This window comes from Pongo abelii, chromosome 15 (genome assembly GCF_028885655.2).
Source record: "Pongo abelii isolate AG06213 chromosome 15, NHGRI_mPonAbe1-v2.0_pri, whole genome shotgun sequence".
Lineage (NCBI taxonomy): Eukaryota > Metazoa > Chordata > Mammalia > Primates > Hominidae > Pongo > Pongo abelii.
In genome coordinates this window covers 78,998,959-79,120,152 of record NC_072000.2, presented here as the reverse complement: position 1 = coordinate 79,120,152, position 121,194 = coordinate 78,998,959, and the positions used below count along the sequence as shown (strand labels likewise).

The following is a 121,194-nucleotide window of genomic DNA, read 5'->3' as shown; positions in this document are numbered from 1 at the left end:
GAAAGAGTTGTCAAATTCAATGTCATCTACTCCTCTTCTTGTCCTCTCCCTTAAATCCAGGTCAATCAGGCTTTTTTCTCCCTGTACTCCACCAAAACTGTTGATCAAGATTCCCAGTGACTCCACATTACTAATTCAAATGGGCAACTGACAATCCCTTTGTGACTTGGCCTCTCCCTCCTCCTAGAAACATTTATTTCACTTGGTTCCCAGGACCTTGCACACCCCTAGGTTTCCCCCTGCCTCTCTGACTGCTCCTTCTCAGTTGCCTTGGTTGATTCCGGCTCCTGCCCCCAGCCTCTTCATGTCCCTGTGTCCCAGGACTTGGATCTTGGCCCTCCTCCCTTCTCTGTCTACATTTACTCCCTTCGTGACCTCATCCAGCCACATGCTGACCACCCTCAATTTTATATTTCTAGCCCAGATCTCCCCGACTGAACCCCAGGCTTATTCCTACAATTGCTTTCTGTTTTTTTCTTTTTTTTTTTTTTTTGAGACGGAGTCTTGCTGTGTCACCCAGGCTGGAGTGCAGTGGTGCAATCTTGGCTCACTGCAACCTCCACCTCCTGGATTCAAACAATTCTCCTGCCTCAGCCTCCCAAGTAGCTGGGACTACAGGTGCCCGCCACCACACTCGGCTAATTTTTGTGTTTTTTTAAGTAGAGACAAGGTTTCACTATGTTGGCCAGGCTGGTCTTGAACTCCTGACTTCGTGATCCGCCCACCTCTCCCTCCCAAATTGCTGGGATTACAGGCATGAGCCCCCGCACCCAGCCTCCAATTGCTTTCTTGACATCTTGACATTTAGATGTCTGTCTAGTACTTATATCAAATTTAACATATCCAGGGTATCGTTGTAGTGTCCCTGTTGGTTAAAATATCAATTCTGCCAGTTTAATTATTATGATTATGATTTTTTTTTAGACAGAGTCTCGCTCTGTTGCCCAGGCTGGAGTGCAGTGGTGCGATCTCGGCTCACTGCAACCTCCGCCCCCCAGGTTCACGCCATTCTCCTGCCTCAGCCTCCCGAGTAGCTGGGACTATAGGCGCCCACCACCACGCCCGGCTAATTTTTTGTATTTTTAGTAGAGACGGGGTTTCACCATGTTAGCCAGGATGGTGACCTGTGATCCGCCCGCCTCAGCCTCCCAAAGTGCTGGGATTACAGGTGTGAGCCACCGCGCCCGGCCCAGTTTAATGATTATTATTAGTTAGAAAGCAAGTGACGTAGTTGGAGTATAGCGTACTTTGACGCTTTGTGGGAATAAAACAGCTTTAGGCAGTCTTTCCTGAAATCGCTCCCTCCTTCTCCCCAACCGCTCTCTCCAGTTTCCAACCCTTTGTTGTGCTTTCTCTTCACAGCAGGTATCACACACTGAAAATATATTTGTTTATTCTCTGCTTTCCCTGCTAGACTGCCTGTTCCAGGAGGGCAGACTATGCTGATCTTGCTCACTCCATGAGCCCAGAAGAAGGCCCAACACACAGCAGGTGCTCAATAAATAGTTGTTCAATAAATAGTTGAACAATGAATGTGTAATCTGATTTTTCCAAGAGTTAGGACGGCAGTGTTTTTTTTTTTCTTTTTCTGTTTTTTCTTAAGACAGAGTTTCACTCTGTTGCCCAGGCTGGAGTACAATGGCACAATCTCGGCTCACTGCAACCTCCGCCTCCTGGGTTCAAGCGATTCTCCTGCCCCAGCCTCCCGAGTAGCTGGGATTACAGGCACATGCTACCACACCCAGCTAATTTTTTGTATTTTTAGTAGAGATGGGGTTTCACCATGTTGGCCAGGCTGGTCTCAAACTCTTGACCTCAGGTGATCCATTTGCCCTGGCCTCCCAAAGTGCTGGGATTACAGGTGTGAGCTACCATGCCCGGCCTGAATTTGCTTTTTTTTTTTTTTGAGATGGAGTCTTGCTCTGTCGCCCAGGCTGGAGTGCAATGGGGTGATCTCGGCTCACGGCAACCTCCGCCTCCCAGGATCAAGTGATTCTCCTGCCTCAGCCTCCCAAGTAGCTGGGATTACAGGTGCCCGCCACCATGCCCAGCTAATTTTGTACTTTTGGTAGAGACAGGGTTTCTCCATGTTGGTTAGGCTGGTCTCGAACTCCCAACCTCAGGTGATCCGCCTGCCTCAGCCTCCCAAAGTGCTGGGATTATAGGTGTGAGCCACTGCGCCCTGCCGAATTTGCTATTTCTAGAAGTGCGTTGGGTGATTCTGTTGCCCTTAGTCACTAGAAAAGTCACTCCGAATCAGACAACGCTTGGTTTGACCCCAGTCTGTCACTTACGAGCTGCATGACCATAGGGAAGTAGCTTCTTCTCTGATCTTGTTTCCTTATCTGTAGACAATAGGCATGACCACATTCTCATGGAGCTGTTATGACACATTAATTAATTAATGGATGTAGAGTTCTTGGCATAATGCCAGTTGTTCAGGCGGCTGCCACTACGATATTATTATTATTATTATTATTCTTATTTTATTGTTATGCCCAAGCAGGAGATTTTTCTCCCTGTAAGATCACTCTGGGAGTCTCCTCCAAGTGGGGTTCTGAGACAAGCAGCATCAGCATTACCTGGGACCTGGTTTAAAATGGAGAATCTCTGCCCCACCCCAGATCTACCGAATTGAAATCTACACTTTAACGAGACTGCATTGAATGTTTGCACATTCACATTTAAAAAGGACTGTTCAAAGTCACATGTACTCTTTTCTTCCTGTCTCTAATTTCAGGAGTCTGCCCAGGAGGTTCATGAGCCCTGGCATCCCAGAATCTGAATCCTTCCTCAGCGACAGTGGCTCTTCATCCTTCTAAGTGCAGAGGAGGAAGCCCAGCGCATTCTGGGTGCACTTCCAGCTGAGGAAATAAGGAGGAGGAATTCCTGAAGCCCTGAACAAGTGCCTGGGATGGATCCAAACTCCATCTTGCTTTCTCCTCAGCCCCAGATCTGCTCCCACCTAGCAGAAGCTTGTATGGAAGGTGAAAGAAGCTCATCCCCTCCAGAGCTGGATAGAGACTCCCCGTTTCCCTGGAGTCAGGTCCCCAGCTCCAGCCCTACAGACCCCGAATGGTTTGGTGATGAGCACATCCAGGCGAAGAGGGCCAGAGTGGAGACCATCATCCGAGGCATGTGTCTCTCCCCGAATCCTCTGGTGCCAGGCAATGCGCAAGCTGGGGTCAGCCCACGCTGCCCAGAGAAGGCCCGAGAGAGGAAGAGGAAGCAGAGCCTTCCCACACAGCAAGGCCTCCTGATGCCAGACCCTGCCCGGGACCAGGGCAACAGGAAGGGGGGCCCTCGTGTGAGAGAACAACTTCACCTGTTGAAGCAACAGCTAAGACATCTGCAAGAGCACATCCTACAGGCTGCCAAGCCCAGGGACACAGCTCAGGGGCCAGGAGGCTGTGGCATGGGGAAAGGACCTCTGAGTGCAAAGCAGGGGAATGGCTGTGGGCCTCGCCCCTGGGTTGTGGACGGTGACCACCAGCAAGGTTCCAGCAAGGACCTCCCTGGGGCAGAAAAACACCAAGAGTCTGAGAAGCCCAGGTTCCTTCCTTCTGGAGCACCAGCTTCGCTGGAGATTCTGAGGAAAGAGCTGACCAGGGCAGTGTCCCAGGCTGTGGACTCAGTATTACGAAAGGTACTATTGGATCCACCAGGCTGCCTGACTCAGCTGGGCAGAAGCTTCCAGGGGCAGGTGCCAGAGGGTAGAAGCGAGCCCTCACCTCCTGTGGGAGGGGCCTGTAAAGATCCACTTGCTTTGGCTGCCTTGCCCAGGAGGGTCCAGCTACAAGCTGGGGTCCCAGTAGGAAACTTATCACTGGCCAAGCGTCTAGATTCTCCTAGGTACCCTATCCCTCCAAGAATGATCCCCAAACCCTGTCAGGATCCCCCAGCAAACTGTCCCTTGACTGCACCTTCCCACATCCAGGAAAATCAGACTCTTAGCCAGCTACTGGGTCATGGATGCAACAATGGCCACTGGAGTAGCAGTCCTCCCCAGGACTCATCTTCCCAGAGGCACCCCTCCTCAGAGCCTGCCCTACGACCTTGGAGAACTACTAAACCGCAACCATTGGTCCTGAGCCAGCAGCAGTGTCCCCTGCCTTTCACCTCTGCCCATCTGGAAAGTCTACCCCTTCTTCCCTTGGTGAAGATGGAACAGAGAGGCCTGCATGCTGTCACGGAGGCACTGCCTTTCTCTTCGGTCCACATATCCTTTAATAGCAATTGAAGTTCTCATTGTTAGCCAGGTGCAGTGTGGCTCATGCTTGTAATCCCAGTGCTTTGGGAGGCCAAGGTGGGAGGATTACTTGAGGACAGGTGTTCAAGACTAGCCTGCACAACATAGCTAGACCCCATCTCTAAAAATAAAAAGTTATCTGCACATGATGGCCCACGCCTGTAGTCCTAGCTACTCAGGAGGCTGAGGCAGGAGGATTGCTTGAGCCCGGGAGTTCGAGGTTACAGTGAGCTATGATTGCACCACTGCACTCCAGCTGGGCAAGAGAGAGAGACAATGTCTCAATAAATAAATTAAAATATCATTGACACTGTGCAGAGAAACAAGAAAACTGAAATTTGAAGAGGAGCTGGGGACAGATCACTCAGGGTCTTCTTAATGTTGCTCTGGGCCTTCAGCTTAAAGTGGTGACCACATTCTGGAATTTAAGGACCTGGGAAGGTTCACTTACCTTCTTCTATGACCCATCGGGTTCTGCCACTTGACTTATTCCTTTGGGTCTAAAAGGGTTTTGTTTTGAGACTCAAATAGGCTTCTGAAATACGATGAATGCCCTAAGGAAGAAAGAATCCATAATTTGGTTGTCAGCTGCCCATACACTTAGGAGGAGAGGGTCAAAGGAATGACGTCATCTGAGGTGTGGCCTCCCCAACCCCATAGCTCTACAAGCAAAAATCCTATATTGTGTAGATAATTCCTGGGGAGCAGATGAGGGACCAGAAACTTCTGGGCCAGATGGAAAAGGAGTTTTCCTCGGGGATTAAACCCAGAGAGGTGGCTGGAAACGGCCAGAGGTCTTCAGTTTAAGGAACAACTTCCAAGGTGCAATGGAGTGCCTGGAGACTAGGGGCTGGGCATATGAAGGGAGAGGAGGCTCCCCATGAGGAGGCCTGAGTGGCCCAGGCTGATCTGCAGGGCTCTGGATCTTATTGCATCATCTTTGCAACCCTTAAGTAGACGCTACGCTCAATGTATTTCCCAGAGCAACCCTCGGGATATTAATAATCGTTGAGTTAGAAGAAAAAGTACCTTGGGGAAATACTGAGATAGTTTCTTTTCTGCAGGAATTCTCGGAGCCTTTAACATTAGTAAATGGAAGCTCTAAGAGGAGAATGTATACAGCCCCAAACCCATATGACCCATAGAATAATCCACTTCTAACAAGCATCTTGCAGAACTTAAGTTCTTGAGAATGCATTTTGGATGTTGCTTTTTAAGCTAGCTGTGCTCACGCTGCTGCTTCTCGTGTGCAGCTTTGAGGGGAATCTCCAGAAGCTGATGAGTCTGTGGAGTTGCATATCCAGGTGGGAACAGTCCGTGTCCTTTGCCTGGCAACTGCTGTGAGGGCAGCAGGATGGGGTGGGACCAGCTCATTACCATGCCAGAACCTGCCTTTGTGTCCTAAATGCCATGAGCGCCCCCTGCCGGTCAAAAGTGTTGGAAACACCCCAAAGCTTTCCTGGAAGTTAGCGAGCAACTGTAAAACCAACGCTGAGAACACTTCACTTGCCACCACTCTTGGAGGCAGAGATTCCACCATAGACAGATTTTCTTTATAAGAAAGGCTACCTGTCTGGGCCTTTGATAACCACTAGTTGACTCTCCATTAAATTCAGACAGCTGCAAAAACACCTCAGACAGACAGTCTCCCAGAATTTGCTGTTTGTTGAGCGCCTACATGTGCCTGTTCCTGCCCCCTAAATTGGGGATTGGGCTCAGAGAGCTTCTGGAGGTTTGGGGCCTATCCTAAGAAATACCTAAGCCAGGATTGGCTGCATGGGTGAAGTACTTGACTATCTTTGGAATGACTTGGGGCCCCCTAGCAGCACCCTGGCCCCTCAACTCTTCCCTCATTCCTGCTGCCTATATTCCAAGAGATTTATTCCTGTGGGCCATGAAAGCCACCTGAGAGCAAGCTGCTTTACAGTATAAAAAGAACATTCACATTCACATGACATCCTGTGACATAGGTAGGGCAGATGTGAAGATCACGAGGGGAGCACTGACAGAACACCTTCTCGTATGTGCCCACCACCACTTAGCTACAATTCTGAAACCCATAAAGCTTTGAAAGGCCCTATGATTTTCGCCCCCTAAGAATGATGCAATCTTTTTTTTTTTTGGTAGCAAAACCTGGCCTGCACTGATTGGAGGCTATTAATAGATTTTATCCCACTTGGTATAGTCATACATTTTGCTGCAGAAATGTTAATGTATTGGATTACAGACTGTCTCAGCTGTGGATGTTAATTAATGTGTGGTACACACATCATATTATCTTTATAAGCTAACAAATTCTGAAATCTGAACTCCATTTGGCCCAGCATTTCAGATAAGGGGTTTAGACCTGTATTATCTCACCGTTCTTAAGCATCCACTCTAAGATCGGGTATCCGAGAAGCAGAGACAGAGAAGGGAGCTAACTCGCCCAAAGTCCCAAGACACACTAATGAGCAACCAGGATTCAAACCCGGGATCTGATGGCCAAGTACAAGCTTTAACCACTATTCTCCACATCTTAGCAATGAGGCTCAGAGCAGTTAAGTGGCTTGCCCAAGGTCACACAGCTAATAGGTGGCAAAATCAGTATCTGAAACTGGGTCTTTGGAATCCCAATCCAGGATTCTCTCCACAGCATTTGTGGATCTGTAGGAAGGGTAAGTAGGGCTGATGGGGCAGCAGGGAGGGATCTCCTGTGCAGCAACTAGGTGCCTGGGCCACCTATAACCATAGTCAGTTGGTCTGGTTTCTTTTGGTTAAACAGATTCATCCTATGTGGAAGTCTTAATTGTCTTAAGCTACAGCTCTCGGATCTGAGATCCCAGGTTATTCTGTGTAATGCTTCTCACCCTGCCTAAGGACTGTCCCTAAAAATGCAAAGCGTATTTGTGTAAGAACCTTTTTTTCATTTCCGTCCTGCCCCAGTGCTAGGCAGTCACATCACAACTCTCCGACTCTTGTTAAAGGGGAAGGAATCTGTCTGTTCCCAGAGTGAGATATAGTTTGGAATCTAATTTCCATATATGTGTACGGATTAAGGTTGACCGTTCACTCACTCCTTCACACAACAAATATTTATTGAGCACCTACTGTGTTCCTAGCACTGGGCTAGGCACAAAGATGAAAAGATAAGGTCCTCACTCTCAAGGAGCTCACAGTCTAGACGAGGAGACAAACATGCAGTAAAAATTCCAATAAGGTCATTGCTGCAACCGTTTGTACAAAGAGTCTTCATAGCCCAGGGTAAGAAAGGCTTAATTTGGCAAGAGTTTAACAGAGGTGGGAGCTTCTGAGCTGAGACCTAAATGATGAGGGATAGTTCTGCCAGGCAAATGGAGAGGGGGTGCCGCCCAACCATTCAAGCTTCTTGAGCAAGAGCAAAATATGAGCTGGTACTCAGCCTGCTTAGATGTTTGCTGGTTATAAAGGCAACACTGCGAAGGCAATGATAAAAGTGACAGCCAGAATAAGGACCACCTAGTTTACTCTTCTTGTTTTACAGCTGAGGAAACTGAGGCAGAGAGGGGAAGTAAATCTCTGCTTGGGGTTTTGAAATGGTTTATCTGGGATAGAACTGCCATCTCTTCCCATCCCACTCCGACACCACACACACACACACACACACACACACACAATACACCAACCTGTATTTGACATCATCTGTGCTACATAACTTTTCCACATCAAGATGATTTTTACATTCTGTGACTTAACTGTACACATATGTCATCCAGCTTACTTGAACAGTTTCCAGAGACAGAAAAATGGAGCAAATACACAATTCCAATCAGAAAAACAAAATGAAATCAAATAGAAACCACAGGAACAAGGAATTCACTAGTTAATTGATAAATTGGCATTTTAAAGTGTTCATTTTCCTTGACACTGAGATAAATCCAGGAGGGTCTAAACCCTGGTCACTTGAAGAAGGCCAAACTAATGTTTTTCTTCACACGATATCCCAGCTCCAACCTCCTGAAGGCTTATTTTCCTGATGTTCAGGTAAAGTCACTCAACTAAATGGCAGCTTCTGCAGAACTCCCAAGTGGCAGTGTGTTTCGCCTGGTGTGAGGCAAGTCCTAGGTCATCATATGTGCACTTCAAGCTCCCCTTAGTGTTGTTGATGGAAGCTGTGCAATGTCCAGTTCTGGGCTGAGACTCTACCCAAATAACCATGAATAACTTTAGGCTAGAAAGGCTGGCTGTCTAAATTCTTAAGCTACTGAGCTGTAGATAATCCCCAAAACAGAAACACATGGGCAGGAAAAGTAGAGGGAAACAGAAACACTAGTTAGTGGCCTTTATGGCTAGTTTTCTGCCTTGGCTGGGGACACTATGAAAAATAAAATATAGGCCAGGCGCAGTGGCTCATGCCTCTAATCCCAGCACTTTGGGAGGCCGAGGTGGGCAGATGACCTGAGGTCAGGAGTTCGAGACCAGCCTGACCAACATGGTAAAACCCCGTCTCTACTAAAAATACAAAAACTAGCTGGCGTGGTGGCGTGCGCCTGTAATCCCAGCTACTCGGAGGCTGAGGCAGGAGAATCACTTGAACCCGGGAGGCGGATGTTGCAGTGAACAGAGATCGCACCACCGCACTCCAACCTGGGCGACAGAGCGAGACTCCATCTCAAAAAAAACACACAAAAACAAACAAACAAAAAATAGAGAGAGAGAGAGGCAGAGAGAGAGAGAGTGTCAGACACTGTCAAATTTATGTTCAAATTGCTATAGTTCAAAACTGAGTGAACGTACATACAGATGAAGTGTGACAATAAGGAAAATCAAACTAATTGTTGGGACCAGACCTTCCCTGTTCCCATAAAAGGTTTCTGAGGGCCTCCTTTACCTTGGGTGTTGGGTTACGGGCTGTTAATACTTTTGGTCTACATCATTCAAGCTTTTCTTTCCCTCATATTCAGTTGGTTGGTTGATCCCTGAAGCAACCTCTGATTTTGATTTCAATTCATTCCACAATTCAAAGTTGCTAATAAACTGCTCCCTGACCTACACCTTGCCCTTCCCTTGGCCCTTTATCCAGGTGGAAGGCCCCAGGCCTGCCATGCAGTCCACCTGGGTGCAGCAAAATCTGGCACCGCGCTGGTCTTGACCCCTAAGTCCCACTCAAACACCAGAAAAAGCTTTTCATGGGTAAAACAACCCTCATAAATCTAGCATATCAAAAAAAAGTTATGTTCTAATGGGCACTGTAGCTAATTTAGATTTTTCTGAGTATAACTAAATAGGCTTGGAAAATAGTGGTGGCTTTGCTTCTTTTTTTAAAGGAAGCCCCTGTTAATGCTGGTTAAAGCCATGTATCTGAACCCCTATACTGAGCTGGAAGCAGACAGTTCTAATTCTGAGCACCTAGAGGCAAATGTCTGACTGGATGGACTTCTTGTTTGTACAGTTCAACCGCTGCATTACCTCCCAGATGATCAAGTGGTTCAGCAACTTTCGTGAGTTTTATTACATCCAAATGGAAAAATCTGCCCGGCAAGCAATTTCAGATGGTGTCACAAATCCCAAAATGCTGGTGGTTCTCCGCAATTCAGAACTTTTTCGAGCTCTCAATATGCACTATAACAAGGGAAATGACTTTGAGGTAAGACCATGTACTGGGTTCCCATGAGATCTGATGAGTGTCTTCCCTACATGATTCGAGTTTTAGGAAAGATCCCCCTTCTGTGTCTCCTTAAGTTACTGAGAGCCAGGGCAGCCTGGGCCAATCTCTGTATCATCCACAAAGATTACAGCCTCAACAGCTTCACTTTGGCAACAGGTGGAAGCAGCAAACTGAGTCTACAGCCAGTCTTCATTCTGAAGCTTAGTGAGAGGTCTGCCAGGTATTACACCATCTTAGACTGAATACCCTGTCATTATCAAGTTACATAACTTACTGAACTTTTTGCCTTAGTGCCAGGAGGCTCAGGACTGAATGCTGAGCTCAGTTGTGGCAGCTAGTCTTGGCCTAGGTTTTCTCAACAATTTCTGTGCTTTTCATGATTTGATTCTTATCTGTATTTTCCCTTGAAAATGTATCAGTGGGCCTTCCATAGCAAGTCACCTCAAATCCTTCCTGGAAATAACAATAAACAACACTCAAGCTCAGTCCCTCGGGGATCCCTATGAAGGCACACTGGTGGCACCTCAGAGGTAAAGCGTCAGTGAAGGGTGAGCTTAGGTGTCACTGGTGCACATTCCTAATCAAGAGACGCATGTTGCCTCATGCACAGCTGACAGCTGTTAGGCTGGCATCTGATTCTGCAGGTGCCGGGTATATCTGGTCACAGATTACACTTCCCTCTTCTTGATTTCTCCCTTGACTGTGATCACAGAGTGGTTTATTGATGCCTCCAAAAAATACAAGAACTGCGGTCATCCACTTGTTGACTGGTCAGTCAGAATATGTTTGGAAAGCTAAGACTACCTGTGGGGAAAATTGTCCGTGTCTCCCTTTCTGAGGCTCAAGGGGTCAGGGTCAGTATGGGACAGGCAGCACTGCTGCATCTTTCCACATAGGGTGGTCATTTGACCTGCAGTGGCGGCAAGCCCCAAGCCAAGCTGGGTTTGGAGCTTGGCGGTGGGGCAACCCATCATTCATGGTGCCAGTCTGGGTTAGGATTCTAGAACAGCACCCCCGTCAACCGGCTCTGAAAGCAGGAGAGTAAGCTCTTCAGACCCAGCCCAAAAGGCAGTGGAATGAGGTATGACAGTCAGAAGCTTGGGGGCACTCCTTTCCAGTTAGTGCTAGGGAAAAGAATACCAAAGTCTCTTTGAGCCACAGATTTACTTTCAGTAAGATTTTCTGACCTGCTTAATAAAAAGTCACCCATTAGCAGGATCAGCTCCTCCTACAAAGGAAGTGTCCTTAATTCACCTTCTCCCAGGGCTTTCTCATTGGAGCTGTCTTATCAAGGTTTGTGTCTGATGAGGGAGCAGAGTATTCCTAGGGTTGCAGAATCAGGGGCCGCTAGAGCAGGGATGCTCCTAGCCCACTACCCAAGAAACAGGCAGCATCCGCCAGTGAGGGCTCTGGCACCAGTGCTTCCCAGCATCACGTCTTTTCTTTCTTGTGGGTCTCTTTGGAAATGCAGGTTCCAGATTGCTTCTTGGAAATTGCCAGCTTGACGTTACAGGAGTTCTTCAGGGCTGTCTCCGCAGGGAGAGACTCAGATCCTTCCTGGAAGAAACCCATTTATAAAATTATTTCGAAACTGGACAGTGACATCCCAGAGATATTCAAATCTTCCAGCTATCCCCAGTAGCTGTTTCGGAGTTAAGATCCCACAACGTGAGGAGTGACTGGCTAGGGTTTCCTGGGTTTGTCTTAAAGGGCAATTTAGCTGTAGTCATATAAAAAGGGCACAAGGAAATCTCTACCAAAATAGGTACTATTACCATTTTGATCATTTATTTCCCTTTCCAGAATCATCAGAAATTTAACTATAAAGTGTACTAACTATATTGGTGTATTGGTAGTATATTGTAAAAGGAACACAAGTTTCCAACCAGAAGACTTGAAGCTCAACTCCATTGTTTCCAGGTGTTGTGACCCTGGGAACTTCCTGGTATCTCTGTATCTGTAAAATGAGGTTGTTAAGGATTAAAGGACAGTATGTCCTATGCAATGTTATTCACACACAAATGTCAGTTTTTTGAGCCCCTCTTTCAGATAAGGTTATCTTATTTGGGATTTTTACAAATTGCTGTTTTTAGTCACCTAATTATAAAGCGCCATCTATTTGCTAGATACTTTCACATACTTTAAGCTTTTCACCCTGAAAAGTAGTTATTATCATCATTTAAAAAATGACCAAACAGAAGCTTTAGAACTGCAAGGTAACTCACCAAAGCCTATGAGGCTAGGACTTCTGGGTTGATAGGGACAGTTAGGAGCCTGGAGGAACAAAGACTTTCTGATGCCCAACTGCATGCTGGACCCATCTCCTGAAGCTAACTCAGTATCTCAAGCAGGACCCCATCCCTAGTAAGCATCCAGCGCTGACAGGGCACCGTCACCTGACAACTCCTGCCCAGCACTTAGGAGCACTTCACCGCCCAAGATTTCTGCTGATCATTTCAGCAAACTCAAGACAAACTTTCTGCAGGACTTGAGTGTTGCTGTTTATTCACATTTGTCTGCTGGAAGAGTTTATCAGCTGGATAATGCAAATAGTCTCCAGCTGACCACTGCAATTGGTGCCCCAACCTCATATATGCAGAAGAAGCTGAACTTCACACTGTGAAAGGTAGAAAGGGCCTTAGGAGATCATCTGGCCCATGCTGCTTAAATTAGGAAGGAAGAACCGCAGTCCAGACAGGAGGCTTACACAGGCTGTGCACAGCCTTGCAGATGATAAATGGCATAACTGGGACAAATGCAGCATCACACAGAAATGGAAATTTTCCCACTCCACAACAAAATTACAGTCCATGACTGACCTTCCACTGATGAAGGAATTCACGAAATCAACATTTCCCCCCCTGCTGGCCCAACACAATTGTAACCCACTCTTGAGCATATAGGCAAGACATGTACAAAGCTGGGTAACTGCATCTGTCTTCTAAGTTAGTCAGGATCAAGTCTTTGTAAGCACTGCCAAAGGTACGTGGGGTGGGGTGGGGTGGGGGTAATACACAGCTCGGGCTTTGTTGTCCTGATAAGGGGTGTCTGTGAGTTCATTAGCTTCTTTCCTGTCTGTATAAAACAAGTTTCATATTCGGCTACTCAACTTCCATAATTTTTCTGGTGGGGTGCTGCTGGAGCAGATGAGATAAAATCCCTAAACTATTACTAGAACTATCAGCATAAAAAGTATGAAAGATGAATTTTCCTTTGAATTTTCTCTTCAAACAGCTGAAAGGAAAAACAAAACAGACTTAGCCCAAACCCATCTTTACAGGCTAAAGGTTAAGTGCCCTCCAGTACATCCAATTGCACTCAGAAGATCTTTGCCCTATTTTCACAAAAATGAAGGAATCTGCCAAACCTAAGTTTTAAACACAGGCAAGCATGGAGTGCTCTGAGCAAGGGCAATCAGTTTTCTGTGTCTGGACACAGTAGAAGAACCCTCTATCCAGAGTGACATTACATACCTAAGTTAGACATACAGGGGAAACAAGTTCACATGACTGTCCAATAGAGAACAGCCCTTCTTCTGTCCCAAACCTGAAATTCATTAGTGTGTGTTTAAAGACTGAGCCAAGTCACCTCCAGGGCAGTGAACCTTGTCTCAGTGACCAATTAGATAAAATGTACAAGCTCAAATTGAAAACATTTGTGTACTGCAGTCTTTCCAGGAAGTGTTCTCTAACCACTGAGCTAAACACAGAAGAATGTATAAATATATATGCTCTGCCAACAGAAGAATTCTATTTGATTATAATTTTCTGTTTCTACCAAGTGCGTATCCCTCTCTGTTGGAAACACATGGAGTGTAAGCTGAGTGGGTTATTATTTTAGCAATCATACTTTGCCAAAGATCTGGTCATTTTTTCCACTAAGGTATATAAGGGCACTATTTTATTTTTTTGAGGCAGGGTCTCACTCTCTCACTCAGGCTGGAGCACAGTGCCACGATCACAGTAGCCTTGATCTCCCAGGTTCAAGTGATACTCCCAACTCTGCCTCTCGAGTAGCTAGGACTACAGGCACATGTCACCATGCCCAGCTAATTTTTTAAAAATTTTCTGTAGCGATGGGGGTCTCACTATGTTGCCCAGGCTGGTCTCGAACTGCTGGGCTCAAGCAATTCTCCCATCTCAGCCTCCCAAAGTGCTAGAATTATAGGCATGAGCCACTGTGCCCGGCCTTGGGTGCTACCCTCTCCTAGATTAGACATGTTCAAATATTGCATAATTGTCTAATTTTTCAATGGTGGACTATAGGGTCTGCACTGTGGTTTATGATGATGGCACTACTGAGAAGTTAATGTCCAATTATCAATTAAAAGCAGGCAGCTGATTGGTATCCCATGGAGGAAAATGTTCATTAGGAACCTTTATTTCAAACACGGTTTCATATAGTATACAAATCCCAAACCAGACTCAAACAGTGAGAGGCTGAAGGCATCTCCTGGACATGTAAGGGGTACCTAAACAATTTATTTTCCATCAGAGAATGAGCAAAGCATAAACAGCAAATAGCACAGCGCTCTTTAATAAAGCTCTACACCCAGCCCTCTTACGTAGGTCCACTTTTAAAATGTTGTCTTTGCTTTCAATGACAAAATATAGAATCCTCAGAAAAAAATAATTTAAAATTGCACTTCCCTAACCTAATTTTACAAGTGTCTTTTGAAAATATATCTTTGGCTGGGCACGATAGCTCATGCCTGTAATCCCAGCACTTTGAGACCAGCCTGGGCAATGTGGTGAGGCCCCATCTCTACCAAAAAAGAAAATACAAAAATTAGCCAGCATAATGGCATGTGCCTGTAGTCCCAGATACTTGGGAGGCTAAGGTGAGGATCATTTGAGCCCAGGAGGTTGAGGCTGCAGTGAGCCGGCAATCATGCTACTGCACAGCCCTGGGCGATAGAGTGAGACCTTGTCTAAAAAAAAAAAAAAAAAAGAAAGAAAGAAAAAGATAAAAATTATTTCTTTTAAAAGTCCTAAAGGCTGGATGCAGTGGCTCATGCCTGTAATCCCAGCACTTTGGGTGGCCGAGGCGGGCAGATCACCTGAGGTTGGGAGTTTGAGACCAGCCTGACCAACATGGAGAAAACCCACCTCTACCAAAAATACAAAATTAGCCGGGCATGGTGGCGCATGCCTGTAAATCCTAGCTACTCGGGATGTGAGACAGGAGAATCACCTAAGCCCAGGAGGCAGAGGTTGTGGTGAGCTGAGATCGCGCCATTGCACTCTAGCCTGGGCAACAAGAGCGAAACTCCATCTCAAAAAAAGAAAAAAGTCCTTACAAAATTAGCCAAAATTTTGGTAACCAGTTTTCTGAAGTCCTATATAGTCCAGATTTTCGTAATAATTGATTCTAGTCCTTTGATTTACAGTTTTGATCCTTTGCTCTGTAAAGCAGATCATAGTTTGATAATATATACAATCAAAACAGAAATTTTAAAAATCCTTTGATGTTTTTACACAAACTTAAGCATTGCATAGATTTCACATAAAGCAAGATCATCAGACAAGATAATGAAACAGTGATGGGCACGAAAGAGATACTGAATACTTTAGCTAGAACAATATAAGGCTGAGGATTATATACATTTGAATTTGAGTTCTGTACAAGTCTTAACTGCTTCAGGGATTGAACCTTTGGGGTGGATAGAAATGCACCTGTGACAATATGGCAAATATAATGCTTTTCATGAAAGTATTGTATAAAATATTCTTGGTCAGATTTACCACAGGTATACACACATACACCTGTAAAGTACGAGTTCAGATGATCCACTTTAGAGTATTAATAATGCATGCTGTACCTTTGAGGTAGATCATGGTATCTACATTTACAAAGAGTTACTAAGCACTCACACGTGGAAGAAGATGATTCATGAAAGGAGTATTTTTCAGGATTAGACAATTCCTACACAAAGAAAAAGCTTTTTTTTTTTTTTGAGATGGAGTCTCACTCTGTCACCCAGGCAGGAATGCAGCGACACAATCTTGGCTCACTGCAGCCTCTACCTCCCGGGTTCAAGTGATTCTTGTGCCTCAGTCTCCCAAGTAGCTGCGATTATAGGTGCACACCACCATGCCCAGCTAATATTTGTATTTTTAGTAGAGACGGGGTCTCGCCATGTTGGCCAGGCTGGTCTTGAACTCCTGACCTCAGGTGATCCGCCTGCCTTGGCCTCCAAAAGTGCCGGGATTACAGGCATGAGCTGCCACACCCGGCCCTCTTTTCAATAACCTAAATGCTATATATAACCAAGTGCCTAAGAGTTGAATGCTCAGTCCTATTTAAAAAAAAAAAAAAAAAAAAAGCAAAACAGATGCTAGCCTCCAGAGGAAGGGAGTGTCTGATGAAATGTTGAAGGCAGGTGAACAATGAACACAGTAAAGGAACAACCCAAACCATCGTCAGTTTTACATGGCCATCTGCTCACCAGGGGTCTGCTTTTCTTTCACCAAGAGTTTTTCAGGGTGATTTCATTTCTCACGATCTCACTGTTCATGCTCAGAAACCCTTGTTTTGCCATTTCCAATTCTCCAGTCACACCTCAAACAAATGTCAATTCCTCTTCTTCCCTTAGGAAAACCTCCCTCTTTCTCCTATTTACTGATTTCTGTGGCTCTGACTTCCATGCCCTCAGTTACTGCTTCTGGACTGGAGCTTCAGCTGTCTGCAAGAATGTTGTTCCTCCCTTTACCTTTTTCCCACTTTATCCTCAGGTATCTGACCTGACAATGCTTCCCCCACCCTATTTGCTTTCCACCTCACCTAATACCTTTCCCAAGTCGAGTAGTTTGTTAGGTGCATGGGCTTTGGGGTGTGTTTTCATCTGGGCTCACCCACCTATCAGCTACGGATCTCTCTAAATTACTTACTCTTCTTGGCCTCAGCTTGGCCATCTGTAAAACAGAGATAATAATACAGCACCTACCTCATAATATTGTTCTAAGGTTCAGGTAAAACCATACATGTGAAATGCTCAACACACTTCCGGAGCATAGTATGTGCTCAGTAAATGTTAGCTGTATTACTGTTCAGCAGTCATAAATTGTTAGCAAAGTCATGAATTTGTACTGCTTCACAGTGAAAAAGAATTCTTAGCTTAAGAACACCACTGACATGTAACACTGATGCAACCACAAAACTTAGCTTTAAACTATGTTAATATAGTTTGAGAAGAAAACCCAGCTAAAAGCCTTTGTGCTATAAAGTTTATATGCATTTCATCATTTACTTTTTAATTACAACCCCATGTTGACATGTTTACTTGACAAATGGCATTACGACTATTGCTGTTTCTTGGTTTGTTGCTCAGATGCTGACCTGCTTTTTCCTTACACAGGGGGATACACTGCATTTTTTTTTTTTTTTTTTTTTTGAGATGGAGTCTTGCTCTGTGGCCCAGGCTGGAGTGCAGTGGTGCAATCTTGGCTCACTGCAAGCTCCGCCTCCCAGGTTCAAGTGATTCTCCTGCCTCAGTCTCCTGAGTAGCTGGGACTATAGGCGCATGTCACCACGCCTGGCCAATTTTTGTATTTTTAGTAGAGACGGGTTTCACCATATTGGTCAGGCTGGTCTTGAACTCCTGACCTTGTGATCCACCTACCTCTGCCTCCCAAAGTGCTGGGATTACAAGACTGAGCCACTGCGCCCGGCCTACACTGCATTTTTGACATCCTCTTAATTAAAAGCTCAGTGACTAATGTGGTATTTCTAAAATTATGCAACTTGCCATCTCTAACCACTGCTTTTTGGGGCTGTTATCTATGTCCATTGAGTAGAATAGTTTTGGCTTGAATATTTTCTTAACTTCTGTACAGTTATTCAAAAACGTCTCTGTAGTTGTTCCACTTGTTAAAAGGGGCTGGTTCATTGCCTTCTTGACTGGGTCGGGGTGGGGAGGGAAACATAACTGGAATCCTGGTTTTCTCCCCTCTTAACAGTTAAATCTATATTCAGGATTATTTTTTCATATAGTTGGTTTTTGTTTGTTTGTTTTTTGCATCCAAGGTCTTGCTCTGTCACCCAGGCTGAGTGCAGTGGCAAAATCTTGGATCACTGCAACCGCCACCTCCTGAGCTCAAGGGATCCTCCCACCTCAACCTTCCAAGTAGCTGAGACTACAGGCATGCACCACCATGTATGGCTGTTTTTTGTAGAGATGGGGTCTCACCATATTGCCCAGTTTGGTGTGGAACTCCTGGGCTCAAGAGATCCACCCACCTCAGCCTCCTAGCACTGGGATTACAGGAGTGAGGCACCACAGCCAACCTACTTTTTTTGATTGAAAGTAATCCAGCCTCCTTTCTGGTTCTTTTCATTTATAGTCACTAATGTTGATTATCTTCTCCTCTGCTCTTCCATGAGTGTGGGTTGGTGATTATCAGAATATTTAAGGCTCTAAATGTCTTCTGGCTAGTCTATTTCTACATTGTCTTTTTCAAATCAAACTTTATGAGACAATGGGATTGTCAACATCAAGTTTTGCTGACTTCTTACTGTATTAAATTTCTAACAAAAAAACACAATTACATCAGGCAGAATGCATTTTTGATATATACCCCAAAGCTGCTTTTGCTCAAGATTCCTATCTTTGTGTTTAGACACTTCTTTTCACACATCCCATTACTTCATCAGAGCTAAGCTTGCTGACTCTGAACCAATCAGAGCAAACTCCAGAAACTCTTATTTCATATAGAATTCTTGCCAAAAATGGTGCCCCAAAAAAGAATTTCTAAGGTAGACAGGGGGATGTGGGTACAAGAACAGAATACAAACTGTTTTGTTGATTGTAATTTATCAGCAAGTCCTGGGAACAGAAAGTTTAATAACACTGGACTTTCCTAAACACCTTAATTTTGACATACCAGTTGCAAAGATAATTTTTAAATTATCCTATCCATGAGGATTTATCCTCATGCCATGTGAACGGTAGACATGATTATGTATCCTTATGCTCTGGAGACAGTAACACCTAAAAAATGTGAGTGAGGCAGGGTTTGACAGTTGACTTAATGCTTAGAATATGCTATTTAAAGTGACTGTTTCTATTTCTTTATTATAAAGCCATGCCTATTCAATTCAAACACATCAGGGCATTTCTCTGGGAGGCCAATAGTCTTCTTACTGTTTTAGGACTAAAAATACACAATGACTGTTTACTGAGCAGGTCTCAAATGTTCTGAAGTTGGGCAGAAAAAGAACTTCCTAGCATTCAATTTGTCCAAAAATTAAGATCAGCAACAGATTCTTATGCTCTGGGGCATATACTTCTCATTTTACTCCCTTCAAATAAAGCAAGTGACCATGCTTGAACTACTCAAAAGCATAGTTACTGAGAAAAGCACCAATATTGATGATCTCATGAAAAAAAAAAAAACTAAAAAGCCACTTTATGTTGCAAAAGCTATGCTACTTACCCCCTCAAAGCAGCAGTCCCCAACAATATAAAGTCTTGAATTTAAGTCATGATGGGACTACAAGCAAAGTGACTCATTCTATACTCATTCTCTTAACAGTTCTTCACATTCCCACATGGAGTTCTGAATCTTGATTATGGTGGTGGTGATTACATGAAGCTACATGAGATAAAATTGCACAGAACAAAACACACACAAATACATGAAGCTACATGAGATAAAATTGCACAGAACCAAACACACACACACACAAGTGCTTGTAAAACTGGTAAAATCTGAATAAGCTCTGTGGAGTGTATCAACATCAATTTCTTGGCTTTTAAAAGTTTTGACACACACTTCTCATTGTATAAGATGTTACCATTGAGGATGGCTGGTTGAAGAATACACCAGGACTTCTCTGTACATTTTTTTCTGCAACTTCCTATGAATCTGTAACTATTTCAAAATAAAAATTTAAAAAACAATGAGAAATCAGAATCTTTGGGGAAAAGTTCTACCGAAGGAGTCATGTACTCTAAAGAAGACGCAAAAAAGTCCATACCACCATAAAATGCATTTATAAGGACACTTATGCCACAAATAGAGATTAATTATCTTAGGTATCAATGCAGATTAATTTAAAGAGATCATTCTAGCTTATTAAAAATAGCAATTCTCATTTTCTTGAGGTTTGTTCATTTTGTATGTGATAACTGGAACTATGAACTAGTTCTCTCCTTAAAATCAGAAAGGACAAGCCACAGAAAAATAATTTGTTCTGCCTGCCCACTGCACTTCTCTTCTTCCATCTACAACCTCCTCCACAAACCAAATTTCTCCTCTAAGCTTTCAAGTTTAAATAACGTTGGACCACAACTCATGTCTGTCTATCGTGAGGAAACTTCACAACTGCAAGGGCCTAGGCTTGTTTCCAGGCCCACGGGCAAACACATGTTTTAGATTAAAAGGCATTTTAAATCTTGGCTTTATTTGCTTCCAAGAAGCCAGACTGTCCCTGTGCCTAAGCTGTTCCTTGGCTATCAAGCACCTTTGGAAACCGCATTAACTCTTTCAAGCTAGGTGGATTTTCTTTCGCACATTTAAAGAGTTTTATTAACAAGCATCCTTCTAACAACTGTTATCTTCCACACCTGCAAAGTTAACCAACGGACCAGGGCCTTCGCAAGTTTTGCTTAATGAACCTATCGTCAGCTAGAGATGAAATAAAATTTAAAATCCCCTTTACCCCACCGGTTCTCAAAGTTGGCTGCATATTAGAATGACCTGGTGGCCTTTTAAAAAATTACCAAGGCCTGGGTCCCACTCCTAGATTCTGATTTAATTGCTATGAGGTGTAGCCTGAGCTTTGGGAGTTTTAAAAGCTCCCCAGGTCAAAACCACCACTTGAGTGCACAACTCTTCACACTTTTTATATTTTATCATTCTTCCAAAAATGCATACATAGAGAAAGGAGTAATCATCTATTTGAGTGTTTATGGAATCTAAGCAATCATTCCACCAGAACCTTACCAATCCAGGAGTTAAGGCCTCCAATGTCAGTCAATAGCCTTCCCTCTGGCCCTGAAAATAAACACTGGGAATGCTGCCTTTCAGGTCTAGTAGAGGCCCTGCCAATGCACTCAGTTGCATATCTAGTGAAAACAGAAGGCCCAGGTGAGAAACAGAAAATCCTCAAAGTATGTTCTTTTAATAAAAGCTTTACTACCTAAACAAATAAACTAGATCCTATTAAGAAAAGTGGGTGTTCCAGACTTCTTTTTTTTTTTTTTTTGAAAATACAAAAACTGTATTTTCCAGGATCATTCAAACTTGTATGAAAAGAAGAGGTATGATGTAAGAAAATATTTTCACAGCACCTCCGGATCCAAGTTGTCATAATTCCAAAGGGAGCAGAGAATGACTTGGAAAAAAGAACTTCATGATTAAAGATTATTTTCTCAATTGACATTTTACCTTCCCCAAGATTGAAACAGCACCTATTCCAAAAGCAAACTGGTTATGAACTATCGCTACCACTTAGAACCTATTTTGCTTATCCATATCAATTCCAAATCTAGATTCAAAAGGCAGAATTCAAATGACTGCAGCATATAAAACTGGAATTTTAAAATGAGAAAAAAAATTTTTTGAAACCCCCAATGTTAAATTAAGACTGTTTCTAAAACACACATGTAGATAATTATTAGGAGAACATAAAAAGAGAAATGGTTTCCCTATAGCCCAGTAATTCAATTCTTCTGTATCTTCCCCGGGGGAAGATTTTTGAAAATAAGCCTGCAAAAGGCATTTACAAGGATGTTCAATGCAACACTGGTATGACAGTGAAAAACTCACAAAAAAAGGAAAAAGTAATCCATTATACACATACCATGGAATATACACAAACATGAATGCATGTATATATATTTACCTATATATACATATACATGCATGTGTGTGTATCCAAGACACAGTAGGTCTGCAGAACAGTATGTAAAGAATATCAGTCATGTAAAAAACAGTAAAACTGTATTTTTATAGGCAAGTACATATGTATACAAATACACACAAAAAGGTTTGGAAAAGCCACACTCCAAAATAACAGTAATTACCTCTAAGATTCAAGGTATTTGTGCTTAAGGGGGAGAGGGGAGTGTTGAGCTTTATCTGTAATATTTTATTTTTTAATAATGAAAATGAATTCACATCTTCTGGACAGAATAAATGAATTTGAAAAAGACGATGCCCAGGAACACTTTAAGAAATTAAACATAATTATACCCACCTTGACTGTGACAGGTGCCAACAGAGCTTTAATGACACACATCCTCTTTCCTCAGTGGAAATAGTAGAAAGCAGTGGAGGGCTTAGAGCAGAATATTTGGACCAAATTTGCATCCAGGTATAGTGGCCATTTAGCTGTTCCACTTAACCAAAGGGAATTCTCACTGTCTTCTTTTCCTGGGATAGATGTGTGCCCACTATTTAACTGTATACACACAAGGTGCTTACCTGCAACTTGAGAAATGGAGGCACTGGAAGGATGTCACTCAAAAGGGGTAGCGGGGAGACAATATTCATGCTTCCATGTGAAAGCCAGCAATGGACAAAAATCAACCCACCGCAAATTCAGCATCAGTATATTACATATGTGTTGCCACTTGGCTCAATGAAGACAGAAATGCTTTTCCAAAATACAGTAAAAAGGTGCTGCTCAAAATATTTATATGTAATAAAATCTGATGTTTCCTTTCTTACAAATATCTTCTTTGCCATAACTGTCTTTCAGACTTGTCATCATCCTTTAGAGTATATGTCAGAAAAGTCCCAAAATGACAGCCTATTGGTAACATGTGGCTTCCGGATGTGATTTGTTTCTACTGTGACTATTTCACATAAAAATCCAGACTTCCACTTCATCTTCATCTAGTAACATTGGGTCTGTCTTTCTTCATTCCAACCACTGGCTGGAGAACTGTCCCCTGAGACAGGACAAGCACTCTGCACCATCCCAGCCTCCACCATACCCTACTGCTTCCTGAACCCTGAGGCTGAGAGGGCCAAGTACCCTGTTTTATTCTGCTTCTGCTGTTGTTTTTCTCACAGTAAAGAAAAAATAATACTGTACTTACGTCTCTACCAAAGGAGGGAGAACTAAGAGAGTGCCAAAAGTTTTGAGAATGAGAAACAGGGTATTTTTCCATAAGAGTGAAGAATATTCCTACATGTCTAATCTGCAAACAAAGTAAGTTTCTGTTGAAAGAATACAACTAAATATATTATGAAATTACTGGCCAATTCTCTCATTTACAGTTATCTTCCTGTCCTTTGAAGGCATTTGAATTTGCTATGCCTTAAGTATTGATATGCCACCAGCTGGAAGATACAGAGGTAGGGAAAAAGCAAACACAAGAATTGGTTTTATAAATCATACACATATGAACCTACATGAATTAATTTTATACTTAAAAATCACCAGGTCATCAATTCTAAACATACTTCTTGAGTAGCAACTATATGTAACAGATACTGCATATTATGTGTTACAAGGATGGAAGATGAGTAAAACATAGTTCTCACCTTCTAGGAGCTTGAATGTAAGTGGGTAGGGATGGGGGGGAAGATATATAAGCTACTCTACTAGAAAGGCAAATTAAGAGAAGATGGTAGGACATGTACAAACAAAGCCTGTGAGAGCTGGGAGGGAACAAGATGAGGAACAGATTCAGGGACGCAGTACCATGTGAGCTGGGCCTTTGGACAGTTTCCCCCACCACCAATCTTTTTTTTGAGATGGAGTCTTGCTCTGTCACCCAGCTTGGAGTGCAGTGGTGCAATCTTGGGTCATTGCCTCCTGGGTTCAAGTGATTCTCCTGGCTCGGCCTCCCGAGTAGCTGAAAATTTTTATATTTTTAGTAGAGATGGGGTTTCACCATGTTGCCCAGGCTGGTCTCAAACTCCTGACCTCACGTGATCCACCTGCCTCGGCCTCTCAAAGTGCTGGGATTACAGGCATGAGCCACCGTGCCTGGCTTTTTTTTTTTTTTTTTTTTTTTGTGATGAAGTCTCACCCTGTTGCCCAGGCTGGACAGCAGTATCAGCTCACTGCAGCCGAGATTTTTGTTGCCCAGGCTGGTCTCTAATTCCTGGGCTCAAGTGATCTGCCTGCCTCAGCTTCCCAAAGTGCTAGGATTACAAGTGTGAACCACTGTGCCCAGCCAATAACGATATTATCTAAAGGATGAGAAAAGGAAGGCAGAAACAATAGAAACCCCAGGGAATAAGTCACACAGTGCGGCTGCAGTGTAGTGCACATGTAGTAAGGACAGGGCAAGAGGAATCTGGAGAAGTAGCTGGGATCATGTTACTGACAGACTTTAACGCCAAGTTGATGAATTTGTCCTTAAAAAGATCAGGAATGGAGCACTACCAAGTGAAGCAGGTAAGATGCTCATCACTGGAGTGAAAGCAAATGGACGAGTTACGTAAGAAATTACAAATTAAAGAAAACAAAATTATTAATACTTCTGTAAGCTATTTGCACAAAAATACACAAATGATTTTCTCTACTTTGTGGAGAAAACTCCACTGCTCTTGTACAATCACTGAATCCAATACTCTGTTAATTTTCAAGCTTCTGTTATTCATGAGAATTACCCAACTAAGTAGTAAGCGTTTAAGAGGGATCCTAGGTGTATAGCTACCTTATACTTGTGAGAGTTTAAGGAAGTTGGTTTCAGAAGTAATCACATTGTTCCTGATAGTCATATCAGAATGTATTTCCAGGTCCACAGAGTTTAGTAAATACACACATGTCCACTTGCACACGACACACAAAATAAAGGAGAATTCGCCACCCTAGAATTTATGAAGGTCCTCATAAAGGAGGTATTGCAGTTAAGAAAAAACAAAGTGCCAGGTTATGGACCAGGAAACCCAAATTCTAGTCTTGTTTTGCCACTGAGTAACAGTGAGACTTTGAGCAAGTCACTTCCCTTCTTTCAGTCTCAGAAACCTCATCTGTAAAACAAGAAGGATCTCACCAGAACCAACTCTAAGGTCTAACCACTTCTCTAAATATCAAAGGTTTCAAGCTGGCAGCCCACAAGTCAGATGTGGCAGGCAGGCTGTGAGGGCCAAAGCACTCACAAACAAAAAGAACCTGATGCTGAAATATTGGAAGATCTCACATAAAAATCCAGATTTTTCACTATTTGTTGAAAACCCAGGAAATCTGGCAATGTGAGACCTACATCCCCACATGGCCACAATCTGCTATGGCTGAGCAGGTGCTGCTCCCGATTGACCTGACCTATCTAGTTGTCTAGTTTACCAGTCTCCACCCTCTGCCTTGCTCATGTGTTACCCGCCTGAGTCTGTGACCCTTGCCATACACATAGGAAACATTCCCTGTATTTACTCACTCTACAGATATATGAGCCATGCACTGAGCCAGATACTGTAAAAGAAATAAGCATCAGACATATCTACTTGAGAAATACAAACTCACTGTCAGAAATAACAGATCTGAGAGTGGAATTTCAAGTTATGGCAGAAGATATTATTAGAATTTTTCAAATATGGTAAGAGATGGATCTGTAGCCTAGATCAGTATTTTCAGGAAAAGGAGTACGAATATTTGGTAAAAAGTTCAAGCTTCTTAAGTAGAAGACATAAAGTCAAGCCTTTCCCTATACAGTAAACCATTAAGTCCACAGGCTCTTTGTAGGATCACAAATGCAAGGCACTGCTGGCAGGCAGAGGGCTGTACATGAATGCAGAAGCTCAGCCCCAGTCATAAAGATGCTCCTTGACTATTTGAAATGTGAAAGCAATGGACCTGAAAACTGAGAACGGACCAGTCACTGAGGTGCACGTGCATATAAATATCCAGGTTCTGAGAACAGTGACCTAAGGTATTAACTCTCAGTCACGTGTGGACCAGGGGATCATCAGAGTCTCTGGCCATTCTGGTTCTCTAAGACACATCATGGTTCTTTGCTTTGTCAGACTCCTATCATGCAGAATTTTCCAGGAAACAAGATGTGCCTTCGTCATGTCAGACTCCTGTCATGCAGAATTTTCCAGGAAACAAGATGTGCCTTCGTCATCTCATTACTGTCATACTGTCTTGATAGTTCACCGCTGTGCTGTGCTGGTCCTTAAGTGCTTGTCATCCTTTGAGTATGTCTATGAAATCATGCCATCGGTATTTTCCTTCATTGCTAGAAATCAGGCAAGTACAGGAAGCCGCAGAATGACTGAGTATATATGAAATTCATAATTTACAACAGCAAACGAGAGCATGAATACCCATTAATAGAGACTCTGTAAGTTAAAATGATAGTAAAGACATAAAATATTCTGCAGCTGCAAAAGAGAATGAGTTGGAAAGCTACTCAGCAATAAAAAGGAATAAGCTATTGACACACATAACAACTTAAATGAATCTCAAGAAAATTACGCTGAGTGAAAAAAGCCAAAATGCCAATCCCAAAAGGTTACATACTGTATGACTTCATATTTATAACACTCTTTAAATGACAAGATTATAAAAATGGAGAACAGATTAGTGGCTGCCAAGGGTTAGAGATGGTGGGGTTGGGGGGACTAGGAGAAAGGTGCAGGGTGGTTACACCAACCTACATATATGAAAGAATTGTATACAAATATACCCATACCATATATTCCATGCCATGAAAAGAATAGAGATGCAGTTGAAACAATTTCTGAATTTTTTCAGTAAACCTCTTTATATTATGAAGGTACATTTGGAAAACTAAAGAGGGAGGTGGGGGGGGAAAGAAAATGTGAATATTTTATATATGATCTGAATGACCTCTAAAACATACTGGTAAAGGAAAAATAAGGTAGTGTGTATACAAAAACCAGGTAAAAACACTAATACTTAATGTTTATCCACATAATTTTTCTCAATTAACACTGGTTGCCTCTACAGATGGAGTCGTGGGAGGCTGAGGGTTAAGATGAATGGGACACTTGAACCTCCTGAGTTTTATACCTTTATGAACGCATTATTTATTCACAAAGTTACTTTCTTCTTGAATATGTGAAAATCAAGGCAAATCAATGATTCTGTGCCCTCACCTATGTTTATACCTGTGGTCTGGCAACTACTTTCTGTTACTACTCAACCCCCTCTAAGTACTAAATTACCTTTTACACCTGAGCCTCTCAAGCCTCCATACTAGTTCTGAAAATCAATGTTACTGGTTACCTGAAAATGCTTCTGAATAATTACTCTTTCAACACACTGTACTATTACATACGACATAGCTCAGTCTATGATAGCTGACTATAAAACGTGACAACTGTCTTCAAGCCAGCTGGATATTTTTAATTTCAAAAAGAACACGTGAGAACAAGTGAAAAAGTAACGATGATGACTACTGATTTTTGAGCTTTTACTATGTGCTCAGTACTGTGCCAAGTAGTTTACACGCATTATCTCAATGTTTAATAGGTGTGTTTTGTTATTTTCATTCTATAGGCAGGAAACTGAAGCTCAGATAGGTTAAAATATTTCAGCCGGGCACGGTGGCTCACGCCTATAATCCCAGCACTTTGGGAGGCTGAGATGGGCGATCACTTGTGCCCAGGAGTTCAAGACCAGCCTGGGAAACATGGCAAAAACCAGTCTCTTAAAAAAAAAAAAAAGGCTGGGTGTGGTGGGGCACCCTTGTAGTCCCAGCTACCTGGGAGGCTGAGATGGGAGAATCACCTGAGCCCAGGAACTTGAGGCTTCAGTGAGCTATATCGCGTCACTACACTCCAGCCCCTGAGTAACAGAGTGAGACCTTGTCTCAAAAAAAAAAAAAAAAAAAAAAAAGTTGCTTAAGGTCATACAGCTTCTAGGAGAAGAACCTGAACTTGTATTAGGGTCTGTGAACACTAAAAATGAGAAATCATTCTCCTTCTATGGCTTAGTAAAACTTACCTCAGCTGAGAATCTGTTACTTTTATAATCCTAGGAATTAAGCCAGGCTCTAGACACCTTTACCAAAATATCTGCAATTTGCACAGTTAGCAGGATAAAATACTTAATACAAAAACTGAGGGGCCTAAAAATAAGAAAACCTCAGTTGAGATTCTTAGTCAATCCAATAAAAAATGTAATAGTTGATCTCCAGATGAGATGGCACCTACTCTGGTTTGCTCGATGATCAAAACTCTTTCACGAGGAAAATAAATCCAACCAGAAAATTTAAGATTTTATCTTTGTCAATAAACTTCTGGATTGAACACTGATATCTGAATCAAATTCAAACTTCTAGAAAATTATATGGATCAACTGTCAATAGACTACTTCTGTATTATTATTAATGGCTTCTGATTTCTGTAATCGGTCCCTGAATATTTCAAATATGGCACTTTAAATATTCTCAAACAGAAAAATTTCTGGGTCTCATCTACTGAATTCCTCACACAGGAAGTTTACAAGTAAAGTTGGATCACTTAAGTGAGAGATTTCACTTTTAGTTTAAAATGTCTGAAATCATCCTTTACAGAGCTGACAAAAAAAAAAAAAAAAAAAGCTGAAATACCCACCAAGGTATCAGAAACCTTTCCCAACATAAGATTATTTTAAGTAACATGACACCACAAAAGATTTAAAATAAAACTCATATGATTAAAACCAGCAACTTTCTAAGAGAAAACAAACAATGTTAATAAAATTAAAATAAAATGCTAGCAAACAATGGAATCCAAGATTGGTCCTCTGCATTTCCAGGACACCTCTTAACAAACTTAAAATATGGCATTTTCTACCCACACCAAATTTCTTCTTCAAGATACCTTGGACTTCCTATACTATACTGCTTCTAGTAGTAATGTAAGTGCAAGAATTTTGTTAAGTCCCACATTGGACTAGCAAAATCAATTATCAACTGGCTGTCTCTATTACTCTTTTTGGTGCCAAATCTTTTTTCATTAATCTCCTTGCATGAAGGTTGTTATACCCGTTTTCTAAAGTAAGAGCACTCTATGTTCATTCTCTAAGGTCACATAATCTATATCTTCTGAAAACTGGCAGAGGCCGTTTCTGACTATGTTAACTCTTCCCCAGCTCCCCACCCTGCCCTGGTATAAAAGCACAGACATAAAGCCATGGCTGTAAGGTGAAAACACACATACGCAAAATTACCCATGATTCCAAGTGATTCACGGATAATCACCACTAATTTCACTGGCATTCTGACTACTGTCAGTTAGAACATCACAAGGTTAAGGACAACTGAAATAAAGCATCCTGCAGAAGAACATATCGGCCTCCATTTCGTCTGAACTAGAGAACACATTATGGAAGTTTTGTTTTTGATAATAGGCACTGGGTGGCTTTCGAAAGTAGTAAATGAGTCTTTGTACAAACAATAATTCTATTTGGCTATTTTTGCGACATGTCTTCACTTAACATAATAAAGGCTGCTGAGAAAGGTCAGTACACAGAAATGTATTGTAGGCCAATAAGCAATCAAAATAGCTTATTAAATACTACAAACAGCGGAAGTTATTTTATGTAGCAATTTATACATTCAATATTGACTTGTTAATGAACTTAAAGTCTCTTTTGCTTAAAAATTCAGATTTTCAGGGCAGATAAAAGTACAGAAAGTTGTTAGAATTTCCATTAAATTAGGGGTATTCAGTACTATAATATCAATTTGTTGAACCCAAAGTGATACTATTCAAATGCTAGTAACTATTAGCTCTATTCATACAGTCTTTAATGTAGGTCATAAAAGTAAAGGATTTTCATCTGTGGCCTGAAAGAGAATATTTCAAAATATTGAAGTCTTCAGTGAACACATTTACAAATTGCTGAGTTGGATTACAAAATGCAAATGCTGCTTGAGGAAGAAGGCTCTCTCATCTTCTTTCATGCTAAAAGATGACTTTTTTCTTTGCAGGATGGGAAGAGTCCCTTTTCTGTGTTTAAATAAAAATAATATTTGGGTTTTATCTCTGTATGTTTCTGGGTTCCACCTGGTATTAACCACAAGAGAGGAAATTCTGTGCAGAAGGCCATGCTTTCCAGTAATGAACAATCTGGCAAGAACTTGAAAACCTGACAGGCTTAAAGGTTACATGCCAGAGTGCTCTGCATCTTTATACTCTTTCCCTGCAATCTTCATTTAAAAATCCACAATTCAAGTTCAAATGAAGGCAACAAGCTTGAGTTCCACGGAATACATCAGTTCTGTCTACCAGGATTCAAAGTCAGATCAGGAAAAAATAAAAACCTAACATAGCATAAAGGCAGAAAGTGAAAAGAAGAAGGAAGGAAAGAAGAGAGGGAAGAACAGAGAGGATCAAAAAAAATTTTTAAATAAAGCATCACGTTACAGAATGGATATGCTCCAGGGAACTGATGAATATTTGAATTTGGTTTGTCAGTCTTCAAGACACAAAGATAGAGAAATCAGCTATACAACAAAGACGAGTGTTTTGAACATCATTTGAACCCTGTGTTTTACAACATGTGCTACGGAATCATTGAGCCATATAATATTCAATGAAAAAGAGGTTTTGGGATGTTCAGCTAGCATTTAATTAGGACATAACCATATTTAAAAAGCAATTAAAAATAAAATTCAGAAAACAAGAGAAAAGGGCCCATGCTGTATAGCCCATGAATCTCATCGGCTTTATCATGAAAGTTTATTGTTTTTAATCCTAGTACAATCAGCTACCAGTTACATACAGTAAAAAACAGAAACAGCCACAAAGCAATGATGACAGTCTGTGACATTGTACAGTGGAGGAAATATTCTCAGTTGGAATCCTCCAGCAGACCCCCGCCTGGCTTCAGCAGTTAAGCTATCACTCCCTCCCTCCCCAAAACAGTTAAAAGAAAAATTAACATCTTGCTTGGGTACAGCAAGATTCTAATACCTCTTGGGGACACTGGAGAACTTTAAAAAAAACTAAAGCAGTAGAAACAAAACAAGAACTGAAACGTGGAAGCAAGGTGACACACAAAGAAGCTCCGTGAGGCCTTGGCTTCAGACCACCTCAAAGCGAACCACCTGGAAAGAAAAGAAAAGGCTGTCACACCTGGAAAGAACAGGCAAAAAGTTCAGTAGCCCTTAGTATAACATCATTTCAGTCCTTCCCAAATCTATAGAATAAGTTTTTCTCAAGGTTTTTATTTTTATAAGTGAGCCAGGTTGCAGAAAATGGCTTCCTTTTCTAACAGTATTGTAAATGTTAACAACTAGTACATACTTACTCTTTCAGAACTATAAAATAACACGAGAAGAGAGCATTTTTAGCAAAATATGCTGTCTTCTTTATCTCAAACCCTTTGAAGCAACCACACAGTAGGCTATTTATATGACTGTGTACTCTCACCTTAGAGGAATAATGACTCCGTTCAAAAACTAAGTCTCATATATATTTGGTTCGATTGAGGGCTTTTTCAGCCAGGTGACCACTTTCATCTGTGATCTTCTCCCAATCAGTCTGTCCGACCACAAAACCTATGGCCCTTTTCCTATCTGCATCCTTCTTCTCTTCCAGGTCTGCCCATCTGACCTAAAAAGAACACAGTATTAGGCTGAGCTTTAGGAAAAATAAATATGCAAAGAGCCCCCTCCCTCTCTGGACAGTCTAAGGGGTAGAATGACTCATTTGAAATCGCAAGTTTAAAAAATTAAAAACTAACCCAGGAAAACTGGGAAAAGCCATATATTTTAAGTCACAGAGAGAAAACTCTCTGGACAATCCAAGTCCTAACCATTCCAGCTCCTGAACAGTTCAGCTCAATCCTGTCCTCTCTTTCTCCTCTGCCATTCCTTTTTATTTAATAATTCACTGACCTCATTTTTTTTTTTCACCTGAAAGCAAAGCACTAATCTCTACCTAGTCTTCCTGTCTGTACTCACCCCCTCCAGATTCATGCTGTCAGAGTGATCTTCCTAAAACACACAGTTGTGACTCATTTGCTTTAACTCCTTCCCCTACCTACCAGGCAAAGTCCAAGAACTCAGGTCCCTCTTGATCTGGCCCCAGCTACACTTTCCTGCAACATCTCTGGCCAGTGCCTATGGCATTTTATACAAACAATACAGACTTCCTTCTAGCACTCAGAGTGCATCGCACCATTTCATGTCTCTATAACTCTGCATATATGTACTAGTCATTCTTCCTGAAATGTCTTTTCCCTAACCTTATCCACTTGGCATGAGTCTAGTCATCCTTCCCTGACTTACCCCTTTTTCCTTTGCCAATCAAATAATCACTGCTTCCCACAGTTAACTTCTGGATTTTGATATGTCTGCTTTTGAACTTTCACACTGTGCTATAATTATCCACTTATAGATCTGTCTTCCCTAACAGACTATCAACACCCTAGATCAATAACTGAATTTTATTTATCTCTACACAAAAATATTTCTTGAAATTTAATCTTAGAGAAAACAGTAAGCTGGTATTATTACTTTCATTCATGAGATAAAGAGACCAAGAAACAGACTCAACTGATATAATTCATGGCAAGATTACAACTACAAATACATGGATCAGGGATATTTCCTATTGGTATTCTGATTTTTAAAATATATATATTCTTACATATTATGCTTTTTAAAAATTTTTGTAATTTTTTTTTTTTTTTTTTTTTTTTAGAGTCAAGAGTCTCACTATGTTGCCCAGGCTGGTCTCAAACTGCTGGGCTCAAGCAATCTTCTTGCCTTGGCCGCCCAAAGTGCTAGGATTACAAGCATGAGCCACCATGCCCAGTCACATATTATGTTAATATGTTTTTAAAAGTATATGGAGATATACATATTCTATAAAAGTTCAGATTCTTAAAAAGAAACAAACTATGAATCTGTTGCTTGCACTACACAGTATCAAAGACTGCAGAGAATGTATTTTAAACATGGCTTGTGATTTATTATCTGTGACAAGGAGAGAGAACCAGAGCACGGAAAAAACATGCTCTTTACACTGAACCTGGGAATGCATTATTGCTCTAATGTACACTAATTACCATTTGCATGACTGGCAATGAAATAACTAGGCTTCTAACAGTATCACCTGGTCAAAGGGAGGAGCCAAAGTAATAGCAGTGGGAAGAAACTGGTAACATCTGACTTTCCAGAAAGTACGTTTTTAGTGTATAGAAAACCTATGGCTCAATGTCTTTCATGGGCTTTAATAAGAAGCCTAATAAATAATGTGGGCTTCAATATAGAAAAATCTTTGGGCATTCTGCTCATCAATGCTGAAGTACCTATTTTGATTAATTCATATATACAGCCAGGCACAGTGGCTTACACCTGTAATTCCAGCACTTCGGGAGGCCGAGGCCAGCAGATCACTTCAGCCTAGGTGTTCGAGACCAGCCTGGGCAACATAGCGAAACCGTGTCTCTACTAAAAATACAAAAATTAGCTGGGCATGGTGTGTGGTGGGTGCCTGAAGTCCTAGCTACTAGGGAGGATGAGGTGGGAGAATTGCTTGAGCCTGGGAGGCAGAAGTGGCAGTGAGCCAAGATCACACCACTGTACTCCAGCCTGGGTGACAGAGAGACCCTACCTCAATAATAAATAAATAAATAAATTAATTAATTAAATTTAATTCATATATATTCTCTCAGCTCCACCTGGATCAAGGATACACATTTTAGCGAAAGATCATTACGAACTAAGTCTTGGGCATTTATGTGAAAACACACTACTGTGCTGAGGATGCCGTGGGAATGGATTTAAATTTGCTGTGGGCTGGTTACTTTTTCTTTGTTCAGTGGCCACAGTTTGCCCCTTATATGGTAAGGCTCATTGAACAAAGAAAAAGTAAACAGCCCACAGCAAATTTAAATCCATTCCCACGGCATCCTCAGCACATAGTTAAATATACCGATCAATCTCACCTTGCTACTTTTAAATCTACAGTTTAAATTCTAAGTTTTAAACTCAGATAAAATAAAGAATGTAGGATTAGAAGAAAAAGTGTGTAGTTGTTTTTGAAATGAGTAGTATGTTTGCGAATAAATGCTCAAGATTTTAACATTGGAATTAGGCCAGGCACAGTGGCTCACGCCTGTAATCCCAGCACTTTGGGAGGCTGCGGCAGACAGATCATCTGAAGTCAGGAGTTTGAGACCAGCCTGGCCAACATGGCGAAACCCCGTCTCTACTAAAAATACAAACAAAATTAGCCGGACGTGGTGGTGGGTGCCTGTAATCCCAGCTACTCAGGAGGCTGAGGCATGAGAATGGCTTGAACCTGGGAGGAAGAGGTTGCAGTGAGCCAAAATCACGCCACTGCACTCCAGCCTGGGCAACAGAGTGAGACTCTGTCTCAAAAATAAAAAACAAAAAACAAATGAAGTTGGAATTAAAATATTTTGGAAATTATTGTATTTTGTTAATATCTCTAATTTATACTGATGCTATAGTAAAATTATTTATTTACATGTTGAATTCCTCCACTGGATGTCAGCTCCTTAAGAGCACTCATTCATAGACTTTGTACAAAGACATTCGACATATGGAATGAATAAATGATTACCGAACCACTAAAAATGTAAGGAGCACAATAATGACTTTCAGCTTGAAATGGCTTCTTGAATGTCAGTGTCCCTTTTAATTTTCCTAGAGGTACTTTTGAGACTTACGACATTTTTGCTGTGGTTTTTTCCTGTAAAAATAAAATTGTTATAATACAGAAAAATCTTGACTAGCACTCAAAGGTTTGAGGTACTTATATTTCATCCACTGTCACTGTAAATATTTCTAAAATACACAAATTCAGCAGACAAACAAGGGAAATGTTCACCTTCCATAGCCATCAAAGAAATACAAATTAAAGTCCAAGTAAGCTACCATTTTATACCCAAGCAAGCAAACATTTAAAAAGTAAATTATATTTTAAAGCCTAGCCATTTAGGCAAAATTCTAACATAACCAACTCTACAGAACCACCTTTTCGTTATAGAGGAAGTTAATCCCAAGAACCCACCTGATATCTGTAACAAGCTGAATCACAGAAACAAAGAAACCCCAGAGAAGGAATGAGTAATGTACAGCATTCTGTATTCTTTGCTACCTGTAGGATCTCCTTGTGCTCTAATGTTGGTTTTGGTAAGTGGTTCAAGAGTTAAAAACTATCCGAAGTCAAGGTATAAGGCAGGGGAGGAGAGTTAAAGAGGAGCAACTTTAAAGAACTGGAATGTGCACCACTCAGTTCTCTTTGGTCACCCAACCTAACAAAATAAACTGCATGGGATTACATACTCCTCAGTGAAGACAGTGACAGTTACCTGAGTAAAAACAGAGAAAATATTTCTCATTTTAGATTACTCATTGTTACCAGAACTACACTTTATTATTTTCAAGGAAGGGCCACTTCTGCCTCTGTTGGCTCCAGCCTTAAAACTGTAGTAAGAGGTATCACTATAAGCAATCCTTTGGTGATGCTGGGTGCAAATGGCAGTGGGCTCTCCCTTACCCATCCTTTGAAGCTACACAGACAAGGGCAGGCTTTGGAGTATCTGCGGTATTTTAAAAAGCTTCGAAACCTGGATTCTTTGTAATGATGCCCATTACAAAGTACACTAAGCACACTAAGGCACTGAGAAAATTCATTAAGAAAGAAATACAAAGAAATGATGCATAAAGATAAATGATGCACAACCTCATTCTTAAGTAAATAAATGAAAAATGAGACACTATTTTTTTTCACGTATCAGATTGTCAAAAGTTAAAAGAGTCTGATAACAGCACTGCTGGTCGAAGTGTAGAAAAACAGGCAATTACTTGCATGTAAGTGTGTAAAGAGAGACATACACACCACAACCTTCACATCTGTACTGGCAATAAATGGAAACACTGTAAGCATCCATCAGTAAACACATTATGGTTTGGATGTTTGTCCCCTTCAAATCTCATGTTGAATTGTAATCCCCAATACTGAAGGTGTTTGGGTCATGGAGGAGGATCCCTCATGAATGTCTTGGTGCCCTCCTGATGGTAATGAGCAAGTTCACACTCTGAGTTCATGTGAGATCTGGTTGTTAAAAAGAGTTGGGACCCCCTCCCCTTGGTTCCTCTCTCGCCATGTCACATGCTGGCTCCCCTCTTGTCTTCCACCGTAACTGAAGACTTCCTGAGGCCTCACCAGGAGGCTGATGCTAGCACCATGCTTCTTGTATAGCCTGCAGAACAGTGAGCCAAAATAAACCTTTTTTCTTTATGAATTACCCAATCTCACGTATTCCTTTATAGCAACGCAAACGGACTATCACAAAGGGACTAGTTAAATAACTGATTGTACAACCAAACAACGGGACACCAAGTAGCCCTTTAAAAAGAATGGTTAGTTCTGTATATGCTTATATAGAAAGATCAAGATGGATTAGCTGAAAAAGACTTGTACAGAACAGTATATACAATACGATCCCTTTGCTTTATTTTGTTTTAAAGGATATACACATCTATCACTTTTATTGAATTCAACATTTATGTAAAGACTATCTAATGTCCTAGCTTCATTTCTCTATTCCCTTTCACAGCAAAACTTCAAAAAGTTGCCTATATATGCTGTACTGTACTTCATCATTTCTTATTCATTCTTTAATCTGCTCCAAACTGGTTTCTGCCGCCTCATCACTGTAGACTGATGACAAACTACAATCATCAGTGACCTCCATGGTGCCAACATCTAGCAGCCATTTATCTGTTCCAAACTTACTTGTCTTTTCTGCATCATTTAAAAACTGACTATACTCTTTTCTTCTTGAAATACCTCTATCTAAACTAAATTTTGGAGTCTGGTGTCCTATTACATTTTCCATTTATACTTTTTCCTTGGGCAAGATCATTCAGTCCCATGGTTTTAAATACCATTTCCTGAAATTTGTTAGTTCAGTCTGATCTCTCTGGTGAGTTTTATACCAATAAATCCAACAGTCATTTTGACATTTTCACTTATATTTCTAACTTAATTAGAAGAAAAATTAGAATTTCTCTCACAGAACTTAAATTATTTCTCTCAGTTCCAAAAATTATGACCTATGACTCCCCCAGTTTTCTCTCTCACTAAATGGTACCACACACATGCAGTGTTCATGGCCAGAGTACCAAGGGGTCACCCTTGATCTACCTTTGGACCCTCTACATCCCATCCATTAAGAAATTCCACAGGTTATCTCAATACCCTACTCTGTACCCGGCTTTTTTTGCCCCATGACAAAATGGCACAAGTGACTGGCCACTCCCAATGCCTTTAAGGTTGACAACGTGCTAGCCATGTGAGGTTCTGTTCTCCAATTTTTTAAGTTACTTGTACATTTTGATGAGATAATTTATAAGGTATGACTGACTCCTTCTTGGGATACATGACACAGCGTAAACGAAATCATTCTAAAAATAGCATCCATGTGATTATCTGCCTGTAACTTCCTAAAACCAGATGCCTAAATGGGCCCTTCATTTGTTGGCAGTTATTGACAAAGTCTCTTACCCTCTTCTTCCCAGGCTCAGAAGCACGAGTATCATAATCATCGGGGAGCTGAAGATAATCCTCCATTCTGCTGGCAATGGCCTCCCAGTCACGTTTCCTTTTAGTACCAGTCCTCAAGCCATCCAACTTGTCTGAGGGACAAACACAGAGCCGTAGCATTAAGGAAGAGTGTGAGTTTGCACACGACACACACACAGGGGAAAAGAAGGCTGGAACGCTTTCAGAGGGCATATCCACATTTTTGAGTGCAGCATCACTTGCAGATCCAAACTATCTTCTTGGCTGAGATAATATCAAGTTCTGTGCAATTTCCATTGTTTGGTATTCACACTGGTAGCCATTATGTTTATGATGTTGGTTTAAGAGCAAATATGGGCAAGGCAAGAAAAGGCACTTGGCTCCTGGCCTCCTTGTCCTCCCACCCACCACAGCTCTCATGTTCTGATGGCAAATGCAAAGTTGGGCTTTTCTAGACAGTGTCTTCCATTCTTTTTTTCTTTAACACAATATTAACACCACCCATTTCATCTGCAATCATGTTTGATACTGTGTCATATGAAAAGCAGGTAGTACCAAGAACTTAATAAGCCAAGCTAGCGTTTAAGGTTTTAGATGAACAGGTTTTTTTTTTTGGATTTTGGTTGCTGTGAGTGCATTCACCATGAATTAATGTTCATGAATAAGCTGACTATATGAGATCACCACTTTCTTTGCTTATACTATGAAGTTGACCATTCTGAGGCTAAGGGCTAGTCAGACAATTTTACCAGACCTGGTAATTCTTTTTGAACCCTGAATCTGAGGGGGCTAGGCTTTCCAACAACTCAAAAACTGTAATCAATTAATGAATAGGGATTGCGGATTCAGAAATTATGAGATATGAGTTTAGGTGTCTTAAAGAAGAACACGCAATGAAAATGTGTTGAGTCTTTTATTGGTTATTAATAATTGATTTTGAATACTACATGTAGGATATTATGAGTTATATACATTTTTTGCTACAATGAAGCACTAAACTTTTGAATCATCTGAAGTTAAAGAAACACACTAGTATTAGGCAGGCCAATGAAGAAAAGCCTAAAAACTTCAGAAACACAGCATAACCACACTTCATTGAATTCCATAAAGACTGTATATAATAAAAATCTTTTAGACACCACCTTGGAGAGAACTTGGTATGAAAAGTGCAATGAAAGCAGTGGCAGAAAGGGTGAGTTTACGTTTCAAATATAAAAGTTTTACACACAACTAACTGTTACAAGCTTTAAAAACCAGTAAGATTTTGCATTCTTGGCAAAGTTTTTTGTTCCTAAGCCCCTTTCCCATAAAAGTGATTATCATTGAAAAATCAGTAAGGCAAACTGCAACAGTTTATAAAACTCACAAAAATTTTAATCATCTCATTTTGGCAAAATTTTAACATGTATGGATTCCACAGATCCAGTCTTCTAATCTCTGGAATCACATGCTGTACCAAATGGCTCTATCTACGTGTATATGACGGGTCGTATTATACATGATCTTAAAAGAAGTGACCCCCTGACTGCACAGGGACACAGGTTATGGTATTAGAAAACCAATGAAGTCCCACAAACAATAAAACTGTTCTTGGTTCAACAGGGTACAGTATTACCAGAAGAGAAAGAAGCTCCAACACACTTATTAGATAAACCTCAAAGGATTTCCAAACTTAATACGATCAACTTTGACATTAACATACTTCAAAGTAAAAATTTCATATTTCAGTTCCAACAACAGAGCACAGCCAGGCAGCAATACAGAAGGGCAGTGTGAAAACTGCAAGAACTTTTCCTCATACACTGGATATGTATGACAGGAGTTACAGTTGCAACATGGCATTTCAGAAGAGCATGTATTTCTAGTCTGAGCACCCTTGTTGAAATGTTTAATTTGAAATTTTATTGTGCAAATATGTTTAAAGTTTCCTTCTTGGGCTGAAGAAAGGCTCACACCTCTTCCACATGGCATACTGGAAACCAAACACACAGATGGATGGCATAAGGTGAGGGGAAAGAAATCTGGGGTGTTAATTACAGAATAAAGACTGGTGTTCAATACATGCACACTAATGATTTTCAGAGATTTCAAAACATGAAGTTTTAAGATGAAGATGAAGTTTTAAATCCAATATGGCAGGTCACAGAATTTTACCACATATTTGAAACAGTATGTATTATAGCACAACAGAAAAATTCCTTAGATACAGCTATGTATTTTCTAAATGTAAATGGTATTTCTGAAAATCTGTTCAAAGTAAACATACAAGATTATGCACCTATACAAATAATAATTATATTCCAACTCTGAAGAGATGAATCTGTCTGACATGTAGAAAACCAATATACAACTCAAGAGTAGAGACAAATGACACTGAGATGAGAAAAGCAAAAGTACTTTATATGAAGAAACCTAAATTAGGATGGTAACAGTCTCAAATATTCTAGCTTCACAGTATGAGAAACTAAAATCATGTCACTGGAGTTTAAGTAGCTTCAATGCTGAATCCCAGCACCTGATGTGGCAAGTAACAATCCACCCTTGCATTAGGATGCCTGTGTCCCAGCAGGGAAGAACCAGTCTGGTGGGACTGAAGGTGGGCCACAGGCAGCCTTCAACAACCATGCCAGAGGTAGCTCAGGCCTGTTCTGAACTGTTCTAAAATCACATCACTTCCAATTTAACATTCAGGCACAGGCTGAACTGTGTACTATACTTAATGAGCATAGACCAAGAATCTGCAATAAGATCTAACCAGCTGCTTGAAAGACTATAGGTAAGTATGTTCTCACTGGCAGACTCATTTGTGAATCAAAATTCCTGTTTCAGATTCAACTGTTTTCGCTCAACATGTGACACTGCTAAAACTTAATACATTTCCACCCAGTATAATCATTTTCCAAGAGTAATTGGAGAATGTTGGTAAAGTACTCAGAAAAATAAATTGTACTTGGTAATCAAATTATATTAAATTTGTTATGATAAGGAAGGCAACATAAATAGGCTACAAGATCCGACACAAGATCCTCATGTTTTATAGAAGAATCTTCTCAGTTTGCTCAATGGACCAACCTCAAAGTACTAAGCACTTTCAAGAATGCACACTAAATTTGCCTTCCCCTGTGGTGGGATTAGCTCTCAATACAGTGGTGCAAGATACAAGTCCTTATATACAACATCACTGTCACTCTTGTTAAAAAATAATAAAAACCCGACTGCAAATATGTTAAAATTTATTTCCTAGATTTATTACCAGATCTTCAGTGCCTTTCATTGAAATGGTTTATTTAAAAAATCCATTTCTGGAATTCATTGTCTACTATTCTGTCTTTAAAACTGAAAATTTGTATAAAATGTTTTTTTCTGAGAAGCAAATGGTAGACGGGCCAGAATTTTTTCCAGAAATTCCAAGAAATATCAATATTAATATATATTCTTGAATAATCATCACAACTAAATTCCCTTTTCCTTTTAAAAACAAAGAAAAGTAAAAGATGGACTGGCTTGAGTTTAAAACAGCATTATCCCAGATCATGTATTACATGAGGCCTCTAGAGATTACATGTTAAGCTAATATTTATCACTTTTACATTCCCCTTAACTATCTTTATTTATGATCTCTCTTTGCCCTAAAGGATAATCAATATTTAAGAGAACCAGAAGAGAGAAATGATCTTGGCATATTATGGGTCATTCTAACGTACAGAACTTCACAGAGAGTTAATCTAACGTCGAAATAAGCAGAACTAAAGCATTATTATTATTTTAAAAGTATTTTGTAATTTTTATTTTCCCACATATTTAATTGCATTTAAACACATAAGTGCTTTAAGGGTCTCTGGAAGATGACAATTGGTTATTATTAAGATTTCCCACAGAGGGAAGACTACTAGAAGAATATGTCAAAAACCACATATAATTTTCACATGACATAAACTAAAAAAAAATCTTTTAGACTTGACAACAAAGCACCTATACCAGTAATGTAATAATACAGTTCGTGGAACTGTCTTTTAACACAGAACCTAGTCAATACCAACTACTAACACAAGTAGTTGGGGCAAATTAAAGGCACAGCTTATGTAACTGCATGTAAAACGCACTCCTCTGATGTCAGAAACACATGTCCCAAGCAATGAAGCAGCTCAATGACTCAAACTTCCTGTATCAATTTAAGATACTTAGATGGTTCCTTTAGTTTTGGAGTATAATACCAGGAAAATAAATATAAACTGATAGTCATACTTCATACACCAGTAAGGCTGATCTCAAAAAGTCCTTAGCACATTGTTTTAGATTTTTATTAATACATCTTAATCAACATGTTAAATGGTTCTCTTTAAGCGAAGTAAAACTGAAAAAATATTTTGCAGTTTTCACCAACATATAATAGAGGGAATCCACTGGATATGTATGACTTTTTTGTTTGACAGATAACTTCACATTAAGCAACTCCAAATTCTGATTTAGACAATCATTTAAACTGGTTTACCTTGGAATTTGGCATTAATAATTTGAAGAAAAATTTAAACTGAATCTTATAAAGTAGGCTCCTCAAAAATCTGAATTATATATCTACTCCTCTCTACACAGAAACTCTCATTTATTATACAAGGAAAATAAATGCCTTTTAATTAATTTTAAACTTTATATTATTTTTATTATCTAAAGTATTCATGATCAGGTTTAACTTTGGATGCACTTAAATATTCTTTAAAAAAAGAAATCTCATCAGCACCAACATTTCTGATTAATATAAAATAATAGATTTTATAAGTGACAATATTTCGTTGCTAAATTATCAAATATTTCTGTTGACTCTAAAAACTTTAAATAGTATTGAAAGCAGTTCTTTTAAAATACTTATCACTTTGTTACAAGATATAAAAGCTAGCAAAATAGATTGGAAGATATAAGGTAGGCCAGAAATCTCTGTTCAAGTAGAAGTTTTAGGAAATTTGTTCCTCTTATAGCAGAAAGATCTACGACCATTACCATCAGGTATCACATACAAAAACAGGAAAAAGGAAATACCCACCTAGCTTTGCCTCAGATGTGTCCATCTCCCATTTGCTTTTCGGAATGTAACCCTAAATCGTACACAGAGAGAAGCTCGAAGGGTTAGAAAGAGACACATACATGCATATCACGTTTGAACTGGAAAAGCATTAAAACTGGGAATGGATTCAGTTTCCACTGACTAGCTGTAAATACATCCTTAGGGGAAACACAATCTCATTATCTTTGAAGAAACTAAATGACCAAATTCACCAAACTTCACTGTCCACATTTCAGAGTAGTCATTTCAGGATAGTATCATGAAGGCGCTTTGAGGCAGCTATCGTTCAGGACTCACAATTGTAGTCTGAACAACAGCTGCATAGCAAATATGATAAGAACATACAGGTAGTTACTGTGCTAATATTAATATTACTCAGAGTATCAGAGAATTTGTAATACTAGCTAGGTTATCTTCTAAATACAACTGCTATTCTCAAGTGATAGTAGCCATAAGGTGCAAAAAGTGTTCTTCAAGATAGTTACTTTATATTTCAGTAATTTTAAGTACTCAAAAGAAAGGAAAAGAATTGGTGGCACTTAACCCAATTACCCGATTAGGAAGTTCAACTTCATTTTAAAATGACTCAATTCATTTACCAGTTAGAGCATACAAAGGCTAATTTTACTGAATCAAATTCAGAACATTTTCATCAGCTGAAAACTAGATTATTATTTCTGATGTTTTTTAAAATTATGTTTTCCTCTTACATGAAAAACCAGAAATCTCCACTGGCAACTTACATCTCATATTTCATAAAATAACTGGGTGGCTTATTTCAAAGTCACTCCCAAAAGATTTTCAAATTTCCCAATGTGCCTATTGAACTACGCAGTAATCATTTCTGTTTATTCACCTAGCAAGTATATGCTTTTACCATGTGATTTATCATTATTCCCCTTTACCTTCATTTAGACTGTTTTCCATTAGACCTAACATACAGCAATGTTAATATTGGAACCTAGTAAATAGGACAGATTCATCAAAGGTGTCAGTATCTTCTTTTATGAATCAATCTCTCTCTCTACTGTTGGGAATGTTCAAGTTCATGAAACAAACTGACACACAGGTAAAGTTAAGTCACAAAGCATTTTGAAGATTTCATGATGATAGCTTCTGTGTGAGAGTTTACTAGAGCATAATCCTATGGGTTTCATACATTTCTAGTCTACCAGCCAGAACTAATAATTCAATTTCAACTTACTAGGTAGTATTTTGGATTACAAATTATATATTACCCAAATACATTTTTTAGAACAAACCAAGACAAAGCTATGCTGAAGTGATAGTGCTAAAAGTACTGAAGACAAGTTACATCTTAAAAATCGTCTGAAAACTTTAAGCATCACGGGAATAATATATTTATAAATTTTATCTACTAGGTTCACTGAAGCACTAAAGAAGACAAACTATCATACCAATGATCCCCTACAAAGGATTATCTTTACCAACAAAACTTTGGATTTCATCCAGCTATATTAATTAGCGCAGAGTGGAAAATGCAAGGTTTACTGAGAATTCCATTTAAATGATCTGAGTGGTTGGTATGAAACTTGATCTTAACCCTTGGTTAATATATTCTCCAAGCATCTTTTACTCTTAGAATGGACTCCAATAGCAAAAGATTTCAATTCTGCATCTTTGAATGGGTTAAGAGAAGTTTTATAATCAAGTTAGGCAAACAAGTGTATTCATTTCCCCCTGCTGGAATCATCCTGTGATTCCTTTAAACTATATTGTTCTCCCATTGCTTGAAATTGTAGGCCACTTGGAAATAAAACAGATAATCCAGCAGGGTAGAATTCTAAGGCTTCCTTGCCATGACTCTGATGTAAAAATATAGTATTACAGTGTGTTTCACTTTAAAAAGTAATAGTACACTCAATTAAAAGTTCCCAAGTTTTGACCTACACCTAAGCAAGTCAGATGTTATGAACCATATCTTGAACTGAAATCTCCACAAAAGAAAGACGGAGCTTCAGAAAGCTAAAACATCATAGGCTTCTCACGTAATCAGTTTCTAGTACACACGCTGCAAATGGCTAAAGAAGTCATTAGCCATATTCCAGAAGAGCGTGGACCTTGTAGTGAATATCCTGCCTACATTTTAAATTATATATGCCAAAATACAACTTAAGAAAAATAGATTTAAAAAAAACACATACTGAGACTCAAATGCCATTAACTTTAAAACTTATTTTTTAATCCACATTTGAAATCTTGAAATGTAGAGGTTGACACCATCTTTATATAAACACAGTTTTTATCAAGAGTCCTCTATATCACACACGGGTTCAATGGGACCACTCCCTGGAGATTCTGTATACTCTAGGGGGTAGGAATCAGAGTTCTCATTTTGTACATTTTCAAAAGAATATGAGGAGCAACTTTAGCAAGGGCTCAAGTATTAAATAAACCGAGTAATATTCTGGATTTAAAAAGCAACACTATTCCAAGGCATTGCTAATCTCTGTACTTCAGCAAACACTGAAAAGTCAACGTAACTCTACAGGTTGCATATTCTTGAATGACAGGGAAAGGCAAACATCTCTACAGAGGTGTGATCGAAAGCATTTTACATTAGGTACACAGAAACTTTAAACTCACACTATGTAAGCCTCTAATCAGCCTAAGCAAAATCCATTGCCTACACAGTCATTTAATTTTTCCTCGTCACTTAGGATAAAATGCAGAAGAACAAATCTAGGCAGCCAGTGGCAACCCTCTGCCTCCCCATTCAATAAGTTCTTCTGCCTCTGTTGACAGAACTCAAATTTGCAGATCTTGTAGCAAAGAAGAGACAATTATGCATATGTTGGGTAGGCTGTGCCACATATCTGCTGGAATGTAAGAATGCCCTTTCATATGTAATTGATTTTCTTAAAAGGTATACTCCCCTAAAACCACCCACAAATAGATGAGTACAAGGGTAAGTTTCTTAGCACTCTGTTAAAAGTTTCTTTTAACACCACAGTAGAGGGTTCTTTTGGTCTGGGGAAAAATAAAGAGTATCCAAAAGTCTCCTTGAAGATGATTATGGAAACTATTACCACTAAAGTGTATATCAACAGTAGTTGTCTGACCACAGATCTGAATTTAAACCTTCTTTAAGAATTTTAATAAAGAGACACTGTTCAAAGTGGTTGGTCTGTCTCCTACCAGTTCGCTTTCCTCTTCCTCTGCATCTTTCTTTTCTTCTTTCTGTTCTTCGATATTTGCATCAAAATCTTCCATCTCTACCTATACCGACCATTAAAAAAAAAAAAAAAAAGACTGAGTTAACATTTAGCAAAATATTGACTCCCTCATTGAGATCTGGAATGAATACAGTTGCCCAGAGCAAGACAGGCTCACTGTTACATACCAAGTAATTTTTAACACCCTAAATTTTGAAACAGAACTGATAAAAGACAGGATACTACTGCCTTTAATTTTCCTTGAATATCCATCTGTATAATTCCCTGTAAAGTTAAGTATAAGTGCTAAGTAGATGGTTACCTATTTTGAATGCCTATGGATTACTAGACTTTTAAAAATCTTTAATGAGTATTTTTCCAATCAAGTAAAAACATGTCAATGATTCAAATTTCAAAATATAAGAAAAAGTATAGTGAAAAGTGGGATGATATTGGCTTGGCCCAGAGTGGTAGCAATGCAAATAAGCAGATGAGTTACAGAGGTCATTAAAAGGTACAACTGACTAAACTTTCTTGACTACATGACAGGTCATAAGGGCAGAGTAAAGAGTCAGGCCTGGCTCACGCCTATAATCCCAGCACTTTGTGAGGTTGGGGCAGGAGGCTCGCTTGAGTCTAGGAGTTCAAGACCAGCCTGGGCAACATAGTGAGGCCCCCATCTCCAAAAAAAAATTAAAAATTAGCTGGGCACGGTGGCATGCGCCTGTAGTCTCAGCTACTCAGGAGGCTGAGGTGAGAGGATCATTTGAACCCAGGAGTTGAGGCAGCAATGAGCTATGATCATGCCACCGCACTCCAGCCGGGGCAATAGAGTCAGACTCTGTCTCAACAATGACAAAAGAGTCAGGGATAACTCCCAGAGCACCGGTTTCTGCAATCAAGTGGTTAGGGTTCTAATTACTAAAACAGAGACTACTAAATGAAAAACAGGTTTGGACGAACTATATTTTGGATAGGTTGAGTTTGAGGTATACTAAGATAATATAGATTTTTTGTAGAGAATTTGGAAAATAATAGTAAAAAGATTATAAAAATCACCTATACTCCCTCCATTCAGAAACACTACTGTTAAGATAGTAATATAATTCAGTTCAGACTTTATAACATTAATGGCACGTAAGTGACAATCTAAGCTACTAGAAAGATTCAGATGATCTATACAGAGGGTACAAAATAAAAACAGAGCCTAGGATGGAGCCCTAAGGGGGCCCTTTTAAAGACTGAGTAGCAGGAGAAGCCAGTGAAGAAGACTGAAAAGAGATAGCCAAAAAAGTAAAAGGAAAACCAGAAGAATGTGAATTCACAAAAGCCAAGAGAAAAATATGTTTTTTAAGAAGGTGGGCATGGTCAACTATATCACATGTGGCTGCAAAATTAATCAATAGAGGAAATGAGAACTGTCCACTGCCACGGAAATCATTAGTCAAAGAGTTGCCAGACAATGGTAGTGGCAGAAGCCAGAAAGAAATGGGTTGAGAAATGGCATGGGAATTAAAAACACATAAAAGAACAATGACGGCTGGGCATGGTGGCTCACGTCTGTAATCCCAGCACTTTCGGAGGCTGAGGTGGGCAGATTACTTGAGGTCAGGAGCTCAAGACCAGCCTGATCAACATGGTGAAACTCCATCTCTACTAAAAATACAAAAATTAGCCAGGCATGGTGGCGCATGCCTGTAGTTCCAGCTACTCAGGAGGCTGAGGCAGGAGAATCGCCTGAACCCCGGAGGCGGAGGTTGCAGTAAGCCGAGATTACACCACTGCACTACAGTCTAGGTGACAGAGTGAGACTCCAACTCAAAAAAAAAAAAAAAAAGCACAATGACAATATTGAATATGGAAGAGGTCAAACAAAACAGAAACCTACAACTGGTAAAAAACAGAAAATTTCTCCTTCCATCAAATAAATAATTAATTCAGGCAAGAATTACCAATGAATGAAAACTTGTTGGGGAAAAGATATTAAGAGTATCTCTCGGCTGTGTTGACCGGGCTGGTCTCCAGCTCCTGGCCTCGAGTGATCTGCCTGCCTCGGCCTCCCGAGGTGCTGGGATTGCAGACGGAGTCTCGCTAACTCAATGCTCAATGGTGCTCAGGCTGGAGTGCAGCGGTGTGATCTCGGCTCGCTGCAACCTCCACCTACCAGCCTCCTGCCTTGGCCTCTTAAAGTGCTAAGATTACAGCCTCTGCCCCGCCGCCACCCCGTCTAGGAAGTGAGGAGCGTCTCTGCCTGGCCACCCATCGTCTGGGATGTGAGGAGCCCCTCTGCCCGGCCGCCCTATCTGGGAAGTGAGGAGCGCCTCTGCCCGGCCGCCCCGTCTGGGAGGTGAGGAGTGCCCCTGCCCGGCCGTCACCCCGTCTGGGAGGAAGTGAGGAGCACCTCTGCCCGGCTGCCCCGTCTGGGAGATGAGGAGCACCTCTGCCCGGCCGCCCCGTCTGGGAGGTGAGGAGCGCCTCTGCCTGGCCACCACCCCGTCTGGGAGGAAGTGAGGAGCGCCTCTGCCCGGCTGCCCCATCTGGGAAGTGAGGAGCGCCTCTGCCTGGCCGCCACCCCGTATGGGAAGTCAGGAGCGCCTCTGCCTGGCCACTCCGTCTGGGAGGTGAGGAGCGCCTCTGCCCGGCCGCCCCGTCTGGGAGGTGAGGAGTGCCTCTGCCCGGCCGTCACCCCGTCTGGGAGGAAGTGAGGAGCACCTCTGCCCGGCTGCCCCGTCTGGGAGATGAGGAGCACCTCTGCCCGGCCGCCCCGTCTGGGAGGTGAGGAGTGCCTCTGCCTGGCCGCCACCCCGTCTGGGAGGAAGTGAGGAGCGCCTCTGCCCGGCTGCCCCATCTGGGAAGTGAGGAGCGCCTCTGCCCGGCCGCCACCCCGTATGGGAAGTGAGGAGCGCCTCTGCCTGGCCACTCCGTCTGGGAAGGGAGGAGCGCCTCTGCCCGGCCGCCCCGTCTGGGAGGTGAGGAGCGCCTCTGCCCGGCTGCCACCCCGTCTGGGAGGAAGTGAGGAGCACCTCTGCCTGGCCGCCCCCTCTGGGAAGTGAGGAGCACCTCTGCCTGGCCGCCACCCCGTCTGGGAGGAAGTGAGGAGCACCTCTGCCTGGCTGCCCCATCTGGGAAGTGAGGAGCGCCTCTGCCCAGCCGCCACACCATCTGGGAAGTGAGGAGCGCCTCTGCCTGGCCACCCCGTCTAGGAGGTGAGGAGCGCCTCTGCCCGGCCGCCCAGTCTGGGAAGTGAGGAGCGCCTCTGCCCGGCCGCCCTGTCTGGGAGGTGAGGAGCGCCTCTGCCTGGCCGCCACCCCGTCTGGGAGGAAGTGAGGAGCGTCTCTGCCCGGCCGCCCCGTCTGGGAAGTGAGGAGCGCCTCTGCCCGGCCGCCCGGTCTGGGAAGTGAGGAGCGCCTCTGCCCGGCCACCCGGTCTGGGAAGTGAGGAGCGCCTCTGCCCGGCCACCCACTCTGGGAAGTGAGGAGCGCCTCTGCCCGGCCGCCCCGTCTGGGAAGTGAGGAGCGCCTCTGCCTGGCTGCCACCCGGTCTGGGAGGAAGTGAGGAGCGCCTCTGCCCAGGCGGCCCCGTCTGGGAAGCGAGGAGCGCCTCTGCCCGGCTGCCCTGTCTGGGAGGTGTACCCAACAGCTCCGAAGAGACAGCGACCATCGGGAGCGGGCCATGAGGACGATGGCGGTTTTGTTGAAAAGAAGGGGGGGAAGTGTGGGGAAAGGAAGGAGAGATCAGATTGTTGCTGTGTCTGTGTAGAAAGAAGTAGGCATAGGAGACTCCATTTTGTTCTGACTAGCAGAAATTCTTCTGCCTTGGGATGCTGTTGATCTATGGCCTTTCCCCCAGCCCTGTGCTCTCTGAAACATGTGCTGTGTCAACTCAGGGTTAAATGGATTAAGGGCGGTGCGAGATGTGCTTTGTTAAACAGATGCTTGAAGGCAGCATGCTCTTTAAGAGTCATCACCACTCCCTAATCTCAAGTACCCAGGGACACAAACACTGCAGAAGGCCGCAGGGTCCTCTGCCTGGGAAAACCAGAGACCTTTGTTCATGTGTTTATCTCCTGACCTCTCCACTATTATCCTATGACCCTCCCATATCCCCTTCTCGGAGAAACACCCAAGAATGATCAATAAATACTTCATAAATTAAAAAAAATAATAATAAAAATAAATAAATAAATAAATAAATAAATAAAAGAAAAAATTCAATGTCAGTGAAAAAATAAATGAATAAATTCTACAAAAAAAAAAAAAAAAAAGAGTATCTCCCTACAGATTACTTATCACAAAGAGAAAAAGGTAGAAAAATTTGATGGATATCACCTTAACCAAGTAATCAGTGCTTAAATCACCAATAATGAGATAAATTAACACCATATGGCTCCTGATGTGACACACTGAGAGGGCACAGTATCACTTATGTAGCATTCCCGCTAATGTTTAACCTGAATCGAAGCATGTGGAAACAAACAGACAAATTCAAATTGAGGGGTATTCTACAAAATAGGCCTATACTCTTCATAAATTCTTTATCTTTCATGACAATGACTAGGCTGAGAAACTATATTTTATATTAAAGGATTGAATCTTGGATTTTTGAAAATTTCTATATACCACGTTATACGGACAACTGGTCAAATGTGAATATAAACTATATGTGAGATAATTCAAGAAATTTAATTCAGGAAATTTATATTACTTAATATAATATTTTATCAATACTAAATTTCCTGCATTTGATAACTGTCATCAAATCAAAAGAGAATGTCCTTGTTCTTACAAGATACCTACTGATGTATTTAAGGGTGAAGGTTTATGAGATCTGCAACTTAACTCTCAAATGGTTCCACAAAAATAGTGACATCATTAACAAGAATGTTAATAAGAACACATGCATTCAGAGAAAAATGTGGCAAAATACTAACTGTGATCTCAATGAAAGGCATACCAGTAGGTGTTCTTGTATGAATACTATTCATGTAACTTTTCTGTAGGTTTTAAGTTTTTCAAAGTAAAATGGTGAAAAAGTAATGTCACTTTGCATTGCATTTGAACCAAAGGATACTCACCTCTTCAATAGCAGCATCTTGCAGCAAAGAACGAATATCTAGACGCATCATGTGACGAGGTGCAGTTTCCCAGTGATCAGCCATCTATTGAAAAATTCAGATGGTCGAGTTATCTCTAGAAACTACTCAAAGACCAAGTAAGCACCCAAGATAAACAACATTTAACAATATTTAAAAATATTGTTAAATATTAATTAAATATTTGTTAAATATTAATTTAATATTGTAAAGTCTAATGGGCTAATTTCTTTTTTTTTTTGAGACAGAATCTCAGTCTGTCACCCAGGCTGGAGTGTAGTGGCGCCAACATGGCTCACTGCAGCCTTGACATGGTGGGCTCAAGTGATCTTCCCACTTCAGCCTCCTCAGTAGCTAGAACCACAGGCACATGACACCATGCCCAGCTAATTTTTGTATTTTTTTGTAGAGACAGGGTTTCGCCATGTTGCCCAGGTTGGTCTCAAACTCCCAGGCTCAAGCAATCCGCCCACCTCAGCCTCCCAAAGTGCTGGGATTACAGGCCTGAGCCACCGTGCCAGGCCATAACAGGCTAATTTCAAGAAGAGCTAGGAAAAGAAACAAAGGAAGAGAAACATTTACTAAAGCAGATAGGAAAGTTATTATGAAAAAAAAGGAGATAAACAAGAGCTTCCAGACAAGAGTGCTGATACAGATGATATGAGGTTTAGAGTACAGTCACACATCACTTAGCAATGGGCATACATTATGAGGAATGGGTCATTAGGCAATTTTGTCATTGTGTGAACATCATAGAGTATACTTACACAAACCTAGATGATAAAGCCTACTGCACATCTAGGTTACAAACTTGTACAGCATGTTAATGTACTGAATACTGTAGGCAACTGCAACACAATGAAGTATTTGTGTATTTAAACATATCTAAACACAGAAAAGGTACAATAAAAATACATTATAATCTTATGGGACCACCATATATGCAGTCCTTCCTTAACCAAAACATCATTATGTAGCGCATGTTAGTACTCTATTATTCTATGTTTCTTAAAATCACCTTATTTATTTCTTTAAGCTTTCTTCCATGAATATTTCTCTTGCCACAAGTCTGGTTATCTGCACTCATTTCAGCCAAATATACCTAAGCAAGAATGAATAATAATTAGGCAAAGATATATAACATTTACATGACAACACAAAGTACCTTAAAGTTCTTTAAGTTTCTACCTCAAATCCCTTGGTTTTTGCTGCACTCCAAAACTGGTCAAAATGCCTAACTCTGTCATTGATGGCATCCAGGATGATGAAGGGAAAAAAGCCATCATCCAGAGTCTTTTTGAAAGTTTTGAACATGCTGGTGCGGTAAGTCTCCTCCATCTCAGCTTCATATTCATATTCCATTACCTAAGGTCCCCCAAAAGAGATACGGAATTAGCAAAAGCGAAGAATCATCCTAAACCTTTTCCTTGGTTAGTATTTGGATAGAGATGACTTTGTAGTCTTTCCTTCACACCCAAGTACTAAAGTACCGTGTTCAGAAAAGAGAGGTCCTTGCCCTCAAAAAACCCACATTTCTCTCCAAACACGTTTTCCTTTAAATACTATTAATGAATCAGAATGAGATCTGAGATGAATACCATACCTTCTTTTTCACTTTCTTTCCAGAATCTGGATCTTTTTCTTCTTTTTCCACTTCAGTGATGAAGTAATCATCCAGGCTTAGAACTCTGGGTGCAGGTCCTCCAAATTCTACCTCCTTATCCTAAGAATCATATAGTCAAGAAGGTTAAAACGAATTTATGGAATAAATTAATGTTCACACCAAAGTTCCCTCTTGTGGCTAAATAATATACAATATTCTGGTGGTTTCAAATCAAGCAGAGGCAAAAATGTTTCTCTGAGTAGATAAAAATATATATGGGACATGATCTACCACATGGGCCAACTCTAATGGATCAAACGGAAGACAATTCTATTGGCATTATGTTGCTTGCTGTTAATAAGAAGGCAAGTGACTACTAACACAAGCAGCACAAGCAGCTGATTTTTCAGCTTCCCCATACTCACTCGAATAAGTTTTGCAACATGTGTCTTTCCACTGCCAGGTAACCCTCTCATTATAACAACAATCTGAAACAGAATAGACCAAAAAAAAAAAAAAATCACTGAGAGAAAATTTTCTGCAATGAGATAACAGTAAACAATGACCTACCATTTTCCAGGATAGACTATACAACAGGCCATGAAACAAACCTTCACAAATTTGAAAGGACAGAAATAACACAAAGTATGTTACTGGACCACAGTGGAATGAAATTAGAAATTAATAGTAAGAAAAAATTAGAGAAACTCACAAATATGTGAAAACTAAACAACATACTCCTAAATAACCAATGAATCAAAGAAAAAATGAAGAGGAACCAGAAATCAAGAGGAGTCAGAAACCAGGAGCCAGAAACCAGGAGGAACCAGAAAATGCTCTGAGATGAATGAAAACAACACGACATACCAAAGCTTACAGGATACAGCTAAAGCAGTGCTTAAAAGGAAATTGATAGCTATAAATGCCTAAAGTAGGAAAGAAATAGGTCTCAAATCAATAACTTAACCATCCACTTTAAGACACTTGAAAAAGAAGAGCAAACTAAAGAAACAGAGGAAAGAAACAATAAAGATTAAAGCAGAAGTTAATAAAAGAGAAAACAAAAAAACAAAAGAGAAAAGTCAATAAAGCCAAATGGTGGCAGTGGTTCTTTAAAAAAGACCAACTTTTTTTTTTTTGAGATGGAGTCTTGCTCTGTTGCCCAGGCTGGAGTGCAGTGGTGCAATCTTGGCTCATTGCAACCTCTGCCTCCCAGGTTTGAGCGATTCTCATGCCTCAGCCTCCCAAGCAGCTGGGATTACAGGTGCCTGCCACCATGCCCAGCTAATTTTTGTGTTTTTAGTAGAGATGGGGTTTCACCACGTTGGCCAGGCTGGTCTTGAACTCCTAGCCTCAAGTGATCCGCCCACTTCAGCCTCCCAAAGTGCTGGGATGACAGGCATGAGCTACCATGCCTGACTAAGATCAACAAACTTGATGAACTCTTACCTAGACTGAATAGAAAAAAAAGAAGATTCAAATTACCAGAATCAGAAATGAAAGCTGGGCTCAGTGGCGTGTGCCTATAATCCCAGTTCCTCAGGAGGCTGAGGCAGGAAGGTCACTTGAGCCCAGGAGTGCAACCCCAGCCTGGGCAACAGTGAGACTCTGCCTCAAGTAAAAAAGAAATGAAGGAGGGGACATTCCTACCAACCTTATAAAAAAGATTACAAAGGAATACTATGAACAATTGTATGCCAACAAATTAGATAATTTAGGTGAAACAGACAAATTCCTGGAAAGATGTAGACTACTAAAATTTACTCGAGAACAAATAAACAATCTGAATAGACCTATAACAAGTGAAGAATCTAAGACAGTAATTTTAAAAAACTACACACAAAGAAAAGCCCAAGCCTGGATGACTTCATTACTGAATTCACCAAACATTTAAATACCAACTCTTCCCAAGGTCTTCAAAAACATCGAATAGGAAGGAATAATTTCTAACTTACTTTATGAGGCCAGCATTACACCAAACCACATACAGACAAGAAAACTACAATATCTCCTATAAATATGGATGCAAAAATCCTCAACAAAATATTAGCAAGCTGAATCCAGCAACATATAAAAATTATTACACACCATGATCAAGTGGGATTTATCCCAGGAATGAAAGTTAACATATGAAATCAATTAATGTAACACATCATATCAACAGACTAAAAACCAAAATCACACGATCATCTCAACTGACACAGAAAAAGCATTCAACAAATCCAACATCCTCTCATGATAAAAACATTCAACAAACTAGGAATAGAAGGGAACTTTCTCAACCTAATAAAGTGCATCTACAAAAAAATTCCACAGCTAGTATCATTTTTTTTTATTATACTTTAAGTTTTAGGGTACATGTGCACAATGTGCAGGTTAGTTACATATGTATACATGTGCCATGCTGGTGTGCTGCACCCATTAACTCGCCATTTAGCATTAGGTATATCTCCTAATGCTATCCCTCCCCACTCCCGCCACCCCACAACAGTCCCCAGAGTGTGATGTTCCCCTTCCTGTGTCCATGTGTTCTCATTGTTCAATTCCCATCTATGAGTGAGAACATGCGGTGTTTGGTTTTTTGTCCTTGTGATAGTTTACTGAGAATGATGATTTCCAATTTTTTTTTTTTTAAAGACGGAGTCTCGCTCTGTCGCCCAGGCTGGAGTGCAGTGGTGCGATCTTGGCTCACCGCAAGCTCAGCCTCCCGGGTTCATGCCATTCTCCTGCCTTAGCCTCCCAAGCAGCTGGGACTACAGGTGCCTGCCACCACACCCAGCTAATTTTTTGTATTTTTAGCACAGACGGGGTTTCGCCGTGTTAGCGAGGATGGTCTCGATCTCCTGACCTCATGATCCGCCCGTCTCAGCCTCCCAAAGTGCTGGGATTACAGGCGTGAGCCACCGCACCCAGCAACATCATTCTTAATGGTAAAAGATTGTATTTTTTTCTCTCTAAATCAGATACAAGACAAGAACGTCCACTCTTGCCATGTCTATTCAACACTGCATTGGAGGTTCTAGCCAGGGCAATTAGGCAAGAAATAAAAGGGATTCAATTCAGAAAGAAAGAAGTAAAAGTATATTTGCAGATGACATGATCTTATACATAGAAAACCTTAAGAATCCACTAAAAATCTACTAAAAGTAATAAATGAATTCAGTGGTATTGCAGGATACAAGATGAATAAACAAAAATAAACCATATTTCCATATATTTGCAATGAACAATCCAAAAATGAAATTAAGCCATCAATAATAACTTTACTACAGGGTACCATGTTCACTTTTTGGGTGACAGGCTCTTTAGAAGCCCAAACTCCAGCATTACACAAAATACCTGTGTAATGAACCTGCACATGTATCCTGAATCCATAATTAAAAAAAAAAAAATGTGAATGTATTAAACAATCCAATCAAAAGGCAGAGATTGTCAGACTGCATTAAAAAACACGATCCGCTGTGTCCTACAGAGTCAGAAATAGGAATCTGAATTTCTAGAGTGATTAGGGAGTTACCCTTGCAAGGATGGTGAAGAAATGTCAGAAATAAAGGGAACCTGAATGGAAAAAAAAAAGATCCAACCATAGGCATACTACAGGAGACACACTTTACATTAAAAGATACAAACAGAATGAAAGTAAGGAAATGGTAAAAGATTTATCATGCAAACAGCAACCACAGGAAAGGTCAAGTAGCTATATATTAATAGTAGGCAAAAAGACTTTAAAACAAGAATCTATTAATTCTGTATATATGGAATTAAAATATCTGGCTGAAATCTCCAGTACCAGTTAATTCAAATGGAGTCAGTCTAATTATTCTGTAATAAGACAAATTTAATAGAATGCACACATTTGGAGGTCACTAGGAAATTAAGCCTAAGCTAATCAAGTCTCCTAATTCTCCCTTTCTATTCCACATACCACAAAACCAAATCCACTTTTCCTCTCTTCAACGCGCAATTAATTGAGGTCTCATGAATATGTTTTAAAATTCAACATCTTTTTTGCCAAGTACTTTAGTGCTAAATTCTTAAAGATTCTATAGTGTAGGCCATTTATGAGATTATATGGTGATTTAGAGATAGTAAAACGTCTTGAATCTGATATTATTACTATGTTGCAGAAAAATAAAGAAATTCTTTTCAGGATATTAACAAGATCTCTTATCTTCTGGTTTGCATGAAGACAAATCAACTTCATAGGACTCACTCTCTCAGGTCTGCTCTCCCGGCCCGGTGGTTTCAAAATATCGTCCACATTCTTTGATTCAGGCTTCTTCTCGACTCGTGGAGCTGGAGGTGGCTGGTGGCTCAGTGAAGGAGCTGGCAGAGGCATTCGCTCCTCAGGATAAGTCCTTCGTTCTCCTAGGATTCCAGCAGTTAAACAAAATTACTATTTGTATAGTAATTATTTTGAAATTCAACTCTCCCCACACATTCTAAGGTAATATAATTCAAACCAAGTCCAGTGATTTTGGGGCCACTTTTAACTTCAATTAGAGAAAATTTAAGGTAATGTAAAATCTACTGAAGTCAAGAAAATGAGATTTAAGTATGATTTCAGGCAAATAGAATGTTTTGCAAAACACTGAATTCATCCTTGTTTGTATTAAATGTAGGAAAGTTAAGCAACAGGACATGGAAGAATAATAAATGCTTTGCTGGATGGTCCTAAGTTCTGTAACTTCTGCTTTATGGTTTTAAGAATAAGAGTTACACCATCTCAGGAGAGCCTGTTCCTATAAATAGTTATGAGTTTCTAGTTTAAGTGTAAATCATAGCAGTGAAAAACTAAAAGCAACCTAAATAACTAACAATAAGGGTCTTGGTCTTATATTTTATCCACTCAATGGAATGTCACAGAGCCATTAATAAAATAGGTTTACATATGAAAAATGTGTATGGTGCAATATCAATCACAACAATCACGATAAAGAAATTATATTATTATACTTTGATTACAACTTCATAAATATGTCTGTAAAGAGAGAATGAGAGGAAAGCTACAAAATTATAATAGCTGTAGTATGGTAGGTAGTGAGACCACTAGTAATTTTGTTTCTACTTTGTTTCAAAAATAAACATGTTTTATTTCATTAATTACACTGCTATTTTTTAGGACAATGCCACCAGCTCTAAGAAATCTGAATACGTTTTACTCTAAAAATTTAAATTCATAGCTACAATGGAAAGCATCTCCCATGCTTTACATTCTCAACATCCTCGTAGTTAATAAGGCATCACTCTACCTCCAAACATGGATGGTCCTTCATAGACTGGTCGGTCAGACTTCCGGTCATAGGACGGCCTATCAAAACCCCCTCTTCTGGATGAGGAATGGTCTTTTTTGTCTCGATATGACTGAGCTCTAGAAGGTGTAATAGGAAGTGCTTCAGCAAATAAAAAATATTTGGGGTTCTCTGCTTTATAATGCAACAGCATTAACTGCCCAATTTTCTCTACAGGCAGGTACTCCACACAGTAAATGTTTATTTTTTTTTTGAGATGGGGGTCTTACTTTGTCAACCAGGCTGGAATGCAGTGGTGTGATCTCGGCTCACTGCAGCCTTGATCTCCAGTGTTCAAGCAATCCTCCCATCTCAGCCTCCTGAGTAGCTGGGACTACGGGTGCACACAACCACACCCGGCCAACTTTTGTTATTTTTTGTAGAGATGGGGTTTCGCCATGTTGGCCAGGCTGGTCTCGAACTCCTGAGCTCAAGAGATCCACCTGCCTTGGCCTCCCAAAGTGCTAGGATTACAGGCGTGAGCCACTACGCCCGGCCAATATTTACATTTTGACTTTGCTTTTTCATTTAGATTTACTTTATATACATATATCTAAAAAGTTCATGGGAAAGCTGGGCATGATGGCTCACGCCTATAATCCCAGCACTTTGGAAGGCCGAGGCAGGTGGATCACTTGAGCTCAGGAGTTTGAGATCAGCCTGGGCAACATGGTGAAACCACATCTTCATCAAAAACAAAAAAAAATTAGCCAGGCATGGTGGCACATGCCTGTGGCCCCAGCTACTCAGGAGACTGAGGTGGGAGGATCACTTGAGCCCAGGAGGTGGAGGCTGCAGTGAGCTGAGACTGCGCCACTGCATTCCAGCCTGGGTGACAGACAGAGAGAGACCCCCGTCTCCATACAAAATAGTAATGAATAAATAAATAAATAGTTCACGGGCTTGCCCCCCTTTCCCTTTCCCTTGGCTGGCTGCCAGAATGCCCTTAGGTATAATAATAATAATAATAATAATAATAATAATAAATAAAAAGCTCATGAATGGCAAAAATAAATTTCTTGCCTACTGAGTATGACTGCACCTTTATTGACAATACCATTTCCATTCCTTTCTGGCTATCTCCATCTCCCATTTAATTCTCTGGAATTCAAGCTACCAAGTCAAGGACCTACTTTCCTGAAAACTGGTCCAGAATTGTTCTTTCCCCTCCAAATTACATATACACATGCATGAGAAGAATATGTTACTTATTAAATTTCTCTTAAATTTTTACTGTTAAGTATATAGTAATTTGCACACCTAGCAAAGATTGTTTTATAGCATACCTATCATCTCGGGGTCGGCGTTCTCTGTCAAATCGATCCCGGTCATAGTCAATAACACCACGATCCCGGTCTCGATCTCTATGTGTCTCACGATCCCTTTTAAAATCTCGATGATCTGCTATGACATTACTTTGACGATCAAAATAAGGCTCACGATCTCTTTCTCTATCATAACGATCACGTTGGCCTGCATGCTCTACAAAAACAATTAGTACAAAATAACTATATCCCTTTTATAGAAATAAAAGCAGAAAAGTATAAATCTAACTTCAGAGCTGGTATAAATTTTTGCCCTAAATTCAACTTAAGAATCTTTTAGCTGTATTAAATGGAGGCTCAGATAATCTCACCAAAAGGAAAATCACGTGATAATTAGGCCCTAAAATGTTTAAAAATACTGACCTCTCTGGGAATCCTACCTGTCTCAAAAGTTGATCTTTCAGGTAGTGGATCTGGGCGTAGAGTTATTCTTTCTCCATAAGGTATCTGTTCAACTTTATTAGTGGATATATCTGGTAAACAAAATCAGAGATAAAGTACTGTAAGAGTGAAGCTAGAAAAAGCTAAAGCTGAAGCTAACAATCCCTGTAGAATCCCAAATACAAGTTCACTATCATTACTCACCTCGGCCATGGCCATAATCAACAGTCTGTTGTACTGGTGGTGGCTTGGACATTGGTGGCATACCCATAGGCACTGGGCCAGGAGGGGGAATGGAAGAGTGAACAGGTGGGGGTGGTAATACTGGAGCAGATGGAATTGCTGCAGTTTCTGACTTAAATTCTGAATTCAGTCCTTGTTCATCATTTGTATCCCAGAGCCCATAGAAAGAATCTTCATCCCATCGTTCCTGTTCTACAGCTGAAGTTTGTGGCTTTATCACTGGAGGAGGAGGAGGTAGAGGTGGAGGAGGTGGAGGTGGTGGTATTGGGACAGGTGGCCTGGTCACAGGAACAGATGATCTTGCTGGTGGAGCAGAGGGTCTTACAATTGAACCTGGTGGTTTGCCCATAGGAGGGGGAGGTCTATAGGACCCTGGAGGCTAGAGAACAGAATAATAGCTTAGCGGACAAGTATACCACTATGTTTTTATAGATCAGTGGAAATTAAAATCTGGTTCTCAATTTATAAGAAAAAAGTTAACACCTTGGACTCACTCAACATTTCGTGCTTCAAAACATACCATCAAAAAAAATGAGGACAAGCCACAGAAAGGGAGAAAACATAGGCAAATCTTATATTTAATAAAGAACTTGAATTCAGAATATACAAAACACTTAAACTCGGTAAGACAAATCACAAAAAAAAAACTATGGCCAAAAGATGAGAATAGATATTTCTCCAAAGAAAATATATAAATGCCCAATAAGCACATGAAAAGATGCTCACCATCATTAGTCATTAGGGAAATGCAAATTAAAATCCCAATGAGATACCATTTTCATATGCACTGGAATGGTTATAATTAATAAGACAGACAAAAACAAATGATGGCAAGGATATAGGAAAGAAAAACCCTTTTAGATTGTTAGTGGGAATAAATGGTGCCACTATAGAAAATGGTTTGCCAATTTCTCTCAAAAAGTCAAACATAATTTTTTTTTTTTTTTTTTTTTTTGAGACGGAGTTTCACTCTTGTTGCCCAGGCTGGAGTGCAATGGCGCGATCTCAGCTCACTGCAACCTCTGCCTCCCAGGTTCAAGTGATTCTCCTGCCTCAGCCTTCTGAGTAACTGGGATTACAGGCACCCGCCACCACGTCCAGCTGATTTTTTGTATTTTTGGTAGAGATGGGGTTTCACTATGTTGGTCAGGCTGGTCTCGAACTCCTGACCTCAGGCGATCCACCCGCCTCAGCCTCCCAAAATGCTGGGATTACAGGCATGAAACACCGCACCCGGCCAAACATAAATTTATCATATGGCTCAGCAATTTCATTTCTAGGTATCTATCCAAGAAAAATAAAAACATACATCCATCCAAAGACTTGCACACAAACATTCATAGCCGTACTATTCAACAACCCTCATGTCCATCAACTGGTGAATGGTTAAACAAAATGTGGCATATTCATGTCACAGGTTATAAATAAAAACAAATTTTAAAAGCAGTAAAAAGAAATGAAGTACTGAGTCGTGCTACAACATGGATAAACTTTGAAAAGAAGATAGACACAAAAGACTACATATTATGTAATTCATTTATACGAAATGCCCAGAAAGGCAAATCTATATAGACAGAAAGTGCTGGGACTAGGGTAGGAATGAGGATTAACTAACTGTAAACTGGTGCAGTGATCTTACAGGGGTAATGAAAATGTTTTAAAATTTCCATACTCCAAATTAGGGTGGTAGCCATGTAAGATTCAAATGTCCCAGGCCAATACCAAATCTACTGAACTTCTGTAGGTGGGGTCCCACCAGTAATTCAAAATTAAAAAAACAAAACCCTCCATGAATAATTCTGATTTATACCCCTTGGTTAAGAACTATCTTCCTAAGCTCAGTGTGCAGGAAGGAGAGAAATGAATATATAAATAAGAACTATCTTCCTACTCTAGAGACCTATCTCCTTCACAAAAACAGTAAATTTTCAGTGAGAGAAATCCTAGATAGCCTCCACACTTCTGTTCCTTTCAGTTATCTGGTTGACAATAGTCGTCTGTGATAAAGCTGAGACCAACAGAGAACATGAGTACTATGAAACAACAAAATAAACTAAATGAACATCTAGTAATCTAAGGAGTGCCACTGTTGTGTGCCCTCCTTCCATCTGTTTTCCCAAAGCATCACCAGGTGCCATCAGAAATGTCTATGACGGAGATGGTAGGACTTCTTAGCAGATAGGTCCTATCTACTCAATACTGAAACCCAGTTGCCACATACATTTTATTTTTATTCTTTCTTTGGTAAAGACGGGGTCTTGCTATGTTGCCCAGGCTGGTCTTGAACTCCAGGCCTCAAGTAATCTTCTCGCCTCAGCCTCCCAAAGTGCTGGGATTACAGGTGTGAGCCACCATGCCTAGTCTCTATTTTAATCTTCGTAAGCGTGATTCAAACACTTACTACCCATTTCTTAGTTCACTGTGTCTGGCTGGTTTGGTTTTTTTTTTTGGTGTTTTGTTTTGTTTCGGTTTTTTACTTCTCTGTTATTCTAGGATGTTTTTTTCTTTATTGACAGCTATTTTAGATCCACAATATACATTATTTATATATTTGCCCATATATACATTATTTATATATTTGCCCACAATATACTTTATTTATATATTTGCCCATATATAGGCAGTACTTTAAAAATAAACTTTCTGAATAATAAAATGGAGTTGACTAATATGGAAGGAACATTATTTGACTGGAGGTAACTACTGGCTACAGTTAAAGACAAATGGCTATTACCTAAAGGTAAACTTTTAAAGTACGGCATGGTAAACTTTGTTAAGAAAATGCCAATATAGGATGAAGCTATTCAGTCTGGGTAGATCTATCAAGACAAGTTTTAAATATCTTAAGATCTCATGGAAGTATACTTATAAATTTTTTAAAAAGTGCTTTCTTCATTCTATATAGTGAAAGTAAGATACATTTTTTAAAATTATTGTTTATATGAGAAAGGGTTAATATCTATATTATATTAAGGATAATGAGTTAATTAAAAAAAAAAAACCTGACTCAAACAGATAAATGGGTGAAGGACACAAACAGAATTTCTGTAAGAGGAAAGTATAATTAACAAATATGGGAAAATATTCATGCTCACTAGTAATCAAAAATGCTGTATTAAAATCATTAAATATACCAAAAATATTAAGTAGCTAATGCTTATGAGGCTATAGTATAGATGTTATACAATTATTTTTTTTCATTTATTTATTTATATTTTTTTTGAGACAGAGTCTCACTCTTGTTGCCCAGGCTGGAGCGCAATGGCGCTATGTGCAACCTCCGTCTCTCAGGTTCAAGCAATTCTCCTGAATCAGTCTCCCTAGTAGCTTGGATTACAGGTGCACACCACCTGGCGCATGCCTGGCTAATTTTTGTATTTTTAGTAGAGACGAGGTTTCACCATGTTGGCCAAGCTGGTCTTGAACTCCTGACCTCAGGTGGTGCACTTGAGACAGAGTCTTGATCTGTCACCCAGGCTGGAGTGCAGTGGTGCAATCTTGGCTCACTGCAACCTCTGCCTCCCAGGTTCAAGCGATTCTCCTGCCTCAGCCTCACCCGTAACTAGGATTACAGGCACATGCCACCAAGCCCGGCTGATTTTTATATTTTTAGTAGAGACGGGGTTTCACCATGTTGGCCAGGCTGGTCTGGAACTCCTGACCTCTTGTGATCCACCTGCCTCGGCCTCCCAAAGTGCTGGCATTGCAGGCATGAGCCACCGCGCCCGGCCATTATACAACTATTATAGAGAGCTGTTTGGCTATGTGACAGGAATCACTTAAAAAGTATGCTTATTCTGGGCCAGGTGTGGTGGCTCATGCCTGTAATCCTAGCACTTTGGGAGGCTGAGGCAGGTGGATCACCTGAGGTCAGGAGTTCAAAACCAGCCTGGCCAACATGGTGAAACCCTATCTCTATTAAAAATACAAAAAAATGAGCCAGGCATGGTGGCAGGCACCTGTAATCCCAGCTACTCAGGAGGATGAGGCAGGAGAATCACTTGAACCCGGGAGGTGGATATTACAGTGAGCTGAGATCGCGCCACTGCACTCCAGCCTGGGTAAGAGACTACACTCCGTTTCAAAAAAAAAAAAAGTATGCTTATTCTTTGACTGAAGTATCCCACTTTGAGACATTAAAATCACTGTTGGCTGGGTGCAGGGGCTCATACCTGTAATCCCAGCACTCTGGGAGGACAAGGCATGAGGATCACTTAAGCCCAGGAGTTCGAGACCAGCCTGGGCAACAACACGAGACCCTGTCCCTACTAACAATTTTTTTTTTTAATTAGCCAGGCATGGGGTGTGTGCCTGTAGTCCCAGTTACTCAGGAGGCTGAGGTGGGAGAATCACTTGAGCCCAGGAGTTTGAGGCTCCAGTGAGCTATGATTGTACCACTGTATTCCAGCCTCCCAGGCAACAGAGCAAAAAAAAAAGAGACAAAACAAAAACATAAAACTTACTCCTAAGAAGTTATTGGCTGGGTGCGGTGGCTCATGCCTGTAATCCCAGCACTTTCGGAGGCTGAGGCAGGTGGATCACCTGAGGTCAGGAGTTCAAGACCAGCCTGGCCAATTGGTAAAACCCTGTCTCTACTAAAAATACAAAAAATTTAGCCAGGTGTGGTGCCAGGCACCTGTAATCCCAGCTACTTGGGAGGCTGAGGCAGGAGAATCGCTTAAACCCAAGAGGCGGAGGTTTCAGTGAGCTGAAATCATGCCACTGCACTCCAGCCTGGGCAACAGAGTGAGATTCCATTTCAAAAAAAAAAAAGAAAAAGAAAAAAAGAAAAGGAGTTATCTAAAATAAGAACCCAATAGAAAGACATTCATTAGGGTAATATTAACAGTGAAAGATTAGAAACAAATTTCAACAGAAATTGAATTAATTCAATAAATTATTGTAAATCAAAAAATAATATAGCATATAACAATATGGAAAGATGATTATGATTTGTTAAGCAAATAAAGCAGAAATGTGGATGTACAATCTAGCGCTTCTATTTACTAAGACACACAAAGATGAAAGATAGATATAGTTCTTATCTTATGGACTCAATTTAGAAGGAAAGACAGACAAGAAAACAGACAATCAAAATGCAACATGATAAAGATGACAACAGAGACTAGTACAAGATATGTTACAGGGTATGTACGAGGGTAATTGCCCTACATAGGTGGAAGAGAAAATAGCAGAGCTGAGTTCTAAAAGATAAACAAACATTAGCCAGTTGCAGGAGGGGATGGGAAGGCAAAGAAAAGACTCTAGGCTTAGAGAACAACATGCATATGCAAAGGAATGAAGAAGTAAAAGAATCTAGCACATTCACAAAATTGTTAAGTAGCTCTATGTGGAGGGAAAATGAAGCATCAGAGAGTGGAGTAGCAAGCAATGGTCAGCAAAGGTCAGGCCAGCTCAGGAAGAACAAGAAAGTCATGCAAGAAATTCTAAATTTCATCCTGAAGGCATGGGAGAACACTGAAAAGTTTTAAAGCCAGGTAGCCACATGGTGAGCTTTGTTTTAAAATGTCCATCTGGCCACAGATCACATCAGCACTGCCTGAAGTGGAGTATAGGGGTAATCCCAACTACAAAAGGGCATGAGAGAACTTTTTAGGATGATGAGAATTTTGTTTTGTTTTGTTTTTTGAGATGGAGTTTCGCTTGTTGCCCAGGCTGGAGTGCAACAGCGCCATGTCGGCTCACCGCAACCTCCACCTCCCAGGTTCAAGTGATTCTCCTGCCTCGGCCTCCTTAGTAGCTGGGATTACAGGCATGCGCCACCGCGCCACCACGCCCGGCTAATTTTGTACTTTTAGTAGAGACGGGCTTTCTCCAAGTTGGTCAGGCTCATCTCAAACTCCCGACCTCAAGTGATCTGCCCGCCTTGGCCTCCTAAAGTGCTGGGATTACAGGTGTGAGCCACCGCGCCTGGCCGAGAATTTTTTTATCTTTTGGTATACATCAGTCAAAACTCGAACTATAGGCTTAAAATGGGTGTAATTATACTTGAGAATTTGATTCAAAGGAGGTAAAATCAATCAGCAGCAGGGTAGGACAAATCAGCAAGATGGAGCAAGACGGAGGGTTGATTTTCAGGTTTCAAGTTAGGGTGACTAGGTGATGGTGAGGAAAAAAGATAATTTAATGGGGTATGATAATGAGCCCCATTTTGAATATACTGCATTTGACAGGAGTCACACCCACAGACAGAAACCCTGCAGACAGGTAGATGCATACAAAGGTCAGGAGATCCGATCTGGGGAGTCAACAACACCATGGTGGTCACTGATGTCAACAACTATGTCTTACTGTTAAGTATTAGACCAGGATGGAAGGCAACACTGAGAAATTAAAAGTGTTAATTTGATGAAATGGTTCAGTAGAGGTTCAGTAGAGCTGTTTTCTTCATTATATTATCATAAAACTACTTGCAAGATAACATTTTAAACATTTGAAAAGCCCATTACTGGCTTAAAGGTAAAATAACAAAAATAAAAGAAGTCCTGGCATGCTCTTGGAAAAAAAAGGAGAACTTAATTACTCAAGTCTTTAACATAAACACCCCTTTTCATACTGCCTGAACTGTTCTGAGGTATGTACTGGGGTATGACATTTCCCCATCTGAAGGACTAGTAGCCTGAAGAGGTAGGAAGCATCACGAGGCCCACATCTAGCCCTGCCTAGATGGAAAACAGGACTTCTTTTTTTTTTGGTAGAGATGGGGGTCTCACCATCTTGCGAAGGCTGGTGTCAAACTCCTGGGCTCAAGCAATCCTCTCGCCTTAGCCTCCCAAAGTGCTGGAATTACAGGAGTGAGCCACTATGCCCAGACAACAGGACTATTTTAACATAAAAATTATTAGAAAAATTCCACCATTTTGTGAACAGAAGCTATGTAGTTCAGGTGTACTTGGTGTACTTATCAAAATCTGGGGAAAAGGAGCATCTCTGCCACACTTTTGAACATGCTTTTAAGGTGTTCAAAGTTCAATTACCATAAACTTTTAAGTTTCCAAAATTTACATTTTATAGAGGAAATTTGTTATTTATTCAATTTTTTAAAAAAATCAAACATACATACAAAGTAGAAACCATTTCATTTTCTGAGCACACATTCTCTCATACCGGATACATTCCAGGTCTTGAAGATGTATTCTGCAATCTTGATTCCTGAGGTGGTAGATGGTCAGTCATCTGTGGCTCAGACCCAAAGTCTTTCATCTTTTGAAGCTGTTCTTTCTGTTCCCTGCAAACAAATAAAATTGACATAGTACATAAAGAATGCTTATTCCATTCCTAAGTGACTACAATTAATATTTAATTAAAAAGAAGAGACCTTAAAAAACCTTGTCCTAAAATTCTCTGCAGTGGCCATACATGGGCAGCTCCGGGATTACCCTCTTTTGCTTTTATGTAGCTAACTCATCAGTCATTTAAGACATATAAATAATTATAAATTATTGAAGATATTCAAGAATAGATTCTACAACCTGCCTCAGTAGTTTTCTACTATCTCACCTACTTGTTATGTTTTTCTTTAATCCAACCAAAAGCTCTCTTGGCTTTTTTTTTTTTTTTTTTTTTTGAGACAGTCTTGCTCTGTGGCCTGGGCTGGAGTGCAATGGCGTGATCTCAGCTCACTACAACCTCTGCCTCCCGGGTTCAAGTGATTCTCCTGCCTCAGCCTCCCAAGTAGCTGGGACTACAGGCACGCACCACTGCGCCCGGCTAATTTTTGTATTTTTTTTAGTAGAGACGGGGTTTCACTATATTGGCCAGGCTGGTCTCGAACTCCTGACCTCATGATCCACCTGCCTCAGCTTCCCAAAGTGCTAGGATTACAGGTGTAAGCCACCACGCCCAGCCTATTTTTTTCAACTCTTTAGACCAGAGGTGGCAAAATGGTGGCCCATGGGCCAAATATGGCCTTAAAAAGGTTTTCAAAATGTGGCTTTCACATCAGTTTTTAAAATTTGAAATTAGCTGTCATATTTACAAAGCAAAATATTTCATATATAAATTCAAATCTTAAAGAGATATGGTAATACCAGGCCTACATTCCCACATGCCAACAATCAGCTGAGTGCAGTAGAGGCTGCCCATGTTAGATGAAACAACCTGTCACAATCTTCACCATCTCTACAGAGTTATACTTGGCCCACTTTCACTCACTTTTGTTATCTGATTCTTGGGGACATTTTAATTTATGGCCCCTGCTGTAGATGGTGAGAACAATTGTCAGTCTATACCTTTAAAAACAACATTTCATATTCCTGAAGATAATTATGTAATCCTTCGGTTTTTTCTTTAAACTGATGAAATTCCTTTTACTTTTTTTCACAATGCCTACCCTAAACATGGGTAAAATCCACTACAACTTCTTAAGACCTTTTATAATTTTCTCCTTACATTAAAGTGACCCAAATGAGGGTCCACAAATGAGGGACCACAAAGTAAGGGTCAAGTTCGTAAGATTATTTACTGCTCAGGTAAATCCCATCATCACATCCCTTATGATACTCCTTACAACTTTACACTGACACAACATAAATGACTTGTATTCGGCTATGACATTATCCATCACTCCCTATATACTGTTTAATTATGTTCATGTTGCCTAGAAAGCTTTAAAAAAGGATGAAGCAGCAGCAGCACCTTTTATCCAGCATTGCCATGCAAAGCAATAATGAATTAAGAAGAAATTTCAAAAGGAAAAAGAAAGAAACCTTGGCAGCTTAACAACACCAATCAGCTTGGTATTCTCCATAAATAACACAGATTTTAGAGTTTTAGACAGATTGAGTTCAAAGGCCGGGTTTGCCACTTACTAGCCAAGTGAACTTAACCTCTTTGAACTTTAGTGTCATTTGTGAAGTGGGGATAATACTACCTTATCTTTGCAGGCCTTTGAGATAGACTGACATAATATACACTCAATTATTAGCAAGTGCCCAGTTACATGGTAGGTGTTAAATTAAAATTAAAGGTGTCTATAACTTAAAAGTGAACAGTGTAGTAGCTAAATATTCTATAGCATGCTTTCCACATTTTCTTCATGAGTAATGTGGAAAAAATAAACCTCTTAGCTATAGACCATACAAACCTGCCGTATCTGGTCTTTCATCATTACCTTTTCTTCACCATATTTTTCTTTCCTAGTTCTAAAGTTTAAGTTATAATTTATTGTTAAGATCCACAAATGTAAACCAGAATTGAAAAATGGAAGAAATACATTGGAATCTATCAAAACCTAATCATTAATTGACTTTCTCAAAAAAATTGCTTTAAAAAAGCTTTCAATCTGTCACTGATTTCTAAATTCCTATCCCAAGATACAGCTGGTTTAAGGATTAAATGAGTTTATTATACACAACACACTTAGTACAGTTCCTGGCCCAGAGTAAGCATGCAATAAATGTTAGCTTTTGTTATTGTTGTTACTACAAGAAAAGAGGAAAATTATGTAGATACCTATACACAGTTGATTTTAAGTCAAGAAATCCTATTTTCCATTTCACAAAGAAAACATTTGGTTATGTAGAAACAAATAACATCCTCAAGGAGAAATATCTGCTTTTAGTTATAATGAAAGATAAAACATCCCCAAAAGAAAGTATCAATAGTTAGACAAATCTGAGGATGCTCCTAAGCAAACCATTCTTCGCTTCAACAAAGAAAAATACAGCACTTTCCAAAGTTTTATCAATGATTAGTGAATATAAAGTCTATCAGATCTAATACCAAAGAACAAACTGCTTACTGGAAAAAATGAAGGTTACACATGAACCCTGTGAAATCCAGAACACTGAAAAGTTGAAGTTTGACACTTGAAACATGCACAGGCATGGCATGCCAGCAACACATCTACAAAGGCCAAGACAGCAATCAATTTTCACATCTTAGGGCATAAGTTTATCATTAACACAGTTCCTAAATACCCATTCTAACCCTAAAACAGCACTGAATGACCAGAAATATAAATTAAAAGTATGTGATAAGAACTTGAAGTAAAATGATTCCATTCAAATATATCATATCACTTTAAAAAGAGCAGTCTGAATGTGGTTTTTATTAAAAGAAAGGATCTGAAGGAGTCAACTTACCGAAGCATTTTCAGTTCTTGTGCAGCTTTCAAAATGATTTCATGCTGCCTCTGACTGAGAACCATTACCCCTCCAAGGCCTTGGTCAGAGTCTAAGCTTGCATCGGACCCCATCATTTCTGAGGAATGATGTGAGGAGGGCATATGTTCCGCCATGGGGGAATGTCTATCCACATCAGATGGGTACCATCTGTCTGACAACCGTTCTCTTTCCCAGTCCATTCTGTCAGGAACATAATCTCGCTTTTCCCGCCATGTATCTCCTCTTTCTGGATACTCTCGAATCCTCAACTCACCCCTATCACGGAAATCTCGATCATACCCATGGTCTCGATTTCTTTCTTCTCTCCATCTATCATCCCGATATCTATCCAAAGGTGGAAGAGGTGGGAGGGGCGGTAAAGGTGGAAGAGATGGAATATCCCGTTCACGAAACTGTGATTCTTGTTCATCCAGTGGTCTCCCATAATCTCTGTCCCACTCATTATCCAAATTTCTATCATACATATCCATAGGTCTTCCAATCCGATCCACATCCCTGTCCATGTCCCTGTCCATTTCCCTATTGTAGTCCTCATCCATATCCTGGTCTCTCTCCCAATCATCCCACCAAGGGCCTCGCCTATCTCCATCATGAGACCGAGATGGTGGTGCTGAGAACCTGTCCTCTCTGTTATAGAGCTCTAGTGTATCATCTTGATAGTCACGTTCACATTCTCTCCAGTATCTCTCTCTATCCCAGTCATCGAGTCTTTCTCGTTCCACTGGAGCATTTCTACCATCTAATGGAAACTCTTCATGCCCTCGCTCTTCTCCATGATTCCATGGAGCCCTAGGAGGCTCATCTCGGTGATATGGATACATTTTTTCCCCACCATCTCCTGGTTCTGGTCTGAATGGACCTCTGTCACGACCAAAATCTGATCTTCCCAGTCCCCTTTCTCGACTGCCAGGCCCTCGAGGTGGTCCTCTCTCCCTGCTCCCAGCTCTTCGGGGTGGTACTCTCTCTCTACTCCCAGCCCTTCGAAGAGGTCCTCTCTCCTGACTGCCAGCCCTCCGAGGTGGTCCCCTTTCTCGGCTGCCAGCTCCACCCCTGTCCTGGCTCCCTTGCAGACCACCTGGCACTTTCTCCCGACTGCTTCCAGGCCTCACCAACCCTCTGTCCCGGCTACCTTCTCCTCTGTTCATCTTCTCTCGACTGTCTTCTCTTCTACCCATCATTTTATCCCGAAAGTCTTCTTGCTTGACCAATCCTGGGCCTCGACTGATTGCCTGGCCGCGACCTCTGTTTACTAGACCTTTATCTCGTGTGTCTTCCATTCTGCTTTGCCCAGGACCTCTGTAAGATGAGCTGCTGCCTCTATTGCCTTCTAATCTATTATCTCTATTATCTGGCCGAGGCAGGCCTTTATCTTGGTTGTTTTCTGAATGGGGTAGACCAATACCCACAGGTTTAAAATCATTATCTGCTGTTAATGATGATGTTGCTACTGCTGTTCCTCCCTCCATCCCCCCTGTTTTTGAAGGAAAAGTAGATTGAGCAGGTACAGGCTTATTCGCAAGGGGTACAGGCTGAGTAACAGCTTGGGCTTTGTCGATTTGAGTCTCCATACTTTGAGCATTCTGGTCCCAATCAGAGGGCTCTACGGGCCCTTCCGAGACTTCGCTTTTAGGTGGCTCTTGTTGAGAGTCGCTTAGATTCTCATTTGACTGAGCCGCCTTGACATCCTTTACATCTGCAGCAATGGAAAATGCAGCTGATTGCATTTTAAAATTCTTCTGCTGGTTACTACTGGTGTCTGCTAATGGTTCTTTGTTTCCTGAAAGAGGTTCTGCTTGTGACTTAGGTTGCTGCTGATGCTGCTGTCCAAAAGCTGGTTTGGGGCCTTTCCACTGTGGTCCACTCTGTCGAGGACTTAGGGATGTACTGGGGGTAATATAAAATTGAGATGCTGGCCCCCGGGGAATCATTCCCCATTTGCTTTTAGTGCCCTCTGCTGGGTGACCTTCATATCTGGGTCTTGGCCCATCGGGGCGATTTCCTTCAAAACGAGGCCCTTTGGGTCTCGGTCCTTCACACCTTGACCCTAAATCCTCAAATCTTCGAGGACCATCAAATCTACAAGTAAAACAAAAGATATTACTCAAGACAGTAAAGCAGAAAAAAAAATTCTCCATGTAAGAATATTTAAGGCACTCTTGCCTTAGAATTTGTTTACAACAATGACTCTTTTCAGTCATTAAATAAATCCTGAGTCACCAATATCTTAGAACCAGTATGTTAAGGTGGCAGTGCTCAGAAGGTCTTAGGACAGGCTTTGGAAATCATGCCAGTATTATCTAATTTACTTCAACACATCTCCTGCCGCAAGTCACTGATATACTGAACGGTTAAAAAGCAATTACAGGCCCGGCGCAGTGGCTCACACTTGTAATCCCAGCACTTTGGGAGGCAGAGACGGGCAGATCACCTGAGATCAAGAGTTCAAGACCAGCCTGGCCAACATGGTGAAACCCCATCTCTACTAAAAAAAAAAAAAAAAAAATACAAAAATTTAGCCAGGTGTGGTGGCAAGTGCCTGTAAATCCCAGCTGCTTGGGAGGCTGAGGCAGGAGAATCACTTGAACCTGGGAGGCAGAGGTTGCAGTGAGCTGAGATCACACTATTGCACTCTAGACTGGGTGACAAGAGCGAGACTCCGTCTCAAAAAAAAAAAAAAAAAAAAAGCAATTATAAATACTGTGCCTTAGGAGACAGAAAAGGCTGCTCATTTTAAAGACAAAAAAATTAACAAATTCCATAACTAACTCTGAGCACTTCTGGAATTAAATTGTAACTAAAAACTAAATATGAAAAGACTAACAAGAAAATATAGGATGATTATAAATATTGTTAGAGCTAGCACTAACATTTCGATTGACAAAAGTTAAAAAAAAAAAAAGAAAGAAAGAAACAGCAGCCCTGTCTTAAGAGTAGGTTCTGACATTTTAAAAAGTCTGCAGTTATTTTTGCTATAAACCCACTTGCTCATCCAGTAAAAAGAAAGTACACATCCCCTATCTGTCAGGCATTACATTACATCCAAGAGATACAAGAATAAAATGTCATCTGTGCCCTCAAAGAGTTTACCACCAAACATAAAGATAGTCTAAGTGTAACTAAGTACCAAGAGATGTAATGTCTCAAGTCTATGTGTACATAATAAGGACAACAGAATTGGAGAGGCTTATGTTGAGTCTTAAAAGACAACTTCTCTGAAATCAAGCTGACAGAATGAGTTGGAGATGAGGAAAGTATGTGGCAAGGGCACCTCAAGCTAAGGAAGCAAGATGAGGAAAGGCGGAGAAACGCGTATCAGCAGAGCATGTCTGGAAGTGCAAATAGTTTAGCATGGCTAACGCAAAGGGGAAACAGAGTCAAGAGAGCTGATAAAGAGGGAAATGTGGAAAAGCAGCACACTAAAAAATAAGGTAAAGAAGTAAGCGAGGATCACTCTCCAGAAGACTGTGTATGCCTCATGTGGCAGAGACTACTGGTGGTCTTCCAATACCCATTCCCCATTTATCTACAATAACAGGCCTCCTGTAGCTAGACACAAGGCCCCCCAGACAAGACTCTCTTTCTCAGTATCTCTTGCAGCTAGAACTGGCAGCCAAGTTCTGGCCAAGGAGCTGAGAGTGCAAATGATTTGCACATCTTCTGGGTTGTCCCCTTAAAGGAAAGGGCACATCCTCCTCTTCTCCATTTCCTTTTTCATGCTGGTTCTGACATGGTGGTGAAATATCCAGGACCAGGTAAACAGAAGGAACTGGATTCCTGAGCCATCATCTAAGTCCTAAGAGAGAATAAACTTCTAACTTGTTAAAGCCATCTGACTTGGATCTCGATTATAACAGATAAATTAATTCAGCTGGTTAAGGAGTTTGGTGTTACCTTATAAGCACTTAGAGCCACTAAATATAGTCTGATTTTTAAAAAGATTGCTTTAGCAGAAAAATAGTGGACAGAGACAAAAAGTTTAAAGATTATCTCTACAATTTGGATAAGTGAAGGTGATGCCTAGTCTAAGGCAGTGACTGATATGAGAATGTAGAGGAGGGGATAAAAGTGAGAGATGTAAAATAAGGTAGAATTGATAGGATTTTGTCACCAGTAGAAATAAAATGATAGTTGTAAGGGAAGAATTTAAGATGATTCCAAGGTTTCTGGCTTAGGTGACTGAGTAGTAGACAGTGATGCCTTTCATGACGTTTAATGAGTGCTAGGAGGCTTTTTCTTTCATTTCTTTGGGAAATCAGTGAAGACTAATAAATTCAGTGTTGGCAAAATATTTATTTCCTATCCCTGTGACTTCAGGCTTTGTTGTTCTAAAAGTCTAGTTTCAAAGAGACGAACACATCCACTAGGGGACACAACAAATGATTCCACTAACCTGAAATTGAGACCGCAACTTTACTGTGAAGTTCCAAATCAAGAGGCAATGGAGAGGTTTACTGTATTCACTGGGGATGATTGACCCTAACTTTCAAGAGGAATTTGAGTGACTACTGCACAATACAGGTGAAGTGAAGTGTGTCCGAAATGCAAGAGATCCTCTAGGACATCTCTTAGTATTTCCCATGTCCTGAGATTCAAGTCCACGGAAAACTGCAAAGGGTTTTGTAGAACCGCAAATCGCAGAAGTAATTCAGAAATAACTGCTAATAGCCCATATCTTTCAAGAATGAAAGCCTGGGTCACCCCATCAGGCAAGGAATCAGAACTGGCTGGGGTACTTACTTAGAGCAAAGGGAATATGGAATGAGTAGTGGAAGAACATATATACCAGCTATGACCACACGACCATTGCAGAAATATGGACTACAATAGTTACAAATATTTCTTCCTTAATTTGATATATATGTGTTTAAATATATATGTGTGTGTGTATGTGTGTATTAACCAAATATTTTTTGGTTCATTTGTTTTCTTCCTTATTATCTAACATGTGTTAATAAGAGTTAACCTTATATTTCAGTATTTAAGTTACAAAACATGAAAGAGGGAGTGTGAATCAGGTGGAGAAGGATGAACTAATATTATCTTAAAGACAAAAAAAAAAAAAAAAAGACTTTGTGTGCTCTTCTGGGGAAAGAGAATGTTTTTGGTTGTCCAGGAATAAATGTCTCATGTTAGGTGTGAAAATCTCCCTGTGACCTAACCTAATCAGAAACATATGGGAAAGGCTGCCAGGCACAGTGGCTCACGCCTGTAATCCCAGCACTTTGGGACGCGGAGGCGAGTGGATCACTTGAGGTCAGGAGTTCGAGACCAGCCTGGCCAACATGGTGAAACCCTGTCTCTACTAATAGAAAACTTAAGCTGGGCATGGTGGCGTGTGCCTATAATCCCAGCTACTCGGGAGGCAGAGGCAGGAGAATCACTTGAACCCAAGAGGTGGAGAATGCAGTGAGATGAGGTGGTGCCACTGCACTCCAGCCTGGGTGACAAAGTGAGACTTCGTCTCAAAAAAAAAAAAAAAAGAGAGAGAGAAAGGGAATTTTGGGAAATGGAGTTTAGCCTAGCCAAGTTGGCTTTTTACAAACTCATTGCAAGGAACTTAAAAATACACAAACCCACAATAAACAGAGAGAGGGGGTCATCAGAAGATGAAAATCTTGTTTGTACATTCTGAAAGACAAAGAACATATATAAGTGGTAACTTACAGAGCAGGAAGAAGCCAGTTTAGAGTACTGATGGCAGAAAGGGATAAAATCAAAAGAAGGCTGGCTTGCCCAGAGAACCTCAGAGACGGTCAGGATTCTCAGACACTAGGGGGTACTAGGGAAGGAAAGGAATAAAACTTGGGGCTAAAAATACGTAAATCTATATTCGGAACCATGAACCAGCCTTTCCTTAGGCTGAATGTCTCTTAAATCCTTGAATTTGAGAGTCCCCTAGCAGTAGTGACAGTTCCTTACCCTATTCACATAAAGCAGAAACCTGACAGGTAAGAAGCCCCTCTCATATACACAGAGCTCCCAATCAGTTTGTCAGTGTCTTCCATGCTTAAACATAAATGGACAGCCAAGGATTGCTAGATATTTGAGGAACACATCCAAAATGAAAGAAAAACTAAAGATAAATAGGATCTGGATTTGGAGAAAACAGAGTGCAAAAAGCAGAAAAGAACTTTCAACTCAAATTGTTATCCTCAGAGAGATTCTTAAAGAGACTGCATCTATAAATCAAGAACAATGTGCTATTTATAAAAAAGATCAACGCCAAAAGAACCATAGAAAAAAAAATTTCCAATTCTCAAAATAAAAGATGCAATAAAAGGACTAGAAGTTAAAGTATCTCAGGAAGTACAACAAAATGCAAGATAAAAGGCACAAAGATAATCAATCCAACAGATCCAAAATCCTACTAATGAAGAGTTCCAGAAACAGAAAACGAGAGAAAAAAAATTAATGAAGAAATAGCACAAAGAAATGTCCCAGAGTTAAGAGATTCCAATCTCTAGATAGAAAGGGCCCAGCATACTGAGTACTCAGTACAATTAATAATAAAACTAAATAAGCAAACAAAAAACACTGAAATTTCAGAGCACCAGAGATTTTTTAAGTTTGGGAGAGAGGAGGTCACCAAAACAGGAAAAGAATCAGAACAGTATAACACCTACACAATGTGACAGAACAAAATAGAACAATGATCCTAAAACCTTGAGGAATAATTATCTTCAACATCAAATTTTATATCCAAATTAGCAAGCAAGTGTGAGATTAGAATAAAGACATTGTCAGATACAGGACGACTCAGAAAATTTACCCCTCACCCACACTTCCTTAGCAAGTTACTTGAGCATGCACTCCAGGAAATGGAAGTACTGAAGGCTAACAGGAAGTCATGAGATTCGATAAACAGCAAATCACATTCTGGAGGGTCGGCAAGGGGAATGCTGCAGTTAACACCCATATGGCAGAGTGTTGAGGAAGAACGAAAACTTTATTTTTCAGGACAGTTAAATAAATATGTAATATCTAAAATGTGTAAGTGTGTAAGTCGTGAAAAGAGCAACATAATTATTTAGTGCTATGAAGATGGCGACCAAAAGAAACAGCTAAATAATTGAAAGAGGATGCCATTGGAAAAAACATTTGGGGGGCATGGAGCAGTGGGTGGCCATTTGGCCCAATTTTTTTAAACCATGCATATGAATCACTTTGATAAAAATGTAAACTGTATCTCTTTAAAGGGCACAGAGAGAGGGTTAGCCCTCATCAGAAGGGCCGCTTCTCCTGAGACTACAAGATCATGAGCATGCTAAGTAAAGCTAAGGGTTAGAAGTGAGATGTTTTACTGGGCTTGATAGGTAGACTTGATTTCCTGTAAGGCAGGAAGCTAAATTATAAATATAATGCAAAATAAAAATGTTTGCTAAGATTGAGAAAGCAGCACTAGAGTAGATGGTCTATGTGAAGTAGTGAAGGCTTGGCAGAGCTATAATGGGCAAAGGGGAAAGAAGGTGACCAGAAACTTGTCAAAGTATATACATCACAATGCTAAGGATGGAGAGTATATATTTACAGAAGGAAAAAAAAGTATGCCACTTTAGGGCTTGTGAAGGTGTGGTTCCTTTTTCGGAATTACACTTATTAATTCAAAGTGCCTCAATAATATATCGAACCATTAAAGTTGTATAAAATCATTTGCTATGTATTAAATGTAGCAATTATTTGTTCACGTAAGTGATAAAAGAAGACTATCTTCCACAATGTATAAGAGTCCATGAGAGACCTTATCAACATGTTATCTAGTATTCTAATCAAATTCTAAGTATGAGCAAAGTCCCTTCCTAACAAAATTGTGAATGCCTTGAGAATTTTATCCATGACTGACATTTTGGAAGAAGCAACTTTTATTGAACACCTACTGATTGTCAGGTAATGTGCTGGTGCTAAAAAGAGAGTCATGCCTAACCTCAAGGAGTTCACTGTCCACAGGAAGAGTGAGACAATTAACTCAAACAATTAGAACAGAATTTGATAAATATGGAACATGTTTGTCTTGCTAACCAAAGTATTCTCAATGTCTGATTTCATTAAAGAATCCCAATCTGTAGTCACTGAAGTGCTGCCTCAGGGCAGGAAAAACAGGAATAAATAAAGCAAAGAATGGCAAGAAGGGAATTCCAGACAAAGAAAAGAGCATGTGTAAAAGCCAGAGGAAAGGACAAAGGAAGTAGGAAGCATTAAAAGGTGTGCAGATAAGAGGACATGGCAGAAGGGTTGAAAGGGTAGGGTGCTTTGTTTTCAGACCAAATTGCTGATCAACAGCCAAGGCCCATCATTTTATTTTCATTCTGGGGGCCAGAAATTGTTGAAACCATTTGAAATACACTTTCAACACTACATATAAATGGCAAATATTTATCACTATTTGATTTTTTTTTTTGTCCTTTTCTGAGACAGGGGTCTCACTCTGTCACCCAGGCTGGAATGAAGTGGCATGATCATAGCTCACTGCAGCCTAGACTTCCTGGGTTCCAGTGATCCTCCCATCTCAGTCCCCCGAGTAGCTGGGACCACAGGTGCCTGCCACCATGCCTGGCTAATTTTTTATGTCACCAGGGTCGGCTAATTTTTGTATTTTTGGTAGAGATGTGGATTCACCAAGTTGCCCAGGCTGGTCTCAAATTCCTGAGCTCAAGCAATCCACCTGCCTCAGCCTCCCACAGTGCTAGGATTACAGGCATGAGCCACTGCACCTGGCTATTACTGGACTTTCAAATTTTCAAAGTTCAAAGATGTTACAAAATGACACACTCAAAACCATTTCCATTTATAAAACTAGAGACCTTTTAAGCCTTTGTAACAAATATATCAAGAGATACTCATATTAAAAATCTGTATGAAAATAAGCCACCTTTAAATCAATATAATGAAATACTATGACCCTTTTGACATATAAAAACATGTATTTAAAATATAGTAGAAACATTACATAAATTCACTAAATACAATCACATAAAAACGCATGCATTGTACATTGGTAAGATAAAAAGAAAAATAAGCAAATATCTGGTTTTAAGTATTTAGAAAGTGTTTATTTGTATAGTTAAGTGTGTTATAAATCTCTTTAAAAACCCCTAAAACTAGGTATAAATATCTTAGAATTATAAAAATTTCAAAATTTGATATAAAACTCCAAAATGTAAAAACCTAAGAGGTACGATGCAGTTATACAAATACTTTTAAAGAAGGTATTTTCTGTATTATACTATTTGCAGAAACATATTAAAATTAACAAACCATGGGAATTACAAGATACCAAATTCTGGAATTAAATTCCTTCCTGTTTACTTTTCATGTGAAATAGCACCTGTTTTCTAAATATGTATAACCAAGGTCCTAAAATTAAAATTCCCAAAGATAAGTTATCACTATAAACAAGAACAACCATAACAAATGGAAATATAAAGAAAACCTATAGCACTCACAGTCCCTTACTAATCCTAGTAAGATAGCTATAGAATGGAAAAAGTCCACAATTCCAATCCTAAAGCCAGTCAAAACGTAGTTGTGACTGATCAGAAGCCTTGATATTATAAAGATTTCAATTCTTCCTCCAAATGGTCAATGGATTCCATGCAATGCTCATCAAAATTCTAGCAGGTTTTTGAAAACTGACAAGCTGATTCTAATAAGAATAATCAAGACAATCCAGAACAGGGGTCAGCAAACTATGGCCTATGTTCCAAATACAGTTAAAAGTGATCTTTTTTACATTCTTGAAGGGTTAAAAAAAAAAAAAAAAGGCTGCACATGGTGGCTCATGTCTGTAATACCAACACTTTGCAAGGCCAAGGTGGGCAGATGGCCTGAGCCCAGGAGTTTGAGACCAGCCTGGACAACACAAGCAGATCCCATCTCTACAAAAAATAAAGTAGCCAAGCATGGTGGGACACACCTGCAGTTCCAGCTACACGGGAGGCTGATGTGGGAGGATTGCTTAAGCCCAGGAGGTCAAAGTTGTAATGAGTTGTGATCCTGCCACTGCGTTCTAGCCTGGGTAACAGAGTAAAGACCCTGTCTCAATAAAATTTTTTTAAAATGTGAAAAATAAAATAAAATAAAGAAAAATATTTAACAGAGACCAAATGTGACCCACAAGGCCTACAAATATTTACCACCTGGCCCTTTATAAAAAGCTTGCCAGACCAGGGATGATGGCTCACACCTGTAATCCCAGCACCCAGGCAGGCCAAGGCAGATGGATCACCTGAGGTCAGGAGTTCGAGACCAGCCTGGCCAAAATGGTGAAACCCCATCTCTACTAAAAATACAAAAATTAGCCGGGCGTGGTGGTGCACGCCTATAATCCCAGCTACTTGGGAGGCTGAGACAGGAGAATCGCTTGAACCCAGGAGGCAGTGGTTGCAGTGAGCGCCACTGCACTCCAGCCTGGGTGACAGAACGAGGCTCCGTCTCAAGAAAAAATAAAAAAGAAAGCTTGCCAATCCCTTATCTAGAAGCACAGAATTGGAGGACCTACACTAACAGATAAATTTATTGTAAAGCTACAGTAATTAAAACAATATGACACTAATGCAAAGACAGACAAATAGACCACAAGAATGGAGAGTCCAGAAACAAACTCAATTAAACATTGGATTTATGATGAAGTCACTGCAAAGTAGTAGGGATGACTTCTTCAATAAATGGTGTTGGGGTGAACTGGATAGTTATTCGGAAAAAATAAACATTGACCTCTACCTCACACTATATAAAATCAGTTCTATATGGAGTATTGATTTAAAAATAAGAGGTCAAAGAAATAAAAGAAGAAAAAGTAAATAATAATACTTATAGCCTTGGGGTTTCTTTTCTTTCTTTTTTTTTTGAGTCAGGATCTCACTCTGTTGCCTAGGCTGGAGTGCAGTGCACAGCTCACTGCTGCCTTGGCCTCCCAGGCTCAAGCGATCCTTCCACCTCAGCCTCCCACATAACTGGGACCACAGGCGCATGCCACCAAGCCTGGCTAATTTTTTACTTTTTGTAGAGACAGGGTCTCACTATGTTGCCCAAGCTGGTCTCAAATTCCTAACCTCAAGCAATCCTCCTGCCTCAGCCCCCCAAAGGGCTGGAATTATAGGTGTGAGCCACCATGCCCAGCTGACAATATATTTCTAAGAACAGAAAGGAAATGTGGTGTGGTAATCCACTTAGTTATTAAACAGGAAGGATCTGATCTTATCACATATTTTGCAGCAAGAACCTGGACCATCTCAATTTGCTAAAAGGATATGTGACAGAAGGCCGGGCGCGGTGGCTCACGCCTGCAATCCCAGCACTTTGGGAGGCCGAGGCGGGTGGATCACGAGGCCAGGAGATCGAGACCATCCTGGGTAACACGGTGAAACCCCGTCTCTACTAAAAATACAAAAAATTGGCCAGGCGTGGCAGTGGGCACCTGTAGTCCCAGCTACTTGGGAGGCTGAAGCAGGAGAATGGCGTGAACCTGGGAGGTGGAGCTTGCAGTGAGCTGAGATTGCGCCACTGCACTCCAGCCTGGGCGACAGAGCGAGACTCCATCTCAAAAAAAAAAAAAAAAAGGGGTATGTGACAGAATTATTTCATCTTTTAAGATGTTTCTGTGCCCAAATTTAATGGATGAAATGAGTTTGTCTTTAACATTTTTTTCACTATCCCTTTATTTTTATTTTTGAGACAGACTCTCACTCCATCACCCAGGCTGGAGTACAGTGGTGCAGTTCTGCAACCTCTGCCACCCAGTTTCAAGCAATTCTCATGCCTCAGCCTCCCGAGTAGCTGAGATTACAGGTGTGCACAACCATGCTCAGCTGATTTTTGTATTTTTAGTAGAAACGGGGTTTTGCCATGTTGGCCTGGCTGGTCTCAAACTCCTGACCTCAAGTGATCTGCTCGCCTAGGCCTCCCAAAGTACTGAGATTACAGATGTGAGCCACCATGCCCGGCCCCTTTATTCTTAAATTCTGTAAACTATTTGTAAAATTACTTTAAACTTTAAAATACAAAGGGTCCATTAGACCTAAAAGGTAAACGGTAAAGACTACTTTTCTACTATACTGAGATCAAACTGTCATTCTGCAGCATTTAGTTTCTTTTTTTTTTTGAGACAGAGTCTCGCTCTCGCTCTGTCACTCTGTTGCCCAGGCTGGAGTGTAGTGACTCGATCTCGGCTCACTGCAACCTCCACCTCTGCATTCAAGTGATTCTCGTGCCTCGGCCTCCCAAGTAGCTGGGATTACAAGCGCACACTACCATGCCTGGCTAATTTTTGTATTTTTGGTAGAGATGGGGCTTCACCATGTTGGCCACGCTGGTCTCAAACTCCTGACCTCAAGTGATCTGCCCATGTCAGCCTCCCAAAGTGCTGGGATTACAGGCATGAGCCACTGTACCCAGCATGCAGCGTTTACATTCAAGTGCTCATTAAGAAAATAAAAAGTCCTGCAGTGAGAAATTTTTAATACATATAATGGATAAAGAACTGATGTGCAGAATACACAAAGAACTCCTACAAAATCAGTAAGACATAAAACCCAGTCAAAAAATGGGGAAAAGACTTGAATCAGCATTTCATAAAAGAGGAAATACAAATGAACAATAATCAAATGAAAAAAAGTGAAACCTCATTAGTCATCAGGGAAATGTAAATTAAATCCATTATCATGATACCACTAAACAGCCACTAGGATTGCTAAACCTTAAAAGTTTAACAATACCAAGTGTTGATAAGGATGCAAAAAAACTGAAACACTGAAACACTGCTGGTGAGAATATAAACTGAAACAACCACTTGGGAAAAATGTTTAACAATACCCATTAACGCAGAACATGTATATACTCTATAATCAGGCAATTCCAATCCTTAATAGATATCCAAACAAAATTAAACACACACAAACAAACACATACATCTAAAGGGACACATACAGCATCAAAAGACACACAGCAGCACTTTTCATAATAACCAAAAAACTTCAATGACCATTAATATTAAAATGGATAAACAGATTGTGTTATATTCATACAATGAACTATTGTACAGGAACGTGAATAAACAAACTACTACTACACACAACATGGATGACTCTCACAATAATACAATATCAAGTGAAAGATGCCAGACTCATGAGTACATACAGCATTATTTTACTCACATGAAGTTCAAAAATAGGTAAAACTGATCTATGGCTCAGTATAGCAGTTATCTTTGGGGTATTAGAAAATAACTGAGGGGGATGAGGGAGATTTCTTGGGCACTAGTAATTCCTATTTCTTGACCTAGTAGTGATACCATGTGTGCCTTTTTTTTTTTTGAGACGGAGTCTCACTCTGTCACCCAGGATGGAGTAGAGTGGCATGATCCTGGCTCACTGCAACCTCCGCCTCCTGGGTTCAAGCAATTCTACTGCCTCAGCCTCCCAAGTAGCTGGGACTACAGGCGCATGTTACCATGCCAGCTAATTTTAGTATTTTTTAGTAGAGATGGGGTTTCACCATACTGACCAGGCTGGTCTTGAACTCCTAACCTCGTGATCCCCACCCCCCACCCCCACCCCAGCCTCCCAAAGTGCTGGGATTACAGGCATGAGCAACCGCACCTGGCCAATGTGTGTCTTTATTTTGTGAAAATTCACTAAGCTGAACACTTAAAATTGTGCACTTCTCTGTTACGTTTCAGTAAGTTTTATTATATGTGGGAAAAAAAAGGTCCTGGAAAACCAACATCCATTGATATGACAGTTTTCTGGACCAACAGTAGTCTTCTGGAAGACTGAGTGAATCCAATGTTACACACAGTGTCAAAACAGCTCCCCTAGACTCTCAACAATGTGACATGTTATTTACATGTCATGCAGTTTTGTCACGTGACTTTTTAGAAATCTCGTTTTTAGAAAGCAGCTTAAATCTGGATTTTGCAAAAACTCAAACCCATTTACAGTACTTTATTTGTAACAGCATGTTATCAGTAAATTTGTTTAGCTGTGTTCTAAACTCTTGTTTTTCTAATCAGCTTTGATTATTTTATAAAAAAAGTGGCTTACCATATCAGTTATATGTTGATAGCAAAATCTGAATTAGGAATACAGGAAGTTCACAGGTTTCCTTAATAGTATAGATTATTCTTACCTTAGTCTTGTTCACTCACTAATCAGCTTCCCACTGATTTTTTACCTAGTTACCCTGGAGAAAAAGAACTATGCCTGGGTAACAGTCCCAAACTATACTCTATAAGGGCTGAGTGAGCAAAAGCAGCAGAGGGGTGACTGAAATGGCAATGACATAAGCTAGTTTGGGGAACAGTTTTCAAAACAAGGTGGATAATGTGAGCAGGATCTAATTCAAGGATTAAAAAGCCATCCTTATCAAAGCTGCAGATGAAAATGCTGAAGAGAGATATCACATACCTAAAACAATATAATCATCATTCACCAAGATTTCAGCAGGCTGAAATGATGGCGCAAACTTAACTAGAAAAAAATCTAAAGAGAAATGTAAAGTCTTAGAAAAAGGAACAAGAAAAACAAAAACAAAAAACCGACCACACAAGTTCAGGATAAGAGAGACTTGGCTTAATAAAAGCTAATGTGAAAAAGACCTGGGAAGATAGATTGATGTTAAACTCAACAAGAGTCAACATTGTGAGAGTGCTGAAAAAAACAAATAAAAAAGCAATTTGTTAAGCTATACAATATAAGCACATTATTTATAATGAAGTTGGTACGAGGCCCATGGTCCTCTGCATCTGAAGTAAGTGTTCATTCTGAAGGAGACTAACAAACCAAAGGCCCTTCAAAGGACAGTGAGCAGTACAGCAGGATGAGGTTAGAAACAATGTTAAGATGAAAAGAATCTGAGTTGTGACTGGCAGAGCAAACTGGGTAAGGTAGGGTGAGGGAGACATGAGGGTAATAGTTTTTAAATAACTGTAGTGACATGCTGTAGAAGAGGCATAGGATAATTCATTCTGTGTTGCTCCAGAGGCAAATCTAGAATCAACAGATAAAAGTTAAAGAATCACATTTAGGTTCAATGTAAAAAACAAACTTTCTAGAATCAATGCCTTATATGGCAGTGTTCCTTATCACAATGCCAATGTTAAGCCTACAACTGCTCATCACAGAGAGTACAATGGACTTAAAGTGGGTCAGAAGTCCTTGGATTCTAATCCCATCTTGACCATTTACTAGCTGTGTTATATCAGGCAAGATATTTACAACCTCTCTGAATCTCAGCTTTTCTTATGTATTTATTTACCTCCTGATATCACTAAAAGGAATAAATAAGACGATATGTGCAAGACTCATTGTGACAAACTGAAATGGAATACAAATGCGCGTTGCTGTAGACGGATATAATATTAGATAATTGCTAATATCCTCCCAGCACTGAGATTATTAACTTGAGAAGTTATTTTCTTCTGAAGTAAGAAAAAACTTAAAATAGGTCCTAAATTCGCACAGCCAAGATTTAGTAGGCAAAGAGAGAAAATATTAACATGACAGAAATCAAGGGAGCAGGAAATCTATGTTTCATGAGGTGTTAAGAATGTACTTCTCTGATAGCAAATTAGTTAACAGATCTAAAAGGCAATGCTCATTCCAGGAGATAAGAACGAATTCAAATCAAGATGATACACATGCCAAATAAGCACTGACAGTATAGGCTTGAAACATGGCAGTAAACAGAGCTTAAATAGTACTTTTGCTTTGGGGACCCTCCAGACTCAACTGTACCTATTCTGGGGTTCTACTCACCCAGCTAAATAATCCTGACTGAGCAAGTTACCCAGTCCTCTCAGTGCCAGTTTGTTAAGAGTAAATGGAGAATAATCTGCCTACTTCACAGGTTATTGAGAAGACTCCCATGAGATGATAATGTGTGTAAAGTCTCTAGCAAGGCTTCTTGGTACACAGAGGAATTCATGTTAATTACCCTTTCTCTTAACTTTGATTGTGGATGGAGTTTTGTGCCACACTGCTTTCAGAATTATAAACTTGGGGAATAAAAGATATATTTTGTTTTCAAATGTTAAAATGAGGTTGAAAAAAATGATGATGTAGATCCATTGATACTGAGATGAAAATCTAAGCGATACGCAGACTGGTGGAAAAATAAGTTATAAGATAATCTACTCAGTATGATCCCATTTCTGCAACATATATTTTTAAAATTATTCTCTCCAGATGGTGGAATTAGGTGACTTCCACTTTTTCCTACACTTTTCTGTAATGTTTGAATTTTGTATAAGGAGTATGCATTTCTACTACAATTCCCAACTGAGAAAAAAAAACTGATTAAAGTATTTTTCTGGCTGAGCGTGGTGACTCATGCCTGTAATCCCAGCACTTTGGGAGGCCAAGGCAGGCAGGGAGGCCAAGGCAGGAGGATCGCTTGAGCCCAGGAGTTCGAGACCAGCCTGGTCAACATAGGAAGATCCCCATCTCTATGAAGTATTTTTTAAAAACTGGCCAGATGTGGTGGTGCATGCCTCTGGTCCCAGCCACCTGGGAGGCTGAGGTGGGAGGACTGCTTGAACCCAGGAGGTCGAGGCTGCACTGAGCCATAATTGTATCACTGCACACTAGCCTGGGTGAAAAAGCGAGACCCTGTCTCAAAAAATAATAATAATTTCCATAGAAAATTTATCATTTAGGTCAACTTGGGGAGAAAAATCTATTTTTACAAACTTGGAAAAAATGGATTTAACAGTTTTTAGAAGGTAAAGAGAAAAAACTTACACACCAGCAATTTTTTTTTCTTTCTAAATATGTTGTTTAGGCAAAACAGAAGTATCTCCTTAACTGGGGAAAATACAAAGGATGTAAGCTCCATGGGGGCAGGAATTTTATGTGTTCTATTATATTCACTGCTCTAAGTACAAGAGCAGGAACTTAAATATTTGCTGAATGGGTAATATAAAAGTCCTACTTACCTTATGCTAAATTTCACTGCCTCAAGCCAGTAGAATATTGGCTTATTCATCTTTATCTCTAACAACTAACAAATTATCTAACAAATAGTAATTGCCAATTCAATTATTTGTCAAATGAATGAAAAAGCAAAAAAAAAGATAAAGTTTAATATTATTTTTAAAGCTAATAAGTCAATACAAAATGATAAGCATTACTCCACAATACTACATTCATTCTGGATTATAATCTCTACATATAGGACAAAAGCAGAGACATCAAAGAAATGGAGGAATGTTACCTTTTCTAGATTACATATGTGATGTCTAACAAGCAGACAATGTAAGTACAAAGAGAGTATAAACACTGTATAAATGAAGCTTTTTATACCATCGAGAACCAAATAGCCTAAGTTAATAAAATAGCCAAACCAAAAAAAAGAGAAAAAAAGCAGACCTACCTTGGGCCTCTTGGACTTTCCAAGTAACTACTTCTAGGAGGATCTGGAAGCAGGCCACCTGATCTCACTGGCATGTCCTTCACTGCAGTGATTGGCTGAGATGGAGCAGCTGAAGACTCCCCAAGTCCTTGATCAGATGAGAACGAACTGTATGGCAGAGCAGACTTGCTCAAAGGAGCTTTTGAATTCACTTGTTCTGATGGACCAGCTGATTGCAATGGAGGATGGTAAGTTGTGGGTGGGGCAGAACCAAAAGACACAGGAGTAGGAAGCAGTGCTGGTCTAGCTTTCTCTGGAACTTGCGAGCTCTGTGAACTGGAGGCTGGTGGAACTGGGGCTGCTGTTAACTGAGGAGGTATCCCTTGTGGAACTCCAGGGGGAGGTATTCCTGGAGGAGGTGTAGCTGAAGACAATGGTGGGAGGGGCATGACAGGTGGAGGTGCTGTTGAAGAGAGAGATGGTGGGGGAAGAACTGGTGGTGGCCCTGCAGAAGACAGGGAAGGTGGGGGGAGAACTGGTGGTGGCCCTGCAGAAGAGAGAGAAGGAGGCATCCCTGGTGGGGGAACAGAGGTTGGTAGAGAAGGTGGCATAACAGGTGGGGGCATGCCAGGTGGTGGCACTGTAGCAGGGAGGGCAGGGGGCATCACTGGTGGTGGCAATGAAGGAGGCAACACTGGAGGGGGCATTGTAGGTAGAGGTGGAGGCATCTGAGAATATGGAACAAAAGGAGGTGGCATTGACATGTTCCCCATATACTGGTTCTTCATGTTCTGAAATGAATTGACTTTCTCCTGGAGATAGCTCTGAGTGGCTTTCATATGTCCCTGCCATGTTTTCCACTGCTTCTCATACTCCTGAAGCTGATCTTTATGAGGATAGGAATGGAGTTGTTCCTCCCATAGCTGAAACTCTCGCTCCCATTCTTGGTAAAGATGTTGAAACTGTTGCTGCTGCATCTCATAATGCCGCAGCTGCATATCTACAGACATGGTCTACAAATAAAGGGATAAAAAACTATTTAAAACCATTCATATAAGAGAATTAATCATAGGTTAAAATATTAATGAATCAAGGGCATTTGACGCTTTAGGAAATTAGAACACTAAAGACTTTGGGAGGCTAAGAATAAGTTCGTTAAGTTCTTTGAGTGATGATCATTCTTCTTCCTTCCTTTGGCTTAGACAACTTACTACAGAGTTGGAAAAACCAACCAAACAATAAAGCAAATACCTATCTTAGCAATAAGTATTTTTCAAGTTTTTAATATGGATAATTTCAAGAACTTGAAAAATGATCTGTTATTATAGATACACAGACACAACATTACCCCTCAAAGATACAAGACAAACAAGTATCTAAGTCACTTTATCTTTTACAGTATATTTGCTTAGGTTTTTTGTGATGGCTGTTTTTGGCCTTTTTGCTTATCTGTTACTGTAGTAGTTTACAGGCAAAACACAGGTTAACCTGTAGCTATATGGTAAAAATCCCCAGCTCTTAAGACCCTTAGCAATAGTAAGCTAACATCTGGCCTGGGTTGACATGATCAGGAAACTCTACTATAACCAACCCCTTCCCAGTCCCCCAGGTAATGTGGCAGATAACTACTTGGGCACCCCTTGGGAAACAACTAATTCTCAACTGTTGGTATCTTTTGTTTTTCACACTTAAATCTTTCAAGAATAACAAATCCTTTCAATGTCTTGGGGCAACTTCCTATTTTTGGACTATGGAAGCACTTGCCTGTATATGTGGTGGGGGCTGTATAATCTGCTGATACTGTTGTAGAATCTGCTGTAACTGAGTGTGCTTCTGCATTATTCCCTGATACTGGAAACCGACTCGATGCTGCTGGTGCTGCTGCCAGTGTGCTGCTGCAGCCTGCAACTGCTTTAACCTGGCATCTTCTTCTGGGTCCTCGGACTAAAGATAAAAGAAGACACATCTTTATGTAAGTCATAAAACAGCAAGCAAAAATATTTTATAAATGTATTATAAAGTCCAGAATCCCTACAACTTAGAAATATCCAATTGTCAAACACAGTATCTTCAGTTCTTTTTGGATTGAGAGCAGCTATTCTATCTTTAGATAAAACACATAGCTCTATCTATACTATTATGGATACTAATACAAAGGAGTTTATAAATTCTATAGTCTTCACTGGAATAATAATCTTATTATTCCTAAATATGACAACAATTTTCCCAGTGGAAAGTGGTCCCAGGCTGGGCACCACAGCTCACACCTGTAATCCCAGAACTTTGGGAGGCCAAGGCGGGTGGATCACCTGAAGTCAGGAGTCCAAGACCAGCCTGGTCAACATGGTGAAACCCCGTCTCTACTAAAAATACAAAAATTAGCCAGGCATGGTGGCGGGTACCTGTAATCTCACCTACTTGGGAGGCTGAGGCAGGAGAATCACTTGAACCTTGAAGGCAGAGGTTGCAGTGAGCCAAGATCGCATCACTGCACTCCAGCCTGGGCGACAGAGCGAGACTCCATCTTAAAAAAAAAAAAAAAGGAGGGGAGGGGAGGGAAGACAGGTCCCAGCTACTTGGAAGGCTGAGGCAAGAGGATCACTTGAGCCTGGGAGGCTGAGGCTGCAGTGAGTTGAGATCACACCACTGCACTCCAGCCTGGGCAACAGAGTGAGACCCTGTCTAAAAAAAAAAAAAAGTGAACCTTAAGTTATAGACCTTTTCACTCTATGAAAAATCCCTTTCTTTTTTTTGTCACTTTTCACCAATGGACTACAATATAACCATAATGGTTTGATTAAACCCTTCATATAAGGCTCTTGGGAGAACAATGACCTTTGGACCAATATGAGAACCTCCCATGTGCCAGTCACTAAGCTGAGTGACAAAAATTATCACATTTAATGCTTTAGTACCTCTGTGTGATAGCTACTATTGAATATACCCATTTTGCAGAGGAGTAAATTGAAGCACGGAATGGTTAACAAATTTGCCCAGTCACTACCGGCAAGTGGCAGTACCTGGATTATAGCCTGGGTAGCTTGACTCTAAAAGCTCATGCACTCAACTATTGCCCCGTGTTGTCACTATGAACATATGCTGGCATCTTCCTTTAGTGCTTAGAGGCACTCGATTCAGAAGAGTATCCAACTCTTCACTCAAACTAGGAAAAATTTCCTTTTCTAAACCTGATACAACAGGCCAGGCGTGGTGGCTCATGCCTGTAATCCAAGCACTTTGGGAGGCCGAAGCAGGTGGATCACTTGAGGTCAGGAGTTCGAAACCGGCCTGGCCAACATGGTGAAACCCCATCTCTACTAAAAAATACAAAAATTAGCCGGTCATGGTGGTGCACGCCTGTCATCCCAGCTACTCAGGAGGCTGAGGCAGGAGAATTGCCTGAACCTGGGAGGCAGAAGTTGCAGTAAGCCAAGATCGCACCATTGCACTCCAGCCTGGTAAACAGAGCGAGACCCTGTCTCAAAATAAATAAATAAATAAATAAATAAATAAATAAACAAACCTGATACAACAGACATCTGATTATTTCATAAACGCAACTTTATAGGTACTTAAAAAAACAAAAATATATATCCATTTATGATAAAAGTATACATAAATGAATCAGAAAAAAAGTTAAATAATTTAATAAACACAAACAATTAATTATATGGTTACCTGGGGTTCCTCAGGTGGGAGAGGAGGTGGCACTTCCTCATTTGGAGGTGGCAATGGGGGCTCCTCAGAAGAAGGAGATTCTGGAACTTGACTGGTGGCAGGTACTGTAACTTCTTCTTTTACAGGCTCTGGTGTATCCTTTGCTACCACAGGACCCTTTTTGTGTCCTGGCAAATGAACTTTTGTCCTCTGTTGCAAACTAAGCAAGTGCTGTCGATACCAATACTGCTGCTGTTCCTACAACAGAAACAATTTTTGAGAATTCTGATTGACAATCATGTATCTCTGCAACTTGGTGTTGACAAGGAGCTATCGTTATGTCTGTGTTCATGTGTCTATATGTAAGAAAAGGCAAAGCTAGACTGAGGAAGACAAATAAGTTAACAAGATCTTAAACACAGGCTACAGAAAAATTTCAGTTCCTCCCTCAAATTTATACATTTAAATTAAACCATACATATTAATTCAACATGCTTCTGCACTCTAATAAAACACATGCTTTTGGAGGTGAGAGCCATCTTTTTGATAAATGATCAGGGTAAATCCCTTCAGTATTCACAGCTACTTATTTTTAACCTGGCTTCAGTTTGTTCAGATTTATTGACAGGGGTCTTGTAATTAATGAATATAACTGAACAGTCCTACCTCTCTTCTCTGCCTTCTCTCTTTCTCCTCTAGCACTCCTCCCTCTTTTTTTTTTTTTTTTTTTTTTTTGAGACTGCATCTCGCTCTCTCACCCAGGATGGAGTACAATGGCCTGAACATGGCTCGCTGAAGCCTCGATCTCCCAGGCTCAAGCAATCCTCCCACCTCAGCCTCCTGAGCAGCTGGGTTCATAGGCATGCACCATCACGCCCAGCTAATTTTTTTATGTTTTATAGACACAAGGTCTTACTGTGTTGCCCAGGCGGGTCTCGAACTCCTGGGCTCAAGCAATTCTCTTACCTCAGCCTCCCAAAGTGCTGGGATTACAGGTGTGAACCACTGCACCCAGCCTCCTCCCCCTTTTAAACACCTGTTGTAGCATTAGTCTACCCATACTCAGATGTACACACATATAAGAGAATATGCTGTGTTTTATTTTTTTTTTGAGATGGAGTCTTGCTCTGTCACCCAGGCTGGAGTGCAGTGGTATGATCTCGGCTCACTGCAACCGCCACCTCCCAGGTTCAAGTGATTCTCCTGCCTCAGCTTCCCGAGTAGCTGGGATTACAGGCACCAACCACCAAGCCCAGCTAAATTTTTGTATTTTTAGTAGAGATGGGGTTTCACCATGTTGGCCAGGCTGGTCTCGAACTCCTGACCTCAGGTGATCCACCAGCCTCGGCCTCCCAAAGTGCTGGGATTACAGGTGTGAGCCACCGCACCTGGCCAATATACTGTGTTTTAAAATGCTTTCTATTTATTTTAAAAGCCTTAGCTTTATCTTCTAAATTATACTGTACTTTAATTTTCTGAAAGCTTATTTTGTGCTTTCATTTAAAAATTACAACAATAAGCTTAGTATGGAAATACTAGAAAATACAGCCAATCCTCATTATTCTTGGATTCTGTATTTGCAAATTTGCCTACTTGCTAAAATTTTTTCTTTTTTTGAGACAGGGTCATCTCCCTCTGTCACCCAGGCTGGAGTATAGTGGTGCAGTTTCAGCTCACTGCCACCTCCGCCTCCTGTGCTCAAATGATCCTCCCGCTTCAACCTCCCGAGTAACTGGGACCACAGGTATGTGCCACCATCTGGATAATTTTTGTATTTTTTGTAGAGACACGTTTCACCATGGTGCCCAGGCTGGTTTCAAACTCCTGGAGTCAAGTGATCCGCTTTGGCCTCCCAAAGTGCTGGGATTACAGGCATGAGCCATCACACCCGACCTAAAATTTATTTCTAAACCCAAAATCCATACTCACTGAGCTTTCCCAGTCATTCCCAAACATGTGGACAGCAGTGAAAAACATGAGTCTCCTGACTCGTGTGCATTCCCAGCTGAGATGAAGTGCAAGGTGATGCTCTGCCTTCTTGTTCCAGCTCCATACTATAAATAAGTGTCCTTTTCAGTCTATTTAGTGCCACATTTTTCAAACTTTTGTGCTTTTTTGTTGATTTCACTGTTTAAAATGGCCCCCAGGCATAGAGCTGAGGTGCTGTTTAGTGTCCCAAGAGCAAGAAAGCGGTCTTATGTCTCACAGAGAAAATATCTGTGTTAGGTCAGCTTTGTTTGGGCAAGTGCTACAGTGCTGTTGGCCATGAGTACAATGTTAATAAATCAACAGTATGTACTAAATAAGGTTCTTTAAACAGAAACACACATAAACAAAGCTATGTGTTCATCAGTTGATGAAAATGTGACAGGAGACTCACAGGAACCTAACCCTGTATTTCCCCAAGGAGCACTGGTTCAGTATTCACTAATTCAGTGTCTGTGGTGAGTTTAAAAATCTCAAATAAAGAAAACTGACTACACAGGTAAGTAATAACTAATTAATTAAAATCAATAAAAGAAATCTCACCACTCAGAAAAAAACTACAGGAGTGTCATTATCCTAGTATTATATAATTTCCCATGGTTACAAGGTTGCATAAAGAAAACCAAAAGTTATAACACTAAAATATTCACTGATGAACTGCCCTGTATATTTATATGACTAACAAAAGCATATGATTCTACTACAATTGTATGGATGTAGTATTTCAAGAAAGTGATGTTTGGAACTTATTACTGGCAGCTGAGGATCTGCTAGAAGTCCCACCAGTTAACAACCAAACAGTACTTTACAGTAAAAACTATAAAAGAGAATGGCCTGAATACCAAAGGTTGAAAAACAGTCCCTATAAAAATCGATAAATCCCTAAAATATTTTTTCAACATGTCAAAAAATGAAATAAAAGATGATCTATAATGTTGTTATACAATTTTCCCACAAAAATTACAGCAAAGAAACCCAATCTATAGTTTATTCTTCGTTCATTCTAAAACTTGGCTATGATTTCATTTATAACAATTCCATCAAATATAAAATCTGCTTATCCTTATCACTTTCAGCTTTGTTTATCCAGACTGGGTCTCAATCAAATGTTTTATGTTTTACAATAAACTTTTGGTTCCTGTGTTAAATGAATTCACTTTACTTGCCTATTTTCTAATCCAATTATCTCTAGATAACTAGGATTTCCTACACTGTTAATATTTTATAGTATAACCTCCCCTAATTTTCCATACACAAACAGATGCATTAAATATACATAATACATACCTTTTTCTCACCAAACATACTGATTTGTTACCTACTTTTCACTCAAAGAATGTAATTTTTCTTAGGGGACAGCTGCCTTCCCCTCTTTTTATATCCTATCTGGTAGTCAAGCATAGTGCTAGAGCACATAGTAGGATGTCAATAAATGGTTATTGATCAACTGAAGCCCTTCCCTCTCAGTCACTCATTACTATTACCTGAAACTTGTTCCAATCTATTGGGAAGAATAAATTCCATCTCATAAACTCTATCTTGACGTTTAACCCATGACTGGGTTTTTTGTTTTTAACTATTATACATATAATCAGCAGCTCCCAGGATATAATTACAGATGGTCCCTGACTTAACAATGGTTCAACTTACGATTTTTCGACTTTATGATGGTGTGAAAGTGATATGTCTTCACTGGAAACCATACCATGAATTTTGATCTTTTCCCAGGCTCAAATTATTCAGTATGATACTCTCTTGTGATGCTGGACAGCAGCAGCGAGCCCTAGGCTCCTAGTCAGCCACACATCATGAGGGCAAACAACCAATCCTCGGCCAGGTGCAGTGGCTCACACCTGTAATCCCAGCACTTTGGGAGGCCAAGGTGGGCAGATCACCTAAGGTCAGGAGTTCGAGACCAGCCTGGCCAACATGGTGAAACCGTCTCTACAAAAATACAAAAAAATAAAGGCCGAGCACAGTGGCTCACGCCTGTAATCCCAGTACTCTGGGAGGCCAAGGCAGGTTGATCATGAGGTCAGGAGATCAAGACTATCCTGGCTAACATGGTGAAACCCCATCTCTACTAAAAATATAAAAAAATTAGCCTGGCATGGTGGCAGGCACCTGTAGTCCCAGCTACTTGGCAGGCTGAGGCAGGAGAATGGCGTGAACCCGGGAGGCAGAGGTTGCAGTGAGCCGAGATCACGCCACTGCACTCCAGCCTGGGCGACAGAGCAAGACTCCATCTCAAAACAAAAAAAATACAAAAAAATTAGCTGGGCCATGGTGGCGTGTGCCTGTAATCCCACCTACTTGGGAGGCTGAGACGGGAGAATCGCTTGAACCCAGGAGGTGGAGGTTGCAGTGAGCCAAGATCGCACCACTCACTGATTCCATCTCAAAGAAAACAAAACAAAACAAGAAAAAAACCAATACTCTACTGTGTACTGTGTGGCCAGATGACTTTGCCTAATGTAAACTTTCTGAGCACATTTAATAGCTAGGCTAAACTATGGTATTCAGTAGGCTAGCTGTATTAAATGTTCAACTTACATTATCCTCAACTTACAATGGGTTTATTGAGATGTAACCCCACTGTAAGTTGAAGAGTATCTGTACTTTTACTATTCAATGTAAGAAAACAGCACACTTGGCCAGGCACAGTGGCTCATGCCTGTAATCCCAGTACTTTGGGAGGTCTAGGCGGGCAGGTCACCTGAGGTCAGGAGTTCGAGACCAGCCTGGCCAACAAGGTGAAACCCCGCCTCTACTAAAAATACAAAAATTAGTAGGGTGTGGTGGCACGCACCTATAATCTCAGCTACTCCGGAGGGTGAGGCAGGAGAATCCCCTGAACCTGGGAGGCGGAGGTTGCAGTGAGCCGAGATCGTGCCATTGCACTCCAGCCTGGGCAACAGAGAAAGACTCTGTCTCAAAAAAAAAAAAAGAAAGAAAGAAAACAGCACACTGACCATGAAATAATAATAATAATAATAATAATAATGTATAATAATAATAATTAGTATTAATAAAAATAATAATAAGGTAGCATTAAAACACTTCCTTCTATTATTTTAATACTGAAAACATCAACAGACTTATCCTTCAGTTTTAAAAAAATTAGTACATTCTCTTTCAAGTAGAAGTTAAAAGTCCTTTTTTAAAGTTGCTTTGAAAGCATTATTAAAAGATACAAAGATGCAAACTATCTTTCACAAACTAAGCCAATGCTAAAGATATAAAGACTGTACAGGATGAAAACTGTACAGGTCGAGATTCTTTATCAGCTTCTTCTTTTATCACCTATTCTCATGCTTTGTCTTAGATCCAGACCAGGGTTAAGAACTTGTTAAGGGCTGAAGTACTTGTTGATTCACTGACAGTATGCCTTGTAGGTCAATTTCTTTTTATTTATTTATTTATTTTTTTTTGAGACGGAGTCTTGCTCTGTCGCCCAGGCTGGAGTGCAGTGGCACGATCTCGGCTCACTGCAAGCTCCGCCTCCCGAGTTCACGCCATTCTTCTGCCTCAGCCTCCTGAGTAGTTGGGACTACAGGCGCCTGCCACCACGCCCGGCTAATTTTTTGTATTTTTTAGTAGAGACGGGGTTTCACCGTGTTAGCCAGGATGGTCTCGATCTCCTGACCTTGTGATCCGCCCGCCTCAGCCTCCCAAAGTGCTGGGATTACAGGCGTGAGCCACCGTGCCCGGCCGCCTTGTAGGTCAATTTCTATTTAATATGAACCCTATAAGTAGTAACCAGATCTAATTCAATCCTAGGATAGGCTTCAGCACATTTTTGAAGCTCTGCAAATAAATAATAATATCACTCACAAATGTCCTTACTGACCCTAAGAGAAGTGTGATTATCCCTATTTTAGAAAGAAAAAAACATGCCTGAACTTGCTAATGATGCCAGCTCTTCTGAATGTCCCATCATATCAGATAACTCCATTTCATATGGGATGTTGTTTTATTGGTAGAGGAAAATCATAGTATAGGTCACATTTAAAACGAGATTGAATGAAGGGATTTCAAACATAAAGAATGTAGAACTATTGGCTGGGTGTGGTGGCTCACATCTGTAATCTCAGCACTTTGGGAGGTCAAGGCGGGCGGATCACAAGGTGAGGAGTTCGAGACCAGCCTGACCAACATGGTGAAACCCTGTCTACTAAAAATACAAAAATTAGCTGGGAGTGGTGGCACATGCCTGTAATCCCAGCCACTCGGGAGGCTGAGGCAGGAGAATCGCTTGAACCTGGGAGGCGGAGGTTGCAGTGAGCCCGGATCCTCACACCACTGCACTCCAGCCTGGGTGACAGAGCGAGACTCCATCTCAAAAAAAAAAAAAAAATTAAGAATATAGAACTATTTGTCACAAATACTGTTATTAAGAAAGATGCTGCCGAGGCACGAATATCACTTGAGCCCAGGAATTCAGACCAGCCTGGGCAACATGGCAAGATCCCATCTCTATGAAAAAAAAAAAAAAGAAACATGTTGATTTTAATGTACTCAGGAAGCACTTACTGACCACTGCTGCTAGTAATGAACTAGATACTAAATGATTTTCCAAGTGGAGAAATATAAAGGAGGTGAGTGTTTGTGTGTAATGTTTTAAAGATTAATTTTAGAAGATTACCTTCCTTATCCAGGTTATCATAAATGCCTATAAGACAATGTTCTATGCCTTATATTCTAAAGCAGGGGGCAGGGAGGACACCTGGTAAAATAATGAATTGGCTTTCCATTTTAGAAATTTATTTAAAATAGGCTTAAATATTTTTGAGATTCACATTCTACTGTAAGAATCAGGGTCACCAGATAAGCTTAGTCCCCACCTATTTTTTTTTAAATGCTCATTTACTGCATCTATTCCTCCAGCTCCTTCCCTCATTCTCTCTCTCCTTCAGTCAAACTTCTTGAAAGAGTTGTCTATACTCACCATCCCCATTTCCTCACCTTCCATCACTTCTCAAATCAATGCAATATGGCTTCAGTCACTATGAAACTGCTCCTGCCAAGGTCAACAATAATCTACATGTCAGTAGGTGAAAAAGATAACTCGCAGTCTTTATCTTGCTTGACCTCTCAGCAGTACTTCACACAGCTGATGACTCCCTCCTCCTAGAGTCTGTCCCTTGACTTTCGTGGCACCGCACTATACACTATCTTGATTTTCCATCTATCACATTGGTGCCAAAGTAACTGTGGTTTTTCCATTAAAATAGCAAAAACTGCAATTACTTTTGCACCAACCTAATATGAATACCTATTTGGCCATTCTTTCATTGGTTCCCTTAGATACTGCTATTTGTGGAGCTAGGCTTAATGTCCTTTAACCTCAGTTCTTACTCTACACACACTCCTCGAGAGGCTTCATCTATTTCTGTGTCTTCAAATACCATTTTTATGCTGATGACTTATAAATCTATGTCTCCCAGATCTTACATCTAGACTCCAGAGCTATATCTAACTTCCAACTGGACATTTCCATTTGGAATCTATGTCTCAAGAACCCCAAACTCAGTATGTCTGAAACCTAACTCATCATTTTCTCCTCACCCCCAGAAATGTTCTTCCTCCTCCTCCTTTAGGTTTTTCTGTTTTAGTAAATTTGACCACCATCCACCCTACAGCCCAGCCCAGAAACCTAAGAATCAATCTTGATGCCTCCCTCTCCATAACTACTCAACCTCAAGGTGGATTCTAGCAGCTAAATATTTCTCCACTCTTCTCACTTCTCTCCATCTCAACTAATACCATCAAAGTCTAAACCACTATTATCTCTTGCCTGGATTACTTCAGTAACTATTCTCTCTAAATCACTCTGGCTCCTTCTAATTCTGCTCTCCACACTGCAAGCAGAGTGAGCTTTCAAAAATGCCAATCTGTCACATTCATCTATGTAAAATCCTTCAATGGCTTCCAACTGCCCTTAGAATAAAGTCCTTACAGGCCTTCCCTGATCTAGTTCATACCTACCATCCTCACCCTGAGCTTTCAGTGAGCCTTATTGAACTTAATTCTTTGAATTCTAACTTCTGGTTAATTTCTACTCTTTTTCTTTTTTTTAACTGAGATGGAGTCCCACTCTGTCGCCCAGGCTAGAGAGCAGTGGGGCAATCTTGGCTCACTGCAACCTCTGCCTCCTGGGTTCAAGTGATCCTCCCACCTCAGCCTCCCAAGTAGGTGAGATTAAAAGCGTGCACCACCACACCCAGCTAATTTTTTGTATTTGTAGTAGAGACAGAATTTCACCATGTTGGCCAGGCTGGTCTTGAACTCCTGACCTCAAGTAGTCCGCCTGCCTCGGCCTCCCAAAGTGCTGAGATTACAGGCATGAGCCACTGCACCTGGCCTACTCATTTTTTTTTTTTTTTTGGTCTCACTCTGTTGCCCAGGCTAGAGTGCAGTGGCACGAGAACTCCTGGGCTTAAACAATCCTCCCACCTCAGCCACCCCCAAGTAGCCGGAACTACAGGCATGCAACACCATGCCTGGCTAGGTTTTTTTTTTTTTTTTTTGAGACGGAGTCTCACTCTGTCGCCCAGGCTGGATGGAGTGCAGTGGCGCGATCTCGGCTCACTGCAAGCTCCGCCTCCCAGGTTCACACCATTCTCCTGCCTCGGCCTCCCGAGTAGTTGGGACTACAGGCACCCACCACCACGCCCGGCTAATTTTTCGTATTTTTAGTAGAGATGGGGTTTCACCATGTTAGCCAGGATGGTCTTGATCTTCTGACTTCGTGATCTGCCCGCCTAGGCCTCCCAAAGTGCTGGGATTATAGGCGTGAGCCACTGCGCCTGGCCACCTGGCTAGTTTTTTAAATTTTTTGTAGCGGGGGGCGGGTCTCACTTTGTTGCCCAGGCTGGCCTTGAACTCCCAGCCTCTAATGATCCCAAAGAACTGGGATTACAGGTGTGAGCACCCAGTCCTCCTACTTATTCTTTAGAGTTCACTTAAATATCACTTTACAGGCCCGGCGTGGTGGCTTACGCCTGTAATCCCAGCACTTTGGGAGGCCGCAGCAGGTGGATCACGAGGTCAGGAGTTCAAGACCAGCCTGGCCAAGATGGTGAAAACCCTTCTGTACTAAAAATACAAAAAAAAAAATGGCCGGGCGCACTGGCTCACACCTGTAACCCCAGCACTTTGGGAGGCTGAGACAGGCAGATCACCTGGGGTCAGGAGTTCAAGACCAGCCTAGCCAACATGATGAAACTCCGTCTCTACTAAAAATACAAAAATTAGCCGAGCATGGTGGCAGGCGCCTGTAATCCCAGCTACTCCTGGGAGTAGCTGAGGCAGGCTGAGGCAGAAGAATTGTTTGAACTCGGGAGGCAGAGGTTGCAGTGAGCCAAGATCATGCCATTCATTGCACCCCAGCCTGGGCAACAAGAGTGAGACTTCGTCTCCAAAAAAAAAAAAAAAAAAAAAAAGATAAAAATACAAAAAAATTAGCCAGGCGTGGTGGCAGGCACCTGTAATCCCAGTTACTAGGGAGGCTGAGGCAGAGAATTGCTTAAACCCGGAAGGCAGAGGTTGCAGTGAGCCAAGATTGCGCCACTGCACTCCAGCCTGGGCAACAGAGCAAGACTCCATCTCAAAAAAATAAAAATAAATAAAATAAAATAAAAACAAATAAAAAATAAAAAATATCCCTTTACAAAGGGAATCCTCTTTAATTAGGTTAGAGCTCCCAGCTATATTCAATTATTTAAAATATATTTGTTCTCCACCTCCTATGTGCTAGATCCTATGCAAGGTACTGTGAATACAGTGGTAACTTAAAAAAAAAAAAAAAACTTGCCTTTGCCAGTTCCTTGGGGAATAATCTAGTGATATTTTATAATCCCATAGCACTCTGTACGTCTCCTCTTAATTACTTACTAAATGTCTTCTCCCTTCCCCCACAACTGAAACAAGAAGTCAATGAGGGCAGGTCCCATGTCTATCTTGTTAACCATTTCATCTCCAGTATTAACCACAGTACTCATAGTACCTGGCACATAGTTGCTAGTCAGTAAGTACTTAAACATTAAATAAATGATACCTCTAAAAACTAATCAAAGCCAACAGCTCTAACTAAATAAATAAATCAGTCCTTTAAACACATAGAAAAATTAATTATTCAAAAAGACACATTCCGACTGGGCGCAGTGGCTCACGCCTATAATCCCAGCAGTTTGGGAGGCCGAAGCAGGTGGATCACTTGAGGTCAGGAGTTCGAGACCAGCCTGACCAACATGGTGAAACCCCATCTCTACTAAAAACACAAAACCTAGCCAGGCATGGTAGCATGCACCTGTAATCCCATATACTTGGGAGGCTAAGGCAGAATTGTTTGAACCCAGGAAGCGGAGGTTGCAGTGAGCCGAGATTTCACCACTGCACTCCAGTCTGAGCAACAGAGTGAGACTCTCTCTCAAAAACAAACAAACAAACAAACAAACACATTCCATTAAATCATCAACGCTTTACCCAAAAAACTAGAAAATACCTGGAAAAATATCAAGTATTTATCTTATCTTTCCTACACCAACTATATTTCCAATCAAATATCTGTGGCAAAAGTTTTTCTTTACGGAACTCTATATAGTAACTGTGGAAGAAACGGCAGAAAAAAAAAATCACCAGGTTGCAACCTCTGTCTAATGAAATAATTTACTTAGGCAAGGTCTTTCTTCAATTGATGAACCAGTAGACTGAAACATTAGATGCAAGATTGATAGAAAGCTTTACAGTAGAGAGACCAATGGCATTACTAACAGTGGGACAATCAGGCATCAGGTGTCCCATGAGGAATGCAACACTTGCCAAAAGAAAGCTGAACTTAAATGAAGGTTCCAGAGTTAACTTCTAATTAAAAAAAAAAAAAATGTGGAAGACAGAGGAACAAGTCAAATGTGACACCATGAAAAAGCAGACAATGCAGAATGTCAGACATTCTACAGGAAAACTGACACAGATTTTTCATCAAGTTCAAAGACATGAGGTAGAAAAAGAAAATAGGAGAGACTGACCTAGGTCAAGGGTTCTCAACAGAGGGCAATTTTGTTTCCAGGGGATATTTGGCAATGTGTGGAAACATTTTTGGTTGTCGGACTGGGGGCTGCCACTGACATCCAATGGGTAGAGGTCAGGGACGCTGTTAAACATCCTACAATGCATAGGACAAGCCCCTCCACAACAAAGAATCATCCTGCCCAAAATGTCCATAGTGACGAAGCTGAGAAACCCTGATCTATACTAACAGTCTTTTCAGTATTCTGTTTGGACTCTGACTTGAACACACCAACAAAACATTATTTGGGAACAGACTGTGAGGACAGAAAACAACAACACTGTTGAGTCAATTTGGGGTATTTTAACATGGATGGTATCAAAGAATTATTTTTAGTTCCATTAGTACAATGAAACAATAACGGAAATCTGAACGGATCAGGTATTAGATGATACCAAGAAACTGTTAACTTTATTAGGTGTTAACAATGTGTTTATCTAAGAAAGGGTCTTGGCCGGGCATGGTGGCTCACGCCTGTAATCCCAGCACTTTGGGAGGCCAAGGCAGCTGGATCACGAGGTCAGGAGTTCAAGACCAGCCTGACCAACATGGTGAAACCCCGTCTCTACTAAAAATACAAAAATTAGCCAGGCGTGGTGGCATGCACTTGTAATCCCAGCTACTCAGGAGGCTGAGGTAGGAGAATCGCTTGAACCCGGGAGGCAGAGGTTGCAGTGAGCCAAGATCGCGCCACTGCACTCCAGCCTGGGCGACAGAGTGAGACTCCGTCTCAGAAAAAAAAAAAAAGAAAAGAAAAGGTCTTTTTTTGTTTTGTTTTGTTTTGTTTTACAGAGGTACTTGACTAAGAATGTAGGGATGAAATGACATAAGATCTAAGATTTGCTTTAAAATATTTCAGCAGAGGCCAGGTGTGGTGGTTCATGCCCGTAATCCCAGCACTTTGAGAGGTCAAGGCAGTGTACTGTTTGAGCTCAGGAGTTCAAGACCAGCCTGGACAACACAGCAAAACCCCGTCTCTACCAAAAAAAAAAAAAAAAAAAAAAAAAAGAAAGAAAAATAGCCAGGCATGGTGGCATGCACCTGTAGTCCCAGCTACGTGGGACGGCTTGAGCCTGGGAGGCAGAGGTGCAGTGAACTCAAGACTATGCCACTACACTCCACCCTGGGTGACTGACAGAGCAAGACCCTGTCTCTATATATATATATGCAACAATAATAAAAAAGGCCTAGGTGAAGTAAACATGGCAAAATCTTGATAGCTGTTGAATCTCAATGATGGGTATATATGGGGAATCATACTTTTTTCTCTATTTTGTGTATTTTAAAAATATTTCACGATAAGAAATTTTGAATGACACATTCCAAAAACAAAATATGAATCAAAGAATAATAAATATGTAGAAGGATTGCCAGAGACTGGCACTGGCATGAAGAAATATTTATCATCTAATAAACCAACATATCCTAAGTCTAGAACATGACAACTCTCGTATTTTATTCAACAAATCCGTGAAGAGCCTACAATTTGCAAGGCACTGTCCTAGGTGCTATAGTAATAAGAAGATAAGCAAGATAATTCCTGTCTGCAAGGGACTTACAATCTGAAGAACAGAACCAAACCAGATGGGTGAGCACAAGCAGGGCTTCATGGAAACCTTGATATTTGAGATATGCTATAAAAGCAATACAACTCTAAGGAGAAACAGAAGGTTGAGGAGGTTAGGATGAATTCTAGAAAGAAGAAAGAAAGCCACAGGCTTCAAGGCTCTTCTTGATCTGGTCTATGTGCACCACAAGTCTCATTTTCCACCACTCTTTCTGCCTCTCACCAAAGAATTGCAGGCACTGAATATTCAAGACACTGAGTTCATTACAGACAAGGGTACAAAGGCAGAAAAGTAAAAGCACTGTTCATAGTAACTATACATATTAAGGCCTGATCTGACACACACACTCCTCCCAAAAAAAGCCAAAAATACAATTAATTTGTCTCTCTGTAAGGTCAGAAAAACAGTCTAGTACAATGAGAAAATAAATGTCCTATTTTGGCTCAGACTAACTCTAAGAATGTTTGACAACAAAAGTACTAAAGACTTCAGAGTGGGGTGGGAAAGAGGACAGAAAGTCTGTCTCTATAATAGAGCAATCTGGGGAAAATAAACTGGTGAGATGGTACAAATTCGATGTAAGCCAACAGAATCATTATTCTACTACTTTATTTCAGCATCCCAAGTGTTTTCTCCAGAAGATGTGCCAAGCATCATTTCTTAAAACAACTTGCTTCTGTTCTTAATTTCTAATGCCAAACCACCGTAAAATTATAATACTGCACCCCTATCTTTTGGAAATCTTTTATAGGTAAATCTGAGCGTTTATATTACAAGATTCTCTTTTTTCCTTAGTGAATCTAAGGTAAATTAGTAATCGCTGAAAAAGTGTCTACTTCAGGAAATCATAACAACTGATTTATTCTGCTTTAGTTTGACTTTCCCTCTCTCAAGGGAGAACTCGTTTATTACTGTTACCCTGTCAATTTGTCTGTTCTGTGGGATAAGAATGGCTGACTCTCACGAAAAGATATCACCAAACTTTTTTTACGTTGGCCAAATTCCAAGGCTGTTTCTTTGGAGTGAATGGTAATAACAATGAAATGCAGAAAATTGCCCATTATCTTAAAACAATCTTTAAATAATATGAGAAAAGGATGTCTGGGTCAATTCCTAAAATGGACCAATAGATCCCCAAAAGGGTCTAGGGACTCATCTATGTATTGTATATGTACCTATAAGCATAATTAGGATGGTCCTGGTAAGACAAGATTTCCATCCTTTTTCTGAAACCTCTTAATTCAGGAAGCTAACAACTATCCCTGGCCCCTAAGTAATATTTTTAAAAGAAGCTAACTGATCATGAAGTTTACAAACATTCAAGTGTCAGCCCTTGGAGAGGCCTCTTTTTCACGCTTTCTCTCAAATGGAAATTTTGGTTTAAAATACAATTTTAAAACAAGACCCTCTGCAACAAAATCTATTTGCAACAGCAACAAAATCTAAGAGGATGGTCAAAGAAACCAAGGAATGTATCTGAGAGGTAACTTTTGAGCCACCTCACCACTGTATGTAATCCACACACATCTACAAACGCTGTTTTTTTAGTAATTCACATCTAGCTAATTAAAAAGCTGAGCTGTCAGCCCTCTGACTCTTACGGAATCCTTTGGAGTGTTAGCTAGTCATTGTGTGTTGGAATTAGACTAAGCACTGGTTAAAGATCTGAGGCCTGCTCATTCAGGGCCCTCTAGGTGAAAGATGAGGTTCAGGCAGATGCTTTCTTACCTGTGGAGTCATCGTAGAGGGATCTGGCTCAGGGGCGGCTTGCTGCTGTTCAGCACTCTTGTTTTTGGCCCCACTCTCCAAAGGCTCTTGCTGGACAGTTGTCTTATTTCCAGGGGGGGCGGACGGTGGTGGTGGAGCTAGTAGTTGGGATTTAGAATGGCCCTGGGAGGGGCGGGAAGGAGATGCCTGAGAAGAGGGCAAGTAGGACTGGGAATGGCTCAAATAGGATTGCGAGGAAGAGGAGGAGGATGAGTAAGAAGGGGTGGGCGCCAGGTAGGATTGGGAAGGTGGGGACTGCGAAGGGGACGGCTGAGCAGGAGGCAGGTAGGGCTGAGATGAGGTCGGGGGGTAGTAAGAGGGTGGCGGCTGAGGTGGGGGCATGTAAGACTGAGATGGGGGCATATAGGACCCGGGCGGCACAGGCGGAGATTCAGGGGGGGATTCTAGCTCCATTGGAACCAAACCAGGAGGCCCGTCTCGTTGGTGGTGGAGCATCTGGTGTTTGTACTGCTGCTGCTTCTGATAGCTGAGGGCCGGCCCGGGTGGCGGGGGCATCGGTGGCGGTGGCGGCTGCCAGTCTCCGTAGCCGCCCCCCGGCATCACTGGCGGGGGCGGCAGGGGGGGCGGAGGAAGGTGGTGGGGCTGAAGCACGCACTGCATTTGCTTCTGGTGCATCTGCTGCAGCTGCTGGAGCTGCGCCAAGTGCTGTTCGCGGAAGCTCATGAAGCCCGAGGAGGAGGGGGCCGCGGGAGTCGTCGAGCTCGAGTACCCGGGCCCCGGCGAGGCCTCAGGAAGCGCCACTGGCGGCGGCGGTGGGACCGGCGGCGGCGGATAGTGGCTGCTCCCGCCATACCGGCCCCAATTCGGGTACATATCGAAAAAGAAGGCGCAGAGCTCGTCCTGGCGCCGTTACTCGTCGCAACCGACCTCCAGGAGCCGCGGCGGCGACGGCGACAGCCGGAACTCGCGGCGCCTACAGGCCCCGGAGCGTGTAAACGGAGCGCGCCAGTGCGCCGGCGCTCCCGAGCTGGGCCCGCGACCGGGAAGGCGGGGACGCGACTTGGGCGACTACGTCTGCGCAGTAACCACCGAGAGGAGAACAAAGGCGAGATAGAGCGGCCCTTTAATTGGAGACTCGTGGTTGCCATCTTCCTTTGGGTTCAGATAATGTAGGCGCGAGTAGAATGTTCTCATAGAACTGAAAAACCATAGAGTCTCACAGCCGAAAGAGGTGGTAGAGATCCTATCGCTCCACGGGTTCATTTTTGAATGAAAAAAAAAAAGGGTTCCATTCACAATAGCAACAATCGCAACAACAACAAAAAAACATAAAGCAACTACGAAAAACTCTAACAAGAAAGATGTAGGACTTATATGTAGAAAACTACAGAGTCATAAATAAGCATATCCAAGTAGGATGAAATTAGACTTCAAATAATGGAGAGGCTTACCATGATCCTGGGTGAAAAGAGGAAAAATTGTAAAGATGTCAGTTTCTCCCAAATTAAATGAATAGACCTAACGCAATTCTACCCAAAAATTCAACTGGGAACAAAGCTGTGAAGAATGGAAAGGTGTTTTCAAGGCAGAGTGTAAGATTGCACCAATTCCTGCAGACATGTAGTGAGTAACATCTGCAGGAATTGTAAAAGGGGAGAAATGGAATTTTTTAGACTGTCTCAACACATATAAATCTGTGTTGCAGAATCTCAGAGCAAAAACAAAGAGCAAAAACCAGATACAAAGATGGTCTAAAGACAACCTGGAAGACAATCTTCCAAAAGTTCTCAACGTAATACCAGACATAAACTCTTACTTTAGCTTGAGTGAATCACTAAAAAGCAAAGCTAATACACTGAATTCTTTTGGGTGTGTGTGGGTGGGGGGGAGGGAGAACTGTGAGAATATTGTGTCAGTGCATCACTTGAGTAACATGCAAAGAATTGACCTTTCTTCCATCTTAGCAACCCAGATCTTCACCTCTCTCAGGAGGTGAATGTGAATGGAAAGTGGAGCAGCAAGGCATCCTTCAAAAGGAAGAGCTTCTGTTTTCAAATAGAAATTTAGTTATGTTTCTTTTAACTTTTTATTGAAGTATAACGAATATACAGAAAATTACATGTCAAAAGACAAAATTACAACAAATTTAGTTTAAAGATCTTAATTAACTTTTACCTGCTATTCTAGAATCAGGCAACGTCTCATTCTATAAAGCAGAAACAGTGTTCCAATGAGCAGAACAATCGGGATAATTTCATAGACAGAAAAGAAACGCAGAGGCAGGGCGCGGTGGCTCACTCCTGTAATCCCAACACTTTGGGAGGCTGAGGCAGGCAGATCACCAGGTCAGGAGATCAAGACCAGCCTGGTCAACATGGTGAAACCCCATCCCTACTAAAAATACAAAAAGTAGCCAAGCGTGGTGGTGCTCACCTGTAATCTCAGCTACTCAGGAGGCTGAGGCAGGAGAATCACTTGAACCCAGGAGGCAGAGGTTGCAGTGAGCTGAGATCGTCCCACTGCACTCCAGCCTGGGTGACAGAGTGAGACTCCATCTCAAAAAAAAAAAAAAAAAAAAAAAGAGAGAAACAGAAAACTAAAAGTGGATTGTTTGTTTCAAAGTTTCTTTTCTTATAAGGTTAAAGCAGAGAGGACTTCTTTATCATGCTGGCTAAAAATGGACCGTTTGCAGACTTGGCTATTATTTCTCTCTCTCCTGGTTTATTGAATGGTCAGATAAAGATTTTAATTTTGGCATGGCAACATCAATAAACTCCATTTTGGTTTATTCTCTTGGGCCTAATGCAGGTTAGTCCAAACCCACGACTTGCTATAAATTTTATTTAACACATGTCTTAAGTATACAGCATAGTAAATTTTCACAAGCCAATCACGCTTGTGAAATCAGCACCCAGATCAGGAACCCAACCCAGAAACCCTAGTTAGTTGTGTTTTTAATATTTTGGACTGACATTATCTTTTGAAAAATGTATAAATTTAGGCCGGGCATGGTGGCTCACACCTGTAACCCCAGCACTTTGGGATGCCAAGGCAGGCGGATCACTTGAGGTCAGGAGTTCAAGAGCAGCCTGACCAACATGATGAAACCCCATCTCTACTAAAAATACAAAAATTAGCTGAGCGTGGTGGCGCATACCTGTAATCTCAGCTACTCGGGAGGCTGAGGCAGGAGAATTGCTTGAACCTGGGGGCGGAGGTTGCAGTGGGCTGAGATCGTGCCACTGCACTGCAGCCTGGTCAAAAGAGCAAGACTCTGTCTCAAAAACAAAGAAAAAAAAAATATATATATATATATACACATGGGGTTTCACCATGTTGGCCAGGCTTGTCTTGAACTCCTGGGCTCAAGTTATCCACCCGCTTCGGCCTCCCAAAGTGCTAGGATTACAGGTGTGAGCCACCGTACCCAGCTGACATCACACTTCATGGTGAAAAGTTGAAAGTTTTGCCACTAAGATAAAGTACAGACGTCCACTATCATCACATCTGTTATGAGTTGAATATGTTGAAGTTCTAACACCCAGTACTACAGAATGTGACCTCATTTGGAAATCAGGTAGTTACAGATGTAATTAGTTAAGATCAGGTCATGTTAGAGTAGAGTGGGCCCCAAATCCAATATATCTGGTGTCCTTAAAATAAGATGGCCATGTGAAGACACAGAGGCAGAGGGAGAACACTATGTGATGATGAAGGCAGAGACTGGGATTCTGGGTTTATGCTGCTACAAGACAAGGGAAACCCAAGATTGGCTGCAAACCGCCAGAAGCTAAGAAGAAGCTGGAAAGAATTCCCCTACAGGTTTCAGAGGGAGCATGACTCTGCCAATATCATGATTTCAGACTTCTAGTCTCTAGAACTGTGAAGAATACATTTCTGTTGTTTTAAGGCACCCAGTTTGTGGTGCTTTGTTACAGCAGCCTTAGGAAACTAATACAATATCTTATCAGCATTGTAATGCAGGCCCTACTGATGCAATGGGTATAAAAAGAAAGGAAAAGGGAAGGAGGGAGGGAGGAAGGGAGAGAAGAAGGAGGAAGGGAAGAAAGGAAGGAAGGAGGGAAATAAGTATTGGAGAGGAAGAAACAAAATTGTCATTGTTTACTTATATTGTGTACATTCAAAATCCAAAATAATCTACAGGTAAATTATGGGAATCAAAAGATTGCTGGGCATAAAGCCAATATACAAATAAACATGTACATATATAATCTATACATAGATACCTTTCATAAAGAAACTGAGAAACTACAGAGTACAAGGAAATATTTGTGACGCATTTAACCTGCAAAGGATTCATTTAGACAATGTAGAGAAATCCCACAAATCAATTTGAAAATGACAACTTATAGGAGAAAAATGAGATGTGAAGGTATTTCACATAAAATAAAAGTTAAATTATCAATACATGTGAAAGGAATTCAACCTCAATAGAAACCAGGGTTATGTGAACTAAAGCCAAAATAAGATACCAGTATATGTACAACTCATCAACATGGCTAAAATAAGAGATATAATATTGAAGGTTGGCAAGGCTGTGAAACAAATGAAATTCTCATACACTGCTGGTGGGAATGTAAATTGGGATGACTACTCTGAAATACTGTCTGGTAGTATCTACCAAATCTGAACAGACCCATAGCCCATGACCCAGGAATCTTACTCTAAGGCATATAACCAACAGAAATGCATAGATATGGTCCGGGTGCGGTGGCTCACGCCTGTAATCCCAGCACTTTGGGAGGCCGAGGCGGGCAGATCATGATGTCAGGAGTTCAAGACCAGCCTGGCCAACATGGTGACACCCCATCTCTACTAAAAATACAAAAATTAGCCGAGCATGGTGGTGCATGCCTGTAATCTCAGCTGCTTGGGAGGCTGAGGCAGGAGAATCGCTTGAACCCAGTAGGCGGATGTTGCAGTGAGCCAAGACCGCACCACTGCACTCCAGCCTGGCGACAGAGCAAGACTCCGTCTCAAAAAAAAAAAAAGAAATGCATAGATATGCTCACCGGGAGACATAAATAAGAATGTTTATACTGGCAGTATTTGTTTGTTTTTGTTTTTGAGAGAGTCTCGCCGTGTCACCCAGGCTGGAGTGATCACATTGTTCAACATTTTCATGAGGAAACATTTATTAAATCATAGCATATAAAAAAGTGCACAGGCTGGGCATGGTGGCTTATGCCTGTAATCCCAGCACTTTGAGAAGCCAAGGTGGGCAGATCACTTGAGGTCAGCAGTTTGAGACCAACCTGGTCAAAATGGTGAAACCTTGTCTCTACTAAAAATAGAAAAATTAGCCAGGCCTGGTGGCACACACTTGTAATCCCAGCTACTGGGGAGGCTGATGCAGACGAATCACTTGAACCCAAGTGGCAGAGTTTGCAGTGAGCTGTAAGCTGAGATCGCGCCACTGCTCTCCAGCCTAGGCGACAGAGTGAGTGAAACTCCGTCTCAAGAAAAAAAAAAAAGGGCACAAATCGTAAGTGGTACAGCTTGATGAATTTTTCACAAACTGAATGCATCTATTTAACTAGCACCCAGATCAAGAAAGGAAGCATTGCCGGAAGTCCCCTTTGTGCCCCTTCTAGTCACTATCCTCTCCCACTACTATCCTGAGTTCCAACAGTGTACAAATATACTATTTATTTATTTTTATTTTATTTATTTATTTATTTATTTATTTTTATTTTATTTTTTTTTTTTTGAGACGGAGTCTCCCTCTGTCACCAGGCTGGAGTGCAGTGGCATGATCTCGGCTCACTACAGCCTCTGCCTCCTGGGTTCAAGCAATTCTGCCTCAGCCTCCTGAGTAGCTGGGATTACGGGAACACGCCACCACAGCCGGCTAATTTTTGTATTTTTAGCAGAGACAGGGTTTCACCATGTTGGCCAGGATGGTCTCCATCTCTTGACCTCGTGATCTGTCCACCTCAGCCTTCCTAAGTGCTGGGATTACAGGCATGAGGCACTGCATCTGGCCACAAATATACAATTTATATAAAAACAAATAGTAGCATGATCACAGCTCACTGTGGCCTCAACCTCCCCGGCCCAAGTGACCCTCTCGCCTCATCCTCCCAAGTAGCTGGGACTACTACTTACTGTGCACGGCACCATGGACAGCTAATTTTTGTATTTTTTGTAGAGGCAGAGTTTCACCATGTTGCTCAGGCTGGTCTCAAAACTTCTGAGCTCAGACGATCTGCCTGCCTAGGCCTCCCAATGTGCTGGGATTACAGGTGTAACACACCATGTCTGCCCATACTGGCAGTATTTGTAATAGCTGAAAATGGAAGAAAAAACAACCCAAATATCCACCTACACTAGAATGAATCGTCAAATTGTGGTACATTTATACAATGGAATACAAAACAGCAATGAGAATGAGTGATCTACAACTATCTGCAACTATGCAGATGAACCTCACAAACAATATTGAGCGAGAAAAGCTAGGAAGAAAAGAGTATATACTGTATATTTTCACATATATAAGGTAAAATAATAAAACTGATTTATACTGTTAGAACTCAGGATAGTAGCTACTCTTGGGAGTGAGGGATAGTGACTAGAAGCAGGCACAAAGGGGACTTCTGATAATGCTCCATTTCTTGATCTGTGTGCTAGTTACGTAGATACATTCAGTTTGTGAAAAATTCATCAAGCTGTACCACTTATGATTTGTGCATTTTTCCATATGCTATAATTTAATAAATGTACCTTCATGAAAATGTTGAACAATAGTAGTTCAAAATAATATTTATTGTACAATTAACTTTACATATATTTCAAAAATAAGCAAACAAAATGTTAGAAGTGAGGGTAGTAGTTGCCTTTGGGAAGAAGGGAAAGAGTAGGCCTGGTGGCGAGAGACGTGGGTGGGTTTCTAGGGTGCTGACAATGTTCTATTTCTTTCTTTTTTTTTTTTTTTTTTGAGATGGAGTCTAGCACTGTCACCCAGGCTGGAGTACAGTGGCACATTCTCGGCTCACTGCAACCTCCACCTCCCGGGTTCAAGTGATTCTCCTGCCTCAGCCTCCTGAGTAGCTGGGATTACAGGCACCCACTACCATGTCCAGCTAATTCTTTTATTATTAGCAGACATGGGGTTTCACCATGTTGGCCAGGCTGGTCTTGAACTCCTGACCTCAGGTGATTCACCCACCTTGGCCTCCCAAAGTGTTGGAATTACAGGCATGAGTCACTGCACCCAGCCAATTTTTTGAACTAAGTGGTAATTTCACAAATATTTTCTTTGTTAAAACTTATGGAGCTGTACATTTATCCCTTATGCTTTCCTGTCTGTGTGCTGTATGTCACAATTTAAAAAAAACATTTTAAGCTGGGTGCAGTGGCTCACACCTGTGATCCCAGCACTTTGGAAGGCCGAGATGGGCCAATTGCTTGAGCTCACAAGTTCAAGACCAGCCTGGGCAACATGGCAAAATCCCGTCTCTACAAAAAATACAAAAATTAGCCAGGCATAGTGGTGCATGCCTGTAGTTCCAGCTATTCGGCAGGCTGAGGGGGGAGGATGGCTTGAACCCAGGAGGCAGAGGTTGCAGTGAGATGAGATTACACCACTGCACTCCAACCTGGGCAACAGAGTGAGACCCTGTATCAAGAAAAAAACAAAAAAGTTTTGAAAAAATAAGGTGGGAAAACGAAAAAAGTGATGGTAGTGGAAGACAGAGAAAGGTAAGATTAGGTGGAGGTGGGTGGAAACTCTTCTCTTTGCCTTTTCCTTTCCCACCTGGCCTGATAGCTTAAGGCTCTCAGGTCCTCTAACCAGATTCCTGCCCTCAACACAAAGGGTCTTTCAGCACCTAGTTGGGAGACAGCACCACTATTTAAACAGGCCCTTTCACATTCCCCTCATTGTTTCAAGATAAAGTTAGGCATTGTTCTAGATGCTGTGGGGATCCTATCCCCTAGCTTCTTACTCTCGGGGAACTAACATATACTTCAGCCACTCAAAGCCTCTAGCCTGCACAATTATTTTTCAAAGATCGTAGTCATTTTTGTTTTTTTGGTTTTTTTTTCTTTTGAGACGGAGTTTTTGCCCTTTTTGCCCAGGCTGGAGTGCAACGGCGCGATCTCGGCTCACCACAACCTCTGCCTCCCGAGTTCAAACAATTCTCCTGCCTCAGCCTCCCAAGTTGCTGGGATTACAGGCATGCGCCACCACCCCGGCTAATTTTGTATTTTTATTAGAGACAGGGTTTACCCACGTTGGTCAGGCTGGTCTTGAACTCCCTACCTCAGGTGATCCACCCGCCTCGGCCTCCCAAAGTGCTGGGATTACAGGCGTGAGCCACTGCACCCGGCAGTCATTTTTGTTATACAGAATCCCTGTCTCCAAAAAATTTGTTCTTTTTTTAAGTTTTTTTTTTTGTTTGAGATGGAGTCTCGTTCTGTTGCCCAGGCTGGAGTGCAGGGGCACAATCTCAGCTCACTGCAGCCTCTGCCTCCTGGGTTCAAGCAATTCTCCTGCCTCAGCCTCCTGAGTAGCTAGGATTACAAGTGTGCACCACCATGCCCAGCTAATTTTTGTATTTTTAGTAGAGATGGGGTTTCACCATGTTGGCCAGGCTGGTCTCAAACTCCTGACCTCAAGTGATCCGCCAGCCTTGGCCTTCCAAAGTGCTGGGATTACAGGCATGAGCCACTGTGCCAGGCAATTTTTTAAAAATTAATTAATTATTATTATTATTATTTTGAGATGGAGTCTCGCTCTGTCACCCAGGCTGGAGTCCAGTGGCACAATCTCGGCTCACTGCAACCTCCACCTCCCGGGTTCAAGCAATTCTCTTGCCTCAGCCTCCCGAGTAGTTGGGATTACAGGCATGAGCCACCTTGCCTGGCTAATTTTTGCTTTTTGTTTGGTTTTGTTTTTAAGAGTCCCACTCTGTTGCCCAAGTTGGAGTGCAGTGGCACAATCTCAGCTCACTGCAACCTCCACCTCGCGGGTTCAAGTGATTCTCCTGCGTCAGCCTCCCTAGTAGCTGGGATTACAGGTATGCACCACCACGCCCGGCTAATTTTTGTAGTTTTAGTACAGACAGGGTTTTGCAATGTTGGCTGGGCTGGTCTCGAACTCCTGACCTCAGGTGACCTGCCCACCTTGGCCTCCCAAAGTGCTGGGATTACAGGCTTGAGCCACCGCATCTGGCCAATTTTTGCATTTATAGTAGAGATGGGGTTTCACCATGTTACCTAGGCTGGTCACAAACTCCTGACAGGTGATCAGTCTCCCAAAGTGCTGAGATTATAAGCATGAGTCACTGCACCCAATCTCCTTTTTAAATTTTTTTAGAGGCAGGAGCTCACTCTGTCGCCCAGGCTGGAGTACAGTGGCACAATCACAGCCACTGCAGCCTTGACCTCTTGGGCTCAAGCGATCCCACAGCCTTAGCCTCCAGAGTAGCTGGAACTACAGGCATGCGCCACTATTCTTGGCTAATTTTTTAACTTTTTACTTTTTGGTGGACATAGGATCTCACTATTTGCGCAGGCTGTTCTCAAACTCTTGGCTCCAAGGAATCCTCCTGCCTTGGCCTCCCAAATTGCTGGGATTACAGGTGTGAATGACCACATCCAGCCCCAAAAATTCTTTAAAGGAAGCCTCATTGTTGGTATAATGCGCTCCTCATGACAGCTTAGTAACATTGACTTCACATTACAAAGACCAACCCAGCCCTTTTTTTTTTTTTTTTTTTTGAGACAGAGTCTTGCTCTGTTGCCCAGGCTGGAGTGCAGTGGCGCGATCTTGGCTCACTGTAAGCTCTGCCTCCTGGGTTCACGCCATTCTCCTGCCTCTGCCTCCTGAGTAGCTGGGATTACAGGCACCTGCCACCATGCCTGGCTAATTTTTTGTATTTTTAGTGGAGACGGGGTTTCACTGTGTTAGCCAGGATGATCTCGATCTCCTGACCTCGTGATCCACCCGCCTTGGCCTCCCAAAGTGCTGGGATTACAGGCGTGAGCCACTGCGCCCGGCCCAGCCCATTTTTCAGAGATTAATTTCACCAATCCAGAACACAAAAAGTAAAGAACAATAAAAATATAAAGTGCTCTGATTCAGAATGGTCTAAAAGATGAGTTGAAGCACAAATACACAGAAGGTTTTGTGTGGGAGACCCCAGAGAAGTCAGCTGCTGATTGTCAGTGCTGTCAAAGTCAACTACTATGAGTCTCCTCCAGACTAGGTTTATAACCTAGCTGCATTTCTTACTTGTTACATTTCATTGTTGGGGTTACTAGAGTGATTTGAATGAGGCCTCTAAGAGGATGTGACATTTTATTAGCTAGTGGTTTGAGGACATATTCTGATTGGCTGGTGGTTTACAAACCATTCTCTGGAATAAAACCTCTGCTAGCTCTTGTAGCTTACGCAATTGGAAACAACAGGATCTAGATGCAGATTAACTGCTATGGGATCTATTCTTAGGCAGGCATTTCACCAGGATTCTCGATGGATTGTGTCCAGACTCAGAGTAACCTGGTCATATATAACCTTGGCAATATTCATGCTGTGCTGCTTCCCTTCCACCATCAAGGTTCTGGATGCTAGAAGAAACAAGGCTCAACTCTTTTTTTTTCTCCCTAAGCCACTCAATGACTTCTTCGATTTATGGGAAGATGGTGAGAGAAAGGTTCTGAAAGAAGGAGCCTTCAGTGCTCCCCTTCAGCTTCTATAGGGAAAGGGCTGGGCACTCTGATCTAAATTCTACTACTATATTGAGGAAAATGTAACATTTCAAGAAAAAAAATTTAGGTACTATTAGGAAGAAGGAGTAGATGTGGGCAAGCAAAAACAATAAATATTCACTACCCTGGGGAAGGGGCCTTCATTATCAGGCAAATGTATTCAAATACAGGGACATAAAAAGTAATTTGGAAGTATAGACCAAATGCAAAAAGAACATCATCAAAAAGATCTCGACTTTGGGGAACATACCTTCTAAGGAGCATGCTTCCTAAGGTCATGACCCAGAAGTGATGCATATTACTTTCAGCCACATCATCTTGTCTATGATTTGGTTGGGCATGCCTAGCTGCAATCCAGGTGAAGCACATTAAATCTGTTATTAAAGGAAGAAGGGGAAAGTAGATCCTGGGACAACTGGCAGTATCTACCACACTGACAATACCAAGTTCTAATGAGGTTGTGGAGCAACTGAAATTCACATGTACTGTTGATGGGAGTATAAATATATACTTAGAGTAATTTGAACCAGGTGCAGTGTCTCACGCCTGTAATCCCAGCACTTTGGAAGGCTGAGGCAGGCACATCACCTAAGGTCAGGAGTTGGAAACCAGCCTGGCCAACATGGTGAAATCCCACCTCTATTGAAAATACAAAAATTAGCTGGGCATGGTGGTGCACGCCTGTAGTCACAGCTACTCGGGAACCTGAGGCAGGAGAATCACTTGAACCTGGGAGGCGAAGGTTGCAGTGAGCTGAGATCACACTACTGCAGTCCAGTCTGGACAAGAGAGCGAGACTCCATCTCAAAAAAAAAAAAAAAAAAAAAAAGAGACTTGCAAAGATGAGCTAAGAAAACACAGATCTGAAAAAGAACAAAACAGAACTTCTAGTAATAAAAAATCTAATTGAAATAAAAAACCAAATGAGTGAATTTAACAATTTAGCAGCATATTAGACAAAGCTGAAGAGAGAATCAGAAAACTGAAAGATAGAATTGGGGAAAGATCCAGAATGCACACAAGAGAAGGAAATGGCAAATATGTAAAAGAGGTCAAAATATTTAGAAGATTGAGGCCAGGTGTGGTAGCTCATGCTTGTAATCTCAGCACTTGAGAGGCTGAGGTGGGCGGATCACTTGAGGCCAGGAGTTTGAGACCAGCCTGGCCAACATGGTGAAACCCTGTCTCTACTGAAAATACACATTTAGCTAGGCATGGTGGTATGTACCTGTAATCCCAGCTACTCAGGAGGTGGAGGCACAAGAATTGCTTCAACTTGGGAGGTGGAGGTTTCAGTGAGCCAAGATCACGCCACTGCACTCCAGCCTGGGTGACAGAGCGAGATTCCATCTCAAAAATAAAATATATATTATATATATTTATATATATAAAGATTAAGTGAGAAGATCTAACAATTTTATTTTGTGCTTTTTTAGTTGTTGCACCTGTCTTGTCTTTTTCTCTTCTCTTCCTCTCTTTTAGATTGCCAGTTTCTTATTTACTGATTGATTGATGTAATTTGGCTCTGTGTCCCCACCCAAATCTCATGTTGAATTGTAATTCCCAATATTGGGGGAGGGACCTGGTGGGAGGTGATTAGATCATGGAGGCGGACTTCTCCCATGTTCTCATGATAGTGAGTGAGTTCTCATGAGATTTGCTGGTTTAAAAGTGTGTAGCACTCCCCTCTTAGCTCGCTGTCTCTCTGCCATGGTAAGATGTGCTTGCCTCCCCTTCACCTTCTGCCGTGATTGTAAGTTTCCTGAGGCCTCCCCTCACCATGCTTCCTGTACAGCCTGCAGAACTGTGAGTCAATTAAACCTCTTTTCTTCATAAATTACCCAATCTTAGGTATTATAGATTTTTATAGCAGTGTGAGAACAGACAGATACATTTATTTTTTTTATTTTTATTTTTTTTTTTTCTGAGATGGAGTTTCACTCAGTCGCCCAGGCTGGAGTGCAGTGGCGCAATCTCGGCTCACTGCAACCTCTGCCTCCTGGGTTCAAGCAATTCTCCTGCCTCAGCCTCCTGAATAGCTGGAATTACAGGCACCTGCCACCACGCCTGGCTAATTTTTTGTATTTTTAGTAGAGACGGGGTTTCACCATGTTAGCCAGGCTGGTCTCAAACTCCTGACCTCGGGTGATCCGCCTCGGCCTCCCAAAGTGCTGGGATTACAGGCGTGAGCCACCATGCCCGGCCATTTATTTATTTATTTATTTACTCATTTATTTGAGACAGGAGCTTACTCTGTCACCCAGGCAGGAGTGCAGTGGCAGGATTATAGCTCACTGCATCCTCAACTCAGGAGAATAAGGAATCCTCCTGCCTCAGTCTCCCAAGTAGCTGAGACTACAGGTGCATGCTACTGCTCCCAACTAATTTTTTTATTTTTTGTAGAGACAGGGTCTCACTTTGTTACCCAGGCTGATCTCAAACTCCTGGGGCTCAAGTGATCCTCCTGTCTCATCCAGTTTCTTTCTTTTTTTTTTTTTTTTTTTTTTTTTGCGAGATGGAGTCTTGCTCTGTTACCCGCCGCTGGAGTGCAATAGTGTGATCTTGGCCCACTGCAACCTCCACCTACTGGGTTCAAATGATTCTCCTGCCTCAGCCTCCCGAATAGCTAGGATTACCGGTGCACATCACCATGCCTGGCTAATTTTTGTATTTTTAGTAGAAATGGGGTTTTACCATGTTGGCCAAGCTGGTCTTGAACTTCTGACCTCAGTTGATCCACCCGCCTCGGCCTCCCAAACTGCTGGGATTACAGTGTGAGCCACTGCACCTGGCCCACTTTCTTTTTTTATAACTTATTTTTCCCTCTCCTGGGTTGGAATTACATGCTTTATTTCTTTAGCTAATTAATCCAGATTTTTTCCTCTCAATCATGTTAATTTTTTATTAGTAGTATTAATAAATTATTACTTATAAGCACATTGATAACAGAAATTGCACTGAGAAACAAAACAGACACAGGCCAATTTTTTGAATTTCAAATATGTTTATATTAACATATTCTATTTTAGAAAAAGCAGCACAAAGAATGTGTCTTAAGTAGTTTATGTAATATAAAGTCATCTATGGGTCAATCCATTATACTTATTCAAGTGTATCTCCCACTTTTTAATTTCTAGAGTGAGCGAACATATTGTAGTATTTGTGGTGTAACTTATAATACACAATATATAATACACAAAATACACACATTATATAATACACAACAATAATTCAGAGACAATTTAATGATGACCTATTACGGGCTTAGATACCTCAGATGAAAATTTCTAGGGCATTAACATTTTTCTTTCGAAGATGTATTTGCTGTGATAAACTACAGTGACCAGTTGGCATACATAGAACTGTGTGTGTCAAGGAACACACAGCATTATATATGAAATAAAGCATAAGTATTTATACATACCTGAAACCTGTGTTTTGTTTGATTGCATCATGTATTGCCCAATCTTCAAGTAATATTGAAAACAGCCTTTAAAATAAAGCTTAGGCAAGGCACGGTGGCTCACACCTGTAATCCCAGTACTTTCAGGGGCTGAGGTGGGCGATCGCTTGAGCTCAGAAGTTTGAGACCAACCTAGGCAACAGGGCGAAACCCCATCTCTACAATAAATACAAAAATTAGCTGGGTGTGGTGTCCCAGATACCTGGGAGGCTGAGATAGAAGGATGGCTTGAGCCAAGGAGGCAGAAATTACAGTGAGCTGAGATCATGCCACTGCACTCCAGTCTGGGTGACAAAGCCAGGCCCTGCCTAAAAAAAACAAAAACAAAAACCAAAAACCAATAAAACAACCTTAAATGGATATGATGTTCAGATCAACAGTTCCTTTGATAATTAAACTTTCATTTCCCACTGTGCATAGCTTTGATCTACATATCTATATTTACTTTGTGTTTTTTTTAAAAAAAGATAACATTAAATTTACCATCTGCTATGATTTGAATGTCTCTCCTCCAAAATCTACATGATGTCACTATAATAGTATTAAGAGGTGGCATTTGTTTTTTTTTTTTTTTTTTTGAGATGGAGTTTTACTCTTGTTGCTCAGGCTCGAGTGCAGTGGCATCATCTCGGCTCACTGCAACCTCCGCCTCCCGGGTTTAAGCAATCCTCCAGCCTTAACCTCCTGAGTAGCTGGGATTACAGGCATGCGCTACCATGCCCAGCTAATTTTTTCGTATTTTTAGTAGAAATGGGGTTTCACCATGTTGGCCAGGCTGGTCTCGAACTCCTGACCTCAGGTGATCCATCCGCTTTGGCCTCCCAAAATACTGGGATTACAGGCATGAGCCACGGCACCTGGCCAAGAGGTGAGATCTTTAAGAGGTGATTAGGCCAGTAGGGCTCCTCCCTCATTAACAGGATTAAGGCCCTTATAAAAGAAGCTTTATGCAAAAGAAGCTTTATGCAGACTTCGACTAGCTTGTCATCTGTTTGCCATGCGAGGACACATCAAGAAGGCCCTCACCAGATGCCAGTGCCTTCATCTTGGACTTCCCTTACACTCCAGAACTGTGAAAAAATAAATTTCTGGGTTTTCTTTGGAGACAGAGTTTTGCTCTTGTTGCCCAGGCTGGAGTGCAATGGTGCAATCTCGGCTCACTGCAACCTCCACCTCCCAGGTTCAAGCGATTCTCCTGTCTCAGCCTCCCGAGTAGCTGGGATTACAGGCATGAGCCACCACACCCAGCTAATTTTGTATTTTTAGTAGAGATGGGGTTTCAACATGTTGGTCAGGCTGGTCTCAAACTCCCGACCTCAGGTGATCTGCTCGCCTTGGCCTCCAAAAGTGCTGTGATTACAGGCGTGAGCCACCATGCCCAGCTTATTCTAGGAGTTTTATAGTTTTAGGCCTTATATTTAGGTTTTTAATCCATTTTGAGTTAATTTTTGTATATGGTGTAAGGTCCAACTTCATTATTTTGCATGTGGACATTCAACTTTCTCAACAGAATTTGTCAAAGAGAGTGAGCTTTCCCCAGTATTACCCTTGTTAAATAAAAATCATTTGGCCAAATATCCAAGGGTTTACTTCTAGGCTTTCTATTCTGTTCCATTGGTCTACACATCTGTCTTTATGCCAGTTCCATGCTTTCTTGATTACTGCTGCTTTGTAGTATGCAATCAGAAATTGTGAGACCTCCAACTTTAGTCTTCTTTTTCAAGATTTTTTTTATTTTTTTGGCTATATGGGGTCCCTTGAGATTTTATATGAATTTTAGGATGGCTTTTTCTATTTCCACAAAAAGTGCCATTGGGATTTTCTTTTGTTTTTTTCCTTTTCCTTTCTTTTTCTGAGATGGAGTCTTGCTCTGTTGCCCAGGCTGGGGTGCAGTGGCGCGATCTTGGCTCACTGCAACCTCCATCTCCCAGGTTCAAGCAATTCTCCTGCCTCAGCCTCCCAAGTAGCTGGGACTACAGGAGCGCACCACCATGCCTGGGTAATTTTTGTATTTTTTAGTACAGATG

The 121,194-nt window shown here is 41.1% G+C and overlaps 2 protein-coding genes across 4 annotated transcripts; one reads left to right on the top strand and one right to left on the bottom strand.

Moving 5' to 3' along the window:
* Positions 1-1,912: 1,912 nt before the first annotated feature.
* Positions 1,913-13,447, top strand: PROX2 (prospero homeobox 2). The gene is made up of 5 exons (XM_009249315.3): positions 1,913-4,213; positions 5,542-5,553; positions 8,150-8,251; positions 9,660-9,854; positions 11,347-13,447. The coding sequence occupies exons 1-5, from the start codon at positions 2,915-2,917 to the stop codon at positions 11,515-11,517; spliced, it is 1,779 nt and encodes a 592-aa protein (XP_009247590.1). The 5' UTR covers positions 1,913-2,914; the 3' UTR covers positions 11,518-13,447.
* Positions 13,448-30,428: 16,981 nt separating this feature from the next.
* YLPM1 (YLP motif containing 1) lies at positions 30,429-106,017 on the bottom strand. 3 transcript variants are annotated; one of them, XM_024231466.3, is made up of 21 exons: positions 104,971-106,017; positions 90,640-90,876; positions 88,726-88,905; positions 86,983-87,974; positions 69,577-71,694; positions 66,599-66,719; positions 59,432-59,849; positions 59,227-59,319; positions 58,808-59,003; positions 57,483-57,601; positions 56,444-56,598; positions 52,656-52,718; positions 52,231-52,350; positions 51,816-51,992; positions 51,646-51,729; positions 50,610-50,693; positions 45,519-45,599; positions 42,339-42,390; positions 37,283-37,413; positions 31,166-31,348; positions 30,429-30,840 (listed from the first exon to the last, which is right to left on the bottom strand). In XM_024231466.3, exons 1-20 carry the CDS (start codon positions 105,841-105,843, stop codon positions 31,202-31,204), a joined length of 6,441 nt encoding a protein of 2,146 aa, XP_024087234.2. In that variant the 5' UTR covers positions 105,844-106,017; the 3' UTR covers positions 30,429-30,840; positions 31,166-31,201. The 3 variants fall into 3 exon arrangements, 2 of the variants coding, with proteins under 2 accessions (XP_024087234.2, XP_024087235.2); XM_024231467.3 differs by lacking the exon at positions 69,577-71,694; XR_010137073.1 differs by lacking the exons at positions 30,429-30,840; positions 42,339-42,390 and having other exon boundaries at positions 31,320-31,348; positions 104,971-106,016.
* Between the last annotated feature and the right edge of the window lie 15,177 nt (positions 106,018-121,194).

Coding starts and splice junctions, on each gene's coding strand:
- PROX2 (XM_009249315.3), top strand. CDS start 2,915: ATGGATCCAAACTCCATCTTGCTTTCTCCTCAGCCCCAGATCTGCTCC. Junction 8,252..9,659: donor CTTATTTTCCTGATGTTCAG/GTAAAGTCACTC, acceptor TTGTTTGTACAG/TTCAACCGCTGCATTACCTC. Junction 9,855..11,346: donor ACAAGGGAAATGACTTTGAG/GTAAGACCATGT, acceptor TTGGAAATGCAG/GTTCCAGATTGCTTCTTGGA.
- YLPM1 (XM_024231466.3), bottom strand. CDS start 105,843: ATGTACCCGAATTGGGGCCGGTATGGCGGGAGCAGCCACTATCCGCCG. Junction 57,602..58,807: donor CGCCGACCCCGAGATGATAG/GTATGCTATAAA, acceptor TACACCTTCTAG/AGCTCAGTCATATCGAGACA. Junction 51,730..51,815: donor CAAAAACCAAGGGATTTGAG/GTAGAAACTTAA, acceptor ATTCTTGCTTAG/GTATATTTGGCTGAAATGAG.